Source organism: Triticum dicoccoides, chromosome 1B (genome assembly GCF_002162155.2).
Source record: "Triticum dicoccoides isolate Atlit2015 ecotype Zavitan chromosome 1B, WEW_v2.0, whole genome shotgun sequence".
Taxonomy (NCBI): Eukaryota; Viridiplantae; Streptophyta; class Magnoliopsida; order Poales; family Poaceae; genus Triticum; species Triticum dicoccoides.
In genome coordinates this window covers 325,549,947-325,694,125 of record NC_041381.1, presented here as the reverse complement: position 1 = coordinate 325,694,125, position 144,179 = coordinate 325,549,947, and positions in this window count along the sequence as shown.

The window sequence follows — 144,179 nt, the reverse complement described above, 5'->3', positions numbered from 1 at the left end:
TGCACGCTAAAGGGGACCTCATGAGCATCACGCCTCAGGGGCTCTTACTGGACCTCGGGCCGCTCACCTCCTGGCCTTGACCATGGCATCACGACCTGGCATACCAGTGACGGCTGCAGCCTACCTGGGACCGGGACCTGTCAACGTAGAGCGCTAAGTCGTCGCTGGGTTAGAAAGGGTGAACCAAACCGGGACAGGACAAGCATTCACACAGTTTCATAATAAGGATTACATCGGCAAAAGGCATCATGGACCCTTTACATGCCCTCACGGGGTGTCTTTTTTCGATTCCTTGCAGGGAACAAAAGACGAGAATCCTAAGGAGCCCTAACTACCCGCACTTCCATGGCCGACGCCATCATCAACAATGGGCCATGAGAGGCCGGCGGCAACCCCATCCAGATCAGCCGCGGCGAAGGCCTGATGTTGTCTCCTTGCTCCGGGCGCGGTGCGAGCTCGGGGGCACGTAGCCGTCGTCGCTCGTCTCCGGGGTCAAGAAGAGCTCGGGAGAGTCGCTGGACTCCCAAGCATCACTGCTGCTGCCGGAGGAGCCGTTGGGGAAGCGAGCGGCAGGCCCAGCCCCCGCCATGTTGATATCCTGACTGCCTCCTCTGGGGTAGCACTCCAGGCGGCGGCCTTCTGCGTCGAAGACTTTGAAGGACAACAAGGAGGCACCATCGTATTCAAAATGAATCACGAGGGAACCCCCCGTTCGGCAGACCCGGGCGACCTCGCCCCAGCCTTGGGTCATGAAGACCTTGCCCGGAGCAACGACTTCAACCTCTGCTCTGGTCGCCAGAGCGCCACAGTCGGCGTGCTACAGCCAAAGCTCGAGAGGCCCCCGTGGCGGCATCTCGGTGGCGAAAAATGAAGGAAAGCGGATTGAGGTGCTCTGAGGCATCGCTGCATGCAGCACAAGCTCACGAGAGGAGTCCGCGGTGTGGACTCCAGGAGTGACGGTGCGCGCCGCCATGGCTCGTCGACCTCGCCTACGGCGCGGGCGGCGTCGGTTGCCATCCCTTTCTCCGGAGCCCTTGGCTTGGGCGTACAGGGGTAGCGGGAACCCAGGAGGTGGCCGCTCGCACCAAGGCCTCGTCATCTCCGGCCTCGCAACCTCGTCGAAGTGACATTGGACCAGCCGCTTCTTCGGCGGGAGCGGATCAGGTCCCTCCCGGGGAGCCTTCCCCTTATCTTCGGCCGAGAATCTGTGGATTGGTGGCATTGGCGTCGAGGATGGAGATGGAGCAAGGGAGAAGAAGCAGGCGGAGCAAGAAGAGATGGACAACGGAGGCTCTCGCCCCTCCATATTTATAGCCCAAGGGAGGCCAACCTTCGACCTCCACGATCGCAGGTAATGATGACCCTCTTTTTGCATGCAGCAGGGACTCGTCAAATTGGGCAGTTGCCGATGCAGCATGGGGAAGCAGAGACGCCCACGTCCAATCAGTCGCCGCGCGGCGACCACGGCCGCAGGCTGTTGGGGCCCGCGGCGCTCTGAACTTGCCTTTTGGCTTCGCTGCTAAGCCAAGTCCGAGCGCGCCTTGGGCTTGGGGGCTACTGTCGGCATTCTGGGAACGGGGTCCCTAGACTTGCCTCCCTGTGGCCTGCAGCGTGGCTCAACCGGTGACCCAGTATGGCCCGTCTTCATCAACTAACAGTCAAGACCCTCGCGAGGGGCCAAGCCTCGCGGGGCGGACGACGCAAGGCCTCCTCGGAAGTGGCCTCACCAGGCAGGCTCGCGAGGAGGCGGAGAGATCAAGGCAAGGGGTACCTCGCGAGGTTCCCGTGATGCAAGCCATGACGATCAAGACCAGGCTGGTGCCAGGCGGGCGCCAGCCCAAGCTGTGTCCTCGTTTCCTCGTTGTTACAAAGGGGGCAAGCGCAGGCGCGGAGTACCGAGGCATCAGGAAAAGGTTTCCATATCGGTGCAATGAGACCAAGACCAGCAGGACGGCAGGATGGAGGTCACCATGGAGCCCAAGACGGCGTCATCACTAGCACCTTTGGCAGGCGAAGACCACCTTTAGTCAGGATAGCTTGTACTAGCTGTCTCCTTTCAAAATGGCCATTGTAGGATCCCTTCCCGCTCAATATTTGGGAAGAGGACCAGGGCCTCTATAAATAGAGCTAGCCACCACAGTAGGAAGGCATCTCACAGAGAGACAGAGGCATCTCATCTAGAGCCAAGTTAAGTTCATCCGCACACCATACCGCCACAAGAACACCTCTCCTCGCGAGGCTGTTTTTCCTCTATACTGTTCATCATCAGACCAAGAGGCAATCCACCACCACACATAGGAGTAAGGTATTACACCACAACGGTGGCCCGAACCTGTATAAATCTTGTGTATCTTGTGTTGTTCATCGATCTAGCTTAGGGATCGCGGCGAGGCTAAGAGCAAGATTCTGTAGGAGGAGATCTTCGTGCGCACCCCAGTGTTTGAACCTTAAGGGTTTTGCCGGAACCCCGATATCCGGCATAAACCCTCCAGTTTATATAGCCACCGAAGGGGAGTAGGGTTGTACAAAGTTGGTTACAGAGAAAAGAATCTTCATATCCGAACACCATGCTTGCCATCCACGCCAAGGAGAGTCCCATCCGGACACGGGAGAGAGTCTTCTGTCTTGTATCTTCACGACCCATCAGTCCGACCCACGTCATATAGGCCGAACGCCCGAGGACCCCCTAATCCAGGACTCCCTCAGTAACCCCTGGACGAGGCTTCAATGACGATATGTCCGGCGCGCAGATTGTCTTCGGCATTGCAAGGCGGGTTCCTCCTTCGAATACTCCAAAACAGCTCTCGAACACAGAGAACGTGTCCGTCTTCGTAAAACAAGCACCACACATATCCGCAGAGAGTATAATATTTTCACGAGTCTAATCTAGTGACAACTTTCGTAGCATGACATCATGTTGCCGCCCAGTCATTATTTTGAACCATTTTTAGCCTCCCGCTCCATGTTTCAAGATGCGATTTCATTGGCACGTCTTGTCGAAGAAGAGATCGTGTCCCCTTATTGCGGGATTCTCATCAATACGGGCATGGGTAACCCAACCGCACCATCTGCATGGCCCTTCGGGAATAGGCGAGTTTTAAGGTGAGTGGGGAGGCGCTTGATATTCGCTGCCTTTATAAGGAGATAAGGAGTCACCTCTTTCACCCACGCCTTCTCTCTCTCTGCCCACCCATTCTCGAGCTCCAGCGCCCAAGTCCTCATCCTTTCCGCCTCAAGAAAGCACTACGATCATGTCCGGATCCGCAGCGCAGGGCAAGTGGATGGTCTCCTCCATCAAGGAGAAGGACATCAGCAAGCTCCGGGAGGCTGGGTACTTAGCTCAGGAGATTGGCCACCGGCTTCTCGCAACGGGGCAGATCATCCCCACCCCGGAGCCCCATGAGAGGGTGGTATTAATCCCCCACTTCATTTGTGGATTGGGATTCCCTCTCCACCCATTCGTCCGCGGACTCATGTTCTACTATGGGATGGATTTCCATGATTTGGCCCCCAACTCCTTTCTCAACATCTCGGCATTCATTGTCGTGTGCGAGGCCTTCCTCCGCATCCCACCCCACTTTGGATTGTGGCTAAAGATCTTCAATGTGAAGTCGAAGGTGGTGGGTGGCCAACACGGAGAGTGCAGAGGTGCCATGGTGAGCAAGATGCCCAATGTCACATGGCCCAAAGGTACCTTCGTGGAGACCGTCAAAGGGTGGCAACATCAGTGGTTCTACATCACAGAGCCTCGCGACGCCACCTAGGCCACGGCTCCTGAATTTCAGTCCGGAGCCCCGATGTGGCTCACCTCCTGGCTAGAGAAGGGACTGGACTGGTCTTCATCGGACGAGCTGACAACGCTTCAGACGTGCATTAGGAGCATGGTCGACAAGAACATCAAGCTTGTCAATGTGATCCAGGTGATGCTAGTTCGCCGGATCCTTCCATGCCAAAGCCGGACTTGCCATTTGTGGGAGTTCGATCCGGCTGACCACCAGACCTTGCAACCGTTCTTCAGAACTACGCACAAAGACATCTGGAAGGTGCTCTTTAAGGCCAATGAGACGTGGCCGAAGACAACCGAGTACCGTGGGCACGACCTGGCCCATCCCGCCAGTCTGGTAAGTCTTTCATATTTCAAGGTGTATCCTTTACTTGCTTACTCAAGGAAGATGTCTAAGCTTCCCCATTTGTTTTTTCAGGGCTGGACAAAGAAGGCGGAGCGGATTCAGTGTCCGGCTCCGCTGCCCGAAGAACCAGATATCCCGCTTTTGACGAAGATGCTGGTTTCGGCACCCTACCAGGCGCCGGAGAAAAAGGCCAAGGAGACCAGAAGTGGCCTCCGACGTAAGGTCACTTCAGACGTGACGACCGAAGACGCTGAGACCCACTCCTCCCCCACCGAGGACGACGAGGAGGAGGAGGAAAGAAATTCTCCTCCTGAGGGGGGAAGGAAGAAAAGGGCGGCCTCCACGCACCTGGAGGCAGAGGCGTCCAAGAAGGGGAAGGTCTCCCTCGCGGATAACTCCGTGTGGGACATCGATGGCAGCTTGGAGTGGCGCGCCAGAGATAAGCCCCTGGCCGAATCATGAGTACTCAGAGGCACTGACCCGTTCATATACCCAGCCTCTTTACTTCATAATTTTAACATGTTGAATCATGCACTTGCAGTCCGGCTCGTTCCGACCTCGAGCGATCCTCATCTTTGGGAAATTCGCTGGATCCAAAGGTGATGGATAGCGGGTCCCTTCCGGCGGCCTCCTCTCCCAAGCTACGGAGGATGCTGAAGTGCTGTCCCGAAGGACCCTCCCGGCTCAGGGGGAGGCACAGGAGGCCGTCACGGTGGCGCCAGAGGATGATACCTCGGCCGCCGGACACATGGGGGAGCAGATCCCCATGGAGACTGGCGATGGGGGCCATATCCAATTCAGCCCCCAGCCGAATACGATCCTAGAGACCTATACAACTCTGGAATCCGGCAAGTAGCCTCCTTCTAAAGAAGGAGGTGCACCAATTCCACCGTTGACCTCTGTCCATCCAGAGGCACCGGATACTCTACTGGAAGCGCTGCAAAGCACTTCCATTGTTGAGGAACACCGTATCCTTATGGGTACGGTGATTGAGAGGGTTCAGTCCGTTAAGAGCGGACTGACCGAAGCCTGCACCAGCCTTCTAACAGGCTTTGTGGTAAGCGACGCAATTGTATAAAAAGAATGTCATAGTATACACAGTAGCCCCTGAGACTCTGTCCGGTGTTTGGAAAGAAAAGCCAGACAGAGGATCAAGTAATTTTTGCAGGAGACTAACCAAATATGTCTTATGTGAATAAGCAGGTGTTGTTTCTGGCTGCGACTTCTCATTCTGCCGAAGTCTTCGGACTGAGGCAGAGTCTGGAGCAATCCGAGGAAGAGCTCAGCCGTGTAAACAAGCAGTTAGAAGACAAGCAAGGTATGCAATGACCTTTTGTAGATCCATAAAGGATCAATAATTTGTGCTGATCATAGTGCAATGATATTTGTTAGGAGCGGCGACACCCTCAAGAAGGCGCTGCCGAGGCCAAAAAGAAAGCGGCAAAGGAGCAAGCCGCCCGTGAAAAACACGAGGCCAGAGTTGATGAGGTCCAGCAGGAGCTCCAGGACGCCGTGAATAAATGCGAATCCTTGGAGCGCAATATTGTGGATCAAGAGACTGAACTCGCCAAGGCTCGCCAAAGCGCACATGATGCCCGGGTTGAAGCCTAGGGTGCCCTCCAGGAAATCCAAGAGGCCAGAAAAATCACGGCGGGTAAGGCCTTCATTATGCAGAGCAAATATGTGAAGAAGAGGTATATCTTACTAATCCGGATTTGGAGTTCTCCAGGAGCATTTGCGGATTTACCGCGCAGTGTTGACGACGCTGCAGAGTTCTTCTGAGCCGAAGATGGGAGCTCGACGGAGAAGCTGTTCTAGTCGCAATACCTTGCGCAAGAACATCCGGTGCCCTTTAGCGATCAACTAAAACAGCTGGTCGAACTGCATAGGGTGGCCGAACTAGCCATGAAGGATTTAATAATCCGGCTATGGCCTGCCGAAGCCATATCCAGCAGCTACTTCGGGCTCATGAAGCGGCTGGTCAATGCCTGCCCCCGGCTTGACGTCATCAAGCGGTCAGTCTGCATCGAGGGTGCGCGGATGGCCTTCGGCCGTGTCAAGGTGCAGTGGGCGAAGATGAACGCCGTCAAGCTCGCGACCGAGGGACCGCCCACTGACAAGGAGCACCGCACGCTCGAGCAGTATTTTGATGATGTCCTAGAGGGATCACGCATTGTAGCAGAGCAATGTGCTAAGGACATTATTTTTGAATGAATACATTCATGTTATCCTGTCATGTATGGTGAAACAAAGCTGATATGTAATATAATGCTTGTTATTTTTAAAATTTTGCCTCCTGTGCGGCCATTCTAACATATAAGATGGCTAGCCGACCCGCTCACCTGAAGCTTCCTCGATTTTGCACCGTTTGTGTTCGTTTGATTGCCTCTGGTCAGGTTAACATGGCTGTTGCTGTCGTTCGATTTTCACTGCCCGTTTTGACTCAGTAGTCTTGCATGGAACCCGATGACCGGTGGGCTCGGCGAGGTTTATGGTTGGTTGGGTTCGACATTTTCGGGTGGCCACTCGTTGCGCGTCGCGTGGCTGTTTTGGCGCTGACCGCGGCGTGCATGCGTGGGGGCCCGCATGGGTTGAATGGCGAGGTTGGTCGATGCATGCGCACCCGGTTAGCGCACCCTCCTCTCGCTGATAGGTGGGCCGGTGGTGCTGCTGGACCGCTCGTCAGATTCGCTGGCTAGGCTCGGCTCCTCATGGGATGGTGTGCGCGGGCAATCGCCTGCCGTTGTGCGGGGCCCTCACGGGATGGGCTGTGCGCAGGAGGTCGTGCGTCGTTGCGCATGGACTGCTGCACGTGGGGTGGAAGGGCCGAGGCGTGGAGAGGCTGATTTGCTGGTGGGGATATACCCGCTGGTTCTTTGCGTGGGATGACATGTGGGACACCCTGCTCCCTGGTCCTACGTGTCAGCGGGTGGTGTTTGTTCGTCCCATGTCCAGCTTTCTGTCCGGGGTTGGAGGGAGTTGTTGGCTTGCCCCGTCAAACTCGTCATGCGAGGCTGAGGGCATCTCCAGCCGCGCCCCCAAGAAGGCCTCCCCAGGCGATTTTTTCGCGCCGGCGCCGAAAAAACGTCCCAGTCGCGCCCCCAGGACGCCGAAAATCGCCGGTTCGGGCCTTTTTTCCGCCCGGCGGTCACAGGCCGAACCCGGCGCGCTGGGGAGCCGTTGGGGGCTCCGGCGCTAGTGAAAAGCGCGCCTGGCCCACACCGATAGGGGAAAAGTCAAGTTTTTCTTCCCTGACTCGCCTCGCACACCCCGCGCCCTCGGCCACCACTAGCTGTATCCCGGCGACGGTCGCCGGCCTACTCCGCCTAGATAGCCATTCCCCGCCTGAAAATAGCAGCGCTTCGCCGCGGCAACCCCTCCCCGCAGCACTAGGCGGTGCCGGCCGCCGTTTTCGGCCGCGGAGGCGCGGTTTAACGGCGGGTACACGCCCACGAGCGCAAGGTGTTCGGCATTTTGACTGACTCGGCGATGGACTCCGATGAGGAGGAAGAGCTCGCCGCGCTGCTGGAGGAGGAAGCCGCGGCCGACGTCCAGGAAGAAGAGCATCTGATGGTGCTCGCCGCCCTCGCCCAGCTGCTGGCGAGCAATGAAAAGCCGCGTCGAGGTGGCTCGGCGCCGGGACGGGTGAAAGCAAAGAACCGGCATCGTCTGCAAGGCTACTGCATGCTCTACTCCGACTACTTCGCCGATGCTCCACTTCATGGTGAGAGAACATTTCGGCGCCGTTATCGGATGAGCCGAAAGCTCTTCCTCAGGATTGTGAATTCCATCCGGGAGTTCGACAACTACTTCAAGTGCAAGATGGATTGCACTGGCGCTCTTGGATTCACCTCCATCCAGAAGTGCACGACAGCGATGAGGATGCTTGCATATGGAGCTCCCAGTGATTCATTCGACGACTATGGGCGCATGGCCGAGTCCACCGGCATAGAGTGTTTCTACAAGTTCTGTCGGGCAGTGGTGGCAGTGTTTGGGCCACAATACTTGAGAGCACCCAATGCGGAAGACACTGCTCGGATCCTAGCCCAGAGTGCAGCAAGAGGATTTCCTGGGATGCTTGGAAGCATCGACTTCATGCATTGGAAATGGAAGAACTGCCCATTTGGTTGGCAGGGGATGTACAAAGGCGCCAAAGGCGGTTGCAGTGTGGTGCTTGAGGCGGTAGCCACACAGGACCTCTGGATTTGGCACTCCTTCTTTGGTATGCCAGGAACTCACAATGACATCAACGTGTTGCAGTGCTCTCCTGTTTTTGCCAAGCTCGTTGAGGGCCATTCTCCTCCGGTGAACTTCGAGATCAATGGACACCAATACAACAAGGGGTACTATCTAGCTGACGGCATCTATCCGAGATGGTCGACATTTGTGAAGACGATCTCAAACCCTGTGCCAGGAGGCAAGAACGCCTGGTTTGCGAAGGTTCAGGAGGCTTGCAGGAAGGATGTCGAGCGGGCATTTGGTGTGCTCCAATCTCGATTCGCTGTTGTTCGGTACCCCGCTCAGACATGGTCGAAAGATCAAATGTGGGAGATCATGACCTGCTGTGTCATCTTGGACAACATGATCATCGAGAGCGAGCAAGAAGACCCAGTGTTTGACACTGAACCATACTACAGGCAGGGTCCTCTAACCGAAGTTGATCACTAGCTACCGGCAACTTGGACTGCCTATCTCAGTATGCGTCAAGAGATCCGAGACCCACAGGTGCATCATCAACTGCAGAAAGATCTGATTGAGCACCTATGGAGGCTCAAGGGGGACGCCGCGTGATGAAATACGAGTTTTTATTTGTTGAACTATATAATTTGTATTGAACTATTTGTTGTTGTACTATTTTGTTGAAGTATTTGATTTTTCTGTGATGAAATATGTGATAAGGAATAATTATGTTGATAAATGAACGCCGAGACAGGGCGAAACCACGCCGAATATGGGCCTATTCTCGCCCATATGGGCCGTTTATTCGCCGAAATTGGGCTGCAAAGTGATCCAATTTCGGCGCCTGGGGGCGAGCTGGGGGCGGCGGCTGGGCGAAAAACCGCCCCCAGCGCCGAGTGTCTCGCCGGCTCGCCCCCAGGGGGCGATTTTTGTGCGTTCTGGGAGGGCCAACGGCTGGAGATGCCCTGACTCCTATGCCTGGTCTCGCTGTGGCTGATGCACGGCTCGACCAGCCGGACGTGCGTGCGCTGCGCCGTGGACGCCGCCTCTGCGTCGTTGCGTTGAGCCTGCGCGTCCCCCTCTTGCGCGAGCGTCTTTCGGCCGCTGGCTTTCTGTTTGTATGACGGTGGGCCAGAGTGGCCCTCTTAGGATGCGTGTCTTCCGGGCGGTGGTGGGTATGTTCCCGTGCGCCGAGTGTTGAGAGGCTGCGCCCGGCCCTTTCTTCCTTATTCATCTTTCCTTCGTTGCTCCTTTTCTCTCTCCCGCTCTCCATTTTCGTTGTCCGTCGTTCGCCTGCTTCGCCCCCACCACGCTTTGCTTCCTCTCCGACCCGTTGCGGCTGACTGGTATTCTTCCCCGTCTGTGTGCGTCGCCATTGTGATGGAGTTTGTGCGTTCCATCGGTGCTGCTGGTTAAGGTCGGTGGTTGCCTTCCTTCAGATCGTCTGCATTTTACGCAGTGCACCCTGCTTACCTCGGTGTTCTTCCTCTTGCGTGCTACTACATGTACAGCCCAGGTCCTTCCCCTGATATCTCCTGCGCTTGCCGTCGCGTCGGCTCTCCATCCCCTGCTATCTTACGGAGGGAGTACGAACGACTGTGGCAGCGAGCATGGGAGTGACAAAGCTAGCTGAGTTGGTCGACTGTGAGGAATGACTGCGCTCAACGCCGACCTCCAACCTGTTCTTCTCAACCATACATAGCTTCCAGGAGGCGTCGGCTACAGGAGCGCCAGGAGCCTTAGGAGTGGAACACCACTTCCTCCAATCTTGCAGAGGTGCTCCTCTCTCGTTGCTTTTACTTCCTCCATCATTCACATTTAAACTTGTTAATATATTTGTCCTGATGGAAGCTGCATTTTATTCCCCTTTATGTATTATGAATGCATTGTAGATTGACATTATTGAAGCAACATGTTTAAAGAAATGTTACAGGTGGCCACACATGAGTAGGCTTCCTGATTAGGAATCACGTAACTAATTAGACTTGGTACCCCAGCCTAATATATCAGTTAATCAGTTGTTAACATGGATACACCAAGCCAAATTATATATGCTAGATCCAAATTATATATGCTAGATAGGTTTGTGGTTTTTTTTATAATAGTTAGATTCAAGCTCTGCCCTGTTGTACTTTGGTTAGCAGATAAAATGTGATGTTATCCTGTTGAGGTTAAATATCCACACTACCCATGTACAAAATTGTTAACACAGGTACATTTTTGCTTGGACTAAGAACAACTATATGTGGTTAGCACTGGTGTGTATACTCGGTTACAAAATTGTACATATGTTCGAATAACAGTTTATGAAACTAGAGTTCATCGTATTATATTTTATTTTCTGAACATATGGAACATTTAAGGAATAAATTTGAGTCTTGGCAATGGCTTTGGCCTGAACAAGTTAGATGGTGAATATTTTCTGATCCATAGTGTAGAAGCCTCCTTTGTTTGGTTTGCACAGATGTTGATCAATGCATTTTGAGAATATTTTGTGAGGTATCTTGATTGGCATATCAGAAGCTTCTAGAGTTGTTCAAGCATTGTGTGCGTTCTACTTTCAGTAGATTTGCTATCTATATTTACTTTGTTTAGTTTGAATAGGTACCATAACAAGGCTAGGTTCAATAACTATTTGTTTTCTTTTTTACACAACGGCTGAATTAAATCATTATCCTCTTTCCATGGTGCTCACGGTTTAATTGCTATAGTTGCAGGAGCCATTGGCCATTTATACATAATATTGTATACATTTGTAATGTCGATCCTTGCTCATGGCACACCATTCTTGGTTTTCTGGTGACAAGAACTAGTATATTAACCATGTGAGTAGGCCTTGCATTGACCTCGGTATTGACAACAGGTCCGACTAAAATTTCAAACTTGATCTTAACGATTATACTATGGGTTTGTCTTAGTTGACCATCAACTGTGCATCATGCAATTAAAAAAAGCTCTTGCAACTGTTGTTTTACTGCTAGCTAAAGGGATTCAGTTGATTGTGAGAGCATAGCAGAGCAGCAAGAGGGGAACTCACTCCTCAACCTGCTGATGTCGTTCTTTTAGCTGTAGACTAGCGCCACCTGGGCCTTCTCCTTCCTTGGAAAAGAACCCATTGTAGACTTCACCCAACCTTCTTGTAGCTGTAGACCATCATGTCATATAATTACTTGCAGAAGAACTATATTGTATTATTGGGATTGTAAAGCGGAAACGGTAGAACTCTACGACTTCTCTATTAATGTCGTTTGACTATTTACTTTCTCAAGTAGTGTGAATATAGCGTCGTCGGGATATCAAGTATATGCATGAAAATATGCAATTTTAAAAATGGCTGTAGTATCCCCTATTTGTCAAATCCTCATATGTTGTTGGTAGTGATGCTTATGTGCAATACACTTTACTAAATATATGCATGTCGTACACACCCAGAAAGTTTTGAACAGGCTAGGCTTTTAGTACCCTGTTTCCTTTGCACTGATCTGGGTTTCTTCTTGCTTTCATTTTTGCCTCTCTTTTCTGCTGCAACGCCGCTGGTTCTTTGTTGCTGCTGCACTTTGGGTTGACTTGCCATGGAACCATTTTGCTGAGGTGTCTCCATCACCATTATTTGCTATGTTTTGGATTTACCCACTCGCTGGCTACTGCATTTTTCCTCCTGTAGGCCTCTGCTTTTCTCGTCGTCGTCTATCGGTCCAAGCTGCTGTTGTCCGCTCCATCGCCTTCCAGTTGCTTCTGGAGCGTGCTGCGGATTCGTTGTGCCTCCCTCCAATGTAAGTTCTCTTTGCTTCCACTGCCTTTGCATATGCATGTGTGATATTTTAATTTATAGAGTCCAGAGAAGAACAGAGGAGAAGTCTGAAATAGATGAGTTTGTGCTGAGAAGTTCCTGACTAATTCATGCAGTATTGGCCATGGCTACATGTTTGTTAGCCATTTTTTTCGAAAAGGAGGACTCCCCGGCCTCTGCATCAGAACGATGCATATGGCCACTTAGATAAATAAAATATGTTCAACAATGTCTTAGAGTCGTAAAACAAAAAAAGTCGAGCTCACATAGACCTCGACGTTAAAACAGATAAAGGCCATTGTCGGTGTCAAAACCGGCGGATCTCGGGTAGGGGATCCCGAACTGTGCGTCTAGGTGAATGGTAACAGGAGACAAGGGACACGATGTTTTTACCCAGGTTCGGGCCCTCTCGATGGAGGTAAAACCCTACTCCTGCTTGATTGATATTGATGATATGGGTAGTACAAGAGTGGATCTACCACAAGATCAAGGAGGCTAAACCCTAGAAGCTAGCCTATGGTATGATTGTTGTAATGGTTGTGTCCTACGGACTAAAACCCTCCGGTTTATATAGACACCGGAGAGGGCTAGGGTTACACAGAGTCGGTTACAATGGTAGGAGATCTACATATCCGTATCGCCAAGCTTGCCTTCCACGTCAAGGAAAGTCCCATCCGGACACGGGACGCAATCTTCAATCTTGTATCTTCATAGTCTTGGAGTCCGGCTGACGATGATAGTCCGGCTATCCGGACACCCCCTAGTCCAGGACTCCCTCAGTAGCCCCCGAACCAGGCTTCAATGATGTCGAGTCCAGCGCATATATAGTCTTCGGCGTTGCAAGGCGGGTTCTCCTTGAAATTCCATGTGCTTGCCGGATAGTGTCCGGCTCTTTTACAAAAGTTGCGCTCCTTGGCTTCCATGCCCAATAATGGCCTTCTTCCACGCGTCGCACGAATGCGAAAAGCCAGGGTATCTTTTATGTTTTACCCCCTAGCTGCGCAAACAATCTGCCTATAAGAGAGGCAAGAATCCAGATCTAAATCCCACCATCCTCCTTCCGCGAGTACTCATCAGGGCGCTTCTGACCAAAAATCCATTCCATCATGGACCGTCGATGCAGCTCCTCCTTTCGCGCTCCCAGCCCTTTGCTAGGAGATTGGAGGAGATGTTCTGTCCCGCACAACGAGCTGGTGGCGCTCCAAGCGGAGGGATACCTTCCTCCGGCCTTTATGGTCCCGGTTCGAGACGGGCTGGCCACCTACAAAGGTGGGAAGAAAGCGGAGGCCACCCCTAGTCCCAACAAAGGGGAGCGGGTATGCTTCGTCCCCCATCTGATAAGGGGGCTCGGATTTCCTGTACATCCGTTCCTCCGCGGGCTTCTGGAGTTCTACGGACTCCAGCTCCATCACCTCACGCCCGCCTCTATTTTGCATATCGCGGGTTTCGTAGCCCTTTGCGAGCTATTCTTGGGCATCAGCCCCACTTTGCGCTGTGGAAGAGGCTATTCTGCCTCGTACCCCGCTCTCACGAGGGGTCAATATATCAAGTGGGCGGTGCCGAAATATGGCGCATCGCCAGGACCGGATATCCATCCAGAACCCCTAAGAAGGCGTCCGAAGACTGGCCTTCAGAATGGTTTTATGTAGAAGACACTCCACTATCGGACCCTGTTCGGATCGGCCTTCCAGAGTTCAGCAATGCTCCTCTGAAGAAACGCCTGAGTTGGCGCCCGCGGAGCCCTCAGCTGGAGGAAGACAAGAGCGTCCATTATTTGATGGGCCAGATAAGGTTACTGGCCCATTCCGGATTGACCATGATTGGAGTCATGGCCACGTGCATTATGCGGGGGGTGCAGCCACTGCAATACAGGGACCACCCCATGTGGGATTTCAACGGGGAGAATGATGCTACTCGTCATGGCCGCCAAGGGCCGGGATTGGCCGAAGATCTAGTGAAGATTCTGTCCGGCCTGTACAAGGGGGAGAAGGAGGACTTCCTCCAGACGAGCCCATTGAATGGGTTCTCCATGAACAACCCTCGGAGCTGGGTAAGCGGATGTTCATTTATCCGACCCGCGCTTTCAAAGTTAAGTACCTTACTTTATGGTTTTGACGCAGGAACTGCGCCGGACTGTGGAGAGCATACGTAGTCCGGCCCCACAACCCGAGGATCCAGAACGATCCCTTGATCCGTCCTCCGAAGAGGATCCGCACATAAAGGTGGAGCTAATTGACGGGGTGTTTCACCAACTCAGCATGGATAATGCTTTAGTCGCCATTACGGCTGACTACCCCAGCCTATCTCTGGCTCCCCAGGTGATTGTGACCAAAGTCCTGGCACCATTATTTCATCCTTGCGCATTTCTGACCACTGCATTCAATGGTGTTTCGCAGGAGGTACCTTCAAGGCGGGAAGCCGAACCCGCGGCGGCTGACCCACAGGGGTCAGTCCGGCCCCGCAGGCGGAAGAGGGGTGCGGTGCGAATCGAAACGTCACCGCAATGGTATAGCTCGCGACCATCATTTAGGACAAAGTTCCTAGGGGGTGTTTGAATGCTCATGACTTTTGCAGGAGAAAGAGTGCTCGCCGGACTGCGGGCGGAGAGGTTGCCAACCCTGCCAGCCAGGCTCCAACACCTGCTCTGGAGGGGGAGGCGAGCGCAAGGCGCGAGCCGGATACTCCTCCAACGGAGGACGCCGACAGACTGTCCGCCACCAGGTCTGAGGTGGAGAGCGCCATGAACCATAGGCGCCGCCGAACAGTTTTTCGTGATGCGTGCTTCTCCCCTGAGGCGTTGAATGCCTTTAACGCGGGGGACGCACACCTCCATGCCGCTCAAGATGGTTTGACCAGAGCCATGGAGCAGTATGTAAAAGACATACGGGTAAAAGATTTTAATAGTTGTATATGCCAGTAGCCCCCGAGACTTAAAGTAGTTAGAGTAACTAATTTAAAGATCATTTGATATGCAGGATCTTACAGAGAAGAATACCCAATTGTCCCAGGAGCTACAAGAGTGCAAGGCCCAACTTGAGGCCGCACTCGCTGCCGCAGGAGGAAACACAGAGACCCCTCCTGGTAACACATTATTTCAAAAAGATAAGCGGTGTGCGGCGTGCGTGTAAGTCTGACAATGATATTGCAGATTTTGCCGGACTGGATCCGGATAAGCAACAACTACTCCGCCAGCTGAAGGCCGGCGAGAGGGTGCTGACGAAGGTGCAGCAGGAAAGGAACAAACTCCAGGATGCCCACGCCCAGCTTGGAGAGGAGGTGAAAGGTGTTCGGGCCGAGCTGTCTAGCTCCGTGAAGGAGAATCAACGGCTTCGTCACGGCATCTATAGTAAGTGCTTGAGAGAACTCCTTTGAAAAGAAGAGTTCGGCAAGGAAGTCAATTGACATAAATATGTCTGTAGGTGTGCTCATAGGTCGCCCGGCGGAGGAGATGCCCGTATCAACGGGTGACCAACTTCCCGAGCTGGTGCAACTGCTCGAACGAGTTCGGCAGGCGATGAGCGGCGTCGTCCAGGCCTTATGGCCGTCCCTCTCCCTACCCGAGGGCCTTGGAGAGCTTGCAGAGAGGCTTCAGGGACCGCGGCAGCGCTTCCGTTTATGGAAGATATCGGCCTGCCGCCAAGGTGCCAGGGAGGCCTGGGCCATGGTGAAGACGCGGTACAAGAAGGCGGATCCCAACCACATGGCCGAGGTCGGACCTGTGGGGCCCCATGGGAAGGAGATCCCTGTGAGCTTAGTGTACGGCCAAGTAGAGTTGGCCGCTAAATATTCCCAACGGGACTGTAAATTAGATAGCCTGTTAGACGGGATTGAAGAGGAGTACAGTCAGTCGATTTGACAATGTATTTAAAATGACATGTAAAATGCCTTCTAGCCGTATTGTAGATCTTTTGTCTTTGCCGACCTTTTCGCTTCAACCTCGGGACCCTAGAGTCCGGAGTGTGTCCGAATACCTTCTCGGTTAAGAAACAACTGGGGCATGCATGGAGACCAGGCGTAGGGGTCATTAGTGCTTTATCAGACAAGTGCCCAACTAGTTATGTTATATTACATGGTTAGTAAGAAACATCTTCCAGGGAGAATAGTTCCGTTAAGGGTTCCTTTCCCTGGGAGGCATGCCCTAAAGTGCATGTCCGGACTGCGAAAAGAGCAGGAAAACATCTGGGGGCAGATAAATAAATAGGTAAAAAATCATCTTTCAAGTCACCGACCGAATATTCCCTTAAGAATGCTAGCTTTCGGCTTCACCCAGTCTGAGGTACACATCCGGCTGACCCGACAGTAACAATCGCAGAGGTGCTCCCTTTACCTCCTAGCCGAACAATCGGGAACGTAGGGGTAAGCACAGGAGCCAGGCAACCCAGCTTGGCCAAAACTTAAGTCATATCGATGCATATAATGGTGAATAAAAGGTACATGTGGAAGTTTGACACATGTGCTGGGCATGAAGCCCTTATAAGTAAGCTTCTGGTAAAGAACCCCCCAGGTATAATGAGTGCGGATAGCACATCAAGTGTGTGCGAACAATGCGCAAGTAGGCCTTGAAGGGCTTTTATGAAAAGGGTGAGAGAAAAGAGAGAAACGAAAGACAACTGAAGTGTAAAAATTTGGACGGGGGAAGGAGACGAACTCTTAGTCCGGCGCTAGGCGTAGAATCTTTGGAGACGGGCTGCGTTCCATGGGTTCGGCTCGAGTCGGTTGTCCGATGCATTTCGCAGACGGTACGCTCCGCCGGTCAGGACTTGATCGATGATGAAGGGGCCCTCCCATTTGGGCTTGAGCTTGTCCTTTTTCTTGTCCGGCAGGTGTAGAACTAGTTCGCCAACATTGTAAGTCTTAGCCCGTACTTCTCTGCTTTGATATCTTTGAGCCTGCTACTGATAGAATGCAGAACGAGCCTTGGCAACGTCGCGTTCTTCCTCAAATGCGTCCAAGCTGTCCTGCCGATCCAGCTCGGTTTCTCTTTCTTCGTACATGCGCACTCGAGGTGAGTCATGAATGATGTCGCAGGGCAAAACTGCCTCTGCGCCGTATACCATAAAAAATGGTGTGAATCCGGTAGTACGGTTGGGCGTTGTCCGCAGCCCCCAGAGTACGGAGTCAAGCTCCTCTACCCAGTGCGTGTTAGATTCCGTAAGGGACCGCACTAGTCTGGGTTTGATGCCGCTCATTATTAGACCATTTGCTCGTTCCACTTGACCGTTGGTTTGAGGATGATAGACTGAAGCGTAATCGAGCTTAATGCCCATATTTTTGCACCATAATTTAACCTCGTCGGCCGTGAAGTTCGTGCCGTTATCGGTAATGATGCTATGAGGGACGCCATAACGGTGTACTACCCCGGATATGAAGTCTATCACTGGTCCGGACTCTGCCGTTTTAACTGGCTTGGCCTCTATCCATTTGGTGAATTTGTCCACCATGACCAATAGGTACTTTTGATTGTGGGTTCCCCCTTTAAGGGGTCCAACCATGTCAAGCCCCCAGACCGCGAACGGCCAGGTGATGGGTATAGTATTGAGGGTGGTGGGTGGCATATGGCTCTGATTAGCAAAGAGCTGACAACCGACGCATCTTTGGACTAAGTCCTGAGCATCTGCCCGGGCCGTCGGCCAATAAAATCCTGTACGGAATGCCTTGCCTACAAGGGCCCGAGCTGCGGCGTGGTGTCCGCCTAGTCCGGCATGAATTTCAGCCAGAAGGTTTCGCCCTTCCTCTTCGGAGATACACCTTTGAAGGACTCCGGTTGTGCTTTTCTTATAGAGTTCTCCCTCGTGGACCTTGTAGGCTTTAGATTGCCGAACTATGCAGCGGGCCTCATTTTGGTCTTCGGGAAGTTCCTGCCTAAGTAAGTAGGCTAGGAATGGCTCTGTCTACGGGGCGATTGCTGCCATTACTTCGTGGGCTGAAGGTGTTATTTCATCGGCTGAGTCGCCGATTATGTCAGATTGTTCTGTGTTGGGTGGTGCGGCTGCTTCTGGGTTGTTATTTCCGGACTCCTCTTCCCATAGTACGGATGGCTTAAAGAGCCGTTCCAGGAAGATGTTTGGAGGGACAGCGTCGCGTTTCACACTGATGCGTGCCAATACGTTGGCTGCTTGGTTATTATCCCGGGCTACATGGTAGAATTCAAGTCCTTCGAACCGAGCTGACATTTTTAGGACAGCGTTACGATAGGCTGCCATTTTCGGATCCTTGGCGTCAAAGTCTCCATTTACTTGGGATATTGCAAGGTTTGAATCCCCGCGCACCTCTAGGCGTTGAATGCCCATGGAGATTGCCATCCGGAGACCATGTAGGAGGGCCTCGTATTCGGCTGCATTGTTGGAGTCCATGTACATTATCTGAAGCACGTATTGGACTGTGTCCCCGGTTGGGGACGTCAATACGATGCCAGCCCCCAAGCCGGCCAACATTTTGGAGCCTTCGAAGTGCATAATCCAATTGGAGTATGCGCTGTACTCTTTAGGGAGTTCGGCTTCACTCCATTCAGCGACAAAGTCAGCCAAGACTTGCGACTTTATAGCTCGCCTAGGTTTGTAAGTTATATCGAATGGTAAGAGCTCAGTGGACCATTTTGCAATCCTACCCGTCGCGTCGCGGTTGTTTGTAATGTCGTTGAGGGGCACTTCGGAGGCCACTATTATTGAACACTCTTGAAAGTAGTGTCGGAGCTTCCGGGATGCCATGAACACCGCATACGCTATCTTTTGATAGTGAGGGTAACGGGACTTGCAGGGAGTTAAGATAGTGGATACGTACTACACTGGTTTCTGAAGAGGGAATTTATGCCCTTCTGTTTCTCGTTCGACGATGAGTACCGCGCTTACAACTTGATGTGTTGCCACGATGTATAACAACATTGGTTTGCCCAGGTTAGGCGCAGCCAGGACCGGATTTGTTGCCAATATGGCTTTTATTTCTTCGAGTCCGGCGGTGGCAGCATCCGTCCACTCGAAGTGTTCAGTGCGCCTGAGGAGGCGATAGAGGCGCAATGCCTTTTCTCCCAAATGGGAGATAAAGCGGCTTAGAGCCGCCACACATCCGGTTAATTTTTGTATTTGTTTGAGGTCTTTTGGAATTTCCAGCTGTGTCAGAGCTCGGATCTTGGCTGGGTTTGCTTCAATTCCTCTACCGGATACAATGAAGCCCAGGAGCTTTCCAGCTGGTACGCCGAAAACGCATTTTTCCGGATTCAGCTTAATGTCATATGCTCGGAGGTTGTTGAATGGAGCCTCAAATCGTCTACTAGAGTCTTGACGTGTCTGGTTTTGACGACTACGTCGTCTACGTATGCCTCTACTATTTTGCCGATCTGGGTAGCCAGACATGTCTGAATCATGCGCTGATATGTTGCGCTGGCATTTTTGAGTCCGAAGGGCATCGTGTTGAAGCAGAATGGTCCTTATGGAGTAATGAATGCCGTTGCAGCCTGGTCCGCTTCTGCCATCTTGATTTGATGGTAGCCGGAATATGCGTCAAGGAAGCACAATGAATCGTGCCCTGCAGTAGCATCGATTATTTGGTCCATGCGGGGAAGGGGGAAGGGATCCTTTGGGCATGCCTTGTTGAGGTCTTTAAAATCGACGCATAGGCGCCAGGATTTGTCCTTCTTTGGTACCATTACCAGGTTTGCTAGCCAGTCCGGATGTTTGATGTCTCTGATGAATCCGGCTTCCAATAGTTTGGCTAGCTCTTCTCCCATTGCCTGTCTTTTGGGTTCAGAAAATCGCCGAAGGGCCTGTTTGACTGGCTTGAATCCTTTTAGGATGTTTAGGCTGTGTTCTGCCAATCTGCGTGGGATTCCTGGCATATCTGAAGGGTGCCAGGCAAAGATGTCCCAATTTTCCCGAAGGAATTCTCGCAGTGCGGCGTCTACATCAGGGTTCAACTGTGCCCCGATGGAGGCCGTCTTTGTTGGGTCCGTTGGATTGACCTGGAATTTGACTATTTCATCTGCTGGTTTAAAGGATGTGGACTTGGATCTCTTATCGAGTATCACATCATCCCTATTCACCGTAGAGCGCAACACAGTGAGTTCTTCTGCCGCTAGGGCTTCGGATAGTGCCTCCAGGGCTAATGCGGCTGTCTTGTTTTCGGCGCGGAGTGCTATGTCCGGATCACTAGCTAGAGTGATTATTCCGCCGGGCCCAGGCATCTTAAGCTTCATGTACCCGTAATGGGGTATGGCTTGAAAAATTGTGAATGCCTCTCGTCCTAATATAGCGTGATATCCGCTGCTGAACGGGGCCGCTTGGAACATGACCTCTTCGGACCTGTAATTGTCCGGCGAGCCGAACACCACATCAAGTGTGATTTTTCCTATGCAGCGCGCTTCCCGGCTAGGGATTATTCCTCTAAAGGTTGTGCTGCTTCGCTCAATGCGGCTCCAGTCTATTTCCATTTTTTGAAGAGTTTCCTCGTAGATGAGGTTTAGTCCGCTGCCGCCATCCATGAGTACCTTGGTAAGACGAAAGCCGTCCACTATTGGACTGAGGACCAATGCGGCTGGTGCTCGGGCTGTTCGAAATTTAGGTTCGTCGCTGGCGTTGAAGGTGATGGCCGTGTCGCTCCATGGATTTGTTGTTGCTACTTGGTAGACTTCGGCGAGGCTGCGGATTGTTCGTTTTCGCATATTATTTGATGCAAAAGTCTCGAAGACTGTTGACACCGTACTGGTACTGTTGGAGTGGTTTTCCGGGGCTAGAAGCTCCTCTCCACTTTTGGCCACCTACCGCAATATCCAACATGCTCGAAGGCTATGTGTTGGGGTGGCGCCTTCTGTACTGTGAATTTTACAGGGTCCGCTGAGCCATCCCTCCAGTACGGTTCCGTGCCCTTTATGGGGTTTTTGCTTTTTGGTTTTTGTACCTGGTGCCTGAGTATGATGCACCCTTTTGTTACGGACTAGGGTTGTATTCGGGGCCGGATTGTCCCAAAACTTAGTTTCGGTTTTCCGGAAACTCTCCATCGCACAGTACTTTGGTACTATGGACGCCAGGTCGGCGAAGCGTGTAATTTCACGGCGACTGACGGCGTTTAAGATTCCCTTGTCCGTGCAATTATTGCAGAAAATTGAAATTGCATTTTCCTCTCGGCAGTCCTTTATCCTGTCCATAACCAGGAGGAATCTGGCCCAGTAATGATGTACTGTTTCAGTGGGCTCTTGCCGGATTTGAGATAGATCGCATATGTCTAGGTGGGTGGGTGGAATTGAGTCCGGAATCCTACCCATCTCGAGGCTCAAGGGCCGAGAAGTTTCCGAATTTGGAAGCTTGGATTGTTGGACGTTGTCCAATGAGTCCGGTCCGATGCCTGACTTTAGGTTCAGTGCTTGATCGAAGTCCGTCCCTCCGCGGGAATCCGGTGTGGAGGGTTCGGAAGCCCGGACATGACTAGTTGTCAATACAGGAGAAGAGTCGCCGCGTTGTTCCTCTACCACCGCAACGTGGTGGGTAACCTGGGGAGAGTTAATCTCTCTCAGATCGGTTTTAAGCCCAATCTGATTGTAGTCTGTAGCGACTCCCAGGGCGGCGATGCGATCCAAGAGCTCGTTTACGGACGAGAGCTCTATTGGATCCAGCTGCTCGGTGAATTCCGAGTTGACGTGAAGGTTGCTTTTGATGACCCGAGAGGTCATCGTCGAAGCGGTGGCCGAACAGGCGGTCATGAGAAAACCACCCAGCTGGATAGTTTGGCCGGCGGCCAAGGCTCCTTTGGCGAAGATACCGTCTTTGAAGACGGGTAGAGGCATCGTTCCTATTGGTGACGTCACAGAGGAACTCTCAATGAAAGCACCAATGTCGGTGTCAAAACCGGCAGATCTCGGGTAGGGGGTCCCGAACTGTGCGTCTAGGCGGATGGTAACAGGAGACAAGGGACACGATGTTTCTACCCAGGTTCGGGCCCTCTCGATGGAGGTAAAACCCTACTCCTGCTTGATTGATATTGATGATATGGGTAGTACAAGAGTGGATCTACCACGAGATCAAGGAGGCTAAACCCTAGAAGCTAGCCTATGGTATGATTGTTGTAATGGTTGTGTCCTACGGACTAAAACCCTCCGGTTTATATAGACACCGGAGAGGGCTAGTGTAACGCCCTCGATGCGGCTATATCTCCCACGTGTCGAAGCACGACTTAGAGGCATAACCGCATTGAAAGCAATGTTGCAAGTGAGGTAATCTTCACACAACCCATGTAATACATAAGGGAAAGAGATACATAGTTGGCTTACAATCGCCACTTCACACAATTACATGAATAAAGCATTACATCATCCAGATACAATCAAGGTCCGACTACGGAACCAAAATAAAAGAAGAACCCCAAATGCGACAAAGGTCCCCGATCGACCCCAACTGGGCTCCACTACTGATCAACTAGAACGAAACAACACAAAGGGCAAGATCTTCATCGAGCTCCTCCTTGAGCTTGGTTGCGTCATCTGCACGGTAACATAGGCACCTGCAAACTGGTTTTTGGAAGTATCTGTGAGCCACGGGGACTCAGCAATCTCGCACCCGCGAGATCAAGACTATTTAAGCTTATAGGAAGGATGGAGTAATGAGGTGGAGCTGCAGCAAGCGACTAGCATATATGGTGGATAACATACGCAAATGAGAGCGAGAAGAGAAGGCAAAGCACGGTCGATAAAAGTATGATCAAGAAGTGATCCTATAGCAACCTACGTCAAGCATAACTCCAACACCGTGTTCACTTCCCGGACTCCGCCGGAAAGAGACCATCACGGTTACACACACGGTTGATGTATTTTAATTAAGGTCAACTTCGGGTTTTCTACAACCGGACGTTAACAAATTCCCATCTGCCCATAACCGCGGGCACGGCTTTCGAAAGATAATACCCTGCAGGGGTGTCCCAACTTAGCCCATGACAAGCTCTCACGGTCAACGAAGGAATAGACCTCCACCCGAGACGTTCCGATCAGACTCGGTATCCCGGTATAACAAGACATTTCGACACGGTAAAACTAAACCAGCAACACCGCCCGAATGTGCCGACAAATCCCGATAGGAGCTGCACATATCTCTTTCTCAGGGCACACTCAGATAGGTCAAGCTACGAGTAAAACCAACCCTCAAGTTTCCCCGAGGTGGCCCCGCAGGCAGCTCAGTTCGGACCAACACTCAGAGGAGCACTGGCCCGAGGGGGGGGGGGGTTAAAATAAAGATGACCCTTGAGTCTGCAGAACCCAAGGGAAGGTGGTAGGTTGTTAGTGCAAATGGTAAAACCAATGTTGGGCATTGCTGGAGGAGCTTTACTTAAGGCGAACTGTCAAGGGGTTCCCATTATAGCCCAACCGTGTAAGGAACGCAAAATCCGGGAACATAACACCGATATGACGGAAACTAGGGCAGCAAGAGTGGAACAAGACACCAGGCATAAGGCCAAGCCTTCCACCCTTTACCAAGTATATAGATGCATTAATTAAGTAAGATATATTGTGATATCCCAACAAGTAAACATGTTCCAACAAGGAACAACATCTCCATGTTCCAACAAGGAACAAACTTCAATCTTCACCTGCAACTAACAACGCTATAAGAGGGGCTAAGCAAAGCGGTAACATAGCCAATCAACGGTTTGCTAGGACATGGTGGGTTAGAGGTTTGACATGGCAATTTGGGAGGCTGACAAGCAAATGGTAGGCATCGTAGCATTGGCATAGCAAAAGAGCGAGCAAACTAGCATAGCAAAGATAGTGGTGATTTCGAGGGTATGATCATCTTGCCTGAAATCCTGCAAGGAAGAAGAACGAGTCCATGAAGAAGATAAACGGAACATAGACGAACGGGTCCTCACAAGCGCGATGTTACCGGAACCAACCCGAAGAAGAAACACCGGAAAAGGAAGCACACAACATAATAAACAACCATCACATAAACATGTCATGATGCACAATCAAGTATGATGCATGTCCGGTTTAAATATGCATGGCATGGCAAAGTGCACAAACAATCCTACAAATTAAATGGAGCTCAATATGCAACTGCATATTGACGAAACACCACGATAAGTTATTTAGTTTGATCCCGTTTATGTACCCAACAATATTAAATGTTGTTAAGCATGGCAAGAGGGTGAAGCAAATGAAAACTACCTATCTAGTCAAGGTTAAATGAGGCCGGAAGCAACAAACAACAATTCCGGAGAATCCCCATATCATTTAGCAATTTAAAGCAAGCAACAATTTTAAACAGTTTAAATGTTGTTATCATGATGCGGATGACATATACAAGTTTTAAGCAATTTTATGAAAATGTTGACATGAGCATGTTATGAAGCATTTGTCGCCATGGCGGAAGGAAAAAGGTGCCACGGCGGCGAAACAAAAATGGTGCCACGGCAACATATCCGAAAATGATGCCACGACAACATATCGGTTCCGGTAGCTCACAGAGATACCGGTGCAAAAGGAGGCATGAGCGTGTCATGCAAGATGGTGGGGTGATCCCGGCTTCCGGGTTCCCACGGGACGGTGGCACGGCAAAAGAGGGGCATCGCAAGGACGATTCGATCACGGTGCAAAACTCGAGCATCTCATTCAACACATGCATTCGGTCCACGGCGGTCGTTCTCGGCGGTTATACCTTTGAAGTGTGCGTTTTTGGAGCGGTTCGAGTCGTCGAGGGAAGTAGTTGTTCACGGCGACGGTAGAGGTACTCGCGATCTTGGCAACGGTAGTCGTACATGTCCGGAGAGGAACTTGTCGCATCCACGGTATTCGGGCGTAGTGGAAGTAGTTGTTCAATTGTTGTCGTGGGAAGTAGTCGTGCACGGCGTCGGTAGTGGTACACGGTTCTTCGGGCGACGGTAGATGGTACATGTTTTCGTAGATGAACTTGGCGATCCGAAGGAGTACTTGACGAAATCCACATCGAATGTAGTCGTGCACGTCGTAGTCAGACTTGACAAAAATCACACCGGCGGTAGTGATACACATCTCGTAGACATCCAGGGTCATCGTAGAGGTACTCGTCGGTTCCATGTAGTCGAACTTGACGATCCGAGGGGGTACTTGGCGCATCACCGTGTAGTTGTACATGGTTCAAACAAAGGCATTGACACATCTGGAGGGCATCGAGGGACTCGTCAAGGCCCTGCCTCGGGAGGTCACCGGAGATGCATGGAGGCAGCTCGAGCTGCTGGCTGTTGGTAGCGTGTGCGGGCGGCGTGTGGAGGCGGAGCAGGGAACTTGGCACGACCGAGACAGGGGGCGAGCCGCGCGGTTGGTTGATGGTAGCCGCGGCCATGGTGGTGGTCGCCACAAAGCAGAGGAGGCCGGGACTTGGCGTTGGACGATGCGGTCGGCATCGGCCTTGACATGCAGCAGGGGAGGTGGAGCTCGTGCTCGAAGAGGAGACCGGCGGCGCGACGCGAGGGGACGCGAGCTCCATGGCAGAGGGAGCGATGACGTGCCTGCTCCCCTGCTCGAGATCGAGCGAGGACGAGGGAAGCAGAGGAGGTCGAGGTCGAGGTCGAGGAGGCTGGACGTCGGCGGGGCTCGAGACGGGGGCGACGACGTGGATCCGGCGGGGCGGAGCTTGGGGAGGCGACGCCATGGAGGACGGCGACGAAGCGGAGGCGAAGGAGCTGCTCGGCAGCGCTCGCTTCTGGCGGGGTCGAGGGAGGAGCGGGCGGCGGCCTGGCGATGCGGTCCCCGTTGGAGCTCGAGGGAGAGGGCGAGAGGAGGGGGATCGAGTGAGAGATGGCTCCTGGCGGCGGGGTATGGACGAGGGGAAGAGATGGGGATCGGGCAGGGTTAGCTAGGGTTAGGAGGGATTGGTGGGGGCGGCTGGGCCTTGGCCTTGGGCCGGCGCGGGAGGATGGGAGGCCCAGGCTGCTGGGCTCCTTCTCTCTCTCTCTCTAAAGAAAATAAAAAAAACAAAACAGAGATAGGAAAAAAAAGAAAGAGGGGTTAGGGGAAGAAGTAGGACATGGGGATAATTTTTCCGAACTCGCAAAAATGAGTTTGACCCAAGAAAAATGGAGTGGGCAAGATTGCAAGAATTAAATTCAAAGTCATTTGAATTTAATTTAAAAAGGTTTGAACAAGGACTAGGATTTAGAAGAGTCCAAAAATGTTGAGAATTTAGGAGGAGCCTCGATAAATGGGAAAAGAAATGTTGGCAAAGTTTGGGGACCAAACTTGAAGTAGAAAGGGAGTGGGGATTTTTCAAGTGTGTTTTGGTTAATTCCAAAAGAATGGAATATTTTTATTTTAGCTCTCTAATAATATTGAGAGGCTTCAATATGTTATAAAGAGATATCACAAGTGACTTCCCTCGATTTAAATGGATCAAAGACCCATGCAATTTATTTAGCTGAGTTGCAAAAGATTTATGAGATGAGGGCATGATGACATGATGCAATGCAAAAATAAAAGGGCAGGCACAAATGAAACACACGGCGAAAACTGGAAACCCTGGAAGGCAACTGAAGCTCCAGTCTTGGGGCGTTACAACACTCCACCACTACGAGAGGATCTCGTCCCGAGATCTAGAATGGCACCGGAGAGAAACGGAAGAGGAAGAGAAGAGGTAAAACTAAGTTGCTTCTTCGACCAATGAGTGAAACCAAAGAACCTTGAGAGGTTGAGCAATTTAAAAGAAAGAGCACAACTGAGATGAACGAGATTGCAAACAATCCGTTAGACAAGAGGAACAAGGAACATTACGAGAACTTGAAGATTGCAAAGACACGAACCAAGAGTTTAATGGACAAGATAGAATTCGAAACCACTCCGGTTAAAACAAGATGAGAGGGGAAGAATTCGGGCAGCACTCCGGTTGAACATGGAAGGAATAGAACATGAACTTGAGAAGATGGGATGTTACTTGATGAAATCAACAACACACTGCCTCCGCAACTATTGAAAGAATGACACAATGGGTAAGAAGGATTTCAGACAGCTCTCCAGTTGAGGAAGGAGGGAAAACCTGATAAGATTAGAGAACTTGAATGAAAACACGACACTCCGGTTAAATGGATAAGCAAGAAAAAACACGATCCTCACGAATCGAGATGGTGAGTGAAAAGAGCAACGTCACAATGCCTCCGGAAGAAAGAATGGAAGATAGGTCATTGGAATAACAGAATGGAGGGGGAAATGGCAACTTCTGCCACAATTGAGCTTGGAAAGCACTCTTCCAAGAAGGTTACAACGGGGTTGTTGGGAAAAACCAACAACGAAACAAATAAGCTTGTAGTGGGCTTATGGAAAACATCCAAAATTATGAGGTGACAACCGGCCACTAACGGAAACGATTGCTAGCTTTAGATCGACGAAGAGATGAACACTTCTTCCACCAAGATGATAAAGAGATAACTTGGATCATTGGCAAGCACCACAAATAGCAACATTCCCAATGGAAGGCTTTTAGGTGAAATATGACACAAGATAACTCCAACAACGAGGTTGATGGATTTAAAAATAACTCATTCTTAACAACATGTGAATCATGGAACATGAACTCAAATTATCAAGAATGACATAATACCACCTCCAAAATATGGTAGAAAGAATTGCACTCCGGATTACCATATGAAGAAAGCTTGAGCTCCTTAGGAAAGAATCTCGATGAAAACTTTGAGAAGGGAATTAAATCCTTGATGAACCATCATGTAGAACCTCCATGAAGAACTCCGGTAAACAAAAGGAATGAAAAGAAAGAGAAATTGAAAACACAAGGTGAATCCTTGCAATGATTTAGATGGATCTCCGTGATAATTAGAGCTTGGAACTCCGGGAAAAAGAGAAGATGAAACAAATGAAACCGAGAATTTTAAGGGCCTCCGGAATAAAGAATTAATCACTTGGATGAACAAGAATAAGAATTATGTTATGCTTATCCTTCACCAATTAAATTGACGACAATCAACGGATTTGGCATACTTCTTATTCTCGTAGAAAAGATTAAAAGAGATATAGCGTAAACTTGAGAAGGTCTTCAACGAACCAACGGTAGGATTGGAACAACAAATGAATTGATATGATGAACAAGGAAGAGAGATCTTGAAAGAACCACCGTAAGAATTGAAAATGATCGAAGTAGGGGTGCATCACCGGTAAGAATTAGCAAATGAACGAAGGTGCTTGAGACAAACTAGATACATGAGAACAAAGAGATCAAGAACTGATTAGAGGATATTCGATAGATGCACCGGCAAGATAGGAGAATGATAACTGACGGCTGAGAATGAATAAACCTGAATTGATGGACTCCGGATGACAAACTAAGAAGACTCTTGAATATCTCCTGATGGGTGAAAAAGATTCTCACAATCAAAAACAATTATGAGAGGATGGCAACAAGCTAGCACCACGAATCTTGAAGAGAATAGAGCAAGATTAAAGAGAAACTCTTCTTCGGTCTTCAAATGATGAGAATGACAACGAGAAACACCACCAAGAATTATTGAGGCACACCGGAAGAATCAAAAGCGAAGAGGTTGAGCCAACTATGAAAAGAATTTGAAAGATCTTGGAGAAAAGCATTTGACTAATGATAACTCATTCTTACGTCAAACTTGGAGAAGAATTTAGGATAGCTCTGGGAAAATAGAAGAGTCAGGTAAGATCCTGGGAAAAGACCTGTGGGTTAGGGCCCACTCAAAAGAACACCGTTGAACAATTTGAAGAGAGATAATGCACCGGTTGAAATAAAAGACTTGAATGAGAGAACATCCTCGAAAGATCTTGAACGAATGCATAGTGGAAACACGAATCTTCGAGATATCTTGAGCACTCCGGAACAATTAAATAGCGAGAAGTGAATGAATATGAGGTGCACCGGCATGAGAAGGTATTTGAAACGAGGAAAGGATATGATCAACACCGAAAGCTTGAATTGGCAACACCGGAGAAGAAAAAGAATGAAGAATGATGAACTAGAAACTCCGTTAGAATCTTCATGAGAATCACCGGATAAGAACATTGACGGAAAAGAATGGAGAAACTTCCCATCAATAAAATGGATACTTGAAGAAGAAATCTTAGTCCTTGAAGAAAAAGGGGTGGGAGGGCGGGAAAAAAACAACAACTTGGAGACGGATGAAACAAACACCGTTGAGAAGAAGTGATAAATGATCTTGCAAATGTTGACGTGAACGGATCCACTTGAGGAGAGACACACCGGTTAAAAAAAAGGATTGACAAGACAGACTCGATGATCAAGAAGGATTAGTATTCACATAGGAATATGAGAACACCATTTGGAAAAGGTATGGAATCAACATTTGACATTGAAGCAACTCGAATACCACAACTCAAAACAAAACAAAGGATTGGCTTGCAAAATAAGCCAGAACAAACATATGATAGAGATTTCGTCCGAAGTTTTCGTGGTGGGGCCTACACGGGCTCGATCGTACAGCACCATCATGTACAAGGCAGTGCACATGACATACGAAGCGTCCCCGAGTCGGCATAGCCAAGGACTCTTTAAGACACAACGAGACCACTGTAAAATCGACCGTGAATAGGCGGACCACTAGACGTCGAACCCCAATTTCATATCATACATCTGTTGGAAAGATATCCTAAGAGCTACTTGAATTCCCACCTATGAAACTCCCGAAATTTTCCAGTTATGCAATCAGGTGTTGGGGATACAGGGGAAGCATAATATCTCACCCAAAACTAACAAATCCTACATCCAGCTGTATCCATCCTTCAACACATAACCAAGAAACCTTCGGAAATCGTCTACCTCAACCTTCGAAAAGCATCCGTTATACAAGTCATGGCAATACTCCCGTACTCACCTCAGTACTGGGTTATCGGGGTTATCTCACCAACAACTGCATAAAAGAGATTTTCGATGTCGGCGTACTAAACTCAGGTATTCCAGAACTGCAACGATAAAATTATGACGACAACACCTCAGAGCTCAACTCCCCGGGACACTTCCACTAAACCCCTGACAGGAGGCACCAAGACAATGTTCTCATCATAAAACCATCGGCACGATTCCAAGATACCCGCGTGATCCTAAAAAAAATTTAGTAAAATTTGAGAAGAGAAGAGTCAAAACTCTACGTCAGGATGCCTTACCAGAGCGATGAGGAGACTGGGAAGTAAAAAGAATTCCTAAACTCTCCGATATATAATTCCTAAATGACTCAAAACATTTTTCTAGACACAACTCGGCCGCTAAAAACGATCAATCAGTGGGGGCTCCTAAGGTCGGGGAAGGCTCTGATACCAACTTGTAACGCCCTCGATGCGGCTATATCTCCCACGTGTCGAAGCACGACTTAGAGGCATAACCGCATTGAAAGCAATGTCGCAAGTGAGGTAATCTTCACACAACCCATGTAATACATAAGGGAAAGAGATACATAGTTGGCTTACAATCGCCACTTCACACAATTACATGAATAAAGCATTACATCATCCAGATACAATCAAGGTCCGACTACGGAACCAAAATAAAAGAAGAACCCCAAATGCGACAAAGGTCCCCGATCGACCCCAACTGGGCTCCACTACTGATCAACTAGAACGAAACAACACAAAGGGCAAGATCTTCATCGAGCTCCTCCTTGAGCTTGGTTGCGTCATCTGCACGGTAACATAGGCACCTGCAAACTGGTTTTGGAAGTATCTGTGAGCCACGGGGACTCAGCAATCTCGCACCCGCGAGATCAAGACTATTTAAGCTTATAGGAAGGATGGAGTAATGAGGTGGAGCTGCAGCAAGCGACTAGCATATATGGTGGATAACATACGCAAATGAGAGCGAGAAGAGAAGGCAAAGCACGGACGATAAAAGTATGATCAAGGAGTGATCCTATAGCAACCTACATCAAGCATAACTCCAACACCGTGTTCACTTCCCGGACTCCGCCGAAAAGAGACCATCACGGTTACACACACGGTTGATGTATTTTAATTAAGGTCAACTTCGGGTTTTCTACAACCGGACGTTAACAAATTCCCATCTGCCCATAACCGCGGGCACGGCTTTCGAAAGATAATACCCTGCAGGGGTGTCCCAACTTAGCCCATGACAAGCTCTCACGGTCAACGAAGGAATAGACCTCCACCCGAGACGTTCCGATCAGACTCGGTATCCCGGTACAACAAGACATTTCGACAGGGTAAAACTAAACCAGCAACACCGCCCGAATGTGCCGACAAATCCCGATAGGAGCTGCACATATCTCTTTCTCAGGGCACACTCAGATAGGTCAAGCTACGAGTAAAACCAACCCTCAAGTTTCCCCGAGGTGGCCCCGCAGGCAGCTCAGTTCGGACCAACACTCAGAGGAGCACTGGCCCGGGGGGGGGGGTTAGAATAAAGATGACCCTTGAGTCTGCAGAACCCAAGGGAAGGTGGTAGGTTGTTAGTGCAAATGGTAAAACCAATGTTGGGCATTGCTGGAGGAGCTTTACTTAAGGTGAACTGTTAAGGGGTTCCCATTATAGCCCAACCGTGTAAGGAACGCAAAATCCGGGAACATAACACCGATATGACGAAAACTAGGGCAGCAAGAGTGGAACAAGACACCAGGCATAAGGCCGAGCCTTCCACCCTTTAGCAAGTATATAGATGCATTAATTAAGTAAGATATATTGTGATATCCCAACAAGTAAACATGTTCCAACAAGGAACAACATCTCCATGTTCCAACAAGGAACAAACTTCAATCTTCACCTGCAACTAACAACGCTATAAGAGGGGCTAAGCAAAGCGGTAACATAGCCAATCAACGGTTTGCTAGGACATGGTGGGTTAGAGGTTTGACATGGCAATTTGGGAGGCTGACAAGCAAATGGTAGGCATCGTAGCATTGGCATAGCAAAAGAGCGAGCAAACTAGCATAGCAAAGATAGTGGTGATTTCGAGGGTATGATCATCTTGCCTGAAATCCCGCAAGGAAGAAGAACGAGTCCATGAAGAAGATAAACGGAACGTAGACGAACGGGTCCTCACAAGCGCGATGTTACCGGAACCAACCCGAAGAAGCAACACCGGAAAAGGAAGCACACAACATAATAAACAACCATCACATAAACATGTCATGATGCACAATCAAGTATGATGCATGTCCGGTTTAAATATGCATGGCATGGCAAAGTGCACAAACAATCCTACAAATTAAATGGAGCTCAATATGCAACTGCATATTGACGAAACACCACGATAAGTTATTTAGTTTGATCCCGTTTATGTACCCAACAATATTAAATGTTGTTAAGCATGGCAAGAGGGTGAAGCAAATGAAAACTACCTATCTAGTCAAGGTTAAATGAGGCCGGAAGCAACAAACAACAATTCCGGAGAATCCCCATATCATTTAGCAATTTAAAGCAAGCAACAATTTTAAACATTTTAAATGTTGTTATCATGATGCGGATGACATATACAAGTTTTAAGCAATTTTATGAATATGTTGACATGAGCATGTTATGAAGCATTTGTCGCCATGGCGGAAGGAAAAAGGTGCCACGGCGGCGAAACAAAAATGGTGCCACGGCAACATATCCGAAAATGATGCCACGGCAACATATCGGTTCCGGTAGCTCACAGAGATACCGGTGCAAAAGGAGGCGTGAGCGTGTCATGCAAGATGGTGGGGTGATCCCGGCTTCCGGGTTCCCACGGGACGGTGGCACGGCAAAAGAGGGGCATCGCAAGGACGATTCGATCACGGTGCAAAACTCGAGCATCTCATTCAACACATGCATTCGGTCCACGGCGGTCGTTCTCGGCGGTTATACCTTTGAAGCGTGCATTTTTGGAGCGGTTCGAGTCGTCGAGCGAAGTAGTTGTTCACGGCGACGGTAGAGGTACTCGCGATCTTGGCAACGGTAGTCGTACATGTCCGGAGAGGAACTTGTCGCATCCACGGTATTCGGGCGTAGTGGAAGTAGTTGTTCAATTGTTGTCGTGGGAAGTAGTCGTGCACGGCGTCGGTAGTGGTACACGGGTCTTCGGGCGACGGTAGATGGTACATGTTTTCGTAGATGAACTTGGCGATCCGAAGGAGTACTTGACGAAATCCACATCGAATGTAGTCGTGCACGTCGTAGTCGGACTTGACAAAAATCACACCGGCGGTAGTGATACACATCTCGTAGACATCCAAGGTCATCGTAGAGGTACTCGTCGGTTCCATGTAGTCGAACTTGACGATCCGAGGGGGTACTTGGCGCATCACCGTGTAGTTGTACATGGTTCAAACAAAGGCATTGACACATCTGGAGGGCATCGAGGGACTCGTCAAGGCCCTGCCTCGGGAGGTCACCGGAGATGCATGGAGGCAGCTCGAGCTGCTGGCTGTTGGTAGCGTGTGCGGGCGGCGTGTGGAGGCGGAGCAGGGAACTTGGCACGACCGAGACAGGGGGCGAGCCGCGCGGTTGGTTGATGGTAGCCGCGGCCATGGTGGTGGTCGCCACAAAGCAGAGGAGGCCGGGACTTGGCGTTGGACGATGCGGTCGGCATCGGCCTTGACGTGCAGCAGGGGAGGTGGAGCTCGTGCTCGAAGAGGAGACCGGCGGCGCGACGCGAGGGGACGCGAGCTCCATGGAAGAGGGAGCGATGACGTGCCTGCTCCCCTGCTCGAGATCGAGCGAGGACGAGGGAAGCAGAGGAGGTCGAGGTCGAGGTCGAGGAGGCTGGACGTCGGCGGGGCTCGAGACGGGGGCGACGACGTGGATCCGGCGGGGCGGAGCTTGGGGAGGCGACGCCATGGAGGACGGCGACGAAGCGGAGGCGAAGGAGCTGCTCGGCAGCGCTCGCTTCTGGCGGGGTCGAGGGAGGAGCGGGCGGCGGCCTGGCGATGCGGTCCCCGTTGGAGCTCGAGGGAGAGGGCGAGAGGAGGGGGATCGAGCGAGAGATGGCTCCTGGCGGCGGGGTATGGACGAGGGGAAGAGATGGGGATCGGGCAGGGTTAGCTAGGGTTAGGAGGGATTGGTGGGGGCGGCTGGGCCTTGGCCTTGGGCCGGCGCGGGAGGATGGGAGGCCCAGGCTGCTGGGCTCCTTCTCTCTCTCTCTCTCTCTCTCTCTCTCTCTAAAGAAAATAAAAAAAACAAAACAGAGATAGGAAAAAAAGAAAGAGGGGTTAGGGGAAGAAGTAGGACATGGGGATAATTTTTCCGGACTCGCAAAAATGAGTTTGACCCAAGAAAAATGGAGTGGGCAAGATTGCAAGAATTAAATTCAAAGTCATTTGAATTTAATTTAAAAAGGTTTGAACAAGGACTAGGATTTAGAAGAGTCCAAAAATGTTGAGAATTTAGGAGGAGCCTCGATAAATGGGAAAAGAAATGTTGGCAAAGTTTGGGGACCAAACTTGAAGTAGAAAGGGAGTGGGGATTTTTCAAGTGTGTTTTGGTTAATTCCAAAAGAATGGAATATTTTTATTTTAGCTCTCTAATAATATTGAGAGGCTTCAATATGTTATAAAGAGATATCACAAGTGACTTCCCTCGATTTAAATGGATCAAAGACCCATGCAATTTATTTAGCTGAGTTGCAAAAGATTTATGAGATGAGGGCATGATGACATGATGCAATGCAAAAATAAAAGGGCAGGCACAAATGAAACACACGGCGAAAACTAGAAACCCTGGAAGGCAACTGAAGCTCCGGTCTTGGGGCGTTACAGCTAGGGTTACACAGAGTCGGTTACAATGGTAGGAGATCTACATATCCGTATCGCCAAGCTTGCCTTCCACGCCAAGGAAATTCCCATCCGGACACGGGACGAAGTCTTCAATCTTGTATCTTCATAGTCTTGGAGTCCGGCTGACGATGATAGTCCGGCTATCCGGACACCCCCTAGTCCAGGACTCCCTCAGCCATAAAGCCACAACCAGCTGGCATAATAAAGATAGGAAAACTAATTGCCTATCCTATTACATGACCGCCATCCAAACCGGTTGAAGATATCCCGCGCTACCATCTCCCGCCGAACAGATCCAGTAACCAAATGCTCCTTGGCCTCCGTCGGAGTGAGTAAGGACCACATACGGATCAGCGCCGTAGCACGAAAAACAACCTGCAAAAAATGAATAGTAGTTATTCTGTTAAAAGCCAAATCATTTTTGCAGTTCCAAATTGCCCATAACAATGCACAAACTCCTACCCGAATGTGTCTAGCTGTATCGGACTCTATCCCATCCAGCCACGTTCCAAATAACGACCCGACCGAACTCTGAGGAGTAATGTTAAAGGCAATTTTCATGGAGCGCCACAAAATTCTCGCCAACGGACACTCAAAGAAGAGATGCTTAATGGTCTCATCCCGATCACAGAAACTACACCTAGTAGATCCTGTCCAATTGCGCTTAACCAAGTTGTCCTTTGTTAGAATGACCTGTTTATGGACAAACCACATAAACACTTTAATTTTCAAAGGAACTTTGACTTTCCAAACATGTTTGGAGCTAGGAATGACACTCGAGTTAATAACATCGATGTACATCGACTTAACGGTAAATTGTCCATACCTAGTAAGCTTCCAACACAACTGATTGTGCTGATGATGTAGCTAGACTTCCATCAATCTACGCACCAGATGAAGCCAAGCTTCCCATCTATCACCAACAAGCACCCTCCTAAACTGGATATTAAGGGGAATGGCCTGCATAATCATTTCCACTAGCGCATCACAGCGATGGACAATACGATACAGAGTTGGGTACTATAATGCCAATGGTGTATCACCAAGCCAAGTGTCCTCCCAGAAGCGAGTATCGTTGCCATCTCCGACAATAAACTTTGTTCTATTAAAGAAGGCTGCCTTAACTCTCATAAGCCCCTTCCAAAACAGCGAATCAGTTGGTCTCACTGTCACCTGTGACAAAGTTTTGGATTGCAGATACATGTTACGGAGAATCTGTGCCCAAGTTGCATCAGTCTCAACTGATAGCTTATAAAGCCACTTACTAAGCAGGCATCTGTTCTTGACCTCAAGATTCTCGATACCCAACCCCCCTTGATCCTTAGGACGACAAATAACATCCCACTTGGCGAATCTATACTTTCTCTTAAGATCATCACTCTACCAAAAAAATCTTGATCGATAGAAGTCCAGCCTTTTCCTAACCCCAACTGGAACCTCAAAGAAAGATAGTAGGGACATGGGCATACTTGCGAGCACCGAATTAATAAGAATTAACCGGCCTCCATAAGACATAACTTTGCCCTTCCAGCAACTAAGTTTCTTTTTGAACCGATCTTCGATGCATTTCCATTCTCTGTTCGTGAGCTTACGATGATGAATGGGTATACCTAGGTAAGTAAAAGGTAAAACCCCTAATTCACATCCAAACAATTGCCTATACGCCTCTTTTTCCTCCTTGGCTCTACCAAAGCAGAACAACTCGCTTTTATGAAAGTTAATCTTTAAACCGGACAATTGTTCAAATAAACACAACACTAGCTTCATGTTTCTCGCTTTTGCCAAGTCATGCTCCATAAAGATGATTGTATCATCAACGTACTGCAAAATGGACACCCCCCCATCAACTAGGTTAGGCACCAAGCCACCTACCTGACCGGCCTCCTTTGCCCTGCCTATGAGAATTGCCAACATGTCCACCACAATGTTGAACAAAATAGGGGACATTGGATCTCCTTGCCTCAGGCCTTTGTGTGTCTGGAAATAATGCCCTATATCATCATTTACTTTAATTCCAACACTACCTTTTTGCGTAAATGATTCTACCTGGCGTCGCCAAGCCTCATCAAAACCCTTCATGCATAAGGCCTGTTGAAGGAATGGCCATTTGACTTTGTCATACGCTTTTTCGAAATCCACTTTGAAAACAACCCCATCCAGCTTTTTCGTGTGGATTTCATGGAGCGTTTCATGCAAGACCACAACTCCCTCAAGGATGTTCCTGTCCGGCATGAAAGCAGTTTGGGTAGGCTGTACAACAGCATGCGTTATCTGTGTGAGCCTGTTGGTCCCGACCTTGGTGAAAATTTTGAAACTAACATTAAGAAGACAGATAGGCCTGAATTGCTCAATTCTCACAGCCTCTGTTTTCTTAGGAAGAAGGGTAATTGTTCCAAAATTTAGCTGAAAAAGATGAAGATGTCCAGCAAACAGACCATTGAACAAAGGCAACAAATCCCCTTTAATGATATGCCAGCATTTCTTATAAAACTCTGCTGGAAATCCATCTGGGCCCGGTGCTTTGTTATTTTTCATTTGCAAAACAGCCTCAAGAACCTCTTTCTCGGAGAAAGGAGCCATCAGAATATCATTCTCCACAGCTGTGAGCTGAGAAACATCCTCAACCCTGGACTCATTCAGACACACACAGTTCTGTTCCGTAGGACCAAACAACTGCTTATGGTACTCGGTTATGTACAATTTTAGGTTTTCCTGTCCTACAATTGTACCCTCATCTTACTCAAGCTGAAAGATCCTCTTCTTTCGATGCTTACCATTAGCAATCATGTGAAAGAATTGAATGTTCGCGTCCCCCTGGACTACTCGCCGGACCTTGGCCCGCAACGCCCACTTCAACTCTTCTTCCCTTAGAAGTTCTTTCAGCCTCAATTCCGCGTCAAGCTTGGCATGAAGCTCCGCGGCCGGCAGAATCGTGGTTTCTGCTTTTAATCCAGGGACTAAATAAGGGAAAGAAGCCTTTCCTTTTCAACCTTATATCCCGCTAAGATGCTTAGCCCATCCACGTAGGAAACTCCTCAAGTGCCTAATCTTATTCTGCCATCGCTGAAGCGCAGTCTTTCCTCCCGAATCCTTAGCCCACTCTCTAGCCACGAGATCAAGGAAGCCTTCACGTTCAAACCAAGCCATCTCAAAGGAGAACACATTCTTGTTCCCCAGGTGGGAGGGCTCACCAGAATCCACAAATAGCGGCGTGTGGTCAGAAATACCACGGGACAGGGCCTGAACTGTTACTAGAGGGAACTTCTGTTCCCAATCGACACTGGCCAACACTCGATCCAACTTCTCATACGTCGGATTTGGCAGCGCATTAGCCCAGGTGATTTTTCTGCCTGAGAGCTCAATTTCTCTCAGGTTCAAACTTTCAATGATGGTATTGAACTTGAACGACCAACTGCCGTCAAAGTTATCATTGTTCTTATCCTCACGCCTTCTAATTATATTGAAATCACCCCCACCAGGATAGGCAACTGCTCGGAACCACAAATCCGAACGAGAACAGCCAAGAACTCGGGCTTAAGCTCGGGCTGTGCAGCCCCATATACCGCAACCAGAGCCCAATTAAAGCCATCTTCCTTCGACCGCACCCGGAACTTGACTACAAAGTCACCCATAACCACACTGCATACCTCTAGCGTTTCGCACCTAACGCCGAGTAAGATTCCACCCGATCTCCCTCTCGGCGGCAAGCAATGCCAATCAAAATCTATACCCCCCGACAAAGTATTTAGAAATTGAGGCGCAAAATTATCTCTACCCGTCTCCGATAGAGCGATAAAATCTAAATGATGCTCGACAGACGCCTCAGCAAGAAACCTTCTTTTAGCCAAGTCCTTTAGACCTCTGCTATTCCAAAAGATTCCTTTCATAGTTCATCATGAAATTTTTTGCCGTACGAATCCTAGCACTCCTACGCACTGCGGACATCGGGTACACCTTCCGTTTCCACTTGCGCTTAGGGATAGTTTGACTCTGCAACTGGTCCTCACAACCATTGTCAGAAGGGCTTGCCAAAACTATCTCAGTAGAATCATCCTCTACATCCGCCTCAGAACTAGGTGGCATAAGAGCCGCACAAAAATTGTCGAGCACCATGACCCCGAGCGCATGAACCTCAGACTCACACATGGGTTTAACAGCCGCAATATTGCGAATCATCTCTAAGGCCCGCTCAACCTCTAGATCCAGTAGATCATTAATAGAATTAGAAATTTCAGTGCCATTACTACCTAGTGAAACTCCTAATTGATTTGCATTATCCACAATCTCATCGTTTGAAAAATGCAAAATGGAATTAGAGGTATTGACCGACATACCAGTAGTGACCTCCACATCACGAAGCTTGGCCGCCCTCATGGCGCACCGCTGCTGAATGTCGTCCAGATCCGGATGTGCCTGGAGATGGCCACTCACCCAGCGTCCCTCAGACATCGGATCCTGAATCCCACCAAACGCAATGACCTCCTCCCGAGAGATCGCGGTTGGGGTACGGCCTCCTGCCTCACCCCAACCAGGAGCCCGATCGACCTGCACGGGCTCCCCCACCGCCTCGCCAGAAGGTGGACGGGATGCCTGGTGCGCCCCACAAGTCGGGTCCGGCTGCGAGGATGGTGGAGGCAGAACAAGGGCCGCCCGCCCTAGCTCCCTACCCAGCACCAGAGAAGCCACCACCACAGGCGCCTTCAGAGGAGAAAGCTCCAAGGCCACCTGCCCCGAGCCCTCTCCTGAAGGCAAAGCCGGCACCAACCGAAAGGAGGACGCAACGGGAGAGGAGTTATCCGAGGCCTCCTGCCCTGGACCTCCTCCCAACGAAGAAAAGGACACGGGAGCCACCTGCCCCGCATCCCCTTCGTCAGCCGAAAGAGAGCAACCCGAAGCCGCCTCCCCAGGGCTCCTCCCGACACGTCAGGCCCGAGAAGCTGCGGCATGTCCTGAGGGGGAACCACGCGCTGAGCAGAAGAGGGAGTGGCCACCTGCCGACTCACCTCCTCCTCCCCCCAGACCGAAAGTGATGGAACCCCAATATCCCCAGTACTCGTATCCTCAGCATCCTGTAACCCCAAAGCAGGCAAATCGAACTCAAAAGCCTCCTCAGACTCAACCCGATCACTCCACAACCTCGGTGGTGCAGAAGAAGGCTCGAAGGACCCAAATCTCAGAGTTGTCGAAGGCACCGAGGAGGGTTGGGTAGATGTATCCCCGGTCGTCGCGGTCTCGGACCCCGGCCCCTTGGACAGCTGTCGACCAGAGTCCTCGACCGGTGGTTCCTGAACTCCCGCGCCACCGTCACCCTCGTGCATATCAACGTCAGAGTCGTGAGCCGACATAGCCAGAAGGCTCTCGTCCTCAAATTCAATAACCAGATTATAAATCCTGCCTCGATAAGCCCACTTAACCACTTCCGGCACATACTCAATGTTCAGAATACTGACCAGAACCCGAGCAATCCCGTGAGCTCTGGTGAAAGCCATGTCCACACGCTCAGGTTTCCCCACAAGAATACCCATGCTGGCCACAACCCGAGCATCCTACAGCGGCGTGGAAGGTGCCCCGGAAAATCGCAACAACGCCTGCGTAAGCGGTTTGCCCTGAGGCTCAACAAGCTTCCATTCCTGAAACTCAAGGATGCCATCAGTACCCGGCACCTTACACATCCCAAAACTCAGCAACTTCTGCAGATCCTCCACGGAAGGGAACTCAACCTTGAACATCTTATCCTCAAGACTGACAAGGTCCCACTGGAAATCCCCAGGGGCCAGCTCTCGAAGCCTCTGTACGATCTGTGTCTCGGACACCTCCCCTCTGGTGACCTTGACAATCCCCGTGGTTAGACTCGGGGACTCGTCAGGAACCTCACGCTCAGTCAGAGACTCGAAAAAAGTTAACTCAGCACAGTAAACTCCATACATCATGAGTGACGGTGCCTGATCGCGCAATAACGGACAATCCCCAGATTCGTGTGCCAGTTTACCGCAGGTATCACATAACCGCGCCACACACTCCGCAATGAAGTGGCCCTTGTCTCCACAACGATAACAAAGCATCTTTTCCTTCCTGCGCGCCCACTTGGACGCTCTATCAGACTCAACCATGTCCATCATCTCCACGTACACATCAGTCATAACCTCGTTCTCAGGAACCGGAGCAGACGCAAGAGCCGTCACCACCTCCATAGCGTGACCGGTCAACACAGGCTCCTCGACAGCCCCGCTATCTGTCGTCTGCTCGACAGCAACCAGTGGTGGCGGCGGACGTGGACGGTACCGGCCCCCTCGCCCGCCCCGACCACCACGATGTCCGCGGCAGCCACCACGTTGTCTAGAATCCAGGCCAGAAGCACCCTCAACAAAGCCACCCTGGGGACCCAGGAACGGTCGCTCTGCCGACCCATCACTATGCCAAGCGTAACCTCGGCCACCGCCCGTGGACGACGAGCCACGATGCACACCTGCCCCATCGGCGTCGAAACCATCGTCTCCCCATTGTCCCCTAGGCACGGTATTAGCACCAGCCGCAGGTTTGGTGACGAAGTGAGGTGGCGGTGCTGGCCTAGGAAGAAGTCCCACTGACCCCGGCGCCCCCGCCGTTGGTGGCTTAGGCGCCGTGCCGCCCCTACCAGCAGCACCACCAGGCTGCCCACCACGACCAGGCGCCAAACCCGAGGCCGCAATCACCAGCACGCGAGCGCCGGCAGGCGCCGTGGCACCACGCCCCACAGCCGCACCCGGCAGCGCACCTCCCCGACCGACCGCCGGCGGCACCGGGGGCATCGTGCCCCGGCCAGCTCCAGGGAGCAAGGTACCACGGCCGGAGGCAGCAGCCGGCGGCGGCACAGCCGAGGGCAGCACACCACGGCCACCGTCGACGTGGCCCCAGCGCGGCCCGCCCCAGGAGGCTCGGCTGGCCTCTTCCCGGCCGCACCCCGACCCGCCATGGACCCTAACGGGGGGGGGGGGATGCGACGAGCACGACCGGCAGGAACCGCCCTCCGATGTGGAGAACGCCGTAGCAGAACCCTACGGTGCGAGCAGGAGGAGGACGAACCCGATCGATCACTGCATGCGTGATTCACCTCGACGATCGATGTATCCTCGAGCCCATCCTTTTCCAGTATACTGGACCCGGCCCAACTGTAGCCCCTTCGCACTGGGCCACATACCCAGCCAAAGGAGGCCCAGTAGCCACCGGAGGCCCACAGGTGCCAATCAGGGAGTTCAAATGCAGGGCCCTCGCTGCCGCGATCCCGATCGAAGCCGCCGGCGTCGCCTGCTGCCGGCCGGCCGCCGCACGGCCACCCTTCTTTCGTCTTACCACAACCGTCCACGCCTCCGGCACAACCAAATCGAAAACCGTAAGTTTGGGTAGACTTACCTTGGGAATTGGACCCTTTCATGGCCGAGATGCGTTCGCTGCCGTCCTCTGATGGACGACACGCCGGAGCAGCTCCAGCTTCTCTCCGGGCCGCAAGCCGTTCCTTGCCGGATCCTCGGGAGGGACGACCGTCTCCACGATCTCGGCCACCTCATCCTCATCGTAGCCGGGAGAAAAAGCCTCACAGATTGTATCGGAGGGAGTAGGCGAGTAGGCCGTCGAGCCACCGGATCGCCCGCCGTCGTCCTCGTCATCTCCGCTGTCGTCGTCCGCAAGAGCCCAGAATCTCCTCCCACTCTCCGGCGATCACCGGGGGCGTCAGCGCGGGCCGGCGTCGAAGACCCCGACGCCATCGTCACCATCGCCCCTAGTCGCCCCTCGTGAGCGTGAGCCTGTTTCTGCTAAAATCGAGTCTGCTCATGGATTTCTGAATTACCAATCGCCCCTAGTCGCCATCATCCATGTTTTCATCCATGTTTGTTAGCCATTTGTCTAGGTCAAGCTTATGTAGGGAATTTTTCCTTAATGAAGGATATGGTAATAGGAAATAGTAAGTGTAGTTCTGGCATATGTACCTGCACATTTCTCAACGATCAATCATAGTTGTTCTTGAACAAAGCATTCATGGAATTTCAGTTTTAGTTTCAAGTATTAAAGGAAAGATGAATATAAAGAAATAGGATTGTGCTTATGTGGCGGGCATTGTAAGGAAATATGTGGTAATGTTGAATTGCTTCCTTCCATACGTGGATCTCGCTAGATTATTAATGTTCCATTGGATTAAGCATGAGAATATTTGTTAATAGGTTTTTTTGCACTTGCTCGACCAACAAAGCTTGCAGCTAAGAGAAGGTCTAGTTCATGCTTTAGGGAGGTTAAGTTTCAGTCAGCTAGAGAGTGATTGCTAACATTGTTGAATTTCACCACCACTAGGTAAATGTTTGTGCTGAAATGGTAGCCAAGATAAACACAGTAATTGAATCAAGAAATTAGTAGGACGGGCAAATGGATGATGGGACCGAAGATTGGGGACAAAATAACTCAAACCAACAGACCAACCATGAGGGCTCCACACATACGGCAAGCGGGTAGTTGATAAAATGAGGTGAGATCACAGGGAAATCAGAACTAATGGAGAATAATGCATAAGAAAGGTAACTTGGGAACAATGAAAGAATGGTGGAGATAAATTATTTGGAATCTGTAAGACATTTAAAATTGTTGTATGCAAAAAAGTTCATTTCATAACAGTATGAATAATGTCAAACATTCGCTGCTATCATTAATCGGATAAAAGAATTATACCTCCAGGATGGGATAAAACTGGGACAACATCCATGTTGACTCTTCCCCTATTCGTTCTTTTCTGATACCATGTTTATTCTGAAAATTGTAGAATTGAGTGAATAACTTCTACTGCAATATAAGTATTTAAAAGCTACTCCCTCCGTTCCAAAATAGATGACTAACCTTATACTCAACTTTAGTACAAAGTTGGGTCATCTATTTTGGAACGGAGGGAGTATATGTTTGGAAGAACTAATACACAAGTAAAATAATGCAACAAGCTACTTACATATTTCAAATTTCATTGGAAGACCACCTTTTGAAGAATTTTTAGTTTCATGAGCACATAGGCAACCCATATTATTCACCGCGATCATATCATCGGCACATAATCCGGCCAACTGGGAAAAAATCTCTTACTGAATTAGTTATAGAACAGCAAATTAACAACTGGCTGATTGAAGAATTGAAGCTACAAGCCTCTAATGCAGAAATTCTTAGAAACTGTCTACTGTACATAATTGTTAGTTTTTATATTCAAATGTCATATCTGAATGTAGTATTCTTAAAATTTTGCATATGCTACCTGATTAGTTACTGTAGGCATGAGAGGTCTGCACTTCTTTTTCCATTTTAGCTCTTGAGAATCACATGAGACTGAATTCCTCTACAATAATAACTTCTCCAACATCCTTTCTTTTATGAAGAAATACATCATCTTTCGAAAAGATACTGCACCATGTTAACTCTTGGATCCACTCACAACCAGAAGATGCAGCAACCTAGAGCAGAATAATACTCAGTTAAATCAGCTTATCTAACAAAGCCCTATAACAGAACAGATTATGCAGAGTCTTGAAAGGGAACATTCATGGCGATTTCTCCGTGAGGCGAGTTGGTGACGAACCAAATTTACCGGGAGGAGCAGGCGGCTGGGTTGGAGAGAGAGACTTACATGGACCCAGACAATCGTGCGGGAGGGGGTGGAGAGGCTCATGGCGGTGACGGTGAGGGAGGCATCAGGAGGAGGGAGGGGCCCGGCGTCGCCGGCGAGCATGCCAAGCTCGAGCGCCTCCTCAAGCACTTGTGCGACTGGATTCGAAGTGTTAGAATAAAACGCTAATGCAAGATCATAGACGACACACCGAGGCACGATATTTGTTAACGAGGTTCACCGATATGGCTACATCCCCGGGGCATGACTACGGGCGCTCCTCCCCAAGATACCGCAACACCGGCCGCCCGGGCGCCGGCACAAGCCGTCGGCTCCCCCGCGTACCTATTGCTATCAAGTCGTCATGGGTTACAACGTGTGGTGCCCCTCCGTATATAAGAGGCCTAGGATACAAGTGTCCGACTCCTACACAACTCGTACCTAACCACACCAATTACAACTCCAACTCTCCAAGTCCACGTAACCCCTTGCGTACATAGTATATTCGACACAAATATAACAAACTCCGCCTTGGCGAATATTCTCCATCACTTAGAAGTCGTCCATGCTCGAACCTCCATGTACTCCGGACTTGGGTTGTCTCCTTCGTAGCTTACTGAGAGCTACCCGACGGGCCAGACCTGCCGCCACCGTGGGACTCCACTGCTACTCCTGCAGCTCCACTCTCCATGGATCCACCTGCAATAGTGCTTCCTTGCAACTTGTAAAGATGCGAAGCCGTCCTCTCTCCTATCATCACGGTCACCCCATCTTCCATGATTTTCATGGTCTTCATATCCCGATCACAATGGAATTCCATACCACCATCATGAAGAACACCAAGCGAAATTAGATTCCTCCTTAGCCCTGGCACATGCCTGACTCCCCGAAGCATCCGCTCAACTCCGTCAACCATCTTGATTTTGATGTCACCTACTCCAGCAACACGATAACCTGTGTCATCGCCCACATAGGCTAAACCAAACTCACCAGACTTGTACGAACAGAACCACTCCCTGTTGGGCGTCGCATGAAAAGAGCAAGCTGAATCCAACATCCACGCTTCAGTTTTTGTTGACCGTCTATTTGATACAATGAGAACATCACTATCACTGTCCGAGCCATCACGATGAGTAGCCGCATTAGCACTTGCCTCACCCTTCAGTTCTGGGCATTCCCTCTTTATATGTCCCCAGTCTTTGCACCTGTAGCACTGCACCTTTTTCTTCTTTTTCTTCTCCGCCTCTTGTCCCTTCCTGAGCTGATAACCTTTAACTGCCAACCCCAAACCTTGAGTACTCTCCCTTTTTGCAGCATTCTTTTGCTTCATCAACTCATGTCCAAGTAACGCAGCAGTGACTTCCTCATTATTGATGGTTGTCTTTCCATGTGTCAGTGTAATGAGCAAATGATCATAGGACGGTGGCAACGAAACAAGAAGAAGTAGTGCCTTATCCTCATCCTCAATCTTCACATCCAGACGCGCTAGATCCGTGACCAATTGATTAAAGGCATTCACATGCTCCACAAGATCCGACCCCTCCTGCATCTTCAACCCATAGAACTTTTGCTTCAAATACAGCTTATTGGTTGCTGACTTGGACATATAACGATTTGCCAACTTGTCCCAAATTCCCTTAGGAGTATCTTCGTCCATGACATGATACATGACCTGATCCGCAAGACAAAGCCGTATGGTAGCGGCCGCCTGCACTTGCATATCCTCCCACGCATCGTTGTCAACCTTGGCCGGCTTCGTCTCCTGCAAACCCTTCAAGATTCCCTGCTGCGCCAGAATATCCTTGACTCTTGTCTGCCATAGACCGAAGTTACCCGTGCCATCGAATTTCTCCACATCAAACTTGGTGAATCCCAGTGCCATGCCGAGCCGCGATCTAACCGACCTGTTTCGGCCGGTCTTACCGCCCTTTTCCTCTGCGACTTCCTCACAAAAAAGATCACTGATCCTGTATTCCTCGTCTGAAGCCACGTCGTAGTATGTGATCTACCAAGAAATCTGACTTAGCACCGTCCCTGTCCGCCCTTTAGAAATTGTCGTGGAGCCTCTCGCCATAACACAGACCGATATCTGCCGTAGCCGAATCGCTCCACCTCTTCCCGAACTTGCAGACTAATTATTTTGGTGCCTTCGCTGCCTCGCGTCGCCAGCCTTTTATTACCGCTGATCACCTGGGTGCTATCTTTTCTTCTCGTACACGGAAACCCAAGTCCAGGCCTGTCACAATTTTGGTAGGACCTCGTCAAACAACTCCACATGGACCCAGTTTGCATGCACACGTCACCTTCCTTTTTTATTATTCCAATATAACCAGCGGTAGGCTTGTCCCCTGGACCAAACATCCACACGCACGTACACCTTGTATCGGCTGGCCGCGTGCTCGTTAATCCCCTGGACTCCTGCGCTAGTACGATTTCGTTCCTTGTGCTGCACCTTATCCGAGTAGACCTGCTGATCCTTTGCCCTTTGCCTGTACGTCCGCTATTTCCGAGACCGACTACCACACGCGTCCGTGGCTCCGTACGCCGTCTCGTGTACGAAGCGCCGCAACCAAAAGGCCTGACCTTCTCGATTCCGTTTGCCTCTGAAAAGATCGCCGCCGTATCCGACGACAGCTCCCGTCTCTGATCTTGGTTCTTCGCCAGCGATCTGTAACTTGCCCTGTCGCGTGCACACCGTATGTCAACCATGCCGTAACAGTCGCCACCTTGCGCATCGTCTGTGCACGAGCCGTGTCGTACCCTGGCCACCAGCGTCGCCAACACAGTCCGTCCGCAGTGCCGCGCCGCCGCCCTTGTACAACACCGAGCGCATCATCTCGATGCTCTCACACTCCGATCTATCCGGCCGTCCCCCACGTCTGGCCGCCGGTCTGATCGCGAGCCGAATCCGTCGCCTCCGCAACGTCTTCAACAGCCACTACGCCGGTCCGATCGCCACGTCTAGCCGATCCTTACCGACCGCAGCCCGTCGAACGGTTCAAGACTCCCGTCTGAAGTGTCCGACACCACCGACCGCATCCGCGATCGCCGCCATGCTCCACCTTGCACCAATCGGATGTTCCCTGGCACCCGTCGAGCATGATCCTCGCACATCTGGATGATCTTCCGCATAGCCTTCTCGCAACCTTGCTCATGATACCGCTTGTTAGAATAAAACGCTAATGCAAGATCATAGACGACACACCGAGGCACGATATTTGTTAATGAGGTTCACCGATATGGCTACATCCCCGGGGCATGACTACCGGCACTCCTCCCCAAGATACCGCAACACCGGCCGCCCGGGCGCCGGCACAAGCCGTCGGCTCCCCCGCGTACCTGTTGCTATCAAGTCGTCATGGGTTACAACGTGTGGTGTCCCTCCATATATATAAGAGGTCTAGGATACAAGTGTCCGACTCCTACACAACTCGTACGTAACCACATCAATTACAACTCCAAGTCCACGTAACCCCTTGTATACATAGTATATTGGACACAAATATAACACGAAGAAGGAATGGGGCAGAGGAGAGGCGTGCAAGTCCCGCGCCTCCGCGTATGCCTCCGATGGAGCCTAGAGCTGGCGCGAGCATGCCAAGCTCGAGGGCCTCCTCGGCCACTTCCGCGGCCAGATTTGACGTGAAGGAGAGGAAGATTAGTGGCTGCGAAGCTCGCGCTGGCTATGGTGACAAAGGGAAGGCCTAACCTGGGACCGCCGGCTGTGGAGGGATGGAGCTGGCGATGGGAGAAATGGGGAACGGGGGAGATGTGAGGAGGATGACTGCCGTTTTTTCAGTACTATACTACTGTGCTACTGTATTAGGCAGTGAGCAGATATTGTGAGCGAGTGGAAGTGGATGCGTAGGCGGTGGGAATGGATGCATAGGCGGCTGGAGCTAAACCAATTTTCTTTATCTTCTGAAATAAAAAAGAATCTTTCCTTTTTTTTTCTCTAACAAATCCATTATATTTTATCAGGCGTGTCCCATTCACCTGCGTGGGTGCTATTTTATTTTTATCATCAGGGCTTGTTACAGTCATGATCATTTGATAGTTTTAAAGTTTTTTTATATAGCTATCTATAAAAATTGATAAAAAGAAATTATTGAATATATTGATGTTCTGTAATTATGTAGGTCATCTTGCGGCCCGTGGATATTAAATTTTATGGAATACTCCCTCCGTAAACTAATATAAGAGTGTTTAAATCACTATTTTAGTGTTCTAAACGCACTTATATTAGTTTATAGAGGGAGTACTTCACATGAGATTTTTTGTCTGACACTTCTACACAAGTATTTTTTTGTTGTGTATCGTTATATTTATTCTATGTCGTATCGCTATTTCAAAACTAACTATGGCTATTACTTTACAGGACCATATGACAGATTTTGGATCGAAACTAGCTATCATTTTATTGGATTCGAAATTGAATGATGATAATATAAGAAATTGAGACTTGGAAGATGACGGAAACAACACATATTCCCATGGATTGAATGATTTTGGATAGACCCCTAAGAACGGAAACAACATATATCTTGCCGTTCTTTTCTTTAGTAAAGGGCATTAAATTTGTTACCATATGTGCTTGCCCACAACTAAATTAAGAATTTTCTTTTTAATGCACACATGGGTCTAATAGAAATGATGTTTTAGGCATGTTTGATAGTTATAACACAAATGTCATAGATGATACTCCCTTTGCTCCATAATATAATAATGTTTTGCAAGCTAAAACAACTTGCAAAACGTTCTTATATTGTAGGACGGAGGGAGTAGTTATTGCTATTATGGAGATGTTTCGAACTATTGTTCATCTGCTATTCAATGTTTGATGATCCTTCATTATTTTTATACCGAGGGCCTAAAAAGCTCCAATCATACATGTTTGCTCAAACCTAAAGCTCCAAACTAATGAAAATATTTTGAGAGCACTTATGGTTTTAAAGGTACATATATTTTTAAACAAAAGTCTATGTATTTTTTGCTCAAACACGTAGTTGGTAAAAAATGCAAATATTTTCAATGCGAACTTGGTTTCAAACGAGTCTCTGCCAATATGGTGGCAAAATATTTTGTGCCATCAAATTAAAATGTGTATATACATCTCACTGTAGACAACAACCCACTATATTTCCAATTAAAGGGGATTAAACCATGGATATTTTTTTCATCGCGCATATGGATTTAGCGTGCCTCTGCGCCATTTGGCGCAACAGGTTCACTAGTTTTTATTAAATCTGAGAGTTGGCGAGTCGTCGGCTTCAGCCCCCCAAGTAGGTAGTACGGGGGTGCTCGGGATGGAATCTAAACACTCTTGATCCAAGAATTTGGTCCTTGAAGGAAGTGTTTAGCGTAACGAAACAGGCAATCGGACTATGTGGCTTTATCACCCTCACTTAGCCATAGGAGTTTGCCAGAAAAATGTAAGCGTAGCCCCTAGTTAGCATTTAATCCGGACTAGTGTGTTGTAAACACCTAATCGGATGAAAGCCGATTCATCGCATAATGCGGAAAAAATCACAAAATATTTTTAACCTCCGAATAGCTGACCAGCTCTCGCCGCATTATGATAGTCAGTTTTCGGCTTTCTCTACTGAGGTGTTTGCTCAGATAAACCAGAAAAACAATCCCAGTAGTTCTCCCTTTACTATCTGATACGTCTCCAACGTATCTATAATTTTTGATTGCTTCATGCTATTATATTACCCGTTTTGGATGTTTATGGGCTTTACTTTACACCTTTATATCAGTTTTGGAACTAACCTACTAACCGGAGGCCCAGCCCGAATTGCTGTTTTTTTTGCCTATTTCAGTGTTTCGAAGGAAAGGAATATCAAACGGAGTCCAAACGGAATGAAACCTTCAGGAGCGATCTGTTTGGAACAAACATGATCCAGGGGATTTGGAGTGGACGTCAAGCAACAGAGGACGCGGCCACGAGGGTGCCCGACGGGCCTCCTAGGGGTGGGCGCGCCCCCCACCCTCGTGGGCCCCTCGAGCGTCCACCGACCTACTTCTTCCTCCTATATATACCCATGTACCCCGAAAACATCCAAGAGCACCACGAAAACCTAATTCCACCGCCGCAACCTTCTCTATCTGCGAGATCCCATCTTGGAGCCTTCGTCGGCGCTCCGCCGGAGGGGGAATCAACCATGGAGGACCTCTACATCATCTCCAAGGCCTCTCCTATGAGTTGTGAGTAGTTTACCACATACCTTCAGGTCCATAGTTATTAGCTAGATGGCTTCTTCTCACTCTTTGAATCTCAATACAAAGTTCTCCTCGATCTTCTTGGAGATCTATTCGATGTAACTCTTTTTGCGGTGTGTTTGTCGAGATCCGATGAATTGTGGGTTTATGATCAAGTTTATCTATGAGAAATATTTGAATCTCCTCTGAATTCTTTTATGTGTGATTAAGTTATCTTTGTAAGTCTCTTCGAATTATTAGTTTGGTTTGGCCTACTAGATTGATCTTCCTTGCAATGGGAGAAGTGCTTAGCTTTGGGTTCAATCTTGCGGTGTCCTTTCCCAGTGACAGTAGGGGCAGCAAGGCACGTATTGTATTGTTGCCATCGAGGATAAAAAGATGGGGTTTATATCATATTGCATGAGTTTATCCCTCTACATCATGTCATCTTTCTTAATGCATTACTCTGTTCTTCATGAACTTAATACTCTAGATGCAGGCAGGAGTCGGTCTACTTGTCACGGACGTGATGCCTATATACATGATCATGCCTAGTTAATCACATAATTATTCACTTTTCTATCAATTGCTCGACAGTAATTTGTTCACCCACCGTAATACTTATGCTATCTTGAGAGAAGCCACTAGTGAAACCTATGGCCCCCGGGTCTATCTTTTATCATATAAGTTTTCCATCTACTTTTATTTGCATCTTTATTTTTCTAATCTATATCATAAAAATACCAAAAATATTTATCTTATCATATTATCTCTATCAGATCTCACTTTCGCAAGTGGCCGTGAAGGGATTGACCACCCCTTTATTGCGTTGGTTGCGAGGTTCTTGTTTGTTTGTGTAGGTGTGTGGGCCTTTTGAGGAGCCTCCTACTGGATTGAAACCTTGGTTCTCAAAAACTGAAGGAAATGCTTACGCTACTTTGCTGCATCACCTTTTCCTTTACCAACGCAAGCTCAAGATGTAGCAAGAAGGATTTCTGGCGCCGTTGCCGAGGAGGTCTTCGCTCAAGTCAAGACATACCAAGTACCCATCACAAACTCATCTCCTTCGCATTACATTATTTGCCATTTGCCTCTCGTTTTCCTCTCCCCCACTTCACCCTTGCCATTTTATTCACCCTCTCTTTCCCAATCTCCTCTCTCTTTGCTTGCCTTTTGTGTGCTCATTGCTATGGCTAGTCCTCCTATTATCGTAATACTCCCGATCATGAAGTTCTTAATTTAAAACAAAGGGAGAGAGAAAATTTAAAAGATGCTTGGCATATAATTTGCAATGCTCAAAATAGATCTACTAGGAAGCAATCTACTTCCATTATTCTTCGCAATGTTTATGTAGGCATTAATCCTTGGAATAGATATATTCTTCATACCATTACCGGAGGAAATTTCTTGGGTATCCATACTTTTGATGCTTATAATGCCATCTTAGATTTGTTTGGTCCACTCCCTCTTTTGGTTAATGGAACTGTTTTAACTTTGGAACATGTGATGCAAAGGCTTGAAATTATTGAAAAATAAAGTTGCCACTATAGAGTTAATGGAAAATTTGGATAAAAAGATCCACAATCAAATTACCCAATATGGATCTAGGGTTGAAGTTACCTTGAATTTTTTTAAGAAAAAGAACCTATAGTTAATGAAAGAATAGATTTAGATTCTCCAAGAATTGGTAAACTGGAGGACATTATCACCAACTTAGGGCCTGCCTTTTCATCTGTGAAAAATACCCCAACTCCTCCTACCAAAATTGCCAAGGTCATGTATGTTCCTAAAAATAAGGGTGAATCTTCTAGTAAAGGAAGTGCCGATCTCAAATCAATAAGTGTTCATCCCAATTTTCTTGCTATCATTAAGGAACCTTTTTTGCCACAAACGAACTTCTTGATTTTTTGCCTACGAGCTTAATCATTGCTAAAAAGAAAGAAACTCCTAAGGATTATAAGTGCTCTATTGAAGAATTGAGTGTCAAAGATGGCACAACTTAGATCTATCCTCGCTTTTATGCCTAGCTTGGTGCGTTAAACAATAGCGCTTGTTGGGAGGCAACCCAATTTTATTTTTGTTTTTTGTTTTTGCTTCTGTTTAGTAATAAATTTTTCATCTAGCTTCTGTTTAGATGTGTTTTCATGTTTTAATTAGTGTTTGTTCCAGGTAGAACCTATAGGATAACCTACGGTGATAGTTAATTTGATTCCGCTGAAAAACAGAAACTTTGCACGCACGAAAATAATTTTAGTAATTCACAGAAACGTGCTTTTGCATTGATTCTTTTTGCTGTAGATAAATAGACAAATTTCCCAGGACTTCTTATTTTATGAGGAGTTTTAGAGTTACAGAAGTATTCGAGAGTTACAGATTTCTACAGAATGTTCTGTTTTTGACAGATTCTGTTTTTCGTGTGTTGTTTGCTAATTTTGATGCATCTATGGCTAGTATCGGGGTCTATGAACCATAGAGAAGTTGGAATACAGTAGGTTTAACACCAATATAAATAAAGAATGAGTTCATTACAGTACCTTATGTGGTATTTTTCTTTCTTGCACTAACGGAGCTTATGAGATTTCTTGTTGAGTTTTGTGTTGTGAAGTTTTCAAGTTTTGGATAAAGATTTGATGGACTATGGAATAAGGAGTGGCAAGAGCCTAAGCTTGGGGATGCCCATGGCACCCCAAGATATTCAAGGATAACAAAAAGCCTAAGCTTGGGGATGCCCCGGAAGGCATCCCCTCTTTCGTCTTCGTCTATCGGTAACTTTACTTGGAGCTATATTTTTATTCGCTACATGATATGTGTTTTGCTTGGAGCATCTTGTATGATATTAGTCTTTGCTTTTTAGTTTACCACAATCATCCTTGCTGTACACACCTTTTGGGAGAAGCCCACTTGATTAGAATTTATTAGAATACTCTAGTGCTTCACTTATATCTTTTAGAGCACGGCGGTGGCTTAATTTTGAAGAATTTGTTGATCTCTCATGCTTCACTTATATTATTTTGAGAGTCTTTTAGAACAACATGATATTTGCTATGGTTATAAAATTGGTCCTAAAATGATGGGCATCCAAGTTGGGTATAATAAAAACTATCATAGAACGTGAATTGGATGCTATGATCAATTTGATACTTGATAATTGTTTCGAGATATAGAGGTGGTAATATTAGAGTCATGATAGTTGGGTGATTATGAATTTAAAGAATACTTGTGTTGAAGTTTGTGATTCCCGTAGCATGCACATATGGTGAACCGCTTTGTGATGAAGTTGGGGCACAATTTTATTTACTAATTGTATTCCTTATGAGTGGCGGTCGGGGACGAGCGATGGTCTTTTCCTACCAATCTACCCCCCTAGGAGCATGTGCATAGTGCTTTGTTTTCAATGACTTGTAGATTTTTGCAATAAGTATATGAGTTCTTTATGACTAATGTTGAGTCCATGGATTATAAGCACTCTCACCCTTCCACCATTGCTAGCCTCTCTTGTGTCGCGCAACTTTTGTCGGGACCATACACCCACCATATACCTTCCTCAAAACAACCACCATACCTACCTATTATGGCATTTCCATAGTCATTCCGAGATATATTGCCATGCAACTTTGCATCGTTCCATTTATATGACACGTATCATCATTGTAACATTGCTCTTTGCATGATCATGTAGTTGACATCGTATTTGTGGCAAGGCCACCTTCATAATTTTTCATATATGTCACTCTTGATTCATTGCATATCCCGGTACACCGCCGGAGACATTCATATAGAGTCATATCTTGTTCTAAGTATTGAGTTGTAATCTTGAGTTGTAAGTAAATAAAAGTGTGATGATCTTCATTATTAGAGCATTGTGCCAGTGAGGAAAGGATGATGGAGACTATGATTTCCCCACAAGTCGGGATGAGACTTCGGACTTTATAAAAAAAAGAGGCCAAAGAGCCCACAAAAAAAGGAAAGGCCAAATAAAAAAATGAGAGAAAAAGAGAGAATGGACAATGCTAATATCCTTTTTACCACACTTGTGCTTCAAAGTAGCACCATGATCTTCATGATAGAGAGTCTCCTATAGTGGAAATTTTTCATTATAGAACTTGGCTTGTATATTCCAATGATGGGCTTCCTCAAAATGCCCTAGGTCTTCGTGAGCAAGCGAGTTTGATGCACACCCACTTAGTTTCTTTGGTTGAGCTTTCATACATTTATAGCTCTAATGCATCCGTTGCATGGCAGTCCCTACTCACTCACATTGATATCTATTAATGGGCATCTCCATAGCCCGTTGATATTCCTAGTTGATGTGAGACTATCTTCCCCTTTTTGTCTTGTCCACAACCACCATTCTATTCCACATATAGTGCTATGTCCATGGCCACGCTCATGTATTGCGTGAAAGTTGAAAAGGTTTGAGATTACAAAAGTATGAAACAATTGCTTGGCTTGTCATCGGGGTTGTGCATGATTAAATACTTTGTGTGATGAAGATAGAGCAACAGCTAGACTATATGATTTTGTAGGGATAACTTTCTTTAGCCATGTTATTTTGAGAAGACACGATTGCTTAGTTAGTATGCTTGAAGTATTACTATTTCTTATGTCAATGTGAACTTTTATTTTGAATCATTTGGATCTGAACATTCATGCCACAGTAAAGAAAATTACATTGAGAATTATGCTAGGTAGCATTCCACATCAAAAATTTTGTTTTTATCATTTACCTACTCGAGGACGAGCATGGATTAAGCTTGGAGATGCTTGATACGTCTACAACGTATCTATAATTTTTTTATTGTTCCATGCTATTCTATTACCCGTTTTGGATGTTTATGTGCTTTACTTTAGACATTTATATCATTTTTGGGACTAACCTACTAATCGGAGGCCCAGCTCGAATTGCTGTTTTTTGGCCTATTTCAGTGTTTCGAAGGAAAGGAATATCAAACGGAGTCCAAACGGAATGAAACCTTCGGGAGCGATCTTTTTGGAACAAACGTGATCCAAGGGACTTGGAGTGGACGTCAAGCAACAGAGGAGGCGGCCATGAGGGTGCCCGGCGCGCCCCCCACCCTCGTGGGCCCCTCGAGCGTCCACCAACCTACTTCTTCCTCCTATATATACCCATGTACCCCGAAAACATCCAAGAGCACCACGAAAACCTAATTCCGCCGCCGCAACCTTCTGTATCCACGAGATCCCATCTTGGAGCCTTCGTCGGCGCTCTGACGGAGGGGGAATCGACCACGGAGGGCCTCTACATCATCTCCAAGGCCTCTCCTATGAGTTGTGAGTAGTTTACCACAGACCTTCTGGTCCATAGTTATTAGCTAGATGGCTTCTTCTCTCTCTTTAAATCTCAATACAAAGTTCTCCTCGAACTTCTTGGAGATCTGTTCGATGTAACTCTTTTTGCGGTGTGTTTGTCGAGATCCGATGAATTGTGGGTTTATGGTCAAGTTTATTTATGAGAAATATTTGAATCTCCTCTGAATTCTTTTATGTGTGATTAAGTTATCTTTGCAAGTCTCTTCAAATTATCAGTTCGGTTTGGCCTACTAGATTGAACTTTCTTGCAATGGGACTTGCTTAGCTTTGGGTTCAGTCTTGCGGTGTCCTTTCCAAGTGACAGCAGGGGCAGCAAGGCACATATTGTATTGTTGCCATCGAGGATAAAAAGATGGGGTTTATATCATATTGCATGAGTTTATCCCTCTACATCATGTCATCTTTCTTAATGCGTTACTCTGTTCTTCATGAACTTAATACTCTAGATGCAGGCAGGAGTCGGTCTACTTGTCATGGACGTGATGCCTATATACATGATCATGCCTAGATAATCTCATAATTATTCACTTTTCTATCAATTGCTCAACAGTAATTTGTTCACCCACCGTAATACTTATGCTATCTTGAGAGAAGCCACAAGTGAGACCTATGCCCCCCGGGTCTATCTTTTATCATATACGTTTTCCATCTACTTTTATTTGCATCTTTACTTTTCCAATCTATATCATAAAAATACCAAAAATATTTATCTTATCATATTATCTCTATCAGATCTCACTTTCGCAAGTGGCCGTGAAGGGATTGACAACCCCTTTATTGCGTTGGTTGTGAGGTTCTTGTTTGTTTGTGTAGGTGCGTGGGACTTTTGAGGAGCCTCCTACTAGATTGATACCTTGGTTCTCAAAAACTGAGGGAAATACTTACGCTACTTTGCTGCATCACCCTTTCCTCTACAAGGAAAACCAACGCAAGCTCAAGACCTAGCACTACCCTAGCCGATAGGACGGAACGTAAGGTAGCAAGCACAAGAGCCGGGCAACCCAACTATTGACCAAAGACATGATTCGAAGCAGATGCATATAATGCTAAATTTCAGGGTGCCGAACTGTACTGTAAAAAGTGTTCGGACTTTTTTGCCGTAGTATGGAGCATAGTGAAGCCCCTGGCGAATTTAAAGCATGCCAAAGTGTACAGGTGCAATCGTCAAGAATGACGAAATAAAATGAAGTAGTAAGCTAGTGCCACAAAAGCTAGGCCACAAACTGTTTCCATTATAATTTTATTAATACGTCAAAGCGTATTTGTACAAATAGTGCGATAAGCAACCTGGCTATTTAACATGCCAAGACCGGGGGGGGGGGGAGCTGCGTGCGGGTCCTGAAAACAGGTAGAATGATCGTCGAGAAGAACATCTAAAGATCCCCCCAAACGTCTGTGCTACTTGCCGCCTTGGTGTATCCATCCTTCGAAAGGACTGATGAGCAGGCCGCCGTGAGGGGCCTGTGGAAAAGAAACCTGAAAAGGATAAAAAGAAAAGTGAAAGTATGTGTGGGAACCGTATGATGGACCACAAGAATGTTACGCCTCCATCTATGCCCATGGTATTTTGAGTGCGTAGTTATGTACACGTGGTACGTACGCCGCCATTTGGTTGGGACTGAGACGGAGGCCAAATTGCTAGTCGAGCTCTTGACGAGCTGGACTGTCCTGCTGCAGAGTTGTCCGGACTCGTTTCATAGTGTTCGGGAGCTTGGCCGCTGAATTAAGGTTGTGCTTGATAAGGCCGCTCTATACTTCCGCTGCCAGGGCCGCGGTGTGCTCCTCAGTACGGAGGGAGCGCTCCGTGTTTCCTTGACTGTTATGACATCGTGTGGTCTGGGCATCTTGAGCTTGAGATTAGCATAGTGTGGCACCACATTAAATCATGCAAACGCGGTTCGTCTGAGGAGTGCGTGATAGCCACTGTGGAAAGGGGCGATATCGAAGATCAACTCTTCGCTTTGGAAGTTGTCAGGAGATCCAAAGACGACCTCCAATGTGATTGAGCCCGTGCAATGGGCCTCTACACCTGGTATAACTCCTTTAAAGGTAGTTTTGGTGGGCTTGATCCTTGATGGATCGATGCCCATTTTGCACACTTTATCATGATAGAGCAGGTTGAGGTTGCTGCCACTGTCCATGAGGACTCGCGTGAGGTGGAATCCATCAATTATTGGGTCAAGAACCAGTGCGGCTGAACCGCCATGACGAATACTGGTCAGATGGTCCCTGCGATCGAAGGTGATCGGGCAGGACGACCATGGGTTGAATTTTGGGGCGACTGGCTCTATCGCATAGACGTCCTTGAGCGCGCGCTTGCGCTCCCTCTTGGGGATATGGGTAGCGTATATCATGTTCACCGTTTTGACCTGAGGGGGAAAATTCTTCTGTCCCCCTATGTTTGGTGGATGGGGCTCCTCATCATCGTCCTTGCTTTGCGACCCCTTCTCCTTGTTCTCGGCATTTAACTTGCCGGCCTGTTTAAAAACCCAATAGCTTCTGCTGGTGTGATTGGCTGGCTTATCGGGGGTGTCGTTTATCTGGCACGGACAATTGAGTATGCGGTCGAAGCTGGATGAGCCCGGGTTGTTCCTTTTAAATGGTTCTTCCGCTGGCCGGACTTGGAGCCACTGAATCCAGCGTTGACTGCCGTGTCATCGGTATTGTTACCATTGTTTTGACGCTTGTGTCTGTTGCGTCGGGGCTTGCCGTTGCTATTTCTGGCTTCAGAAGTGCCAGGTTTGCTTGCATTGTTATTACTACGGGTAGCCAGCTATCTTCGCCCGCGCAAAAGCGGGTCATGAGTGCCATGAGGGCTGCCATGGACTTCGGCTTTTCTTGGACGAGGTGTCGGGCGAGCCATTCCTCGCGGATGCTATGTTTAAAGGCCGCTAGGGCTTCGGCGATCGGACAGTCGACGATCTGGTTCTTTTTAGTTAAGAACCTAGTCCAGAATTTCTTGGTTGACTCTTCGGGCTGTTGGACTATGTGACTTAGGTCATCGGCATCCCACGGTTGGACATATGTACCTTGGAAGTTATCGCGGAAGGTGTCTTACAGGTCCTCCCTGCTGCTAATAGAATTTTCGGGCAGACTGTTCAACCAGTGCCGAGCTGGTCCCTTGAGTTTTAGTGGGAGGTATTTGATGGCATGAAGATCATCACCGCGGTCCATATGAATATGGAGAAGAAAATCTTCGATCCATACCACGGGGTCTATTGTCCCATCATATGATTCGATGTTCATGGGTTTAAACCCTTCTGGGAATTCATGCTCCATTACTTCATCAGTGAAGCAAAGGGGGTGTGCAGCGCCTCTGTATCGGGCCAGGTCACAACGTAGCTCGGATGGAGTTCGTCTGCGGTTTTTGGCCCGGGCGTGATTATGCTTGTCACGTCCGGCTAGATAGTCGTCGTCGCGTGTCAGGGCACGCCCCCGCGATCCGTAGATCGATCTGGTATCTCTTGCTCTAATGTCCAGGTCCTGTCGTAGGTCATATTTATATCCCCGAGTTGTTTTATCTCTGCCTTTACAGCGAGGTAGTACGGGCTGGTGGTCGAACAGCCACATTACGCGCTGATGGTACGGGCTCAAGTGCCTCGTCATCGAATTGAGGTAGCAATTTGCGCTTTGGGTAACTTTTGGTTGGGCGCTCGAGGCCGTATTCCTCGGCTGCCAGGACATTAGTCCATCTATCGTTGAGCAGATCTTGATCAGCTTGAAGCTGCTGCTGCTTCTTTTTCAGGCTCCTTGCAGTGGCTATTAGCCGACGCTTAAAGCACTCCTGCTCAAGAGGTTCCTCAGGCACGATAAAATCCTCGTTGCTGAGGCTCACCTCATCCTCGGAGAGCGGAAAATAGTCACAGAAAATAGTCACTGTCCTCTGAGTCTTCATTTACGGCCTGTTCATCGGGGCTGACTCGCCCATCTTCCCGTTCGTCCTATTCGGAGGTTGGCTCAATGGGGTCTTCATTGTCCTTGGCATCGTCTAGAGTATTGTTTTCTCCTATGCCGGTATTGCTGTCTTTTCCACGACGTGACTTAGAGCAGCGCCGCTGTCGTCGGCGCTTTGGCTGTATCTCAGGAGGTTTATCCTCGACTGGGTCTTCTTTGTCATTGTCGTTATCTTCTTTGGGTGTATCCACCATGTACACATCATACGAAGAGGTGGTCGTCCAACATCCGGTAAACGACGGGTTTTGGGCCTCCTCTTCTCCGGCATCGTCGTCCATACCGTCGATGTTTTCGGAGTCGTAATCTAGCATGTTTGTTAAGTCCTCGACAGTGGCTATAAAGTGGGTGGTGGGTGGGACGTAAAATTCCCTGCTCCCAGCCCCTAGTCCGGGCTGGGCTTAGTTCGGACATTGCTCCTCTGTGATGACAAGGGATCACATTAAGTCCAGAGCCTCGCTTAAAGGCGAGGTTTGGCCTGAGAGAAGAGAGCCCGTGGAGTACGGGGAGAGGGAGACTCCTTAGCCGAACTCACATGATGCTAACTCCGAGGATTCGGAGCCAATGTCCGGAGAAGGGTCCGGCTCCATGATGGCTACCAGCGACACTACTTCCCCCGGCTCTCCCACAATGGGCCTAGTGGCCGTAGATAGTCCGGCGAGCTCAGGGAGCCCGTCTTCAGACCTGGCGATACGCTCCGGATCTAAGGCCGAAGCGGAGGTTGGGGACACGAATTCTTGGAAGATCAAGTTTCCTGGGATATCAGTGACATAATCCAGATTTCCAAAACTAATCTGGTGACCTGGGGTGTAGCTGTTGATCTGCTCTAGATGGCCAAGTGAGTTGGCCCGCAATGTGAAGCCGCCAAACACAAAGATCTGGCCGGGGAGGAAAACCTCCCCCAGGGCAACATTGTTGTAGATGATTGATGGAGGCATCAAACCTTTTGGTGACGACGCAGCGGAACTCTCAATGAAAGCACCAATGTCAGTGTCAAAACCGGCGGATCTCGGGTAGGGGGTCCTGAACTGTGCGTCTAAGGTCGATGGTAACAAGAGTCAGGGGACATGATGTTTACCCAGGTTCGGGCCTCTCTATGGAGGTAATACCCTACTTCCTGCTCGATTGATCTTGATGAATATGAGTATTATAAGAGTTGATCTACCACGAGATCGTAATGGCTCAAACCCTAGAAGTCTAGCCTATTATGATTATGATTGCCTCTACGGACTAAACCCTCCGGTTTATATATACACCGGAGGGGACTAGGGTTGTACAAAGTCGGTTACAGAGAAAGGAATCTTCATATCCGAACGCCAGGCTTGACATCCACGCCAAGGAGAGTCCCATCCGGACATGGGAGAGAGTCTTCTATCTTGTATCTTCACGGCCCATCAGTCCGACCCACGTCACATAGGCCGGACGCCCGAGGACCCCTTAATCCAGGACTCCCTCAGGGGGCGCCGCATGTTATTTCACTTTGATAATTTGATATGTGGGTGGACCGGTGCTTGGGTGCTGCCCTTCCTTGGATAAGCCTCCCACTTATGATTAACCCCTCTCGCAAGCATCCGCAACTATGAAAGAATAATTAAGATAAATATAACCATGGCATGAAACATATGGATCCAAATCAGCCCCTTACGAAGCAACGCATAAAGTAGGGTTTAAGCTTCTGTCACTCTAGCAACCCATCATCTACTTATTACTTCCCAATGCCTTCCCCCTAGGCCCAAACAATGGTGAAGTGTCATGTAGTCGACGTTCACATAACACCACTAGAGGAGAGACAACATACATCTCATCGAAAATATTGAACGAATACCAAATTCACATGATTACTTATAACAACACTTCTCCCATGTCCTCAGGAACAAACATAGCTACTGACAAAGCATATTCATGTTCATAATCAGAGGATTATTGAATAGCATTAAGGATCTGAACATATATCTACCAACGAATAAACTAACTAGCATGAACTTCAAGGAGTAATCAACACTACTAGCAACCCACAGGTACCAATCTGAGGTTTTGAGACAAATATCAGATACAAGAGATGAACTATGGTTTGAGAGGAGATGGTGCTGGTGAAGATGTTGATGGAGATTGATCCCCTCTTGATGAGAGGATCGTTTGTGATGACGATGGCGATGATTTTCCCCTCCGGGAGGGAAGTTTCCCCGGCAGAACAGCTCCACCGGATCCCTAGATTGGTTCTGCCCCAAGTTCCCCCTCGAGATAGCGGCACTTCGCCCCGAAAGCTTCCTCTTGATTTTTTACAAGTAAAAGCCCTTCATATAGCAAAAGATGGGCACCGGGGGCCTGCCAGGCTGGCGGCAAGGCAGGGGGGCGTGCCCAGGGGGGTAGGGCATGCCCCCACCCTTGTGGTTGACTGGTGGGTCCCCCAGGTGCTTTCTTCGCCCAATATTTTTTATATATTCCAAAACAATGCTCCGTGAAGTTTCAAGACTTTTGGAGTTGTGCAGAATAGGTCTCTTAGATTTGCTCCTTTCTGGTCCAGAATTCTAGCTGCCAGCATTCTCCCTCTTTGTGTAAACCTTGTGAATTAAGAGAGAAAAGGCATAAGTATTGTGCCATAATGTGTAATAACAGCCCATAATGCAATAAATATCAATATAAAAGCATGATGCAAAATGGACGTATCAACTCCCCAAAGCTTAGACCTCGCTTGTCCTCAAGCGAAAGCCGAAATCAAAAAATATGTCCACATGTTTAGAGATAGAGGTGTCGATAAAATAAAATACGAACATGAGGGCATCATGATACTTTATGATAGAGGTGCCTCCCAACCTTTTACCTCAAGGGTAATGTCAACAATAGTACTTTATGATAACCTACATCCGAGAATTTGGATAGCATAAGAGAGAAAGGCAAGCTCAACATGTTGGAGGAACCATGACAATATAACTTCTTTTCAGATATAAGAAAACATAACCTGTTATGTTGTCTTCCTTGTCCAACATCAAATTTTTAGCATGTCATATTTTAATGAGTGCTCACAATTACAAAAGATGTATAAGATAGTATATTAATATGTGAAGCCTCTCTTTCTTTATTATTTCCTATTAATTGCAACAACGACCAAAACTATGTTTGTCAACTCTCAACAAATTTTATTCATCATACTCTTTATATGTGAAGTCATCACTCTCCATAAGATCATTATATGATCTTTTTATTTCTTTGTATTCTTTCTCTATTTTATTCCCTCAAGATCATAGCAAGAAAGCAAAGCCCTCAACTCAAAACTACTCTTTATTATATAACTCAAGGACTCGATTACATAGATAGATCTTGAAACAAAACTCAAAGCTAGATCATACTGAAAACTTTATTCTACTAGATCAAGATATAACCAAAAGGATCGAGCTAAGAAAAAGGTAAAAAGTAAAAGTGTGATGGTGATACGATATCGGGGCACCTCCCCCAAGCTTGGCGGTAGCCAAGGGGAGTGCCCATACCCATGTATTTAAGTCTCTTCCTTCGGAGGTGGTGATGATGAAGTTGTTGATGAAGTGATGCCACACTTTGAGCGCAAGAGGTGCTCCAATCTATGAATAATGCTCTGGAGGGTGATGATATGCTCTTGCAACATAATATTTTCGCAAGTGAGATATTTATTTTGCACACGAGCTATTTGAATGATCTTAAAACCTTCAATTTCAGTAGGGGTAAGATGACTATAGGAAGGTTGAATGATGTCTTCTTCTTCTTCTGCTGCCGGGACTTGATCTCCCACGTCCTTCTTGATCTTATCACCCTCGTTGGTTTCCCCAAGTTCCTCTCTCTTCATCTCTATCTTCATCCTCCAAGCATCGTCATCCCCATTGTCGGAGGAGGGGGAAGACATGATGTCTGGCCTTGAAAACTCTGGCAGAAAACAACTCAAAATGAAAACAGGGGATATTGCCGTGGTACGGTGGTCAAAACCTTTGGGAGATTACATAATGAATTTTTACCGACCAAAAGAAGTATTGTGCAAGTAAACAGAGTCCGGCGGGCACGATGTAGCGGCAAGGTACAGGGGCGCGCCGTCCTGCCTTGCCGCTTCCTTGTGCACTCTTCGGACTACTTTAAATTTTCCTAATTTTTCAAATATTCCAAAACTGAGAAAAATTACCATTGGAAACGTTTTGGAGTCGGTTTACTTACCGTACCACATACCTATTCCTTTTGTAGTCTAAAACATTCTGGAATGTATTCCTTATGTACTCCTCCGGTGTTATGGTATTAATTATATTGGTCTCAACATTTATGGGAGTACCTGAGATATAATGTTTGATTCTTTGACCGTTTACCACCTTCGGATTTATGCCTTCATTGTTGTTGATTTTGATGGCACCGGAACGATAGACCTCCTTGATGATGTACAGACCTTCCCATTTAGAGAGAAGCTTTCATGCAAAAAATCTTAAACGAGAGTGGTATAGTAAAACATGATCACCTACATTAAACTCACGCTTTTGTATCCTTTTATCATGCCATCTTTTAACCTTTTCTTTAAATAACTTGGCATTCTCATAGGCTTGGGTTCTCCATTCATCAAGCGAGCTTATGTCAAATAACCTCTTCTCACTGGCAAGTTTGAAATCATAGTTGAGCTCTTTAATAGCCCAATAAGCTTTATGTTCTAATTCAAGAGGTAAGTGACATGCTTTTCCATAAACCATTTTATACGGAGACATACCCATAGGGTTTTTATAAGCAGTTCTATAAGCCCATAATGCATCATCAAGTTTCTTAGACCAATTCTTTCTAGATCTATTAATAGTCTTTTGCAAAATCAATTTAATCTCTATATTGCTCAATTCTACTTGACCACTAGACTGAGGATGATATGGAGATGCAATTCTATGGTTGACATCATATTTAGCAAGCATTTTACGGAAAGCACCATGAATAAAATATGAACCACCATCAGTCATCAAATATCTGGGGACTCCAAACCTCGGAAAAATAACTTCTTTAAGCATCTTAATAGAAGTGTTATGATCAACATTACTAGTTGGAATAGCTTCTACCCACTTAGTAACGTAATCAACAACAACTAAAATATGTGTATACCCATTAGAGGAAGGAAAAGATCCCATATAATCGAAGCCCCAAACATCAAATGGTTCAATAACAAGTGAATAATTCATAGGCATTTCCCGATGTCTACTAATATTGCCAATTCTCTGGCATTCATCACAAGACAAGCCAAACTTACGAGCATCCTTGAAGAGAGTAGGTCAATAAAAACCAGATTGGAATACCTTGTGTGCAGTTCTATCTCTAGCGTACGTGGTGTCCTCCGTAGGCCTCGGAGTGACACTTGCATAGGATATGTTCCTGTTCATGCTCAGGTACACAACGTCTAATAACACCATCTACTCCTTTATAAATGTGTGGGTCATCCCAAAAGTAATGTCTTAAATCATAAAAAACTTTTTATTTTGCTGGTATGTGAAACTAGGTGGTATAAATTTAGCAACAATGTAATTAGCATAATCAGCATACCATGGAGTATCACGAGAAGCATTTATGACAGCTAATTGCTCATCAGGAATGCTGTCATTGATGTCTACTACACAACCTTCTTCTTGTAGACGTTGTTGGGCCTCCAAGTGCAGAGGTTTGCAGGACAGTAGCAAATTTCCCTTAAGTGGATGACCTAACATTTATCAATCCGTGGGAGGCGTAGGATGAAGATGGTCTCTCTCAAACAACCCTGCAACCAAATAACAAAGAGTCTCTTGTGTCCCCAACACACCCAATACAATGGTAAATTGTATACATGCACTTGTTCGGCGAAGAGATGGTGATACCAGTGCAATATGGATGGTAGTTATAGGTTTTTGTAATCTGAAAATATAAAAACAGCAAGGTAACTAAGGATAAAAGTGAGCACAAACGGTATTGCAATGCATTGAAACAAGGCCTAGGGTTCATACTTTCACTAGTGCAAGTTCTCTCAACAATAATAACATAATTGGATCATATAACTATCCCTCAACATGCAACAAAGAGCCACTCCAAAGTCACTAATAGCGGAGAACAAACGAAGAGATTATTGTAGGATACGAAACCACCTCAAAGTTATCATTTCTGATCAATCTATTCAAGAGTTCGTACTAGAATAACACCTTAAGACACAAATCAACCAAAACCCTAATGTCACCTAGATACTCCAATGTCACCTCAAGTATCCGTGGGTATGATTATATGATATGCGTCACACAATCTCAGATTCATCTATTCAACCAACACCAAGAACTTCAAAGAGTGCCCCAAAGTTTCTACCGGAGAGTCAAGAAGAAAACGTGTGCCAACCCCTATGCATAAGTTCACAAGGTCACTGAACCCGCAAGTTGATCACCAAAACATACATCAAGTAGATCACATGAATATCCCATTGTCACCATAGATAAACACATGCACGACATACATCAAGTGTTCTCAAATCCTTATAGACTCAATCCGATAAGATAACTTCAAAGGGAAAACTCAATCCATTACAAGAGAGTAGAGGGGGAGAAACATCATAAGATCCAACTATAATAGCAAAGCTCGCGATACAACAAGATCGTGCCAAATCAAGAACACAAGGGAGAGAGATCAAACACATAGCTACTGGTACATAACCCTCAGCCCCGAGGGTGAACTACTCCCTCCTCATCATGGAGAGCGCCAGGATGATGAAGATGGCCACCGATGATGGATCCCCCCTTCGGCAGGGTGCCGGAATAGGGTCCTGATTGGTTTTTGGTGGCTACAGAGGCTTGCGGTGGCGGAACTTCCGATCTAGGTCATGTTCTCAAAGTTTGGGTATATATAAGAGGTGTTGGCGTCGGGAATAAGTCAGGGGGGTCTCTGAGGCGGCCACGAGATAGGGGGCGCGCCAAGGGGGGTAGGGCGCTCCCCCACCCTCGTGGTGGCCTCGGAACTCTTCTAGTCCATCTCCGATGCTCCGTGGGCTTCTTCTGGTCCAAAAATGATCTCCGTGAAATTTCAGGTCAATTGGACTCTGTTTGGTATTCCTTTTCTGCGATACTTAAAAACAAGGAAAAAACAGAAACTGGCACTGGGCTCTAGGTTAATAGGTTGGTCCCAAAAATCATATAAAATAGCATAGAAAACATCCTAGATTGATAATATAATAGCATGAATACTTCATAAATTATAGATACGTTGGAGACGTATCAGCATCCCCAAGCTTAATTCCTGCTCGTCCTCGAGTAGGTAAATGATAAAAGAAATAATTTATGAAGTGTGAATGATAGCAGGTGCACAAGTTTGATCATTGATAATTTAAATCACCTTTTCTAGCATTATTATATTTCATAACAGTAGCTCATCTCATAAAACTTCTCATGATCAAGTAACAAGCTATTCACATGTTAAAGCATAGACCATAAACTTTCTTGAAAACTAACAAACTATGTTCTCAGTCATCAAACAATTGCAATTCATCTTATTTTCAGGAAGGGTCTATGTAAGAGCTTTGATTTAGCAAATCCCACATACTCAACTATCATATAGTCTTCCATGATTGCCACCACTCAAAGCATATTTTTAGAACAAATAGCATCCATCGAACACAGAGAAAGATAGGGGCTTAATGTTTCGCCTCCCAACTTACTTATCATATAGATAATTGTCAACAATAATAATTCATGATCAAATATATTTGAATGGCCATATATGCTTAGATCTTTTCCCCATCACATGATGCTTGCCAACTAAAGAGTAGGTTGGAATGAGAAGGGATACTACTGACTCTTGCATAAAAGTAAAAGATAGGCCCTTCGCAGAGGGACGCAGGGATTTGCAGAGGTGCTAGAGCTCGAAGCTTTAAAACAGAGATGAAAATAATTTTTAGAGGTATGCTTTCATTGTCAACATAACGACCAAGAGTTCCCAATATCTTCCATACTAGATACATTATAGGCGGTTCCCAGACGGAAAGGTAAAGATTTTATGACCCTCTCCACCAACAATCACACTCCATGGCTTGTCCGAAAGAACGGGTGCCGTCCAACTATCAACAATCCTGGGAGAGCTTTGTTTAAATTATTTGCAATTTTGTTTTTGATCTTTTGATCATAGGACTGGGCATCCTAGTTACCAGCCATTTTCTCGTGAATGATGAGCGGAGTCCACTCATCGTCAGAATAACCCACCTAGCATGGAAGATACTGACAGCCCCTAGTCGCTACATGAGCGATTCGGGCATACAAAACAGATTATTATTTGAAGGTTTAGAGTTTGGCACATGCAAATTTACTTGGAACGGCAGGTATATACCGCATATAGGTAGATATGGTGGACACTCATGGAAGAAACTTGGTTCAAGGATTTTGGATGCACAAGCAGTATTCCCGCTTAGTACAGAAATTTTGGCTAGCAAAGGATTCTAAATAGCAAGCACCACATGTTGGATGATGTATAACAATATAACTTATATACAAATATACCCAAACATAACTCATTAAGTTGTCTTCCTTGTCCAACTTCAACTAATTTGATCAAGTTTGAAAATAATTAATGGGGCTCACAATCATAGAAGATCTCCAAGATAGTGTATTTATATGTGAAATCTCTCTTCCTTCAATATTCTTTCATTAATTGTTCAAGTGACCAATACTATGTTTGCTAACTTTCAATAAATTTACCACCTATACATCTTATATGTGAAGTCATTATTCCCCATGGGATAAGCATACGAGATGTATATAATTTCAGATTCATGATATTCAAATCATTCAACCATTTACTCATAGGAAATAAGTGAAGCACACGAGTAAATGACAAACTACCCTAAAGAGATATAGGTGAAGATCAATGAGTAGTTAAATAATTATGTAGCTATGTGAAGACTCTCTCTCTCATTTAAGAATTTCATATCTAATGTATTTTATTCAAGCAGCAAGCAAAGAAAATTAAATGACATTGCAAGGATAGCACAACTCATGTGAAGAAGCAAAAAACTTAGGCTCAACCGAGGCTAACCAATAATTGTTGACGAAGAAAGGTGGGATGCCAACCGGGGCATCCCCAAGCTTAGATGCTTGAGACTTCTTCAAATATTATCTTGGGCTGCCTTGGGCATCCCCAATCTTGAGATTTTGTGTCTCCTTAATTCCTCTCATATCATGGTTTCCCTAAATCTTCAAAAAAACTTCATCCACACAAAAGTCAACAAGAACTCGTGAGATAAGTTAGTATAAACCAATGCAAAAACCTTATCATTCTCTACTGTAGCAAATCACAAAAATTATTATTCAACATAGCATACTAAATGTCTCTACATGTTTGATACTCCTATCCTCACATAGAATCATTAAACAAGCAAACATATGCAAACAATGCAAACATAACAGCAATCTGCCAAAACAGTACAGTCTATAAAGAATGCAAGAGTATCGATACTTCCCTAGCTCCAAACATTATGAAATTCTACCACACTGTAGAAAATTTATCAGAGCTCAATACGCAAAAAGTTTCAACATTTTATCATATTCTGACTTTTCTAGGGAATTTTTGCAATAGCGATAAACTTTCTGTTTTGAAACAGCAACATGTATACTTGCAAAATAAGCATGGTAAAGGCTATCCTTGACATTTTTATTGGAAATAAAGATGAAAAATATTATTCTAAATAACAGAAAGCAAATCCTAACAAAATAAATTGACGCTCCAAGTAAAACACATATCGTGTGGTGAATAAAAATATAGCTCCAAGTAAAGTTACCGATGAACGAAGACGAAAGAGGGGATGCCATCCGGGGCATCCCCAAGCTTAGGCTCTTGGTTGTCCTTGAATATTGCCTTGGGGTGCCTTGGGCATCCCCAAGCTTAGGCTCTTGCCACTCTTTATTCCATAGTCCATCGAATCTTTACCCAAAAGTTGAAAACTTCACAACACAAAACTCAACAGAAAACTCATAAGCTCCATTAGTATAAGAAAATAAAACCACCACTTAGGTACTGTTGTGAACTCATTATAAAGTCATACTGTATTCCAACTTCTGTATGGTTCATACCCTCCGATACTACTCATAGATTCATCAAAATAAGCAAACAACACATAGAAAACATAATCGTTCAAAAACAGAACAGTCTATAGTAATCTGTAACTCTCGAATACTTATGTAACTCCAAAAATGCTACCAAATGAGGAAAGCCTGAACAATATGTGAGCCAATCCAGATCAAAAAGAATCAGATCAAAATCACATTTCTGTTAATTATCAAAAATAATTTACTGGGCGAAAAAGTTTTTGATTTTCAGCAGGATCAACACAACTATCACCGTAAGCTATCCTAAAGGTCTTACTTGGCACTTTATTGAAACAAAAGCTATAAAACATGATTACTACAGTAGCTTAATCATGTGTGCACACAAAAAAAAGTAAGGGTAAATATTGGGTTGTCTCCCAACAAGCGCTTTTCTTTAATGCCTTTTTAGCTAGGCATAATGATTTCAATGATGCTCATATAAAAGATAAGAATTGAAACATAAAGAGAGCATCATGAAGCATATTACTAACACATTTAAGCCTAAAGCACTTCCTATGCATAGGGTTTTTGTGAGCAAACAATTTATGGGAACAAGAATCAACTAGCATAGGAAGGTAAAACAAGCAAAACTTCAAGATTTTCAACACATAGAGAGGAAACTTGATATTATTGCAATTCCTACAAGCATATATTCCTCGATCATAATAATTTTCAGTAGCATCATGAATGAATTCAAAAATATAACCATCACATAAACCATTCTTTTCATGATGCACAAGCATATAATTTTTATTACTCTCCAGATAAGCAAATTTCTTCTCATGAATAGTAATGGGAGCAAACTCAACAAAATAACTATCATGTGAGGCATAATCCAATTGAAAATTAAAATCAAGATGACAAGTTTCACGGTTATCATTGTTCTTTATAGCATACATGTCATCACAATAATCATCATAAATAGGAGGCATGCTATCATACTAATAAATTTGCTAATCAAAACTTGGGGGACTAAAAATATCATCTTCATCAAACATAGCATCCCCAAGCTTGTGGCTTTGCATATCATTAGCATCATGGATATTAAAAGAATTCATACTAACAACATTGCAATCATGCTCATCATTCAAAGATTTAGTGCCAAACAGTTTAATGCATTCTTCTTCTAACACTTTGGCACAATTTTCCTTTCCATCATTTTCACGAAAGATATTAAAAAGATGAAGCATATGAGGCACCCTCAATCCATTTTTTTGTAGTTTTATTTTATAAACTAAACTAGTGATAAAACAAGAAACTAAAAGATTCGATTGCAAGATCTAAAGATATACCTTCAAGCACTCACCTCCCCGGCAACGACGCCAGAAAAGAGCTTGATGTCTACTACACAACCTTCTTCTTGTAGACGTTGTTGGGCCTCCAAGTGCAGAGGTTTGTAGGACAGTAGCAAATTTCCCTCAAGTGGATGACCTAAGGTTTATCAATCCATGGGAGGCCTAGGATGAAGATGGTCTTTCTCAAACAACTCTGCAACCAAATAAGAAAGAGTCTCTTGTGTCCCCAACACACCCAATACAATGGTAAATTGTATAGGTGCACTAATTCGGCAAAGAGACGGTGATACAAGTGGGATATGGATAATAGATATAGGTTTTTGTAATCTGAAAATATAAAAACAGCAAGGTAACTAAGGATAAAAGTGATCACAAATGGTATTGCAATGCGTTGAAACAAGGCCTAGGGTTCATACTTTCACTAGTGAAAGTTCTCTCAACAATAATAACATAATTGGATCATATAACTATCCCTCAACATGCAACAAAGAGTCACTCCAAATTCACTAATAGCGGAGAGCAAATGAAGAGATTATTGTAGGGTATGAAACCACCTCAAAGTTATCCTTTCTGATCGATCTATTCAAGAGTTCGTACTAGAATAACACCTTAAGACACAAATCAACGAAAACCCTAATGTCACCTAGATACTCCAATGTCACCTCAAGTATCCGTGGGTATGATTATATGATATCATCACACAATCTCAGATTCATCTATTCAACTAACACCAATAACTTCAAAGAGTGCCCCAAAGTTTCTACCAGAGAGTCAAGACGAAAACGTGTGCCAACCCCTATGCATCAGTTTGCAAGGTCACTGAACCCGCAAGTTGATCACCAAAACATACATTAAGTAGATCACATGAATATCCCATTGTTGCCATAGATAAACTCATGCACGACATACATCAAGTGTTCTCAAATCCTTAAAGACTCAATCCGATAAGATAACTTCAAAGGGAAAACTCAATCCATTACAAGAGAGTAGAGGGCGAAAAACATCATAAGATCCAAGTGTAATAGCAAAGCTTGTGATACATCAAGATTGTGCCAAATCAAGAACACGGGAGAGAGAGATCAAACACATAGCAACTGGTACATACCCTCAGCCCCGAGGGTGAACTACTCACTCCTCGTCATGGAAAGTGCCGAGATGATGAAGATGGCCACCGGTGATGGATTCCCCCCTCCGGCAGGGTGCCAAAACAGGGCCCCGATTGGTTTTTGGTGGCTACAGAGGCTTGCGGCGGCGGAACTCCTGATCTAGGTTATGTTCTGGAAGTTTGGGTATATATAAGAGGTGTTGGTGTCGGGAACAAGTCAGGGGGTCTCCGAGGCGGCCATGAGGTAGGGGCGAGCCCCCCACCCTTGTGGTGGCTTCGGGTCTCTTCTGGTCCATCTCCGATGCTCCGTGGGCTTCTTCTGGTCCAAAAATGATCTCCGTGAAATTTCAGGTCCATTGGACTCCGTTTGGTATTTCTTTTCTGCGATACTTAAAAACAAGGAAAAACAGAAACTGGCACTGGGCTCTAAGTTAATAGATTAGTCCCAAAAATCATATAAAATAGCATATAAATGCATATAAAACATCCTAGATGGATAATATAATAGCATGAATACTTCATAAATTATAGATACGTTGGAGACATATCAGTCATCAATAGGCAGTGGGTCATCAAGAACATTTCCTAACCTAGATAAGTTGTCTGCAACGGGGTTCTCAGCTCCCTTTCTATCAATAATATGCAAATCAAATTCTTGTAACAAGAGAACCCATCTAATGAGTGTAGGTTTAGCATCTTTCTTTTCCATAAGATATTTAATAGCAGCATGATCAGTGTGAATAGTTACTTTGGAATCAACAATATAAGATCTAAACTTGTCACAAGCAAAAACAACTCCTAAAAATTCTTTTTCAGTAGTAGCATAATTTCTCTGGGCACTATCTAGAGTTTTACTAGCATAATGAATAACATTCAATTTCTTACCAACTCTTTACCCTAGAACAACACCAACAACATAATCACTAGCATCACACATAATTTTGAAGGGTAAATTCCAATTAGGTGGCTGAACAATAGGTGCAGAAATCAAGGTTTTCTTAAGTATTTCTAATGCTTCTACACAATCATCATCGAAAACAAAAGGAACATATTTTTGCAAGAGATTAGTGACAGGCCTAGAAAATTTAGAGAAGTCTTTAATAAACCTCCTATAGAAACCAGCATGACCAGGGAAACTTCTTATACCTTTGATATCTTTAGGACACAACATCTTTTCAATAGCATCTACTTTAGCTTTATCAACTTCAATACCTCTTTCAAAAATTTTATGCCCCAAGACAATACCTTCAATAACCATAAAGTGGCACTTCTCCCAATTCAAAGCAAGATTAGTTTCTTCACATATCTGCAAAATTCGATCAAAGTTGCTTAAGCAATCATCAAAAGAAGTTCCGTAAACGGAGAAATCATCCATGAAAACCTCAACAATCTTTTCACAAAAGTCAAAGAATATAACAGTCATACATCTTTGAAAGGTAGCAGGTGCATTGCATAAACCAAAAGGCATACGTCTATAAGCAAAAGTACCAAAAGGGCAAGTAAAAGTGGTCTTTCCTTGGTCCTCCTTTGACACAGGTATTTGAGAGAGACCAGAATAACCATCTGGAAAGCAGAAATGTGTATGTTTGGACAGTTTTTCTTGCATTTGATCAATAAAAGGTAGAGGATAATGATCTTTTCTAGTAGCTTTGTTTAGCTTACAAAAAACAATTACCATTCTATAACCTGCAACAATTCTTCGTGCAATCAATTCATTCTTATCATTAGGAACAACAGTAATACCTCCCTTCTTAGGGACATAATGAACAGGACTTACCCATCTACTATCAGCAATAGGATAAATTATACCTGCCTCCAGAAGCTTTAGTATTTCATTTCTTACCACTTCTTTCATCTTAGGATTTAACTGTCGGTGATGGTCAACAACTGGTTTAGCATCAAGCTCCATATTAATTTTGTGCTGACATAGAGTGGGACTAATGCCCTTAAGATCATCAAGAGTATATCCACTAGCGGCATGATGCTTATTCAAAGTTTTCAATAATTTCTTTTCTTCATGCTCTGAAAGGTTAGCACTAATAATAACAGGATATATCTTCTTTTCATCAAGATAAGCATATTTCAAAGCATCAGGTATTTGTTTAAGCTCAAACACGAGGTCACCCTTGGGTGGAGGAGGATCCCCAAGGATTTTGACAGGCAAATTGTGTTTCAAAATAGGCCCTTGGTTAAAGAACATTTCATCTAATTCCTCCCTTTCATTCATAAACATATCATTTTGATGGTCTAGCAAATATTGTTCTAAAGGATCAGTAGGAGGCACGACAATAGAAGCGAGAACAATAATTTCATCCTTACTAGGCAATTCTTTATCATGGGGTTGTCTACGAAACTTAGAGAAATTAAAATTATGAGACACATGCCCAAAACTGACAGTAAAAATATCCTTCTCACAGTCTATCTTAGGATTAACAGTGTTCAAGAAAGGTCAACCAAATATAATGTGACAAAAGTCATCTTGTGGGGAACCAAGAACAAGAAAATCAGTAGGGTATTTTATTTTCCCACACAAGAATTCAACATCTCTAATAATCCCAATTGGTGATATAGTATCTCTATTAGCAAGCTTAATAGTAACATCAATATCTTATATCTCACAAGGTGCAATATCATTCCTAATTTCTTGATATAAAGTAAAAGGGATTCTACTCACACTAGCACCCACATCACATAAGCCATGATAACAATGATCTCCTATTTTAACATAAACAACATGCATGCCAACAATAGGTCTATGTTTATGTTTAATATCGGGTTTGGCAATCCTAGCAGCTTCATCACAGAAATAAATAACATGCCCATTAATATTATCAACCAAGAGATCTTTAACCATAGCAATACTAGGTTCAACTTTAATTTTTTCAGGGGTGTAGCTGTCCTAGTATTACTCTTATGAACCACAGCTGAAGCTTTAGCATGATACTTTATCCTAACAGGAAAAGGTGGTTTCTCAATATAAGCAGTAGGAACAATAGGATCAACATTATAGATAATAGTTTCTTCTTCAGCTTTAATAGGTTCTACTACTTTCACTTCAATGGGAGGATGATATTTAAATCACTTATCCTTAGGGAGATCAACATGAGTAGCAAAAGATTCATAGAAAGAAGCTACTATCTCAGAGTTAAGTCCATATTTAGTGCTAAAATCACGAAAAACATTGGTATCCATAAAAGATTTGACACAATCAAACTTAAGGTTTATACCTGACTCATTACCTTCGTCGAGTTCCCAATCTTCATAGTTGTGTTTAATTCTTTCCAATAAATCCCATTTGAATTCAATAGTCTGTTAATCATAGAATTGCATCTCCATATCATCCACAGTCTAGTGGTCAAGTAGAATTGAGTAATAGAGAGATTAAATTAATCTTGCAAAAGACTGTTAATAGATCTAGAAAGAATTGGTCCAAGAAACTTGATGATGCATTATGGGCCTATAGAACTGCATATAAAAACCCTATGGGTATGTCTTCGTATAACATGGTTTATGGAAAATCATGTCACTTACCTCTCGAACTAGAACATAAGGCATATTGGGCTATAAATAGCTCAATTATGATTTCAAACTTGCCGGTGAGAAGAGGCTATTTGACATTATCTCACTTGATGAATGGACAACCCAGGCCTATGAGAACGCCAAACTGTTTAAAGAAAAAGTTAAAAGATGGCATGACAAAAGGATACAAAAGCGTGAGTTTAATGTAGGCGATTATGTTTTGCTATACAACTCTCATTTCAAAATTTTTGCAGGAAAACTTCTCTCTAAATGGGAAGGTACTTACTTTATCGAGGAGCTCTATCATTCCGGTGCCATAAAAATCAACAATGCCGAAGGCACAAATCCGAAGGTGGTGTACGGTCAAAGAATCAAACATTATATCTCAGGTAATACCATAAATGTTGAAACCAATGTTATTGATACCGTAACCCCGGAGGAGTATATAAGGGACACTTTCCAGAACGTTTCAGACTCCGAAAAGAAATAGGTATGTGATACGGTAAGTATACCGACTCCAAAACAGTTCTAATAGCAATTTTTCTCCGTTTTGGAATATTTAAAAAGTAGGAAAATAAGAAGTAGTCCGAAGGAGACACGAGGCATCCACGAGGGTGGAGGGTGCGCCCTACCCCCTGGGCGCGCTCCCTGCCTCGTGGACATCCCGTGTGCCCTCAGGACTCCATTTTCTTGCACGATACTTCTTTTGATCGGTAAAAATTTATTATATAATCTCCTGAAGGTTTTGACCGTCGTACCATAATGAAATCCTCTGTTTTTGTTTTGAGCTGTTTTCTGTCAGAGTTTCTCAAGGGCAGGCATCATGTCATCTCCCAACCCCAACAATGTGGGCGACAATGCTTGGCTAATGAAGATAGAGACGAAGCGAGAAGAAATTAGGGAAATCAAGGAATGTGACAAGATCAAGGAAGCCGCAGAGGAGCAAGTCCCGACAGTAGAAGAAGAAGGCTTCTTTCGACCTTACTACAATCATCTCACCCCTACTGAAATTGAAGCTTTCAAGGTGATTGAGCTAGCTCGCATACAAAACAAGTATCTCACACGTGAAAATATTTTGTTGCAAGAGCATATTCACCGCATTCAAGGGCATTATCTGCAAGTTGGAGGATCTCTTACGCTCGATGTGCGACACCCCGTTATCAACAACTCCATCATCACCACCTCCGAAGAAAGAGACATAAACGCATGGGTATGAGCACTCCCCTTGGAAACTGCCAGCTTGGGGGAGGTTCCCCGGTATCGTATTACCATCACACTTCTATCTTTACCGTTTTTCTTAGTTCGATCCTTTTGGTTATATCTTGATCTAGTAGAATAAAGTTTAGTTTGATCTAGCTTTGAGTTTTGTGTTAATCCCTATCTTTGTAATCGAGTCCGTGAGCTATATATAATAAAGATTAGTTTTGAGTTGAGGGCTTTGCTATCCTACTATGATCTTGAGGGAATAAAAGAAAGAACAAAAATAATAATAATAAAGATCATATTAACCTTATGGAGAGTAATGACTTCACATATAAAGAGTATGATGATAAAAGTTGTTGAGAGTAGACAAACATAGTTTTGGTCATCGTTGCAATTAATAGGAAGTAATAAAGAAAGAGAGGTTTTCACATATAAATATACTATCTTGGACATCTTTTATGGTTGTGAGCACTCATTAAAATATGGCATGCTAAAAAGTTGATGTTGGACAAGGAAGACAACATAATGGGTTATGGTTTCTTATATCTGAAATAAATTATATTGTCATGGATCATCCAACATGTTGAGCTTGCGTATCTCCCTCATGCTAGCCAAATTCTTTTCACCAAGTAGAGATACTACTTGTGCTTCCAAACATCCCTAAACCCAGTTTTGCCATGAGAGTCCACCATATCTACCTATGGATTGAGTAAGATCCTTTAAGTAAGTTGTCATCGGTGCAAGCAAAAAAAATGCTCTCTAAATATGTATGATCTATTAGTGTGAAGAAAATAAGCTTTATACGATCTTGTGATATGGAAGAAATAAAAGTGACGGCCTACATAATAAGGGTCCCTATCACAAGTGGCAATATAAAGTGACATTCTTTTGCATTAAGATTTTGTGCATCCAACAATAAAAGCACATGACAACCTCTGGTTCCCTCTGCGAAGGGCCTATCTTTTATTTTTGTCTTCTACCTTATACAAGAGTCATGGTGATCTTCACCTTTCCTTTTTACACTTTATCCTTTGGCAAGCACTATGTGTTGGAAAGATCCTGATATATATATCCAATTGGATGTAGGTTTTAATAAAGTATTATTGTTGACATTACCTTTGAGGTAAAAGGTTGGGAGGCAAAACTATAAGCCCCTATCTTTCTCCATATCCGATTGAAACTTCATACCCATAAGTATCACGTGAATGTTAGCAATTATGAAAGATTAAATGATAGTTGAGTATGTGGACATGCTGAAAAGCTCTTATATTGACTCTTTCCGATGTTATGATAAATTGCAATTGCTTCAATGACTGAGATCATAGTTTGCTAGTTTTTAATGAAGTTTCTAATTCATACTTTACATTGTGAATAGATTGTTACTTAAGCATAAGAAATCATATGACAATATATATGTTGCCGTTCTAAGAATGATCATGATGCCCTCATGTCCGTATTTTATTTTATCGACACCTCTATCTCTAAACATGTGGACATATTTTTCGATATCGGCTTCCGCTTGAGGACAAGCGAGGTCTAAGCTTGGGGGAGTTGATACGTCCATTTTGCACCATGCTTTTATATCAATATTTATTGCATTATGGGATGTTACTACACATTGTGTCACAATACTTATGCCTTTTCTCTCTTATTTTACAAGGTTTACAAGAAGAGGGAGAATGCTGGCAGCTGGAATTCTGGCTGAAAAAGGAGCAAATATTGAAGACCTATTCTGCACAATTCCAAAAGTCCTGAAACTCTATAAAGTCATTTTTGGAATATATTAAAAATATTGGACGAATAAAGCACCAGAGGGGGCATCCCACTGTCCACGAGGGTGGAGGGCGCGCCCTACCCCCTAGGCGCGCCCCCTGCCTCGTGGGCCACCTGGCAGGCCCCCAATGCTCATCTTCTGCTATATGGTGTCTTTTCCCCTGGAAAAAAAATCAAAAGGAAGCTTTCTGGACGAAGCGCCGCCGTCTCGATGCGGAACCTTGGTGGAACCAATCTAGGGCTCCGGCGGAGCTGTTCTGCCAGGGAAATATCCCTTCAGGAGGGGGAAATCATCACCATCATCATCACCATCTATCCTCTCATCGAGAGGGGGTCAATATCCATAAACATCTTCACCAGCACCATCTCCTCTCAAACCCTAGTTCATTTCTTGTATCCGATCTTTGTTTCAATACCTCATATTGGTACCTGTGGGTTGCTAGTAGTGTTGATTACTCGTTGTAGTTGATGCTAGTTGGTTTATTCGGTGGAAGATCATATGTTCAGATCCTTTATGCATATTAATACCCCTCTGATTATGGACATGAATATGATTTGTAAGTAGTTACGTTTGTTCCTGAGGACATGGGAGAAGTCTTGTTATAAGTAGTCATGTGAATTTGGTATTCGTTCGATATTTTGATGAGATGTATGTTGTCTTTCCTCTAGTGGTGTTATGTGAACGTCGACTACATGACACTTCACCATTGTTTGGGCCCAGGGGAAGACATTGGGAAGTAATAAGTAGACGATGGGTTGCTAGAGTGACAGAAGCTTAAACCCTAGTTTACGCGTTGCTTCGTAAGGGGCTGATTTGGATCCATATGTTTCATGCTATGGTTAGGTTTATCTTAATTCTTCTTTCATAGTTGCGGATGCTTGCGAGAGGGTTTAATCATAAGTGGGATGCTTGTACAAGGAAGGGCAGTACCCAAGCACCAGTCCACCCACATATCAAATCATCAAAGTAACGAATGCGAATCATATGAGCATGATGAAAACTAGCTTGACGATAATTCCCACGTGTCCTCGGGAGCGCTTTGCTTTATATAAGAGTTTATCCAGGCTTGTCCTTTGCTACAAAAAGGATTGGGCCACTTTGCTGCACCTTTTTACTTTTGTTACTTGTTACTCGTTACAAACTATCTTATCACAAAACTATCTGTTATCGATAATTTCAGTGCTTGCAGAGAATACCTTACTGAAAACCGCTTGTCATTTCCTTCTGCTCCTCGTTGGGTTCGACACTCTTACTTATCGAAAGGACCTTGTGGGTCGTCATTGTCCTGTTCATCGGTGGCCAACCGGCTGGGTCGGAACGGAGAAACTGCGTCATCATGTTCATCGGGAGGCAACCGGCTTGGACGGAACAACTGATTGAAACGAGGCTTGGTGTACCACAGAACATAGGAAACGGCCTTGTGTTCGACCGCCTAGGGTCGAAACGGGATCCTGTTCATCAGGAGGGATCTGGCATACCACAAAACAAAGGAAACGGACTTGTGTTCGAGGGCCTATGGTCGAAACAGGGTCCTGTTGATCAGAGGGGTGTGGCGTACCGCAAAATGGAGGAAACAGACTTGTGTTGGAGCGCAACGGTCGAAACGGGGGTCCTGTTCATCGGGAGGGGTGTAGGACACCGCAAAACGGGACTCCATAGGTATTGTTCATCTCCACTATCGACCTCCTCCAGCCTCCACGGGCTACTGTTCATCCACCGTCGACCTCCTCCAGCCTCCACCTGCGACTATTCATCCACGAGCTCCTGTTCCTCCAGCCTCCGCCGCTCCTCCACCAGCTACTGTTCAACCAGCCCTCTCCATGTTGTCCTGTTCAACCACCCCTCCACCGGCTACTGTTCATCCAGCCCTCCACCGGCTACTGTTCAACCAGCCCTCCACGGGGTCTTGTTCATCCAGCCCTCCACGAGGTCCTGTGCATCCACCCCAACTAGCTCAATCGGGGTCCTGTTCATCCAGCAGCAACGACCTGTACTACCATGGGGTCCTGTTCATCCAACCCCCCACCAAGAACTATTCATCCAAGCCCCCAACAACGCTCACTGTTCATCAAGAGGCAGCAGGTTCGATCGGCTTTAGTTAGCAACAATAGCGAAGCAATCGCTCGATCGGGTTCCGTAAATAGCCAGATCGATCGATCGCTCGGGTTTAGTAACGCGCAGCCTGCAGTGCAATCGCTTGGGTTCAGTAGGTGAACACTTCGCTCGGATTCAGTTAGAGCCCAATGCCTCGCACCCACGTGCGTACGCGTATGAGAGAAACGCACATCGCTCGGCCCCACCACCGACCATCACCGGGAACTCCCCGATACTTTCCTCGCCCTCGCTTCCACCATGATTTTTCTGTCATGGACATCCCAAAGAATGTCATGCAGCTGCATCTCCGGCCCGCTCAGGACGAAAAGCCCATTTTCTATCATAATTTTTTGTCATAGAAGTAGGAGCCCACCACATCTATGATGATACCGGGTTTTGTCATAATTATCGTCATAGAAGTGTCATAAGCATAACAGAAAAAAAAATCGGCCTAAAATGTCACGGATGTGTCTATTTTTTTGTAGTTGAAGGGTGCACGAAGAGGCAACCTTGCCTATCCCACCATGGCGATCACCCACGAAGGACTTGCCTCACTCGGGTAGATCTTCACGAAGTAGGCGATCTCCTTGTCCTTACAAACTTCTTGGTTCAACTCCACAATCTTGACGGAGGCTCCCAAGCGACACCTAACCAATCTAGGAGACATCACTCTCCAAAAGGTAATAGATGGTGTGTTGATGATGAACTCCTTGCTCTTGTGCTTCAAATGGTAGTCTTCCCAACACTCAACTCTCTCACACAAATTTGGATATGGTGGAAAGATGATTTGAGTGGGAAGCAACTTGGGGAAGGCTAGAAATCAAGATTCTTGTGGTAGGATTGGTATATCTTGATCTCAACACATGAGTAGGTGGTTCTCTCTTAGAAAATGTATGCTGGAAGTGTAGGCACATTCTAATGGCTCTCTCACTAATGAGAATGGGGTGGAGGGGGTATATATAGCCTCCTCACAAAATCAAACCGTTACACACATTTGACTGAACTCGGTCGGACCGAATTGATGAACTCGGTGAGACCGATTTAGTTCAAAATGTGAATGTTAGGAATCTCGGTGGGACCAACTGGAACAACTCGATGGGACTGATGTGCTAGGGCTTAGGGAAAACATCAACTCGATGGCGCCGGTGGCATCAACTCGGTGAGACCGAAGTGAAGCAATAAGCAACAGAGTGAATGTCAAGCCAACTCAGTGAGAATAATTGCTACTCGGTGAGGCCGAAATAAATGCAACAAGTCACAGGGCGTTGGCAAGGCCATCTCGGTGAGACCGAGATCCGTATCTGTGTGATCGAACTGTTAGGGTTTCTGGTAGTGGCTATGTCATATGAAATCGGTGGCTCCGGATAGGATGATTCGGTGGGGCCGAGTTTGACTTTGGGTTTTGGACATATTTGGAATGAGAAAGTGGTTGAGGGCTTTGGAGCAATATTACTAAGCACTTTGAGCAAGCAAGCCATTAAGCAAAACTGCATTCCCTTTTAATAGTATTGGCTTTCCTGTGGACTCAATGTGATCTTGGATCACTAAAAATGAAATGAAGAGTCTTGAGCTTTTGCCAATATGTGTCCTTAGCATTTTGAGGTGTCCACATTCGTAGTCCATGCCATGCCATTCATTGAACTTTGTGAAATATTAAACTTGAATGATCATTAGTTCAGTGAGCTATATGTTGTTATAAATTACCAAAACTACCCGGGGATTAGTTGCACTTTCAGAGGGCTCAACGAGCTTCATCCACTCCGATAGTGCATCGGGGACGTTCTTAGCTGCCTGATTTCCCTTGAGTCCATCCGGTAGGGACGGAAAGTCTCTTTGGGAACCACTCACGCAACATTTGGTCTCTAGGATTGGCAGGACTCCAGGCGCAATGTTGACCTTGAGCAGAGGCAGGGTGGAGATCCGGGCATATCACCTGATGACCCCTTCAAGATGGCGCATGTGGCAATCGATCGTCCTGACAACGGCCTGGAGGCTGAGAAAGCCATCTTAGACCGAGGTCAGCACCTCTTGCATAAATCCTGGAAGACTTATTTTCTTCACTCTGAGTGTGCCCTCCAAGAGAATGAGGCCGCCTACCTGCACGTGGTCCAGGCTTTGGCAGATGCCAGGGGCCCTTTGGGGAAGGTCATTGGAGGAGCGCACCCAACCCCAAGCCTTGCTTGTCCATCATTGAATGATGCTGTTGCCCATGATGATGGTTTTTCCCGGTGGACGGCGGAGCCTTTGCTTCAGGAAGATTCGTCCTGTCGACATCAGGGTATTCTGGATGCCCATGAGGTGGTTGTGACTGACCGGGAGGTCGACATCATAGCGCATGAGGCAGAGGCTGAGAATGCAACGTCACATTCACGCCAACAGTGAACAACTAGAGTTGCTTCAGAAGGTGTTGCATACCCGGAAGGTCAAGCTTGAAGGCCGTGATGTTGTCCTCTCGCGCCGGGAGGCCGCTCTTCAAGCCAACATTGATGCCGCCAATGCTTGACTCTGGGAATGCCGCGACAAGCAGAAGGTCCAGAATAAGAGGACCCTTGCAGACGCTCTTCTTAAGCAGAAGGAAGATGCCTGCTCCAAATATCAACAGAAGCTAACCCTCCAAGAGACACGCTTCACGGAGAAAAGTAATACCTTAGAGGCTAACTGCATGGACCTGGAGAGATAGCTGGGCTCGTAGAAGGGCTCTGTCGGTGAAGCGAGGTATTTGACGGTCATTAGTGAAAAGGCCCGGGATGAGGCCTTGCAGAAACTCTCGGACCGTCGGGCAGAACTGTCACACCTCGAAATGCAAAATGCACAGCTGGTAGGCCACTTCACGAAACAGGGTGAAGAATGGATCAGCTTCGGGGGCAGCCCAAGATGCAGTGTGATGTCTTCAAGGAGGTCCAAGACCGTGTCTTCACGATTGCCGGGAGGCTAAGGATGGACCTCTCGGGGTCTATTAACTTTTAGGCCGATGAAGTAGGGAGCTACGCCTTGTTCTTCACGGAATTCGTCGCCAAGCTGGAGGCATTCGCGGAAGAGTTCCTGGAGACCATTGAGGCAAAAGCTCATGATGTGGCGATGCTAGCCGGGGAGCGTGTCCTCACCAATATTCATCTTATCGACCCTGCCTTCCCATTCGCGGAGCTGGTGAAGCCTCTTGGGAAGGGTACATGGGCTGAAGCTTCGAGGGCAGTGACCGCCATGTTTGTTGAGGAGCTTGTTGGTGTGTTTGCACCCGACAATGATGGAGATGCCCTGGAGGATTCTACGCAGGTCTGGGCGAGGACGCCGACTCTCAAGCCTAGAACTTCCAGATCTCATTTTGTAGTAACTATTTTTGGTGTTTGTCACTGCTTGTCTCGGTTCTCGGACGTGTTTGTTGTATGGGACGCCATATTTATGCTGAGTTGTCATAGTATATTATTTTTAAACGTCTTCCCTTCCGTGAGCCCCCGATTCATTATCGTGAATGGGCTCGTCTTCGGACTCCAGGCCACGCCGGGCCAGTTGCATGTAGAGTAGCCCCCGGGCCCATACGGCCCATGCGGCTATGCACAAACGCATGGGGCGGATGGGGCCCAAATAGCACGAGGGCCGGGCGCATGGAATGAGTTACCCAGTGTTGGGAAAATGCACCCCTGTCATCATGTCTTTTTGCCGCCCAATCATTTTGGGCTATCAGTTATAATGGCGCCTTTGAGGTGGGCGGCGCCTTGGCTCCCCAGACGAGGTTCTTGGGAACCGGAGCGATGGGGAGGGGAGAAGGTGGGGGCTGTGCGTTGTAGAAGCGACATCGTCCATCGCCTAGCCCTTCTGCCTATAAAATATAGGGGGTCGGCCACCTCTTGTCACCCGTCTCCACAGCCCTCAAGCCTCCCCACCGTCTTCAACTTCTTCCCCCCTTCTTTGCCCTTGTTCTCTCGCGCGCATGGGGATAGAAACTATGAGAGAGAGAGAGAGAGAGAAGATGCAGGTAAGTCTTGCCGCGAAGGATATCGAGCTTCGGGAGCTTCATGCAGCCCTCAGCGGGACCATTCTCCGCTTGGAGAACAAGACCGCCGAGTTGCATGGAGAGTTGGAGGTGGAGAAGGTCCCCTGCCGTGAGGCGGAGCATCTCCTCGGTCATCACCACGCCGACCACTACAGGAGTGTGGGAGCGCTTCACAATATGTACCAGTGGCTGAGTGAGGATATGCATGTCCTTGACCTTCAGCCGTTCATCCCGTATGCCGCCTTCGATGAGGGGAAGCTGAACCACCTCACAGTCTTTTTCCAGCACCTTGCCACCAAGTTTGAGGAGCTCCGCCAGCTGAGGGTGGCGGCATAGGAGGCAGTTGTGGAGGAGGCCATGCGGGCGATGGCCACACGTGTCCTTGTCGGCGTCCACCTCGCTTCCCCCCACTTCCTGTTGAGGTTTGTGCTTGGGAAGTAGACGGCCGAGGACCAGCAGATGGCCCAACGCGCGATGGAGTGCGTTGTTGCAGCGGTGGTGCGGTAGGAGAAGGACGCCAACTCTGGCGGGGCCTAAAGTTCCTTCGTCCTCGGGGCCTTCGGTGCCCATTTTCTTTTTCTGCTTGTTTTTTTGTAAGCGAACCAGGCCATCATGTCATTGGGTAGGTAGGGTGGCGTAAGCTGATGTACGTGCTAGCCTGTACTTCAACTGATGTTTCGGGTGTATCTGTTATTTTCTTGGTTGTTCTCGTCATACCACACACATAGAGTAGGCGGGAATTCACCATACTAGCTAAACTGGCCAGGGAAAAGACAATGATACCCAGTAACCCGGGAAAGCGGTCCACACGAGAGAGGTCCCAGGAAATTTTCCTTAGTAGTAGGCGCAACACACTGTAGCAACTTCGCCACGCGGGAGAAGGAGCAGAGGCTTGGGTGGCCTGGGGAAAATTTTCTTGAACGGAATAGGACCCGATAGCTTCCCCCTCACAGCAGGTGGGGAACGCGTCTTTGACTCCGCTATAGGGGGTTGACACCAAAGTTATAGCGTCTGGAAAGTGACTCGTACGGGACGGATCCCGGGAGTGTATCCATCACATGGGACGTGACGCTCTACTGTGGCTCAGCCGCATGGGTGAGTAGCAGTAGGCTAGCTGTCAGAGGGAAGTGGTTCATCGGAATAGGATCCAAAAATATTCCCATCGTGCAGGTGGGCGTGTTGCTGCGACTCTCCATGAGGGGAGAGAAGCAGGGGGCCAGTAGCCTAAGGAAAGCGGTCCGCGCGAGAGAGGTCCCGGAACTTTTCACATCGCGTCTGGCACGACATACCAAGGTCACCTAGTTTTGAGCATGGTCATCTAGTAGGTAGAGAATGGAGATATCACCGAGGCTTCTTCTTGTTGATCGGGAAGCTGCACACGCCCTTTCATAGATCTGCGTGTGCGTCTTCAGCCAGTGAGCGGGTGCCCACACTAGCGTTGGTCGCGAGGCGACTTTCACGTCGAGTTGGTCTTCACGGCTCTGAGTGAGGAATCCGAGAGGTCGGGCGCCTTTATCATAGCCGGAGCACCTTTCGCCCCGGGGCGGCTTGCCGGCCTCCAGAAGGATGAATGGACGGGGGAACCACGTGCCGGGGCCTTCTTCTTTCGCCCAGGAATCCAGGGTGAGCGAGGCAAGCCTTTGGTAGGCGTCTACCGTGTTTCTCAACTCGAAAAGCCAAGATCGAGAAGGTCATCTCCCCGCCAACATAATAGGAGCACCCCTATCGTCCTCCATATCACCTTCGGAGAGACCCATACACATGCACCTTCTTCCACCATGGTTCTCCATGATCATCGAACCAATGGGCCTACCACGCCACGTTGGCACCCTTGGCTCGTGGTATTCTGGAAACTGCAGGTTTTGCAATTTGGAGATGAGCGCACACCTTCCTGTAGTGCAGGTCGGACCATGGATTCGTGTAAGTCCTTGGTCGCTCGGCAGGGACCGGCGTGCCCTTCCAAGGACGAGTTCGTGTTCCACACCACCGAGGTCGGCGCGTAGTGAGCGCAGCCCTGGCACGAAATATCATCTTCCTTGGCTAGGGATGCATCGGTGCCCTTGTTCGCCCGCTCGCCGAAGTAGCTAGGAGTCGGCGACGCGCTTCGCAACTTGCGCCTTGATCATCTGCCAGGCTGCGAGGTGCCTCACGTGTCTATGAGGCTACTTTCATGGCGGTCGTTTGGGGAGAATGACGCCGACCATCAATGCTTTTTGTTGCGGGCAGGTGAGCGGGGAGATCCCCCACTTCACACCTTATCAGAGTGCTGGTTGGAGGGAGCCCTCAGAGAGGCGAGGGATGACAATTAGGATTGGTTGGAACGCCTTACACTACAAAAAAATACACTTTTGTGATGATACGTGTTTGTCACAGTAGGTCACCTTTTCTGTCATGCATGTACATCCATGATGATTTTATGACAAAATCAAGATAGTCATACTATCGGTGCACTAAAGTAGGGGTACCTTAGTATCCCGAACTTGTGCACGGGCAGTCGCAGCGCCCCGCAGCAAGGCTTGCCGGGTGACCACCAAGATCCTCCGTAGTTCCTATTGGAGCCATTCAAGAACAAAGTGTTTTAACTGAGGAGACAAGGCCCCGGCAAGAGGAGCTTGCCAGGAAGGTCAAGGCCCCAGCAAGAGGAGCTTGCCGGGAAGGCCAACCAAGGCATTTCAAGGAACTTGCCGCGACGCGTCGCGCGTCCCGGCAAGACCCGGCGAGCGACAAGCTTCCGAGCGCGACAAGACAACGACCGCGGCAAGGCGCTTGCCGCGACAGGTCGCCACTCTGCGCCCACGCTCCAGCACATCCGTCGACGTGTCGCCAGAAGACCATTCCAGGCGCACGTGGCGAGAGGCTGTGCAGCCAAGCGGTGCGAGGTGGCAAGCGGAGATGACAAGATGGCCCTCATGGCGAACGGTGGCACCCCTAACGGTCGCTTTTCTGCACTGTTTAGGCGACACGGACGGGCATTAAATGCTCTTGTCCCCTGCCGTCAGAGTTAGGTAGGATGCACTGTAGAGGTAGTTGTACCAACCGCAGCTCTTTTTACATTTGTACCACTGCATGCGTTGCCACCTGTCGGTGACCCCTTGAGCATATAAAAGGAGGCCCATGCGCAACGTATAAGGAGGTTCGACTCATTCGAAACCAGGACACTCCCACACTCTAGAGCAAGAACATAATACAATCACAAAGCAGCAGTAGGAGTATTATCTCTCCGGAGTGCTCCGAAGCTGGGTAAAATTGCTCGCGTGCTCCGCCTCGATCCGCTCTTCGTGCGATCTCCGCTCCCTTCCGGACCGCAAGGGGCCCTGCCCCACAGGTGTTCGTTCCCACGACATCTTTGGCGTGCAATCCAACAGTCAAATGTCACGCTAGCAAACCTTCTTTCACTATCCCTGGCGACAAGAAAGATGCGCACAAGTGTAAGAAGACAAGAAAGTGTCACCAGTCAAATACTTTCAACTGCTCAACCTTCTTTCTACCGTCGAGGACGCACCATCGAGCTCCACCGGCAAGTGTATGAAGACAAAGACAGCTTCACCAGACACAAAGAAAGTGTCCGCCAAGGAGGACGGCACTGGTGGTACCTTCACCATCAGTGCCACGCTTGACCCTAAATAGGAAAGCGCGCTCGTTGCTTTCCTGCGGGGCGAATGTCTACGTGTTTGCATGGCAACCGTCTGACATCCCCGGAGTTCCCAGGAAAGTAATTGAGCACCACCTTGCCGTCTGTCCTCATGCGCGGCCCGTCAAGCAGAAAGTCAGGAAACAAGCAGTGGAGCGCCAATAATTTATTGCAGAAGAAATCAAGAAGTTGGAAGCAGCAGGCCTTGTCAGAGGAGTGATCCATCCTACGTGGTTGGCCAATCCTGTAGTCGTGCGCAAGGCAAACGGGAAATGGAGGCTTTGTATTGACTTTACTGATGTTAATAAAGCTTGTCCCAAAGACCCATTTCCCTTGCCGCGCATTGACCAGATTGTTGACTCCACGGCCGGATGTGATTTGCTTTCATTTCTTGACGCATATTCAGGATATCATCAGATCTTCATGGCAGAAGAGGATGAGGAAAAAACCGCATTCATCACTCCATGTGGCACGTACTGTTTCGTACGAATGCCCTTCGGCTTGAAGAATGCTGGTTGAACATTTGCAAGGGTAGTTCACGAAGCTTTTGAGCCACAGTTGCACAAAAATGTGGAAGCCTACATGGATGACATAGTGGTCAAGAGCAAGGATAAAACAACCCTGATCCAAGATTTAGATGAAACTTTTGCGAACTGCGCAAGATCAACCTCAAGTTGAACCCCGAGAAGTGTGTGTTTGGAGTCCCCTCTGGCAAGCTTCTCGGATTCTTCGTGTCTCAGCGGGGAATTGAAGCCAACCCCGACAAGATCAAGGCCATTGAGCAGATTGAAGCACCGAAGCGCGTCAAGGATGTACGAAGGCTTGCCGGTTGCGTGGCTGCCCTCAGCAGGTTTATCTCTAAGTCTGCTGAGCGCGCCCTGCCATTTTTCAAAATTTTGAAAATGGCAGGTCCAATGAAATGGACTCCGGAAGCGGAGGCTGCGCTGCAGGACTTGAAGAGATACCTGTCCTCCACTCTAATACTTGTCGCACCTAAACCACAAGAGAAGTTGCTGCTGTACCTAGCGGCAACCAATGAAGTGGTTAGTGATGCGTTAGTAGCGGAGAGGGAGGCGGATGATGAGCCGGCAACCATGACAGATACATCCAGCGACAAGCAGGGGGCTTCCCTGACAAGCTCTGGTCCCGACAAGGATAGATCTGTGCAGCCACAAGAAGAGAAACAGAAGAAGATGGTGCAGCGCCCAGTTTACTTTGTCAGTTCCCTTATACAGGGGGCTAGGTCAAGGTACTCTGGTGTGCAGAAGTTGCTTTTCGGCCTTCTCATGGCCTCGAGGAAGCTGCGCCATTACTTCCAAGGACATGAGATCACAGTTGTCACTCGCTTTCCGTTGAAGAGGATATTGCAGAATCCAGAAGCAACAGGCAGGATTGTCGAGTGGGCACTGGAACTGTCAAGCTTTGGCCTCAAGTTTGAGAGTACTTCAACTATCCAGAGCCAAGCATTGGCAGAATTCATAGCAGAATGGATGCCAACACCTGATGAAGAAACTCCAGAGACGATCATCCCCGTCAAGGAAGCAAGTAAAGAGTGGATCATGTACTTTGATGGTGCCTTCTCGCTGCAAGGCGCCGGTGCGGGCGTGTTACTTGTCGCACCCATCGGAGAGCACCTCAAGTACGTGGTCCATGTGCACTTTTCCAAGGAGCAAGCAACAAACAATACTGCGGAATATGAAGGCTTGCTTGCTGGTCTCAGGATCGCGACAGACCTTGGGATCAAGAAGCTCATTGTCAGGGGTGACTCGCAGCTTGTCGTCCGTCAAGTAAACAAAGACTATCAGAGTCCGTTGATGGAAGCTTGCATTAATGAAGTGAGAAAGTTGGAAGAGCACTTTGACGGCCTACAGATGGAACATGTTCCGAGAGCTCAAAACGACATTGCCGATGGCCTGTCAAAGTGCGCCGCACTAAAGTTACCTGTGAAACCAGGGATCTTTGTGCTTAAGCTGACTCAACCATCTGTAACACCATCAACTGGACAGAACAAGAAGAGGAAGTTGGTTTCTGGTGACTACTTTCCGGCAGAGCTCCCCGAAGCCGCCGCCAAGAAGGTCCCCAAGATCAACACCAAGAGTGCTGAGGAGCAGTCTGCTCCGACAAGCCCTAGGGTTTGTTCCGCTTAAGCAGGTACTCCTGACAAGTTTTGCTCCGGCAAGCTTGCCGGGGAACATCAAGCTCCGACTAAGCCACAGATTCTTGCCGTAGAAGCGGATGTTCCCGCAGCAGCATATGTGCCTTTAGTCCTTGTTGTCGAGCCGCAAGCTCCTGCATGGGCGCAACATATCGTCCATTTCCTTCAGACAGGAGAACTCCCCGAAGAGCAAGAAGAAGCGGAGAGAGTAGCCTGGCAATCAAGTATGTACCAGTTTGTCGACGACATACTGTACAGAAGGAGATTCAACGGTGTGAAATTGAAGTGCATTCCCCGGGAAGATGGACAAAAGCTATTGGCGGAGATATATGGAGGCATATGTGGTCACCACATTGGCGCAAGAGCACTCGCCGGCAAAGCATTCCGGCAAGGTTTCTTTTGGCCGACAGCCCTCCAGGATGCAACTGCCCAAGTAACCAAGTGTGAAGCGTGCCAGTTCCATTCCAAGCAGATACGCCATCCAGCTCAAGCTCTCCAGACGATCCCTTTATATTGGCCATTTTCGGTCTGGGGGCTCGACATCCTCGGCCCCTTTCCCCGAGCTGTCGGGGGCTTTGAGTACTTGTACGTTGCAATCGACAAGTTCACAAAGTGGCCGGAAGTGGAAGCAGTGAGGAAGGTGACAGCACAGTCAGCAGTCAAGTTCTTCAGGTCGATTGTTTGCCGTTTCGGAGTCCCTAATAGGATCATGACCAACAACGGCACGCAATTCACGAGCCGCACCTTCATGCAGTACGTCCAAGATCTTGGCGCCAAGGTCTGCTTCGCTTCTGTTGCTCACCCGAGAAGCAACAGTCAAGCGGAGAGGGCAAATGCTGAAGTGCTGTGCGGGCTCAAGACCAGGACTTTCGACAGGCTGCACAAGTGCGGAAAGAATTGGATTGAGGAGCTGCCGGTGGTTCTTTGGTCGATCAGGACGACGCCAAATCGAGCCACTGGCCAGACACCTTTCGCTCTAGTCTATGGAGCAGAGGCAGTTCTCCCCACGGAACTCATATACGGATTGCCTCGAGTGCTCGCTTATGATGAGCTTGAGCAAGAGCAGCTGCGACAAGATGACGCGCTGCTCCTTGAGGAAGATCGTCTTCAGGCTGCTGTACGAGCTGCTCGATATCAGCAAGCTTTGTGTCGCTACCATAGCCGCAAAGTTAATGCCAGAAGTCTCGAGGAAGGCGACCTTGTTCTTCAGCGCGTTCAATCCGCCAAGAATTCCAACAAGTTGACGCCGAAGTAGGAAGGCTCTTACCGGGTGAAACGAGTCACTAGGCCCGGCGCTGTCCGCCTTGAGACCGAAGATGGCTTTCCGGTGAGCAACTCCTGGAACATTGAGCATCTTCGTAAGTTTTATCCGTAAGGCGCAGTTGCCGGAACCTGTTCTGGCAACCACCTTTTGTACAAGCCTTGCCGCTGTTGCATGTAACCCTTTGTACAAAGCCGGGCGCAGACCCCGTGCATAAATAAAGCCCATGTGCTCCGCACATCCTGTCAATTTCATGCTTTCTATTATTTGCATGTACTATCTGACACTTTGTGCAACACTTGCCCCCGGTAAGCAATAACGAGCCTTAAGGCTCCATATCTTTATTTTCTCTTCTTTCTTTTTCTCAAGAAAAAGGAAGGTTCCCTCGCCCACAAGTTCACCGGGGGGAAGGAGAAGATAATGGTGTGGACCAGGCGTCGTTCAAAAAAAAAGTATCGCCTTGCCGGGACGCAAACGACAGAAAAGCTAAGTTGCCAAAGTTTGAGCACAATCAGTTTTAAATTTTTTAAGTTATCTTCCTTGGACGACCATGCTTTGTTTGGAAAACCTATGCGCGGAGGAACCAACTCGTAGCTAGTTGCGCCCTTACTTTGTTTCGAGTCCGCTCAACAAGTTAAGTGTGCTGCGACTAGTCGCGACAAGGTTTCTTGCCGGAAGCGACACCGCCAGCAGGCTGCTGATGTTCCGCACTCAGCACTCGCGGCAAGGGTGCCTGCGCCGGCAAGTTCCCTGAAAGCGTAGGGTAAAAACATACAAAGGAAGGAATCAAGTAAAGGAAATAACATAGCAAATACGGCCCGAGATAAAGTTATATTACAAAGATAACTTGTCGCAGCTCTGACTGAATCATTCTCATAACATGACTAGCAGCGGCAAGAAAAGGAGAAAACATGCGGCCTAATCTACGCGACCGCCATCAACCCTCCTGACTTCATTCACCTTGTCCACAATGGGTGCGACAAGGGCCTTGAGCTCTTCAAGATCAGCACCCGCCGGCAGCTTCTTGAGGACGTTGGTGAGGTTGAGGCATGGGTTGCGGAAGGCCACCTTCACCAACACCTTCTCCAGAACTCTGGCACAGATCGTGCGCGACTCGTCGGCCAGCTGCTTTGGGATCCTTTCCCGGAGTTGCTGGAGGGCCGTCGCCATGCCCTTGAAGAATAGAGTGAGCTTGGCGCTGGGCTGGAGGTTCTCGTCGGAGGAGTACCCGAAACCCTCCATTTCCAGCTGCGCCAGTTCCTCGTTGATGACTGCGACGATGTTGACGAGGCCCTCCGTCCAGAGCACCACAGTATCCCTGAAGGTGTTCTGGGTTTCGGCGGCCCTCGTCAGCAGCGCCTCGTTGGCCTTGATCTCCTCCTTCAAGGCCTCCTCCCGCTTCTTGGCGCCGTCCAGCGTCTCAGTCAGCGTAGCCAGCTTCAACTCGAGATCGGCATTGGAGTCCTTGGCGGCGCTCAGCTCTTTGCCCCTCTCGAGGAGGCGACCCTGCAGCTCGCCATGGGCGAGGGCGTCCTTCTCGCGCTCGCGTTGGAGTGCGGCAAGCTCTTCATTCCTCGTCTTCAGATCGGCCTCTAGCTGCACCACTTTCACTTCCAGCTCCTTCTTGGCGGCCTCAGCAGCTGCGGCAGCATCTTTTGCCTCCTTGAGAGCCCCGCCAAGTGCTTGCTCGCGCGCAGCCAGCTCCTCCTCATAGCTGTCCAGATTGACTTTCCGCTGTGTCAGCTCGCCTTCCCGCACGGACAGCTCCTCGGTGGCAAGCCGCTGTTGCTCTTCGGCTTCAGCCTTCTCAAGGAGGAAGGCCTTCCGCGCCTCGACAAGCTTCCTGATTGCGTTCCCGGAGCTCCTCCGCGCGCCTCTCGATATCCACTCCCGCCTGCGCGACAAGCGCTTCCCGGGATTCTACCTTGGCTTGTCGGGCGCGGTAGAGTGACAGCAGCCTCCGTAGCAGTTGTTCCTCCTCAGGCTCGCCACTGCTGCTTGGCGCGTCGACAAGTGTCAACCCAGCGGAGGCGAGCACTTCTCCGTCAAAAGCTTCTCCTTCGACCGGCGCCCTGGAGCTTGACGCCCAGGTAAGCTTGATGAAGACCCCGTCGCCGGCCTTCAAGTAGGCGCCGGGCTGGGGCTCTTCGGAGCCTGGCGCTGCGTCAGCAGCGGAGGGATCGGCGGTCGGTGTAGCGCCTTGCGCTCCTGCGGCCCCAGGGTCGTCAGTGCGATCGCCGGATCCCTCGCCAGCTCCTGCGCCAGCAGCCTTGGCGGCCTCTTCGCCGGCAGGATCATCAGCGTCGGCCTCCTCCTCGGTGGCGGCGGCGTCATCAGTGTTGCCGCGCACGTTCTCCTCGCCGGTGGCTTCAGTCTCCATTGGCTCCGTGGACGGTGGATCTGAAGACAGGAAGAGGGAGAAAAAGTCAAGCAAATATCTAAAAAGAAGATCAGAAGAAGAAGAACCCAAGGGAAGTTTTCTGACAAGAAGGATTACCTGTGCTGGGCTCTGTAGTCATGGGCTCCACCACCGGGGAGTCACTGGTCCCGTACCTTGCCGGAGAACTGCCCCTTGCCGGGGACCTCTCCCTTGCCGGAAGCGCTCCCTTGCCGGGGAATCATCCCTTGGCGGCATAGTCGAAGCAGATAGCACCTCAGGGGCGGCTTCCGGTTGCTCCTGGTGAGCCTGTTCTGCTCCTACACAAGCAAACCAACAGTCAGATGTCAGTAAAGGAAAAAGCACCCATGCGCGCCCGACAACAAGAAGTGAACAAATACTTACGCTGGGGGCTGCGCTGGGGGCTGCTTCGGGGAGTAGTTGCCGGGTCCGACAAGGTGGTCTCGGACGCACCCTCTGTCGTCACAGCAGGATCGTCCTCGATGACAACCACGGGGACCTTGGCTCTCTTCGCCGCTCTCTGGGCCAGAGTCCTGAAAAGGAACAAGGTTCAGAAGAAAGCAGATCAGATACAAGACAAGAAACAACAAGAATTGAAGAAATATAAGTACAACAAAAAAATCTTACTCTTCTTCCTCCTCGTCGGAGCTGAGCACGGAGAGTTCGAAGTCCGGTCCTCCTTCGGCGCGACGAGGCGGAGGAGTAGGCTCCCGTGGCCGCTTGGCGGGAGCTGCAGCAGGATCGGAAGTGGTGGCCCGAGAGGACCCCGCGCCAGTTGCCGCAGCGGTGTGAGATGCTCCCGCGGCAATGGTGCTTATCGCGGTGGAGCGTGTCCCGCGGCGCGGCGGCTGTTGACCCGTCTGCCGCCCTGCTATGTCTCCGGTCCTGCGGAGGCGCCGTCTTGGTGGAGATGGGGGCTGCACTGGGAGCTCCGCTTGCGGCAAGTTGCTTGAAGACGGCTGGCCACTTGCACCCTTGGCGGGCTCGCTCGATTCGGCTTCGGGCCCTCCCTCGCCGATGATTTCCCCGACAAGCTCGTCTCGATCGGCAAGGCTTGACGCCTCGGCTGCCTCTGCCTCCTCCACAGTAAACCCAAACTCGCCCGCGGCGACGGCCGCCGCCGCCTCTTCCGCCCTGGTGGCGATGCGCTGCATCTCGTCTTCGGTGGTGTCGCGGGTGAGGCTCCTCTGCTCGTCGGCGCGGACCGCCACCTCCACCAAGCTATCGAAGAACTGTTGCACGACATCGTCGGCGGGCTCCTGCCAAGTTGGAATAATTCCATGCGAGTCGCACTCTGGCATCATTGCGTGGATGCGATCGAGCGAGGAGTTGTTGCACAACGGGACGACGCCCTGCGGCAGCCTGAACCACTCGGGGTGATTGGGGTCGTGCTTGAACAGCTCCTTGAGCATCGCATCCAACTCCAAGACAGTGAAATTGAAGTTGAGGCCCGGGCGCACCCTCATGATGTCCGCCGGACCCCCGAACAGCCAGGTGGGCCTCCCCCTCTCCTACAGAGGGGCGATGCGGCGGCGAAGAAAGTCCGCGCCAACAGCGCCTACAGTGAGCCCGGCAATCCTGATTCGCAAGATCCGGGTGGTGGCGATCTTCAGCCTAGCATCGTCCACCGCCAGGGCGCTCCAATCATTGCCGCGCACTGCTGGGGTTTGGCGCAGGGCAGTGAACGGCTACGGGTTCTCCTCAACGATCCAGCACCATTCTGCTCTCCACTCATCCCATTTGCTGCGGAGCTCCCCCTCCAGATACGTCTCCTTCTTGCTGGCTCTCGAGATCCAGGCGATCCCGCCAGCTAAGGGCTCTCCTCTCTCGACCCGGGGCATGAAGTAGTGGCGAAAAAGGGCTACGTTTGGGTGGATTGCGACAAAGTTCTCGCAGAGATGTGCGAAAACCGCCATGGTCAGGACAACATTGGGGGTGAAGTCAAGGAGATGGAACCCGTAGGTGTTCATGATGTCACAGAAGAACTCAGAGAAGGGCGGGCAGAGCCCACAGTAGAAGAACAACGCGAAGAAGGGGTATCCGTTTGGAGCCCGTTTCGAAGCGGAAGCGGCGGCGAAGAGTACCTTGGTGCGCGGATGCGCTCGCGTCTCCGTCGACCAGAAGAGATAGAACCACTCCCTCAGCTCCTTCACGGAGAGCTCAGGGGGGAAAGTTGCCCGCTCCTTTCGCAGCGCTTCGAGCCGCAGCGCCTCGGCCGACTTCACACCCTTCCCGGTCTTCGGAGCCATGGCGGAGGCGGTGGGGGAGATCGAGGGCGTTGGCGGCGATGGCAGCGATTGGGGGCGGAGCGCTGCTCTCTTTCGGCTTTGGAAGCGGAGGGGAGCGGCGGAGATTTCTGAGATTGGAACCGCAAGTGGCGAAGGTGGGGGAACTGCCCCTATTTCCCCTGCTTATAAAGAGGAGGAGGCAAACATTACGCTTTTTCCGAATAAAGAATCGCCCACGATCTCTCCCACGACGCCGCATTTGACGCGTGCCGTTACGGGAGGGCGCGGTGGATACGGAGTCAGATACGGTGTGGACCCAGGCCGCACGTGCCCGTGCCCTGTTTTGGGCCTGGCCCAACAGCGCTCGGCACCGTGTGTGGCCCAGGCCCGGGGGCTCCTGTCGGTGTACTAAAGTAGGGGTACCTTAGTATCCCGAACTTGTGCACGGGCAGTCGCAGCGCCCCGCGGCAAGGCTTGCCGGGTGATCGCCAAGATCCTCCGTAGTTCCTATTGGAGCCATTCAAGAATAAAGTGTTTTAACTGGGGAGACAAGGCCCCGGCAAGAGGAGCTTGCCGGGAAGGTCAAGGCCCCGGCAAGAGGAGCTTGCCGGGAAGGTCAAGGCCCCGGCAAGAGGAGCTTGCCGGGAAGGCCAACCAAGGCATTTCAAGGAACTTGCCGCGACGCGCCGCGCGTCCCGGCAAGACCCGGCGAGCGACAAGCTTCCGAGCGCGACAAGACAATGACCGCGGCAAGGCGCTTGCCGTGACAGGTCGCCACTCTGCGCCCACGCTCTAGCACATCCGTCGACGTGTCGCCACAAGAGCGTTCCACGCGCACGTGGCGAGAGGCTGTGCAGCCAAGCGGTGCGAGGTGGCAAGCGGAGATGACAAGATGGCCCACGTGGCGAATGGTGGCGCCCCTAACGGTCGCGTTTCTGCAGTGTTTGGGCGACGCGGACGGGCATTAAATGCTCTTGTCCCCTGCCGTCAGAGTTAGGTAGGATGCACTGTAGAGGTAGCTATACCAACCGCAGCTCTTTTTACATTTGTACCCCTGCATGCGTTGCCACCTGTCGGTGACCCCTTGAGCATATAAAAGGAGGCCCATGCACAACGTAGAAGGAGGTTCGACTCATTCGAAACCAGGACACTCCCACGCTCTAGAGCAAGAACATAATACAATCACAAAGCACCAGTAGGAGTATTATCTCTCCGGAGAGCTCCGAAGCTGGGTAACATCGCTCGCGTGCTCCGCCTCAATCCGCTCTTCGTGCGATCCGGCAAGAGGAGCTTGCCGGGAAGGTCATGGCCCCGGCAAGAGGAGCTTGCCGGGAAGGCCAACCAAGGCATTTCAAGGAACTTGCCGCGACGCGCCGCGCGTCCCGGCAAGACCCGGCGAGCGACAAGCTTCCGAGCGCGACAAGACAACGACCGCGGCAAGGCACTTGCCGCGACAGGTCGCCACTCTGCGCCCACGCTCCAGCACATCTGTCGACGTGTCGCCACAAGACCGTTCCAGGCGCATGTGGCGAGAGGCTGTGCAGCCAAGCGGTGCGAGGTGGCAAGCGGAGATGACAAGATGGCCCTCGTGGCGAACGGTGGCGCCCCTAACGGTCGCTTTTCTGCACTGTTTGGGCGACGCGGACGGGCATTAAATGCTCTTGTCCCCTGCCGTCAGAGTTAGGTAGGATGCACTGTATAGGTAGCTGTACCAACCGCAGCTCTTTTTACATTTGTACCCCTGCATGCGTTGCCACCTGTCGGTGACCCCTTGAGCATATAAAAGGAGGCCCATGCACAACGTAGAAGGAGGTTCAACTCATTCGAAACCAGGACACTCCCACGCTCTAGAGCAAGAACATAATACAATCACAAAGCAACAGTAGGAGTATTATCTCTCCGGAGAGCGCCGAAGCTGGGTAAAATCGCTCGCGTGCTCCGCCTCGATCCGCTCTTCGTGCGATCTCCGCTCCTTGCCGGACCGAAAGGGGCCCTGCCCCATAGGTGTTCGTTCCCACGACATCTTTGACATTTTTGCGTGACTGTTGGTGTGAACTCGATCCGGCGTTCACGCGAGCCAGATCTTCATCACCTTCTTCGACATGCCGGACCGAAAGGGGCCCTGCCCCATAGGTGTTCATCCTCCGTGCTTGATGGACCTGGCATCAGCAGGAAAGGCAAAGATGTGCTAGCTGTTGAGCAGTCCGGCGACGGAGGTGGCGCCGACAAAGCCAAAGCTGGTAGCTCCGGCGAGGCTGTGGCGGCCGCCGACAAGCAGGACGGCTCCGGCAAGCAGTATTGCAAGATCCACCACACCAAGGGTCACGATCTCCAGAGCTGCAAGAAGGTCGAGCAGCTTGTTGAGCAGCAGAAAGCTGAGTACGAGTGACGCGACAAGGAGAAGGCCCAGGAAGGTACTGGTGGATCCGGCAAGAAGCGTCCCGGCAGGGAAGGACGCCGCGGCAAGGCCAAGCAGCGGCAAGGAGATAGGCCTCCCCGCGGCCGCGACAAGGATGAAGATGAAGATGATGATGAAGAGATGGATGATGATGACGCCGACGAGCAGGAGTTTCAGAAAGCCACAGAGGTCTTGTGCGCTGACGGCGGTGCTTCTCTGCATACTTCGCACCGCCAGCTCAAACAATGGGTGCGGGAAGTTAATGCAGCAGAACCATCAGTTGAGTCACGCAAGCCCCTGAAATGGTCCAGCACGCCTATCATCTTTGATGTTGAGGATCACCCTGATCGCATAACTGCGGTCGGGTGCTTGCCGATGTTGGTTTCACCAACCATCCGCAACCTCAAGGTCACAAAGATGCTAGTTGACGGTGGGGCCGGCTTGAACCTGATCTCCTCCGCGGTACTCCAAAAACTCCAGATCCCCGACAGCGAGCTCAAGGAGACCGGTACTTTTCAAGGAATCAATCCAGGAAGGAGCAAGCCAAAGGGGAAGATCACGTTGCCGGTAACATTTGGCACCAAGCTGAACTTCAGGACTGAGAGGGTCACTTTTGACGTTGCCGATTTTCCATTGCCTTACAATGGGATACTCGGCCGTCCAGCACTCGCCAAGTTCATGGCGGCCTCTCACTATGCCTACAATGTACTAAAGATGTCGGGTCCGATAAGTGTCATCTCTGTCCCTGGCGACAAGAAAGATGCGCTCATCTGCACCGACAAGATCTACCGGGAAGCAGCAGCCGCAGCAGAACGCAAGCCACTTGCCATTGAAGCTCCCGGGGGGGAAGAAGAAGACCAAGTCCGGCAAGAGCTCTGATGCCCACTCCGGCAAGCGCACCTCTTCAGAGTGCTGCGCTACCGTCGAGGACGCACCATCGAGCTCCACCGGCAAGTGTAAGAAGACAAAGACAGCTTCACCAGAGACCAAGAAAGTGTCCGCCAAGGAGGACGGCACTGGTGGTACCTTCACCATCAGTGCCACGCTTGACCCTAAATAGGAAAGCGCGCTTGTTGCTTTCCTGCGGGCGAATGTCGACGTGTTTGCATGGCAACTGTCTGACATCCCCGGAGTTCCCAGGAAAGTAATTGAGCACCACCTTGCCGTCTGTCCTCATGCGCGGCCCGTCAAGTAGAAAGTCAGGAAACAAGCAGTGGAGCGCCAAGAATTTATTGCAGAAGAAATCAAGAAGTTGGAAGCAGCAGGCCTTGTTAGAGGAGTGCTCCATCCTACGTGGTTGGCCAATCCTGTAGTCGTGCGCAAGGCAAACGAGAAATGGAGGCTTTGTATTGACTTTACTAATGTTAATAAAGCTTGTCCCAAAGACCCATTTCCCTTGCCGCGCATTGACCAGATTGTTGACTCCACGGCCGGATCTGATTTGCTTTCATTTCTTGACGCATATTCAGGATATCATCAGATCTTCATGGCAGAAGAGGATGAGGAAAAAACCGCATTCATCACTCCATGTGGCACGTACTGTTTCGTACGAATGCCCTTCGGCTTGAAGAATGCTGGTTCAACATTTGCAAGGGTAGTTCACGAAGCTTTTGAGCCACAGTTGCACAGAAATGTGGAAGCCTACATGGATGACATAGTGGTCAAGAGCAAGGATAAAACAACCCTGATCCAAGATTTAGATGAAACTTTTGCGAATCTGCGCAAGATCAACCTCAAGTTGAACCCCGAGAAGTGTGTGTTCGGAGTCCCCTCCGGCAAGCTTCTCGGATTCTTTGTGTCTCAGTGGGGAATTGAAGCCAACCCCGACAAGATCAAGGCCATTGAGCAGATTGAAGCACCGAAGCAACAGGCAAGATTGTCGAGTGGGCACTGAAACTGTCAAGCTTTGGCCTCAAGTTTGAGAGTACTTCAACTATCCAGAGCCGAGCATTGGCAGAATTCATAGCAGAATGGACGCCAACACCTGATGAAGAAACTCCAAAGACGAGCATCCCCGTCAAGGGAGCAAGTAAAGAGTGGATCATGTACTTTGATGGTGCCTTCTCGCTGCAAGGCGCCGGTGCGGGCGTGTTACTTGTCGCACCCACCGGAGAGCACCTCAAGTACGTGGTCCAGATGCACTTTCCCAAGGAGCAAGCGACAAACAATACTGCGGAATATGAAGGCTTGCTTGCCGGTCTCAGGATCGCGGCAGACCTTGGGATCAAGAAGCTCATTGTCAGGGGTGACTCGCAGCTTGTTGTCCATCAAGTAAACAAAGACTATCAGAGTCCGTTGATGGAAGCTTGCATTAATGAAGTGAGAAAGTTGGAAGAGCACTTTGACGGCCTACAGATGGAACATGTTCCAAGAACTCAAAACGACATTGCCGATGGCCTGTCAAAGTGCGCCGCACTAAAGTAACCTGTGGAACCAGGGATCTTTGTGCTTAAGCTGACTCAACCATCTGTAACACCATCAACTGGACAGAACAAGAAGAGAATGTTGGTTTCTGGTGACTACTTTCTGGCAGAGCTCCCCAAAGCCGCCGCCAAGAAGGTCCCCAAGATCAACACCAAGAGTGCTGAGGAGCAGTCTGCTCCGACAAGCCCTAGGGTTTGTTCCGCTGAAGCAGGCGCTCCTGACAAGTTTTGCTCCGGCAAGCTTGCCGAGGAACATCAAGCTCCGGTTGAGCCACAGATTCTCGCCGTAGAAGCGGATGTTCCCGCAGCAGCATATGTGCCTTTAGTCCTTGTTGTCGAGCCGCAAGCTCCAGCATGGGCGCAGCATATCGTCCATTTCCTTCAGACAGGAGAACTCCCCGAAGAGCAAGAAGAAGCGGAGAGAGTAGCCCGGCAATCAAGTATGTACCAGTTTGTCGACGACATATTGTACAGAAGGAGATTCAACGGTGTGAAATTGAAGTGCATTCCCCGGGAAGATGGACAAAAGCTGTTGGTAGAGATACATGGAGGCATATGTGGTCACCACATTGGCGCAAGAGCACTTGCCGGCAAAGCATTCCGGCAAGGTTTCTTTTGGCCGACAGCCCTCCAGGATGCAACTGCCCAAGTAACCAAGTGTGAAGCGTGCCAGTTCCATTCCAAGCAGATACACCAGCCAGCTCAAGCTCTCCAGACGATCCCTTTATCCTGGCCATTTTCGGTCTGGGGGCTCGACATTCTTGGCCCCTTTCCCTGAGCTGTCGGGGGCTTTGAGTACTTGTACGTTGCAATCCGCAAGTTAACAAAGTGGCCGGAAGTAGAAGCAGTGAGGAAGGTGACAACACAGTCAGTAGTCAAGTTCTTCAGGTCGATTGTTTGCCGTTTCGGAGTCCCTAACAGGATCATCACCGACAACGGCACACAATTCACGAGCCGCACCTTCATGCAGTACGTCCAAGATCTTGGCGCCAAGGTCTGCTTCGCTTCTGTTGCTCACCCGAGAAGCAACGGTCAAGCGGAGAGGGCAAATGCTGAAGTGCTGCGCGGGCTCAAGACCAGGACTTTCGATAGGCTGCACAAGTGCGGAAAGAATTGGATTGAGGAGCTGCCGGTGGTTCTTTGGTCGATCAGGACGACGCCAAATCGAGCCACTGGCCAGACACCTTTCGCTCTAGTCTATGGGGCAGAGGCAGTTCTCCCCACGGAACTCGTATACGGATCGCCTCGAGTGCTCGCTTATGATGAGCTTGAGCAAGAGCAGCTGCGACAAGATGACGCGCTGCTCCTTGAGGAAGATCGTCTTCAGGCTGCTGTACGAGCTACTCCATACCAGCAAGCTTTGCGTCGCTACCATAGCCGCAAAGTTAATGCCAGAAGTCTCGAGGAAGGCGACCTTGTTCTTCGGCGCATTCAATCCGCCAAGAATTCCAACAAGTTGACACCGAAGTGGGAAGGCCCTTACCGGGTGAAACGAGTCACTAGGCCCGGCGCTGTCCGCCTTGAGACCGAAGATGGCTTTCCAGTGAGCAACTCCTGGAACATTGAGCATCTTCGTAAGTTTTATCCGTAAGGCGCAGTTGCCGGAACCTGTTCCGACAACCACCTTTTGTACAAGCCTTGCCGCTGCTGCATGTAACCCTTTGTACAAAGCCGGGCGCAGACCCCGTGTTTAAATAAAGCCCATGTGCTCCGCACATCCTGTCAATTTCATGCTTTCTATTATTTGCATGTACTATCTGACACTTTGTGCAGCACTTGCCCCCGGTAAGCAATAACGAGCCTTAAGGCTCCATATCTTTATTTTCTCTTCTTTCTTTTTCTCAAGAAAAAGGAAGGTTCCCTCGCCCACAAGTTCACCGGGAGGGAAGGAGAAGATAATGGTGTGGACCAGGCGTCGTTCAAAAAAAAAGTATCGCCTTGCCGGGACGCAAACGACAGAAAAGCTAAGTTGCCAAAGTTTGAGCACAATCAGTTTTAAATTTTTAAAGTTATCTTCCTTGGACGACCATGCTTTGTATGGAAAACCTGTGCGCGGAGGAACTAACTCGTAGCTAGTTGCGCCCTTACTTTGTTTCGAGTCCGCTCAACAACTTAAGTGTGCTGCGACTAGTCGCGACAAGGTTTCTTGCCGGAAGCGACACCGCCAGCAGGCTGCTGATGTTCCGCACTCAGCACTCGCGGCAAGGGTGCCTGCGCCGGCAAGTTCCCTGAAAGCGTAGGGTAAATACATACAAAGGAAGGAATCAAGGAAAGGAAATAACATAGAAAATACTGCCCGAGATAAAGTTATATTACAAAGATAACTTGTCGCAGCTCTGACTGAATCGTTCTCATAACATGACTAGCAGCGGCAAGAAAAGGAGAAAACATGCGGCCTAATCTACGCGACCGCCATCAACCCTCCTGACTTCATTCACCTTGTCCACAATGGGTGCGACAAGGGCCTTGAGCTCTTCAAGATCAGCACCCTTCGGCAGCTTCTTGAGGACGTTGGTGAGGTTGAGGCCCGGGTTGCGGAAGGCCACCTTCACCAACACCTTCTCCAGAACTCTGGCGCAGATCGTGCGCGACTCGTCGGCCAGCTGCTTTGGGATCCTTTCCCGGAGTTGCTGGAGGGCCGTCGCCACGCCCTTGAAGAACAGAGTGAGCTTGGCGCTGGGCTGGAGGTTCTCGTCGGAGAAGTACCCGAAACCCTCCATTTCCAGCTGCGCCAGTTCCTCGTCGATGACTGCGGTGATGTTGACGAGGCCCTCCGTCAAGAGCTCCACAGTATCCCTGAAGGTGTTCTGGGTTCCGGCGGCCCTCGTCAGCAGCGCCTCATTGGCCTTGATCTCCTCCTTCAAGGCCTCCTCCCGCTTCTTGGCGCCGTCCAACGTCTCAGTCAGCGTAGCCAGCTTCAACTCGAGATCGGCATTGGAGTCCTTGGCGGCGCTCAGCTCTTTGCCCCTCTCGAGGAGGCGACCCTGCAGCTCGCCATGGGCGAGGGCGTCCTTCTCGCGCTCGTGTTGGAGCGCGGCAAGATCTTCATTCCTCGTCTTCAGATCGGCCTCTATCTGCACCACTTTCACTTCCAGCTCCTTCTTGGCGGCCTTAGCAGCTGCGACAGCATCTTTTGCCTCCTTGAGAGCCCCGCCAAGTGCTTGCTCGCGCGCAGCCAGCTCCTCCTCATAGCTGTCCAGATTGACTTTCCACTGTGTCAGCTCGCCTTCCCGCACGGACAGCTCCTCGGCGGCAAGCCGCTGTTGCTCTTCGGCTTCAGCCTTCTCGAGGAGGAAGGCCTTCCGCGCCTCAACAAGCTGCGCGCGCTCCTTCGCAATGGACCGGAGGGCTTCCTGATTGCGTTCCCGGAGCTCCTTTGCACGCCTCTCGATATCCACTCCCGCCTGCGCGACAAGCGCTTCCCGGGATTCTACCTTGGCTTGTCGGGCGCGGTAGAGTGACAGCAGCCTCCGCAACAGTTGTTCCTCCTCAGGCTCGCCACTGCTGCTTGGCGCGTCGACAAGTGTCAACCCAGCGGAGGCGAGCACTTCTCCGTCAAAAGCTTCTCCTTCCACCGGCGCCCTGGAGCTTGATGCCCAGGGAAGCTTGATGAAGACCCCGTCGCCGGCCTTCAAGTAGGTGCCGGGCTGGGGCTCTTCGTAGCCTGGTCCTGCGTCAGCAGCGGAGGGATCGACGGTTGGCGTAGCACCTTGCGCTCCTGCGGCCCCAGGGTCGTCAGTGCGATCGCCGGATCCCTCGCCAGCTCCTGCGCCAGCAGCCTTGGCAGCCTCTTCGCCGGCAGGATCATCAGCGCTGGCCTCCTCCTCGGTGGCGGCGGCGTCATCAGTGTTGCCGCGCACGTTCTCTTCGCCGGTGGCTTCAGTCTCCATTGGCTCCGTGGAAGGTGGATCTGAAGACAGGAAGAGGGAGAAAAAGTCAAGCAAATATCTAAAAAGAAGATCAGAAGAAGAAGAACCCAAGGGAAGTTTTCTAACAAGAAGGACTACCTGTGCTGGGCTCTGTAGTTAAGGGCTCCACCACCGGGGAGTCGCTGGTCCCGTCCCTTGCCGGAGAACTGCCCCTTGCCGGGGACCTCTCCCTTGCCGGAGAGCGCTCCCTTGCCGGGGAATCATCCCTTGGCGGCGTAGTCGAAGCAGATAGCACCTCAGGGGCGGCTTCCGGTTGCTCCTGGTGAGGCTGTACTGATCCTACACAAGCAAACCAACAGTCAGATGTCAGTAAAGGAAAAAGCACCCATGGGCGCCCGACAACAAGAAGTGAACAAACACTTACGCTGGGGGCTGCGCTGGGGGCTGCTTCGGGGAGTAGTTGCCGGGTCCGACAAGGTGGTCTCGGACGCACCCTCTGTCGTCACAGCAGGATCATCCTCGGTGACAACCACGGGGACCTTGGCTCTCTTCGCCGCTCTCTAGGCCAGAGTCCTGAAAAGGAACAAGGTTCAGAAGAAAGCGGATCATATACAAGACAAGAAACAGCAAGAATTGAAGAAATATAAGCACAACAAAAAAATCTTACTCTTCTTCCTCCTCGTCGGAGCTGAGCGCGGAGAGGTCGAAGTCCGGTCCTCCTTCGGCGCGACGAGGCGGAGGAGTAGGCTCTCGTGGCCGCTTGGCGGGAGCTGCAGCAGGATCGGAAGTGGCGGCCCGAGAGGACCCCGCGCCAGTTGCTGCAGCGGCGTGAGATGCTCCCGCGGCAACGGTGCTTGTCGCGGTGGAGCGTGTCCCGCGGCGCGGCGGCTGTTGACCCGTCTGCCGCCCTGCTATGTCTCCGGTCCTGCGGAGGCGCCGTCTTGGTGGAGCTGGGGGCTGCACTGGGAGCTCCGCTTTGCGGCAAGTTGCTTGAAGACGGCTGGCCGCTTGCACCCTCGGCGGGCTCGCTCGATTCGGCTTCGGGTCCTCCCTCGCCGATGATTTCCCCGACAAGCTCGTCTCGATCGGCAAGGCTTGCCGCCTCGGCTGCCTCTGCCTCCTCCACAGTAAACCCAAACTTGCCCGCGGCGACGGCCGCCGCCGCCTCTTCCGCCCTGGGGGCGATGTGGTGCATCTCGTCTTCGGTGGTGTCGCGGGTGAGGCTCCTCTGCTCGTCGGCGCGGACCGCCACCTCCACCAAGCTATCGAAGAACTGTTGCACGACGTCGTCGGCGGGCTCCTGCCAAGTTGGAATAATTCCATGCGAGTCGAGCGAGGAGTTGTTGCACAACGGGACGACGCCCTGCGGCAGCCTGAACCACTCGGGGTGATTGGGGTCGTGCTTGAACAGCTCCTTGAGCATCGCATCCAACTCCAAGACAGTGAAATTGAAGTTGAGGCCCGGGCGCAGCCTCATGATGTCCGCCGGACCCCCGAACAGCCAGGTGGGCCTCCCCCTCTCCTGCAGAGGGGCGATGCGGCGGCGAAGAAAGTCCGCGCCAACAGCCCCTACAGTGAGTCCGGCAAGCCTGAGTCGCAAGATCCGGGTGGTGGTGATCTTCAGCCTAGCATCGTCCGCCGCCAGGGAGCTCCAATCATTGCCGCGCACTGCTGGGGTTTGGCGCAGGGCAGTGAACGGCTGCGGGTTCTCCTCAATGATCCAGCACCATTCTGCTCTCCACTCATCCCATTTGCTGCGGAGCTCCCCCTCCAGATACGTCTCCTTCTTGCCGGCTCTCGAGATCCAGGCGATCCCGCCAGCTAAGGGCTCTCCTCTCTCGACCCGGGGCATGAAGTAGTGGTGGAAAAGGGCTACGTTTGGGTGGATTTCGACAAAGTTCTCGCAGAGATGTGCGAAAACCGCCATGGTCAGGACAGCATTGGGGGTGAAGTCAAGGAGATGGAACCCGTAGGTGTTCATGATGTCATAGAAGAACTCAGAGAAGGGCGGGCAGAGCCCGCAGTAGAAGAACAACGCGAAGAAGGGGTATCCGTTTGGAGCCCATTTCGAAGCGGAAGCGGCGGCGGAGAGTGCCTTGGTGCGCGGATGCGCTCGCGTCTCCGTCGACCAGAAGAGATAGAACCACTCCCTCAGCTCCTTCGCGGAGAGCTCAGGGGGGAAAGTTGCCCGCTCCTTTCGCAGCGCCTCGAGCCGCAGCGCCTCGGCCGACTTCACACCCTTCCCGGTCTTCGGAGCCATGGCGGAGGCAGTGGGGGAGATCGAGGGCGTTGGCGGCGATGGCGGCGATTGGGGGCGGAGCGTTGCTCTCTTTCGGCTTTGGAAGCGGAGGGGAGCGGCGGAGATTTCTGAGATTGGAACCGCAAGTGGCGAAGGTGGGGGAACTGCCCCTATTTCCCCTGCTTATAAAGAGGAGGAGGCGAACGTTACGCTTTTTCCGAATAAAGAATCACCCACGATCTCTCCCACGACGCCGCATTTGACGCGTGCCGTTACGGGAGGGCGCGGTGGATACGGAGTCAGATACGGTGTGGACCCAGGCCGCACGTGCCCGTGCCCTGTTTTGGGCCTGGCCCAACAGCGCTCGGCACCGTGTGTGGCCCAGGCCCGGGGGCTCCTGTCGGTGTACTAAAGTAGGGGTACCTTAGTATCCCGAACATGTGCACGGGCAGTCGCAGCGCCCCGCAGCAAGGCTTGCTGGGTGACCGCCAAGATCCTCTGTAGTTCCTATTGGAGCCATTCAAGAACAAAGTGTTTTAAGTAAGGAGACAAGGCCCTGGCAACAGGAGCTTGCCGGGAAGGTCAAGGCCCCGGCAAGAGGAGCTTGCCGGGAAGGCCAACCAAGGCATTTCAAGGAACTTGCCGCGACGCGCCGCGCGTCCCGGCAAGACCCGGCGAGCGACAAGCTTCCAAGTGCGACAAGACAATGACCGTGGCAAGGCGCTTGCCGCGACAGGTCGCCACTCTGCGCCCACGCTCCAGCACATCCGTCGACGTGTCGCCACAAGACCATTCCAGGCGCACGTGGCGAGAGGCTGTGCAGCCAAGCGGTGCGAGGTAGCAAGCGGAGATGACAAGATGGCCCTCGTGGCGAACGGTGGCGCCCCTAATGGTCGCTTTTCTGCACTGTTTGGGTGGCGCGGACGGGCATTAAATGCTCTTGTCCCCTGCCGTCAGAGTTAGGTAGGATGCACTCTAGAGGTAGCTGTACCAACCGCAGCTCTTTTTACATTTGTACCCCTGCATGTGTTGCCACCTGTCGGTGACCCCTTGAGCATATAAAAGGAGGCCCATGCGCAACGTAGAAGGAGGTTCGACTCATTCGAAACCAGGACACTCCCACGCTCTAGAGCAAGAACATAATACAATCACAAAGCAGCAGTAGGAGTATTATCTCTCCGGAGAGCTCTGAAGCTGGGTAAAATCACTCGCGTTCTCCGCCTCGATCCGCTCTTCGTGCGATCTCCGCTCCCTGCCGGACCGAAAGGGGCCCTGCCCCATAGGTGTTCGTTCCCACGACACATACCTGTGATGTCGTAGAAGTGTTCCATGACATTACCAAAATTATCATCACGGAAGTGTCCACTTCCATGACGATAAATGCCATGTCATGGAAGTGCTTTCGTCAAGGGTGACCGACACGTGGCATCCATCATAATGGGTCGCCGTTAAGCTATCGGGTCTGGTTTTGGATCCGTTAACCCGCTAATAGCCACGACCAATGACGATTTTCCACGTGTAAAATTCTCATTGGCCGACAAAACCACGTGTCAGCACCACGAAAGGACAAATATCAACCACCCAATGGACAGGAGGTGCCTATGATACGTCGACACGTGGCAAGGCCCAACAGCGGCCTATTTAGGTTAAAAAGACAGGCCCAATCAAAATTAGTGGGCCGACCCATTAACGGCCTACTTGCAGCTGGACCATTCGCAGTTAAGGCCCGTACGACTAGTGTCGAATCGGCCTGTCAATGACCCGTCCTAAACTTTCAATCATCGTGGCCCATGGTCACTTCTGGCCCGTTAACAGTCCGCTAAGTATTTGGGCCGAATTACGGCCCGGTGTGTTTCCCGCCTGTTAAAGGTCCTGCTTCATTCGGGCCCATTTATAGGCCATTGAAACTTTTGGCTCATAAACGGCCATGATTTGGGTCATATTCGGCCATGCCTAACATTTGGCCTGTTAGAGGCCCACTATAGATTTGGGCCACTTTCAGCCTGTTGTGATTTTTGGCCTGTTAACATCGGACGAAATCCATGGGCCATATGTGGCCCAACGTCACATCGGGCCTATTAACGGCCCATATAAAACAATCACTAATCAAGCCCGACTGAACTTCCGGCCTATTAAAGGCCAGTGTAGTAGGTCGGCGCATTTACGGACCGTCTGAATTTCGGCATGTGAACGATTGTCAGGACCCCGACTCGATGTCACATCGATCTAGCCGGTAACACCTCATATCACTTTGCGGCCTCACGCACGGTATCCCCACGGGTGTCGCCTTACCTTTGCCCGGGACCGTTTGCGCCTTTTGGCTCACGTATATGATAGTGTCGCTAGCATCCATATGATAAGGAGCCCAGGCTGACATGACTAGTCGTAAACCCAAAGTGGCACAGACTTACAGGGACAGGCATCCATGACCCAGCTTCGAACGTGTCGGTCATCAGCAAGTGGGTCCGGGCTGTAGCACTGGGCTAGCAGGACTCCGGTAAACCGGGCTGTAGCGGGCTAACAGGACTCCGGTACTCAAAGCGTGACATTTCCCCGAAGGGACAGACACAGGAACGAAGAAGGACACATGCCGGCCAGCCTAAGTGTTCCAGAGAAGTAGCAAGCTACCATGGCTCAGTGGTAACACTAGGAGACATTTCCCGGTAAGAGAGGCTACTAAAGATAAACAACTAGGTAGTCAGATCCCACACATACCAAGCATTTCAATCATACACACAATATGCTCGATATGTGCAAATACAACGAAGCATCACAACATGACTCTACGACACAAGTACTTTATTTAAGGCTCAGAGAGCCATACATAACATACACAAGGTATGGGTCACATGACCCAGCATTCAAGTCATACAGTCATACAAACCAGCAGCGGAAGTAACTTGTCTGAGTACAGACAACTAGTAAAATAAAAGAGGCTTGGAAAGCCTAGCTATACTACATGGTCCTTCACAAGCTCAGGGTCACCACCTGGGCCTTTAGCCTACTCGTTGATGTCAACGTCTACATAGAACCCATCAGAAGGGGTTGCAGCGTCTTCTGAAAAAATGTAAATTATAGCAACATGAGTACAAAGGTACTCAGCAAGACTTACATCAGATCCTACATACATGCATATTATCAAGAAGGGTTGGTGGAGTTATTGCAGCAAGCCAGCTTTGACTCTTGGCTAGACTATCCTACGATACTCCAACTTGAAATGGTTTTGCGCACACGAGTCCACTACTCACCAATTCAATACACTACCGAGGATCCGCCTCCGTCTTCCTACGGAAGAGCCATCCTCGGCACTCACACTTATCTTGAGGCTTTTAGTAGTTTCCATTTACTTGTCTATGAACTGTATAGGCAACCAAGTAGTCCTTTACCGTGGACGCAGCTATTCGAATAGATCACGTTAACCCTGCAGGGGTGTACTTCTTCATACATGTTTCCACCACTTAGCTTCTGCACACGACATGTGCTCGGCAGACTTCAAGCGAAAGCCGACGTGGGTGTAGACCACGACCTACCTAAACACTTAAGCCTCTAGTCCAGGTTTATCACCTATTCAGGTTCCATCCGCAGGGAGTCCGGCCGTGGTTTCCCATACGGCCCCGAACGATGTGAACAGGGTTCCCGAGATACCTAACGGGTATTCGGTACACCGTGCCACGTACCTACCGCATCACAGCCCACCCCTACGGTCAGCGCTGTCCACGGCCTCTAGTAGGCTACAAACACCAGAAACTACTTGCAACTCCTGGACAGAGAGCTAGGGTGATTAAAAAGTCGAGCGGGGTCATATTTCAGGGCCCAATGCATGGTAGTAGCTGTATCTTAAATCACACATACAGATCTCAGTGCTTAAGGTCGGCTTCAATGAAACAACCCACCATGTACTCCTACATGGCCTCTCATCGATACCTTTACCAAATCGTGTTCACCACACGACTCTCATTACCGACATAATCATTTCACTCTAGCCATCACCCAGATGAACCAGACCTGACACGACTCTAAGCATAGCAGGCATAGCAAGGTAGGAACAACACATACATATGGCTCATACAACTCCTACACATGCTAGTGGGTTTCATCTAGTTACTGTGGCAATGACAGGTCATGCAGAGGAAGTGGGTTCAACTACCGTAGCACACAGCAGTTTGAAATGCGTTGTCTTAATGCAGTAAAAGAGAGCAGGAGCGAGAACATGGGATTGTATCAATATGATCAAATGGTTGGTTGCTTGCCTGATGGTTCGATGCACTGATACGGTTCTTCGTTAGGGTAATCACGGTACTCCTCGGAGGCAGAACCTGTCGCAAAGGACACCGATACACAACCATCACCAAACAATGTGCAACAATATGATGCATGCATGAAACATGGAAATATGAGTGTGTTGGGCTAATGCGACTAAAACCAGAAGGGTTTGAACAAATTTGAATCAAAGATTCAAATTTCAAACTCAAACATGGCCTTTTAAAGTGCTTTTCCTTATTCTGCTTAAAACATCAATTTAACTTGTTTGATCATGCATGAAAATAGTACAGATGGATAGATTGGATTTTTCTGATCATTTTTCATATATAATTTGTCTAATTTGGAGTTACAGAATAAAAGTTATGAATTTTTGAAGTTTAAATAATATTCTGGAATTTCCTGATTTAAATTAAATCCAGAAATATATATATTGCGCCAGCATGACGTCAGCATGACGTCAGCGGTCAACTGCGGCTGGCTGAGGTCAAACCTGACGTGTGGGGTCCACACGTCAGTGACAGGGGGGTTTAACAGGGTTAATTTAATCCTAATTAGGAATTAGTGGCGCTGGGGCCCACTGTCAGTGTCAGGGGGGGTAGTTAGTTTAACTAATTCGGTTAGTGCTAATCCTAATTAGCTAACAGGGCTGGGCCCACCTGTCATGGACACAGGGGGGGTCCTGCCGTGGTCAAGGTGGGTCAAACCCACCGGCGACATGACGCCGGCGAGGCCCGAGACGGCGGCGCGATACGGAAACGCGCTATAGGGCACAGGCGAGGCCGTGCTTGGGCTCGTTGGAGAGCCCTTGCTCCCGCGCGTCGAACGGTGGTGGTGGCCGTGCCTGTGGTGGCCGGTACCGACGACGGCGAGCTTGTGAGCGGCGGCCGGAGTTCGGGTGCGGTCGGGATCGGCGTTGCTGCTCGCAGGCGAGGGAGCTGAGGCGCTGGAGGGGCTCTACGGGTCCTTACGGACTTGTTGGACTCGCCGGGGTGACCAAATGGTCACCGGAGCTGCGTCGACGGCGAGGTCGGCGACGGCGGAGGTTCGGCCGTAGTGGGAAACGGGGTTACGGTGCGGGAACGAGGGGGAAAAGAGGGGGAAACGGTGGCGGAGCTCACCGCGGTTGCAGTGGGCGTCGAAGCGGGCTCGGGGACGCGCTGGAGACAGCGAATCGACGGCGATGGTGGTCGGAGCCCGAGGAGGAAGACGATGGCGTGGAGGCGATGCAGAGCTTCCCGAGGGGCTTGGCTTGGTGGGGAGGAAGAGGGGGTCGCGGCGGAGCTCCTGAGCTCAGCGGAGGGGCGAGGGGTGGCCAGTGACGGCTGCTATGGCGAACGGCGGCGATGGTGGTGTTCGGTCGTGAGAGAGAGAGCGAGGGAGAGGAGGGAAGAACCGAGGGAGAGTGAGAGAGAACGGGGGAGGGCGTGGCGTCGTTCCAGGCCATCCAGACGAGGAGGGGAGGGGCAGGCAGGCAGGCGAGCAGGTGGCGTGGCGCGGTGGCGCGCGCGCGCGCCGGCCACACTCCCCTCCCTCTGTCGAGGACGAAGACGACAGAGGAGGGAGGCGGGCTGGGCCGCCTGCTGGCTGGGCCGGCCAGCTGGCTGGGCTGCACAGGGAGGAGCCCAGGTAAGGTTCTCCCTTTTATTTATTTCTGTTTTCTAATTTGACATTTGTTTTGATTTAAATAAAATATTAAATCATTTTATAACCTTATGCCAATTTTTGCAGGAGCTAGATATATTATTCCAGAGCTCCCCAACAGGTGGCATAATTTTTGGACATATATTAATATATATAACTAATATATTTCCAATGCAAATATTTATGCATTAATTCCAAATGCCCAAAGTAAATACCTATGAGCTCTTAAAAATATTGGTTTGATTTTTATCTCTGTCCAATATTTTCAGAGAGCAACATGAGCATTTTCTTGGACCCTTTTGGAGAAATTTTTATTTGGGTCATTTTCAGGAATGATTCTGAGGGTTTCACAAATCCCCAATTCAAATTAAATGGAATTTTAAACATGATGCACACACTCTGATGCATGACTAGCTAGGGTGTGACAACTCACCCCCACTCAAAAGAATCTCGTCCCGAGATTTGGGTTCCTCCGGGAAGAAGGCGGGTTACTCAAGTCGAAGACGATCCTCCCTTTCCCAAGTTGCTTCATCCTCAGAATGGTGCGACCATTGAACTTTGAGAAACTTGATATTATGACGTCGGGTGGTACGTTCGGCCTGATCGAGGATACGAATGGGGTACTCTCGATATGTAAGATTATCTTGGAGATCAAGCGTTTCGTGGTCCACTTCACGGATAGGATCCGAGAAGCAACGCCTGAGTTGAGAAACGTGGAAGACATCGTGGACTCTGGAGAGGTGCGGAGGTAGTTCCAACTGGTAGGCAACTTCTCCTCATTTGGCGAGAATGCGAAAAGGTCCAATGTAACGAGGAGCCAATTTGCCTTTGATACCGAAACGATGGGTTCCCTTCAGAGGGGTGACCCGAAGATAAGCCTTCTCGTCAACCTCGAAAGTCATAGCCTTATGTTTTCGGTCATATTGACTCTTTTGACGAGATTGGGCTGTTTTCAACTTTTCACGAACGATGTGAACTTGTTCTTCTGCTTCCTGAATCATATCCGGGCCAAAAAATTGTCTTTCCCCGGTCTCTGACCAGTTAAGGGGTGTTCGACACCGTCGTCCATAGAGAACTTCAAAAGGGGCTTTACCCAAGCTAGATTGATAGCTGTTGTTGTAAGCGAATTCGGCAAATGGAAGACACTTCTCCCAGTCCATTCCGAATGAGATAACAGAGGCTCGAAGCATGTCTTCTAGAATCTGGTTGACGCGTTCCACTTGACCACTCGACTGAGGGTGGAAGGCGGTGCTAAAGGAGAGACGGGTTCCCATAGCATTTTGGAAGCTTTCCCAAAATCGAGAGGTGAAAAGACTTCCTCGATCCGAGTTAATTTCCAAAGGAACACCATGGAGGGACACTATTCGGGAGATGTATAAGTCTGCCAGCTGGCTAGCGGTTATACTCTCACGAACAGGTAAGAAATGGGCTACTTTGGAAAGACGATCGACCACGACGAAAATAGCATTATTCCCTCTCTTGGTCCTGGGAAAACCGGTAATGAAATCCATACCAATTTTATCCCATTTCCATTCAGGAATAGCTAAGGGTTGAAGGGTGCCAGCAGGCCGTTGATGCTCTGCTTTTACACGACGACAGACGTCGCAATTTGCAATATACTGAGCAATCTCTCTCTTCATCCTAGTCCACCAGAACCTCTAGCGTAGGTCCTGATACATCTTAGTACTACCGGGATGAATGGTGAGAGGAGACTCATGAGCCTCCTTAAGGATCAACTGCCGTAGATGCTGGTTCTTGGGAACCACTAGACGGTTCTCAAAGTACACAACACCATGATCATTTGTGGAGAAACAACTAGCACCTCCGCTAGCAATGTTCTCTTTGATTTTAGATATTCCCTTATCTCGCTTTTGGGCAGCGATGATTTGATCCGTAAGAGTAGGTTTTGCTACCAAGGTGGAAAGAAAACCTTGAGGTACAATGTGAAGGTTAAACTTCCGAAATTCCTCATGGAGAAGCGGTTGACTTTGTTGTAACATCAGGTTGTTACAATAAGATTTACGACTTAGCGCATCAGCCATGACGTTGGCTTTCCCTGGGGTGTAGGTTATTCCTAAGTCGAAGTCTGTGATCAACTCAACCCAACGTCTTTGCCTGAGATTCAGATCCGGTTGGGTGAAGATGTACTTCAGACTTTGGTGATCAGTGAATATTTCGCAATGATTACCGAGGAGGTAATGCCGCCAGGTCTTAAGTGCATAGACTACGGCTGCAAGCTCTAGATCATGAGTAGGATAATTCTCCTCATGTGGGTGCAATTGCCGTGAAGCGTAGGCAATTACGTGTCGATCTTGCATGAGAATGCAACCTAGTCCTTGTCGCGAGGCGTCGCAGTAGATAACAAAGTCCTTGGAGAAGTCTGGCGGTACCAGTACGGGAGCAGAAGTCAGGCGTCTTTTCAGTTCCTGAAAACTGTGCTCACATTGTGGAGTCCACTCGAACTTCTTATCTTTCTTGAGGAGTTCGGTTAGAGGTTTAGCAACTTTGGAGAAGTTCTCGACGAAGCGACGACAATAACTCGCTAAGCCCAGAAAACTCCGAACTTGCTTGACCGATTCAGGTGGAGTCCAATTAAGGACGGCTTGAACTCGCTCAGGGTTAACAGCAATACCTTTACCAGATATTACATGACCCAGATAGGTCACTTCTGACAACCAGAATTCACATTTAGAAAATTTGGCATAAAGGCGATGCTCTCGAAGTTTCTTCAACACTAGCCTTAGATGTTCGGCATGTTCTTCCTCGTTCTTGGAGTAGATGAGTATATCATCGAGATAAACCACGACGAATTTATCCAAATACTCCATGAAGATTGAGTTCATTAACCGAGAAAAGGTGGCTGGAGCGTTGGTTAAACCGAAGGACATGACGGTGTACTCGTATTGGCCATAACGAGTAACAAAGGCCGTTTTAGGAATGTCCCCGTTTCTGATTTTGATTTGATGGTAGCCCAACCTCAAATCCATCTTGGAGAAGACTGAGGATCCAGCGAGCTGATCATACAGGTCGTTGATCCTGGGAAGTGGATATTTGTTCTTGATTGTGACCAAATTGACGGGTCGGTAATCTACAACCATCCGGTCCGTACCATCCTTCTTCTTGACGAATAGAACGGGGCAAGCCCACGGAGATGAGCTAGGTCAGATGAAACCCTTTTTCAAGGACTCATCGAGTTGTTTCTTAAGCTCGGCTAGTTCTAGTGGTGCCATCTTATAGGGTCTTCTAGCAATCAGAACGGTTCCTGGAATGAGGTCTATTACGAACTCAACATCCCTGTCAGGTGGAACACCTGGCAATTCCTCTGGGAAGACATCCGGGAAGTCACGGACTATCAGAATGTCCTCAAGGTCTGGCAAAGGGCTAGCGTTAAGAGAATATAATTGTCGCTTGGCTATTCAGGTCAAGACATTGACTATCTTCCCCGAAGGATGGGTGAGTTGAACAGTCCTAGAGAAGCAATCAATTTGGGCATGATGAGCTGACATCCAGTCCATACCCAGAATGATATTAATATCTGAAGATTTAAGGGCTATCAAAGACGCGAGGAAAACAAGTCTGTCGACTTGGATTTCATTTCCATGGCTTACTCTAGAAGTTTGCCATTTGGATCCCGGAGTTTGAATTACCATAGAGGTTGGCATATCACCGAATGCGACGTTATGCAAACGAGCATAATTTTCAGATATAAAAGAATGAGAGGCTCCTGTATCGAAAAGAACAGATGTCGGGTGGCAATTAACAAGAAGCGTACCGAGAACGACGTTGGGATCCTCTTGAGCTTCTTCGGCAGAGATACAGTTGACATGGCCACGTGAAGCGGTGACCGGCTTGGCGTGGAATACTTTTCCTGTCGGCTTGCCACGGCCAACAGCTTTAGCAGACTGGTTGGGATTGGTCTGGGGACACTCACGCATATAGTGGCCAGATTCCCCACACTTGAAACAAGTCACGGAACTGGTACGTGGAGGAGCATTGTTAGTTGGACCCCCATAGGGCTTGGCTGGAGCAGACTGTTGAACAGGGCGAGGCGCCTGGAAAGATGGCCTCAGTGTGAACCTGGGTGGCAGGGCGGTGTTGGGTACCCACACGCGGCGCTTCTGAGGACCAGCACCGGATGAGGAACCCATGTCACGGCCATGCTTGCGTGTTGCGTCATAGTCAGTCTGACCAGTTTCAGCACTGATGGCTTTGTTGACAAGTTTCTGAAAAGATGTGCACTCATGCAGACGGAGGTCGCGGCGAAGCTCAGGACTAAGTCCCTTACGGAACCTTGCTTGCTTCTTGGCGTCAGTAGAAACTTCCTCGGTTGCATATCGTGCGAGGTTACCAAACTCCCTGCTATAAACATCCATAGAAAGTCGGCCTTGGGTGAAACTGCAAAATTCCTCACGTTTACGGTCCATGAGACCCTCCGGAATGTGGTGTTCACGGAAAGCCTCGCTGAATTCAGCCCAAGTAGTGACATGGCCCGCTGGGCGCATAGCTCCATAATTCTCCCACCATAGACTGGCGGGGCCTTCAAGATGATATGCAGCAAAGGTGACCTTGTCAGCCTCCGCTACCAGCGCGGAATGCAGTTTGTGAGAGATACTGCGAAGCCAGTCATCAACGTCGAGAGGCTCGACGGAGTGGTGGAACGTGGGTGGATGTAATTTGATAAAATCACTGAGTGACACCACGTTAGTCCTTTGATGGTGTGCCATGTTCTGTTCAATACGCTCCAACAAACGGTTGGTCTCCCGCTTCTTTCTCTCAGCTTCCATCATAACCTCGGCTAGGGAAGGAGGATGAGGCAGATTTGCATCCCTGACTTCACTGCCTTCGGCCTGCTCTTGAGGAGCAGGGTTAGTGCGCGTGTTGACCATCCTAGGTAAACAAGACAATGATTTAGCCAGGATGATAAAATTCCAACATAGGATACAAAATGTAAGGAATAACTCGGAATGCAAGATGATCATCCGTATGACATGGTAGATACAGAAACTGCTTCTTTTATTCCATCGTCATACACACCATACAGGGTTTAGTACAAGACCAAACAAAGTACTATTATGGTGAAAAGAGGATTACATCTCATCGGAGGCATCCCAAGCTCCTATACATTATTTTTCTACACCTCCGGAAAGAGTACAAACTAGGTCATATCCCACGAGTCACGCGGGACGATAGATGACACAGCTAGTGCGAACTAGTGATACTACCACTAACTCAGACCGATCCGTAGTAGTCCTCGTAGAAGTCACCTCCATAGCCTGGAAGCTCAACATGATCATCCGGAAACAGACGATCTCGCGGAGCTTATGGACCATAGGGGCTAGGATGAGGTCTTGGACCAACAGACGGTGGCCTGCGGGGACCGCGAGGTGGGGTGATGCCTCCTATATCACGCCAACCCATCACGTCTGGCAGAGCAGATCTCACAGGATAGAGATCGCGCATATCTGAATATCCAGCTTGCACCGCCAGTGCAAACCGAGTCAAAGTAGCCCAGTGGTCAGCACGGGTATTGAAGAGCTCTAACCTCAAGGCCCGATTTTCATGGTCCTAATCCTCGAGCATCTCAGCAGTGGTGCGAGTCCGTGAATCCTCCTGGGTGGGGTCAGCATAGATAGCCTGGAGATACCCTTGTGCTCCCGGAAGTGATCCTGGCATATACCGGAAATCAGAGTCCCGAAATAGACCAGATCTGACTCGCATGATGGTCATCATAGAGTAGGCGGCATCCTGCACAGCCATCTCAATAGTAACCCCGAGTCCATAGGAGCAGTGAAGGGGCTCGGTGGATCCAGGATAAGATGGAAATATCCTGACAGTGCAGAGATACTGGCTTTGATTGAAGTCCCGAAATTGCTCTTCGACCGTGTACTCAGGATACCAGCGGTATCCAGCCTCAGTCATTACCCTGACCAACTTGGTAGTATGGCCGGGTACATCTAGGCATCGAGTCAGGCGAACCACTTGATTGAGGTCGCGAGTGGCCATCTGAAAGCACAATCATAATGCAAGGGCATTAGAATTTCTAGCAAAATTTCGGCAGCATAACAGCTGTAAATGCTCAAGAAGGATTTTGAGACATTTGACAAAGGATTACATACACACTCAACATCATCATATCAAAGTTCTGAGACCATCCTAGCAACATAATATGGTAGAAGAACTGAACTAGGCTTGTATCCATCATACCTATAAGGTACTACTGATTAGTAACACGTGATCCTGATAGAGAGAATAGGTCCTAATTCCTTAACCCCCGGTGGAAGAATGGACTGACTCAGATCAGAATGTCACAAGATAGAGGAGTAAAAAGAGCCTTACGTTCCAACCCACAAACAATTCCCCTACATATAACTAAAGAATTTCTAGACTCAACATCGACCAGTTTGGCTTGGAGAACCTACAGGCAGTCCGGCTCTGATGCCAACGCTGTCAGGACCCCGACTCGATGTCACATCAATCTAGCCGGTAACACCTCATATCACTTTGCGGCCTCACGGACGGTATCCCCACGGGTGTCGCCTTACCTTTGCCCGGGACCGTTTGCGCCTTTTGGCTCACGTATATGATAGTGTCGCTAGCATCCATATGATAAGGAGCCCAGGCTGACATGACTAGTCGTAAACCCAAAGTAGCACAGACTTACAGGGACAGGCATCCATGACCCAGCTTCGAACGTGTTGGTCATCAGCAAGTGGGTCCGGGCTGTAGCACTGGGCTAGCAGGACTCCGGTAAACCGGGCTGTAGCGGGCTAACAGGACTCCGATACTCAAAGCGTGACATTTCCCCGAAGGGACAGACACAGGAACGAAGAAGGACACATGCCGGCCAGCCTAAGTGTTCCAGAGCAGTAGCAAGCTACCATGGCTCAGTGGTAACACTAGGAGACATTTCCCGGTAAGAGAGGCTACTAAAGATAAACAACTAGGTAGTCAGATCCCACACATACCAAGCATTTCAATCATACACACAATATGCTCGATATGTGCAAATACAACGAAGCATCACAACATGACTCTACGACACAAGTACTTTATTTAAGGCTCAGAGAGCCATACATAACATACACAAGGTATGGGTCACACGACCCAGCATTCAAGTCATACAGTCATACAAACCAGCAGCGGAAGTAACTTGTCTGAGTACAGACAACTAGTAAAATAAAAGAGGCTTGGAAAGCCTAGCTATACTACATGGTCCTTCACAAGCTCAGGGTCACCACCTGGGCCTTTAGCCTACTCGTTGATGTCAACGTCTACATAGAACCCATCAGAAGGGGTTGCAGTGTCTTCTGAAAAAATGTAAATTATAGCAACATGAGTACAAAGGTACTCAGCAAGACTTACATCAGATCCTACATACATGCATATTATCAAGAAGGGTTGGTGGAGTTATTGCAGCAAGCCAGCTTTGACTCTTGGCTAGACTATCCTACGATACTCCAACTTGAAATGGTTTTGCGCACACGAGTCCACTACTCACCAATTCAATACACTACCGAGGATCCGCCTCCGTCTTCCTACGGAAGAGCCATCCTCGGCACTCACACTTATCTTGAGGCTTTTAGTAGTTTCCATTTACTTGTCTATGAACTGTATAGGCAACCAAGTAGTCCTTTACCGCGGACGCGGCTATTCGAATAGATCATGTTAACCCTGCAGGGGTGTACTTCTTCATACATGTTTCCACCACTTAGCGTCTGCACACGACATGTGCTCGGCAGACTTCAAGCGAAAGCCGACGTGGGTGTAGACCACGACCTACCTAAACACTTAAGCCTCTAGTCCAGGTTTATCGCCTATTCAGGTTCCATCCGCAGGGAGTCCGGCCGAGGTTTCCCATACGGCCCCGAACGATGTGAACAGGGTTCCCGAGATACCTAACAGGTATTCGGTACACCGTGCCACGTACCTACCGCATCACAGCCCACCCCTACGGTCAGCGCTGTCCACGGCCTCCAGTAGGCTACAAACACCAGAAACTACTTGCAACTCCTGGACAGAGAGCTAGGGTGATTAAGAAGTCGAGCGGGGTCATATTTCAGGGCCCAATGCATGGTAGTAGCTGTATCTTAAATCACACATACAGATCTCAGTGCTTAAGGTCGGCTTCAATGAAACAACCCACCATGTACTCCTACATGGCCTCTCATCGATACCTTTACCAAATCGTGTTCACCACACCACTCTCATTACCGACATAATCATTTCACTCTAGCCATCACCCAGATGAACCAGACCTGACACGACTCTAAGCATAGCAGGCATAGCAAGGTAGGAACAACACATACATACGGCTCATACAACTCCTACACATGCTAGTGGGTTTCATCTAGTTACTGTGGCAATGACAGGTCATGCAGAGGAAGTGGGTTCAACTACCGTAGCACACAGCAGTTTGAAACGCGTTGTCTTAATGCAGTAAAAGAGAGCAGGAGCGAGAACATGGGATTGTATCGATATGATCAAATGGTTGGTTGCTTGCCTGATGGTTCGATGCACTGATACGGTTCTTCGTTAGGGTAATCACGGTACTCCTCGGAGGCAGAACCTGTCGCAAAGGACACCGATACACAACCATCACCAAACAATGTGCAACAATATGATGCATGCATGAAACATGGCAATATGAGTGTGTTGGGCTAATGCGACTAAAACCAGAAGGGTTTGAACAAATTTGAATCAAAGATTCAAATTTCAAACTCAAACATGGCCTTTTAAAGTGCTTTTCCTTATTCTGCTTAAAACATCAATTTAACTTGTTTGATCATGCATGAAAATAGTACAGATGGATAGATTGGATTTTTCTGATCATTTTTCATATATAATTTGTCTAATTTGGAGTTACAGAATAAAAGTTATGAATTTTTGAAGTTTAAATAATATTCTGGAATTTCCTGATTTAAATTAAATCCAGAAATATATATATTGCGCCAGCATGATGTCAGCATGACGTCAGCGGTTAACTGCGGCTGGCTGAGGTCAAACCTGACGTGTGGGGTCCACACGTCAGTGACAGGGGGTTTAACAGGGTTAATTTAATCCTAATTAGGAATTAGTGGCGCTGGGGCCCACTGTCAGTGTCAGGGGGGGTAGTTAGTTTAACTAATTCGGTTAGTGCTAATCCTAATTAGCTAACAGGGCTGGGCCCACCTGTCATGGACACAGGGGGGGTCCTGCCGTGGTCAAGGTGGGTCAAACCCACCGGCGACATGACGCCGGCGAGGCCCGAGACGGCGGCGCGATACGGAAACGCGCTATAGGGCACGGGCGAGGCCGTGCTTGGGCTCGTTGGAGAGCCCTTGCTCCCGCGCGTCGAACGGTGGTGGTGGCCGTGCCTGTGGTGGCCGGTACCGACGACGGCGAGCTCGTGAGCGGCGGCCGGAGTTCGGGTGCGGTCGGGATCGGCGTTGCTGCTCGCAGGCGAGGGAGCTGAGGCGCTGGAGGGGCTCTACGGGTCCTTACGGACTTGTTGGACTCGCCGGGGTGACCAAATGGTCACCGGAGCTGCATCGACGGCGAGCTCGGCGACGGCGGAGGTTCGGCCGTGGTGGGAAATGGGGTTACGGTGCGGGAACGAGGGGGAAAAGAGGGGGAAACGGTGGCGGAGCTCACCGCGGTTGCAGTGGGCGTCGAAGCGGGCTCGGGGACGCGCTGGAGACGGCGAATCGACGGCGATGGTGGTCGGAGCCCGAGGAGGAAGACGATGGCGTGGAGGCGATGCAGAGCTTCCCGAGGGGCTTGGCTTGGTGGGGAGGAAGAGGGGGTCGCGGCGGAGCTCCTGAGCTCAGCGGAGGGGCGAGGGGTGGCCGGTGACGGCTGCTATGGCGAACGGCGGCGATGGTGGTGTTCGGCCGTGAGAGAGAGAGCGAGGGAGAGGAGGGAAGAACCGAGGGAGAGTGAGAGAGAACGGGGGAGGGCGTGGCGTCGTTCCAGGCCATCCAGACGAGGAGGGGAGGGGCAGGCAGGCAGGCGAGCAGGTGGCGTGGCGCGGTGGCGCGCGCGCGCGCCGGCCACACTCCCCTCCCTCTGTCGAGGACGAAGACGACAGAGGAGGGAGGCGGGCTGGGCCGCCTGCTGGCTCGGCCGGCCAGCTGGCTGGGCTGCACAGGGAGGAGCCCAGGTAAGGTTCTCCCTTTTATTTATTTCTGTTTTCTAATTTCTGACATTTGTTTTGATTTAAATAAAATATTAAATCATTTTATAACCTTATGCCAATTTTTGCAGGAGCTAGATATATTATTCCAGAGCTCCCCAACAGGTGGCATAATTTTTGGACATATATTAATATATATAACTAATATATTTCCAATGCAAATATTTATGCATTAATTCCAAATGCCCAAAGTAAATACCTATGAGCTCTTAAAAATATTGGTTTGATTTTTATCTCTGTCCAATATTTTCAGAGAGCAACATGAGCATTTTCTTGGACCCTTTTGGAGAAATTTTTATTTGGGTCATTTTCAGGAATGATTATGAGGGTTTCACAAATCCCCAATTCAAATTAAATGGAATTTTAAACATGATGCACACACTCTAATGCATGACTAGCTAGGGTGTGACAACGATCCACATTGTAAATGGGCCACTATTTTGGCTGCTAATTACCAGTGGGTTATTTGGCACAATCAGGGCCCAATCTCACTTTTGGCCTATTAAAGGCCCATGTGTTTTAAAGGGCTCAAGATATTTACACCTGTAAACGGCTTATTGTTACTGAGGGCCCAAATTATGTTTAGGCATGTTAAAGGCCCACTGTGGACACAGGCCTACCAAAAAAATGAAAGCTTATGCTGATTTAGGCCCAGATATTTTTAGTGAGCTACATGCAAATTACGGCCCATAGTCATTTTTAGCCAAATTGGGTTGGCGCGTTGGGCTCCTACGAAACTTTCGGCCGAATACATTACTAAGATAAACCTACACTATACAAAAATAGTGTCGTAATTACTACAACCTTTGGCAGCATCATAAATGTTGTATCGCAACAAAATAAATTCCAACCATACAACAAAAGGCCTGTTGGCATAAAGTTTACAGTCCTTGCAGATAAAAGCACCATCAGATGTATAGAAGCACAGATCATTTGACCTGAGTGCTAATGTTTCAGGCTGTAGAATCTAATGGAGCAGCATGATCTTCCCCTTTTTCCACCATTGCTCTTGAACAACGAAGCAAATGTCTGATAGTCTGGTTTCAAAACCATTCATATCTTAACGATATTTTTCAACCATTATTCTTGTTTCCGAAATGACATCCATTAGGGATTGGACTTGTGTCTGGAGCACAGATATATCACTCTGTCTAGTCGGAAGATTTTGTTCAGTAGGTGCTTTGGACGAGGTTACCTTGACAACCAACCCGGAATTACACAGTAAGGTGCTTTTTGCACTGTTAGTGGAGAGATACTGACGCACTGCAGTAAGAGGTGACATTGTGCCTATGGTAGCCTCGTCACCTTCAGGTAGTTCTGGCTGTTGAATCATTTGTTTCATAGCTTGCTGAAAGTTTGAACTTGTAGATTAGTGTACTAGATAAGTTACTAATGAGACAAAAACAAACAAAGTAGGTTTCACGTTTATATATAACATATTTTGGTGAACTACTGTAATACATTAGCATGTATTGTAGTGCCAACTACATAATAAAATTACTTTCGGAACATATGTCCATGTAGCATGCCTACTGTATTGTCTATTTCCTCACATTCGTTGACATCTAAGGATAAAGAGACATGGTTTAAAGTAGGATGAACATAGTACGACATCATTCATATCATGGGCAAACAGATATAAAACAAACAGGCTATTGCATCATTGTGTGCGCACGTGAACATCACAACTAGATTACACATCAAGACCAAAAGAATATCCTTCATCTCTTTTAAACCATGTAAGGTGAAATGATACGTTAAGATAACTGTGTATAGAAGTGAAAAGAGTAACTGACATTGGTTGCACACCAAGTAGTTAAATGAACAGATCACAGTACCAATCAGTTCAAAGGCAGGAGGAGTAAGGACTTACAACAGTGGCTTGAACTAGTGTGCTCATGCCCTTCATCTTGCTGGTGTGGCAATCCTTGAAGATTTGCACTGCATTTGGTTCAGGTTCTTTTTGGTCCGCACGGGCTTTCCTCTGTATTTGGAACAAGTCAATATAGATACAATAATATGGCACAGAAAAAAGGAGGAAGTAGCAGCTATTTACAAGAGCTTCGCAGTGTGCAATATAGCTACGAGATCCTGTTGTCTGTTGGAATTTCACTTTAGAACGGTTGGTCTTTTTCTTCAAAGAGTTAGCCTAGAAGAAGATACACTTGTAAGGAACATACATAAATACAAGTTCTATATGTGGTCTGATCAAATACATATACCCTACCTGATACTTTGGATCAGACCAGTGTATAACAAGAGTTGTCTAGTCTTCATCTGTAATATATTCCACTGGAGATGTTTGGGAGATTTCATGGTTAGCCTTGCCTTCAAAGGGAGATTTTTTAAGGTGGTACCGACACTGTCGTAGAGCAGACTGAAAAACATGAGTGCATGCTTGTTTAGTTGCATCATCTTTTGGATCCAACTTGAACCCCATCAAGAATGTGAGTCTTATTAGGAGGAAGCTAGAAAGTATGGGACAGAGAAAGATAATATTGCAAATTACGATGAATAGCATTACTTACGGATAAATGGTCAAGGAAGGTGTTAAACTGGGTGTTGTCTTTATCATTCATGTACCGGATCCATGTTGGGAGGATACGTGCATGACACCTAACGACAACGGCTGTCTCTGATACTAACTTGGCTGACTCTGTAGCATCATGTGGACTTTTTAAACCTACCTCAAAATGGAGCTCCATTCTTCCTCCTTTAGATTTTGTTAATCTGTCAAGCAGTATCCCTGGTGTCTGTTTCCGCATGAGCCATGGTGCTAGTTCAACTACGAATATGGAAAGTGTTAGTGCACATCAAACTGTGAGAGTACATATAAAGGAAACATGCAACTGCAACTTGACTCCGTCAGGTACCATCTTGGTGTTGATGCTCATGAGGTTCATCTGATCTTGTCAAGTCCTGTTGTGTCAGCAATGCTTCGGAAGTAGTGTTATGTGTGAAGGCAGCTTGGGAACTGGCCAGTTCCGGAGCAAACGAATGAGTAACTTGTTGAGATGCTGGTACAGTTGAAGCGCATGTTGTCGGCGTTCTGGGAACGGGGGTCCCTAGACTTGCCTGCCTGCAGCCCGTGGCATGGCTCCACCAATGGCCCAGTACGGCCCGTCTTCATCAACCAACACTCAAGACCCTTGCAGGGCGGACAACGCAAAGCCTCCTCAGGAGCGGCCTCGCCAGGTAGGCTCGCGAGGAGGCAGAGAGATCAAGGCAAGGGGTACCTCGCGAGATTCCTGTGACACAAGCCATGACGACCAAGGCCAGGCGGGCGCCAGCCCGCGCAGTGTCCTCTTTCCTCTTTGGTGCTAAGGGGGCAAGCGCAGGCGCGGAGTACCGAGGCATCAGGCAAAGGTTTTCATATGGGTGCACCAAGACCAAGACCAGCAGGACGGCAGGACGGAGGTCACCATGGAGCCCAAGACGGAGTCACCACCAGCGCCTTTGACAGGCGAAGACCACCTTTAGTCAGGATAGCTTGTACTAGTTGTACCCTTTCCAAATGGCCGTTGTTGGATCCCTTCCTGCTCAATATTTGGGAAGAGGACCAGGGCCTCTTTAAATAGGGCTAGCCACCACAATAGAAGGGGCAACTGATCACGGATTGGATCCTTCCCAAGCAGAACACCACACCAGCTCAAGAACACCTCTCCTCACGAGGTTGTTCTTCCCTTGTACTATTCATCATCAACCCAAGAGGCAATCCACCACCACCACACAGGAGTAGGGTATTACACCACAACGGTGGCCCGAACCTGTATAATTCTTGTGTTTCTTGTGCTGTGAGTTCATCGAGCTAGCTTAGAAATCGCGGCGAGGCTGAGAGTGTGTTTCGGTAGGGGAAATCTTCATGCGCACCCCAGTGTTCGAACCTTAAGGGTTTTGTCGGAACCCGATATCTGACATTTGGCGCCAGGTAGGGGTGCGCCAAAGTCTTCTTTCCGCTGATCTGCGTCCCATCGCTTCGTCGCATCCATGTCAGACGCCCGCCGAGCCCGAGCCGAGCGCCGGGCTGCTCTCGCCGCTCGTGTCGCCCAGACGGCTCCTGTCGGCGAGCCTCCCCATCATTCTCCGCCGCTTGCCACCAACGCCGCCACTGGACTGGCAGGGAACAAGCAGCAAGCATCCTCGCTGCACCCCTCGGTGTGGCGGGAAGGCCGCACCGCCACTCTGTCGCTGACCCCACCTGGCTCATCGTCCCACGCTCGTCGCACCCCCACGGACGCGCAGGTCGCGCTGCTTCTGGCACGTGAGCTCCTGCAATACCACCCCGTCGACGACGTCTACGAAGAATGGCTTGCTCGCATCACCGAGCTCGTCAGCGCCGCAAGGGGATCTCCCGTGATGTCCCTCTCGCTGCCTCGCCCTCCGCCAGGTACGGGCGACGCGGCTCATGGAGCGCCTCCGCCACCTCCGCCCCAAGACGGCACCCTGGCTCCAAGGTGCGCGGCCCCTGGACGTGACCCACCGCATCCAGCGCCTATGCGACAAGAAAGAAGCTGTCAAGAAATCCCTCGGCCTCAAGAAGGCACCCCCGTGCTCCCTGCACCAGCGCGACAAGACCACGTCCCTGCACCGGCACGACAAGACTGCGTGCTCCCTCTGGCAATGGCACGCGGGTACCATCAAGAGCAAGCTCCACATCAGCAAAGGGCCCCGATGACCACTGCAGGCTGCCGCGCCTTCACTCCCGAGCTGCGTAGCGTCGCCTGGCCGGGCAAGTTCAAGCCGGACCTGCCTCCTCACTACGACAGCACCCCTGACCCTGCGAAGTTCTTGCAGCTCTACGAGCTGAGCATCGAGGCGGCAAACGACAATGAGAAGGTCATGGCAAACTGGTTTCCCATGGCGCTCAAGGACGGTGCTCGCTCGTGGCTCCTGAACCTTCCACCCGGCTCGATCTCCTCCTGGGATGAGATGTGGAGCCGCTTCATCGCCAACTTCCAAGGCACTCGCGACCGCCCCCGGCCGTGGGTGACCTGCGCCGTATCAAGCAGCAGCCTGGGGAGACCCTGCAGAAATACATCCAGTGCTTCAACAACGTCCGCCTCAAGACCCCCAAGGTGACGGACGAGGCCATCATCTTAGCGTTCTCTGATGGCGTTCGCAACGTCAAGATTAAGGAGGAGCTCGCCATCCACGAGGAGCTGTGCACATCCCTGGAGCTGTTCAATCTGGCGACAAAGTGCGCAAGAGCTGAGAAGGGAAGCCTCTCCCTCCTCGAGCTCCCTACTGCCGACCCAGAAGAAAAGAAGACCAAGGCCAAGGACGTGAAGCGCAAAGGAGTAGCCATGCTTGCGGCAGAACCAGACACGAAGCGCAGCAGGGACCAGCCGGAGTCATCCAAGGGCAGCCGACTGTTCTGCGCCTACCACAACCTCCACGCCCACAACACCAGCGATTGCCAGGAGCTCAGGGCCGTTCGAGAAGGACGCTTCGGTCGATGCCCCGAGTGCAATGACCGGGGATACGGCCGAGGAGGAGGACATGGCGGAGGACGATGGGACGACCGTGGCCCTCGCCAGGATTGGCGTGACCGACATCGTGAGGATCACTGGTAGGACCAGCCTCGCGAGAGCGCCTGGAGGGATCAGCCTCGCGAGGACTGCCCGCAGGGTAACATAGGCCTTCCTCCACTGCCGCCACCACCAAGAAGGAATGACGACCATCACCAGGACGAGGGGGCTAGGGGCTTCCAGGAGCCACGTGCTATCGCTTGAATCTTGGGCGGAGCTCAGGCCCCAGCTTCTCAGGGCATCTTCAAGCTGTTCTCTCGCAAGGTGAATGTAGTCCTCCCCAAGCTCGAGGCCACGCGCCCGCTCAGGTGGTCGAAGTGCGACATCACCTTCAGCTCGGCGGATCAACTCAAGTGCGTGGCTACTGCTGGCGTCCTCCCAATGCTCTGCTCACCAGTCATCAACAACATGAAGTCACCAGGACCCTCATCGATGGCGGCGCAGGGCTTCACGTCTTGTCCGTAGAGATGTTCGACAATCTTCAAATGCCATACAATCAGCTCCAGCCTACCAAGCCTTTCTCAGGAGTCACCGACGGTTCCACCACTCCGATAGGGCAGGTCTTCCTCCCTGTCACCTTAGGACAGCGCGATAACTACCGCATCGAGCTCATCGACTTCGACGTCGCCCACATCCACCTGCCGTACAATGCCATCCTCGGGTATCCAGCACTGGCCAAGTTCATGGTGGTAACCCACCATGGCTACAACATCCTCAAGATGTAAGGAAGTGGCGGAATCATCACGGTCCTCTGCGAAGAGAAAGATGTGGTGTTCTCCCTCGAGCGTGCCTTCCAAGCTGCAACAATTGAGGACCCGAATAGCAAGGGCGAGAACCCTCCTGAGGCCATCCCCAAGAAGAATAAGAAGCCGCTCCGTGCAAGGCCTCAGGAGGTTGGCATCCCGGGTGGTGCCGCGTCAGGATCAGCGCTCATGCAAGGGGCGCCTCCTTCCATCACATAAGAAGGCGCGCCCAGCGCCCTCCTCGGGCAGGGCTCGAGGGCTCTCTTCTGGAGGGCCTCAGACCTTGTCAACATCACGAGGGAGGCGCTCGGGCACCACATGGAGGCGTTACTTGCGGCACGTTTCCCTCATGAAGGCACAGGGCATGGAAAGCCCAACGTTCAGGAGTTCATCACCAAGACCACTCAGGAGCTTCAGGAAGCGAGAGCCATGCGCGGTGACCGCCGCTTGCCTGGCGTGGCTCCCCATCCAGGCGAGGATGGTGGGCTGTGCGTCTGCATTGGCGTCCCAGGGATCAACCGAGCCGCATCTCAGGAGCGCCTCTGGCCTTCGCTCGTGGGACGCTGCGAGGGTCCACCGCACAACTATGTTCGCATGCCTTTCGGCCTGCCGAACGCGGCTGCCACCTACCAGCGTCACCTGCGGAGCATTCTGGCGGCTCAGGAGGCCAGGCATCACGTGGTCCTAGCGGAGATGGAAACGGTCCTCAAGGAACCATCTAGACCCCCAGAGCCTCTTGAGGCTCAGGGCCCCGGTGGCTCGTGAGGGACGGCCTCTTCGCCGCGCATCTTCAGCTACTCCAACACCCCCTCTATAATGGAACCAGGAGACATCTTCCAAGTTCATTTCAGCTGGGAGCGCTGTCGGTGTCAAAACCGGCGGATCTCGGGTAGGGGGTCCCGAACTGTGCGTCTAGGCGGATGGTAACAGGAGACAAGGGACACGATGTTTTTACCCAGGTTCGGGCCCTCTCGATGGAGGTAAAACCCTACTCCTGCTTGATTGATATTGATGATATGGGTAGTACAAGAGTGGATCTACCACGAGATCAAGGAGGCTAAACCCTAGAAGCTAGCCTATGGTATGATTTTGTAATGGTTGTGTCCTACGGACTAAAACCATCCGGTTTATATAGACACCGGAGAGGGCTAGGGTTAGACAGAGTCGGTTACAATGGTAGGAGATCTGCATATCCGTATCGCCAAGCTTGCCTTCCACGCCAAGGAAAGTCCCATCCGGACACGGGATGAAGTCTTCAATCTTGTATCTTCATAGTCTTGGAGTCCGGCGGACGATGATAGTCCGGCTATCTGGACACCCCCTAGTCCAGGACTCCCTCAGTAGCCCCTGAACCAGGCTTCAATGACGATGAGTCCGGCGCGCATCTTGTTCGGCATTGTAAGGCGGGTTCCTCCTCCGAATAATTCATAGAAGATTGCGAACGCCAGGATAGTGTCCGGCTCTGCAAAATAAATTCCACATTCCATTGAAGAGAGAATAATATGTACACAAGTTCAATCTGCTAACATATTTTGTGGCATGACGTCACGCCACTACCAAGCCTTTACTTGAATCATTTTTTATTATACCACCTCAGCGCGTTTAGCGAAGCAGTTTCCTTGGCACGTCTTGTCGAAGCAGAGATCGTGTTCCCCTTATTCCGGGATTCCCATCAATACGGACGTGGGTAACCCAACCGCGCCATTGATGGTGGCGCTTGGGAGATAAGCGAGTTTTACCAGGCCGGTGGGGACGCATAGTCTTCGTCCGCCCATATATAAGGGGATAAGGATCCACCTTTATACCTACGCCTTCTTCCTCCTTTGCTCATCCATCTTCGCGCACTCGAGCTCCAGCGCCCAAGTCCGCACATCTCGTCTCGACCTTCTCCAGCCATGTCCGGAGTGGGAGGCAAATGGATGGCCTCCTCCGTTACGGAGGGGCACATCGAAAAGCTGCATGGCGCCGGATACCTTTCCAGCGACATCGCGCACCGGCTGCCCGACGAGGGGCAGCTCATCCCCACCCCCAGGCCCCATGAGAGGGTCGTTTTCCTTCCCCACTTCCTCCGCGGACTGGGCTTCCCACTTCATCCCTTCGTCCGGGGGCTCATGTACTACTACGGCCTGGACTTCCACGATCTGGCGCCAAACTTCATCCTCAACATCTCGGTGTTTATCGTCGTGTGCGAGGCCTTCCTCTGCATCCGGCCCCACTTCGGCTTGTGGCTAAAGACCTTCAATGTCAAGCCGAAGGTAGTGAAGGGCGTCCAAGCGGAGTGCGGAGGCGCCATGGTGGGCAAAATGCCCAACGTCACCTGGCTCGAGGGGGCCTTCGTGGAATCCGTCAAGGGGTGGCAATCGGGGTGGTTCTACATCACCGAGCCACGTGACCCTAAATGGGCAGCGGCCCCCGAGTTCAGATCTGCTATCCCTATGCAGCTCACCTCCTGGAAAGAGAAGGGCTTGCTATGGGGCAGTTCGGAGGAGCTGACAGGACTCCAGTCCTGTCTCCAGACCTTGGTGAACAAGAAGCTTAGGCTTGTCAATGTGATCCAGGTCATGCTCGTCCGCCGGATTCTCCCCTGCCAACAGCGGGCCTTCAATTTGTGGGAGTTTGATCTGGCACAACACTGGACCCTGAGCGGGCTCTTCGACACGGCGTACGAAGCTGCCTGGAGGGTGCTGTTCAAGGGCGGAGAAGCCCCAACATCCGCGACGGAAGACCGCGGATTCAGCACCAAGCGCCCGGCCGGCGAGGTAAGCTTTGTTATCCTCTATGGGACACTTCTTTTCTTTCATAGTTTGACTCTATGTGGGATTTAAAAACTCCCAATGCCTTTAACAGGACTGGCAGAGGACGTCCGGACAGGTAGACTGTCCGGCTCCCCTTCCCGAAGACCCAGCGGACGCCCGTTTAACGGGGCTGCTGGTCCCGACACTTTATGTGGTGCCGGAGAAGAAGGCCAAGAAGAAGGCCACGGGAACTCGAAGGAGTTCCCGGCGCCAGGTGGTATCGGACTCATCATTCGATGGCTCCGAGGCGGACTCCTCCCCCGAAGACGAGGAGGAGAAAGAGGACTCTTCCCAGGAGGGGGGAGAGAGGAAGAGGAAGGCTTCCCCAACAGGGGAGGCTGAAGGGTCCAAGAGGGGAAGGACCCTTCCTCCGAACAGCTCCGCCAACGCCAGTGTTGGCGACGAAGGGTGGCCCTCAAGGGCCAAGCCTCCGGCAAGATCATAAGTATCCGGATCCCTGAATGGTTTATTTCTTTTCGTGCCACATGTTGTCCTTCTAATGCCGCACACTACCCGCAGTCCGGCCGAGGATGATCTTCCCGCTTCATCGAGCGGGTCCTTGGCTCCGTCGGATGTGGATTCCATTCCGACCGCCTCCACCCCTCGCGACGCTGAGGACGCCGAGGTGGGATCCCAGGAGGGGACCCATCAGGAGGAGGCTACGGAGGTGCCACAAGGCAGCCTCCCGGACTTTGCGCCGGACTCCATGCCAGAACCCGCAGTGGTTCCGGAGTCCGGCAGGCCGCCCCTTCGTAAGAAGGGCAAAGCCGTGACACCGGCAGCCTCCGTCCAACCGGAGGCGCCGGACAACTTGTTGGAGGCGCTCAACGGCGCTTCCATCTAGGAAGAACACCGCACTATCATGAGTGCGGTGATTCAGAAGGTTCAGCTCGCTAAGAGCGGGCTGACCGAAGCCTGCAGCAGCCTTCTAACAGGCTTTGAGGTAAGAAGTTTTACAATATGTAATGTAATACCGCATAGACAGTAGCCCCTGATGGTCGGTTCGGTGTTCGGAAAGAAAAGCCGGACTGAGGATCTAAAAAAGATATACGCAGGAGTACTAAAAATTATGTCAATATGGGTTTGCAGGCTGCGCTGCTGACCTCTGCCGCACTGACTGCGGAGGTCGGTGCTTTGAAGCAGGACCTCGAGCGGTCCGAGCAAGAGCTCGGCCTTGCCAAGAAACAGCTCGAGGACAAAGAAGGTGAGTAACACCGCATTAAATTTGTACCTTACAGAAAAGGATTTTGGTTGCAATAGAAATAACAAGGATAACGTGGGTACTGCAGGGGCCACGAACGAGGTGGCAGCCCTAAAGGAGGCCGTGTCCGCGGCCGAACACAATGCGGCCGCGGAACGAGCGGAGCGAGAGAAGCAGGAGGCGCGGGTGGCGGAGGTGCGGCAAGAGCTCCAGGCTCTCATGGAGAAGCATGAGAGTTTGGAGCACGACTCGAAGACTCGAGAGTCTGAGCTTGCCTCGGCTCTTGAAAGTGCCAAAGCCGCTAAGGCCGAGGCCCATAAGGCCCTCCAGGAGATTGAGGCGGTGAAGAAAATAGCGGCGGGTAAGGCATTTTTCATGCAAAGCAAGCATGTGAATGTAAATTACCTGTTACTTACCCGAATTCGGTGCTCTCCAGGGGCGTTTGCAGATCTGCCTCGCAGCGTGTCCGATGCTGCCACATTCTACCGAGCCGAGGAGGGGAGCTCAACGGAGAAGGTTTTCTGGTCTCAGTATGCTGAGGCCGGACATCCGGTGCCCCTTAGCGACCAGCTGAAGCAGCTGGTCGAGCTCCACAAGGTAGCCGAGCAGGCCATGAAGGGCCTTATAGTCCGGCTGTGGCCTGAAGAGGCCATGCCTGGGAGCTACTTCGGCCTCGTGCGGCGGCTGGTGGATGCGTGCCCCTGGGTGGAAGTCATCAAGCGCTCCGCCTGCATTGAAGGTGCCCGTCGGGCCCTTGCCCGCTCAAAGTGCACTGGGGCAGGCTGGATGCTGAGAGGCTTATCACAGACGCGCCGCCGGCGGGCAAGGAGTATCGTACGCCCGAGATGTACTATAAGAGTGTCCTGAAGGGTGCCCGCAAGATTGCGGATGAGTGCCCCAAAGATGTAATTTTTTAGTAGACTCGCAATGTGTTATCCTATGCGCTGAAAACTTCGTTCATATGCGCTAAGCAACGCTTATTAATTTAAAATATTACCTTCTGTGCGGCCGTTTATCAAATCTGAGAGATGGCAAGTCGTTGGCTTCAGCCCCCATGCCGCGAGTGTTGGGGTGTTCGAGATAAACTTGAGCGCTCTTGTTCCCATTTTTGGGTCCATCTAGGGAGGCGCTCAACACAGCAAACAAGGCAACCGTACTTATAATGCTTGAACACTCTCACTTAGCCATAGAATTCTATAATTTTAAATTTCAGCGAAGCCCCTAGTGTTCGGAAGACCGAATTCGGGGCGCTATCCACGCCTTGGCCGGACACAGCTGGTTCCTCGCTCTAAGCGGCATAAGTCTTTAAGGACTCAAAAAGACCTCTCGAACAGCGACCAGCTCTCGCCTTATCATGACGGTCAGTTTTAGCTTTCTCCACTGAGGCGCTCGCCCAGCTCAACCGGGGTGCAATCGCAGTGGTTCTCCCAGTGCTACCTTACCCGACGGAACGGAACGTAAGGTACCAAAACATGGGAGCCGGGCAAACCCAACTATTGACCCAAGACATGATTCGGAGCCGATGCATATAATGCTATAAGTTCGGGGTGCCGCACTTGTGGAAGTGTTTGGACTTATCACACCATAATGCGGGGAACATAAGCCCCTGGTATATTCAGCCATACCAAAGTGTACAGATGCAAGATGTCATAAATGAACATATAAAAAGAGGAATGCAATTATAAAAAAAGGTGATGCGTTGTTTATTCAAGGGGTTCTGCCATGGGTGCTGAACGATACAAATAGTGCGGTAAGCAAGGGTTGGACTATTAAAAGTGTCTCCCTCCAGGGGTAGGCTGCGGAATGGTGTATTAAATAGATTTAATGCTCATAATGGAGACCACCTGGGTGTTCGTCGTAGCCATTGTCCCTCCCTGGCTGTTGCATCGTGAGTTCGGCAGATCTACTGCCGGACAGGGCCTCTGGTGAATGAAGTCCTGTGGAAAAAATAAAAAAAGAAGAAAAAAAGAGTGACACACTTGGGAGCCCCTGGTGTGGTTAAGCCGCACTCTGGGCCTGTCATGGTCGTGCCCCTCCCCCTATGCCCATGGTATCTCCAGAGCGTAATGATGTACGCGAAGGGCTCGTCTTGCAATTGTGCAAGGGCTGGGGTTGGGGCCGCATTGCTACGCGTGCTCGGAGCGTGCCAGGTGGTCTTGATGTATGTTGCTCCGAGCGCGTTTGGCCATGTCCGGTCGTTTAACGACCGGACTAGAGAATTGCCTTAAGAGGCTGCTCTGTACTTCTGCTGCGAGAGCCGCTGTGTGTTCCTCCATCCGGAGGGAGCGTTCGGTGTTTCCGTTGACCGTTATGACTCCACGAGGGCCTGGCATCTTGAGCTTGAGGTATGCGTAATGCGGCACTACATTGAATTTTGCAAACGCGGTTCGTCTGAGCAGAGCGTGATAGCCACTGCGGAACGGGACTATGTCGAAGATTAACTCCTCGCTTCGGAAATTATCCGGGGATCCGAAGACCACTTCCAGTGTGACTGAGCCCGTACAATTGGCCTCAACACCTGGTATGACGCCTTCGAGGGTCGTCTTTGTAGGTTTAATCCTTGAGGGGTCTATGCCCATCTTGCGCACTGTATCCTAATAAAGCAGGTTCAGGCTGCTGCCCCCGTCCATCAGGACTCTAGTGATGTGAAATCCATCGACGATTGGGTCTAAAACCAATGCGGCGAATCCGCCATGGCGGATACTGGTAGGGTGGTCCCTTCGATCGAAAGTGATCGGGCAAGAGGACCATGGGTTGAACTTCAGGGCAACTGGCTCCATCGCATACACGTCCCTAAGTGCACGCTTCCGCTCCCTCTTGGGTATGTGGGCTGCGTATATCATGTTTACGTCCGCACTTGTGGGGGAAACCCTTCTGTCCTCTACTGTTCGGCGGTCGGGTCTCTTCCTCGTCATCGCTATGCAGCCCCTTGTCATTGTTTTCAGCAATTAACTTGCCCGCCTGCTTGAATACCCAACAGTATCTCTTGGTATGATTAGCTGGCTTTTCGGGGGTGCCATGTATCTGGCAAGAGCGGTCGAGTATTCGGTCCAAATTGGACGGACCCGAAGTAGTTCTTTTGAATGGCTTTTTCCGCTGACCGGGTTTAGAGCCTCTGGATCCGGCGTTGACTGCCGTATCCTCAGTGTTGTCGCCGTTAACGCGGCGTTTCATTTTGTTGTGACGCGACCTGCCATTGTGGTCCTTGTTGTCCGGACTGCCAGAATTTTTGTTGAGGTTGTTACTGCGAGCTAGCTAGCTTTCCTCTCCCGCACAGAAGCGGGTCATGAGTGATGTGAGGGATGCCATGGATTTCGGCTTTTCCTGTCCTAGGTGTCGGGCCAGCCACTCATCGCGGATGTTATGTTTGAAGGCTGCGAGGGCCTCTGCATCCGGACAGTCGACGATTTGATTTTTCTTTGTTAAGAACCGTGTCCAGAACTGTCTGGCCGATTCGTCTGGCTGCTGAATTATGTGGCTTAGGTCATCGGCGTCTGGTGGTTGCACATATGTGCCCTGGAAGTTGTCGAGGAATGCGGCTTCCAGGTCCTCCCAACATCCAATTGACTCTGCGGGCAAGCTGTTAAGCCAATACCGAACTGGTCCTTTAAGCTTGAGTGGGAGATACTTGATGGCGTGGAGATCATCGCCACGGGCCATATGGATATGAAGGAGATAATCTTCGATCCAAACCGCGGGGTCTGTTGTGCCATCGTAGGATTCAATGTTCACGGGTTTAAACCCTTCAGGGATTTGATGATCCATTACTTCGTCTGTGAAGCATAGTGGGTGTGCGGCGCCTCTATAGTGAGCAATATCACGACGTACCTCAAGAGAGCGTTGTCTGCTGTGTTCGGCCCGGCCGGAGCTGCTGTATCTGACGCGACGGTAGTCGTCGTGGGTCGTGGGGCGCCCATGTGATCCGTAGATGGATCTGGATTGTCTTGCCTTGTCCTCCAATATATTCCGCAAGTCCAGCGCATTCCCCCGTGACTTTGCGCTTTTTGAGCGGTGCCGGGGTACGGTTCTGGCGGGGGGCCTAGATGCCTCTCTGTCGTGGCCACGAGGTGGTCGGTCTGCCATATTGTGTGCCGGTGATGAAGGTTTGTATGCTTCCTCCTCTAGTCAGGGGAGCAACTTGCATTTTGGGTAGCTTTTGGAGGGGTGTTCGAGTTCGTACTCTTCGGCCGCGAGGACCTCGGTCCATCTGTCAGCCAACAGGTCTTGATCAGCTCAAAGCTATTGCTGTTTTTCCTTTAGGCTATTCGCCGTGGCCATTAGCCTGCGTTTAAAACGCTCTTGTTCGACGGGATCCTCGGGCACGACAAATTCCTCGTCGTTGAGGCTTGCCTCGTCTCCGGAGGGAGGCATGTAATTGTCATCCTCTAACTCCTCGTCCGCCGCTCTCTCTTGAGGGCTGGCTTCCCCATCCTCCTGTGCTGAATCTTGCCGGAGGGGGTTGTCTTCGGCACTCTCTGGGGTGTTATTATCTCCAGTGCCGGAATCTCCATTCTTGCTGTGGCGGGATTTATAGCGGCGCCGCTGACGTCGGCGCTTGGGCTGTTTCTTAGAGGAATCTGCCTCCGCTGCTTCTTCGCCGTCCCCATCCTTTGGGGTGTCCACCATATATATGTCGTATGACGAGGTGGTCTTCCAGTGCCCTATTGGCGCTGGTTCTTGATCGTCTCCTGCATCGTCGTCCATACCGTCGATGTCTTCGGAGTCGTAGTCTAGCATGTCGGTTAGATCGTCGACAGTGGCTACAAAGTGGGTGGTGGGTGGCCTTTGAATCTCTTCGCCGTCCGCATCCCAACCATCCTGACCGCAGTCCGGCCAGGTTTCTCCTGATAATGAGAGATGCTTTAGTGAGTTCAGGATGTCGCCAAAGGGCGAGTGCTGAAAGATGTCCGCAGCAGTGAACTCCATGATCGGCGCCCAATCGGATTCGACTGGTAGGGGCGCAGGAGGTTCAGAGTCCGGCACCTCGGAGTCACGAGCTTTATAAGGGACAAGGTCAGTTTTTGGCTCCATCGCTGTGGAGGCTGCAGCTCCCGAGGCGGTGTCCAGCCACCTGTCCTCGATCTGTGTGGTTGGCTCCGAACTATAGGTCAGAGCGGACTCGTGTTTGGCCTCCAAGGTACTGTCCGGCGGCAGAGCTAGATCATGCCCATCGTGACAGTGCGGCACGCTCGGCTGTGACTCGAATCCGTCGATGATCAAGTCTCCGCGGATGTCGGCCGTGAAGTTTAGGCTTCCAAATCTGACCTGATGGCCAGGGGCGTAGCTTTCGATCTGCTCCAGATGGCCAAGTGAATTGGCCCGCAGTGCAAAGCCGCCGAACACGAACATCTGTCTGAGGAGAAAATTCTGACCCTGGACTGCGTTGTTGTTGATTGAAGAAGCCATTGAGCCTATCGGTGACGGCACAGAGGAACTCTCAATGAAAGCACCAATGTCGGTGTCAAAACTGGCGGACCTCAGGTAGGGGGTCCCGAACTGTGCGTCTAGGCGGATGGTAATAGGAGACAAGGGACACGATGTTTTTACCCAGGTTCGGGCCCTCTCGATGGAGGTAAAACCCTACTCCTGCTTGATTGATATTGATGATATGGGTTGTACAAGAGTGGATCTACCACGAGATCAAGGAGGCTAAACCCTAGAAGCTAGCCTATGGTATTATTGTTGTAATGGTTGTGTCCTACGGACTAAAACCCTCCGGTTTATATAGACACAGGAGAGGGCTAGGGTTACACAGAGTCGGTTACAATGGTAGGAGATCTACATATCCGTATCGCCAAGCTTGCCTTCCACGCCAAGGAAAGTCCCATCCGGACACGGGACGAAGTCTTCAATTTTGTATCTTCATAGTCTTGGAGTCCGGCTGACGATGATAGTCCGGCTATCCAGACACCCCCTAGTCCAGGACTCCCTCAAGCGCCCTCAGGGCTGCATCATTCCCTGGCCGCGTGGGTCCGTTCCTGCGGCATGTATCCCTTTTTCTTATGTCTTTAGATTACCTTGTTGGGGGCGCCCCTCGGGCTGCATCATCCCCAAGCTGCTCGGGCCTAACCCAGTGGCACGTATCCATTCTGTGTTTACCTAAGCTGATTTGCCTTTCATGCCTAACCTACCTGTAATTATCGCCTGCTCGGTTGCCATCTACCACTGGAGCCGCTCGCGCTGGCACGGTGCTTGCGCACGGGTCCGTCCCTGCAATGCCGAAAAATCGGAGTAGTCAAGCTCTGGCCCGCGGCAGCCCCGCACGCGTCACCTCAGCGCCCTCACCTCTCTCTCGGAGCAACCAATGGCTAGCCGGCAATCATAATGGCAACCCGTACTTTTCTCATGCTAATTTACAGGAACCTCCTGAGGACTACCAGCGGGCGGCACCACGAGCTCCCTCTCTCTCCCAAGTGATCCGCTTGCACGTTAAAAGGGGGGCTCCTGAGCATCGCGACTCAGGAGCTCTTACTGGCTCTCCAGCCCTCACCCCCGGCCTTGACCATGGCATCGCGACCTGGCATACCAACGGCAGCTGAGCTCGCTCGAGGGCCGGGACCTGAGGACGTAGAGCACGAAGGAGAGTGTGGGGAAGAAAGCGGAGGCTCGCATGGGCCTAGCCTAGCTGCGCCACGGCCGCCGACGCACAAGTCTAGCGCAACGCAAGGGAACGACTCGAGACTACCGAGATAAGTCTTGCGCCTGGAACAACCAATCGTTGCAACACAGAATTCTCACTTTCTGCGGCTCTGTGACAGAAATGTTGCCTTCCTTTCTAACCTCTCGATGGCTGCTTGCACGCTAAAGGGGACCTCCTGAGCATCGTGCCTCAGGGGCTCTTACTGGACCTCGGGCCGCTCACCTCCTGGCCTTGACCACGACATCACGACCTAGCATACCAGCGACGGTTGCAGCCTGCCTGGGGACCGGGACCTGTCAGCGTAGAGCACCAAGTCGTCGCGAGGTTAGAAAGGGGGAACCAAGCCGGGACAGGACAAGCACTCGCACGATTTCATAATAAGGATAACATCAACAAAAGACATCACAAACCCTTTACATGCCCCTGCGGGGTGTTTTCTCGATTCCTCACAGGGAACAAAAGACGGGAACTCTGAGGAGCCCTAACTACACATGCCTTCGTGGCCGACGCCGTCGTCAACAATGGGCCACGGGAGACCGGCGCCAACCCCATCCAGATCAGCGGCGGCAGCGTCCCAGTGCTGCCTCCTTGTGCCGGCCTCGGAGAGAGATCGGGGGTGCATAGCTGTCGTCGCTCGTCTCTGGAGTCTCGAAGAGCTCGGGAGAGTCGCTGGACTCTCGAGCGCTACTGCTGCTGCTACTGCCAGAGGAGCCGCTGGAGGAGCGGACGGCAGGCCTAGGCCCTGCCGCGTCGATGTCCTGACTGCCCCCTTCGGGGCAGCACTCCAGGCGGCGGCCTTCCGCATCGAAGACCTTGAAGGACAATAAGGAGGCGCCATCGTATTCAAAATGAATCACGAGGGCACCCCCCATTCAGCAGACCCGGGTGACTTCGCCCCAGCCCCGGGTCATGAAGATCTTGCCTGGGGCAACGACCTCAACCTCCGCTCTGGTCGTCGGGGCACCACAGTCGGTGTGCTGCAGCCAAAGCTCGAGAGGCCCCCTCGGCGGCATCTCCGTGGAGAAGAACGAAGGAAAGCGGATCCAGGTGCTTGGAGGCATCACCACATGCAGCACAAGCTCGCGAGAGGATTCCGCGGTGTGCACTCCAGGGGCGACGGCGCGCGCCACCATGGCGTGCCGACCGTGACCGCGACACAGGCGGCAGCACTCGCTATCCCTTTCTCTGGAGCCCTCGGCTCGGGCGCAAGGGGTCAGTGGGTACCCAGGAGGTGGCCTCTCGTACCAAGGCCTCGTCATCTCCAGCCTCATGACCTCACCTCCAGGGCGGTGGACCGGCCTCTTCTTCGACAGGAGCAAATCAGGTCCATCTCGGGGAGCCTTCCCCTTCTCTTCGGTCGAGAACCTATGGATCAGTGCCATTGGCGTCAAGGCTGGAGGTGGAGCAGGGGAGAAGAAGCAGGTGGAGCAAGAAGAGATGGGCGATAGGGGCTCTCACCCCTCCTCATTTATAGCCCAAGGGAGGCCAACCGTCGACCTCCACGATCGCAGGTAAGGATAACCCTTTTTGCATGCAGTAGAGACTCGTCAAGTCGGGCAGTTGCCGAGGCAGCATGGGGAAGCGGAGACGCCCATGTCCAATCAGTCACCACGCGTCGGCCAAGGCCGCAGGCTCTTGGGGCCCGCGGCGCTCCGCACTTGCCTTTTGGCTTCGCCTCTAAGCCAAGTCCGAGCGCGCCTTGGGCCCCGGGGCTACTGTCGGCGTTCTAGGAATGGGGGTCCCTAGACTTCCCTGCCTGCGGCCCGCGACATGGCTCTACCAGTAGCCCAGTACGTCCCGTCTTCATCAACCAACACTCAAGACCCTCGCGAGGGGCCAAGCCTCGCGGGGCGGATGGCGCAAAGCCTCCTCAGGAGCGGCCTCGCCAGGTAGGCTTGCGAGGAGGCGAAGAGATCAAGGCAAGGGGTACCTTGCGAGGTTCTTGTGATGCAAGCCATGACGACCAAGGCCAGGTGGGCGCCAGGCGCGTGCCAGCCCATGCAGTGTCCTCGATTCCTCTTTGGGGCTAAGGGGGCAAGCGCAGGCACAGAGTACCGAGGCATCAGGTACAGGTTTCCATATCGGTGCAACAAGACCAAGACCAGCAAGATGGCAGGACGGAGGTCACCATGGAGCCCAAGACGGCATCACCACCAGCGCCTTTGACAGGCGAAGACCACCTTTAGTCAGGATAGCTTGTACTAGCTGTCCCCATTCAAAATGGCCGTTGTTGGATCCATTCCCGCTCAATATTTGGGAAGAGGACCAGAGCCTCTATAAATAGGGCTAGCCACCACAATAGAAGGGGCAACTGATCACGGATTGGATCCTTCCCAAGCAGAACACCACACCAACTCAAGAACACCTCTCCTCACGAGGCTGTTCTTCCCTTGTACTGTTCATCATCAGCTCCAGAGGCAATCCACCACCACCACACAGGTGTAGGGTATTACACCACAACGGTGGCCCGAACCTGTATAAATCTTGTGTCTCTTGTGCTATGAGTTCATCGAGCTAGCTTAGAGATCGCGGTGAGGCTGAGGGCGTGTTTCAGTAGGGGGAAATCTTCGTGCGCATAGATACGTTCATTTTGCATCATGCTTTTATTTCGATATTTATTGCATTATGGGCTGTTATTTCACGTTATGTCACAATACTTATGGCTATTCTCTCTTGTTTTACAAGGTTTACATTAAGAGGGAGAATGCCGGCAGCTGGAATTCTGGGCTGGAAAAGGAGCAAATATTGAAGGACTATTCTGCGCAGCTCCAAAAGTCCTGAAACTCCACAAAATACCTTAGAATAAATAAAGAAAAATCGTCGCCAAAGATGAAGGCCAGGGGGCCCACACCCTGCTCACGAGGGTGGGGGGCGCGCCCCCCTACCTCGTGGGCCCCCTTGTGGCTCTCCGACGCCCATCTTCTCCCATATGAAGTCTTTCGATGAGAAAAAAATAGAAGAGAACCTTTCGGGACGAGACTCCGCCGCCATGAGGCGAAACCTTGGCGGAACCAATCTAGGGCTCCGGCAGAGCTGTTCTGCCAGGGACACTTCCCTCTGGGAGGGGGAAATCATCACCATCGTCATCACCAACGCTCCTCTCATTAGAAGAGGTCAATCTCCATCAACATCTTCACCAGCACCATCTCATCTCCAAACCCTAGTTCATCTCTTGTATCCAATTCTTGTCTCCAAGTTTGGGATTGGTGCTAGTAGGTTGCTAGTAGTGTTGATTACTCCTTGTAGTTGATGCTAGTTGGTTTATTTGGTGGAAGATCATATGTTCAGATCCTTTATGCACAATATTACCCCTCTGATTATGAACATGAATATGCTTTGTGAGTAGTTACGTTTGTTCCTGAGGACAAGGGATAAGTCTTGCTATTAGTAGTCATGTGAATTTGGTATTCGTTCGATATTTTGATAAGATGTATGTTGTCTAACCTCTAGTGGTGTTATGTGAACGTCGACTACATAAAACTTCACCATTATTTGGGGCTAGAGGAAGGCATTGGGAAGTAATAAGTAGATGATGGGTTGCTAGAGTGACAGAAGCTTAAACCCTAGTTTATGCGTTGCTTTGTAAGGGGCTGATTTGGATCCATATGTTTCATGCTATGGTTAGGTTTACCTTAATACTTTTGTTGTAGTTGCGGATGCTTGCAATAGAGGTTAATCATA